At 42.6% G+C, this 144179-nt stretch overlaps 1 protein-coding gene across 1 annotated transcript; it reads right to left on the reverse strand.

Annotated features, from left to right (window-relative positions):
* Positions 1 to 15514: 15514 nt before the first annotated feature.
* On the reverse strand, positions 15515 to 93156 carry MAT1A (methionine adenosyltransferase 1A). The gene is made up of 9 exons (XM_082269405.1): positions 92850 to 93156; positions 57434 to 57511; positions 52649 to 52771; positions 52410 to 52522; positions 48221 to 48364; positions 23113 to 23331; positions 21842 to 22024; positions 18654 to 18787; positions 15515 to 15722 (listed from the first exon to the last, which is right to left on the reverse strand). The coding sequence occupies exons 1-9, from the start codon at positions 92941 to 92943 to the stop codon at positions 15620 to 15622; spliced, it is 1191 nt and encodes a 396-aa protein (XP_082125531.1). The 5' UTR covers positions 92944 to 93156; the 3' UTR covers positions 15515 to 15619.
* Between the last annotated feature and the right edge of the window lie 51023 nt (positions 93157 to 144179).

Consider the following 144179-nt stretch of genomic DNA (forward strand, 5'->3'; position numbering starts at 1 on the left):
CATTGAGGGGTGTGGGAGTCCGAACGGAGTGTGAAGTGCTAGGAGTGGCTACAGGAGGAATTGTCCCATCCCCAGCTGCCTGACAAGTGGCCAACACTGGCATTACCCTCCCACTACCACAACCTGCAGTGGCAGGTGAGTGAGATGTTTGGGAGGGCTCTGCCAATGGGGCATCTTCAGATCCAAACAGGCATTGGCGTGTGGCCAGCACCTGAGTGTCAACACTTTGCCGATCCCGTTGATGCTGGTCTGCTAAACTTACCAAGCTGTTACGCATATCCTGTTGAACCTGTAACATATCCTGGTGAACCTGTACCATTGTTGCTACAGATTCCTGTATGAGCCCGAGCAGACGTACTGCCTCAGTAGATTGCTGAGTACGCCTCCTTAACTCATTTTGGACCTGATACTCATCAAGCAGCCTCTCGGCTACATCCAGCATAGATGGACGAAGTTGGGTAGGTGACAATCCCTCTGCATCTAAGGCTACCTGAAAGCAGAAGAAATAGACCAAATCATTATCAAACATCATGACTAAATATTTCAGATTAGTTTGACAACTTAACACCCCAAGCAGAACGTTGAAAAGTTTGATGTGCTTCTAATGAGTACTTGTTCATTGTAAGATTATCCAAGCTAGCAACACTTCTGATAATGGGTACATATTATATTGGTGTGACTAATATGACAAAGGCAAAAAAGATTCAACATGAAGGTGTTCCCAATTAACCCTGGTGTGGTAGGTTGTTTATGCTTTTGGTAAATCTGTTACTACACTAATGACTTTATACATCTACGTATGTTGTCTAAAATCTTGCCATCAATCGGCTACAGGACAACCCAACCAAACGATACCCATGAATTTGGACCTGGAAAATCAAAGACGGGCCGGACTTTAAAGATCCTGGATGTTTTTGGAACATTAGTGGCACACCAAATTATAACATAATTCCCTGATGTTCAAGATAGAACTCTTGTTGTGCTGGTGCATCGTCAGAATGTCATAGCACTAATTTAACACACACAATGTAAGCCACATCTAGTCCAAAATCAATGCTACCATTGAAATGTTACATGTGCACCTTGTTCCCTTATATCACATACCACAGCACTGGATGCAGAATCGTCGCCAGCTCCTGATCCAACTCCAGCTGCAACGTCAAGAGGGGCCTGATGTTCTTTTAAAAACAAAAAAAAAAAAACATGTTTAGTACATAACCTTAGTCAGTAATGATTATGGCCAGATTGCCCTCCTAGCTTCATGAATGAAGCATTGAGGCCAAACATTCAAAAGTGCTTTCCTGGGCTCATAGGACACTTGCTAAACCCTCCCAAAGGTTAAGAAGGCTTGGTCTGCCTACTAATGACGGCACCCATTAATGCTGTCAACTGTGTTTTGCAGGGTAAACATCTAAAAGGCAACACTCTTTCCTAAGAAAAAACATGTGTGTTAATGGGGTTAATAAGATTCAAAAAAACATTATTTGACTAGACATACCAACACCTTCCTCCAGGCCTAGCTGCACTGGGTGTGTTCCCTGCTGCGGATCTTCTGTAAAGGACATAGCAATATGAGCTATCTTGGAAAAAAAAAAACATCTACATTGTTTGGCACAGTATGATATTGGACCTACCAGGAGGAGGGTCAGCACTGATGTCAACACCTGTGAGTCCGTCTGGTTCGCCAAGCTGCATGGGCTGTGGAGGGGCTGAGATCCGTGCTACAGATGAACAAATTGCAGGTTGGGGAAAACAAAAAAAGGACAATTGGAAGGGCAAGTATCACATTCTCTTAATGTCACACATAGGATAGTAGTTAATCTTTTCCAAACAACTCACACAATTGACATCCAAGATAATATCCTACCTCGGTGCAAAGCATCCGAATCTAAGTCCTCTCTGGGAAAGATGGTATCGGGTCCTATGATGTTCAAGAAAGGTAATTGATAATCCCAGAGAGAACTTCGTGCACGTTCATCCAGCCGACCTTGACGGTCATAAAGACCCTCCGCAGCCCATGCAATTAGCTTCTTCCGAACGGACCCACAGATGTCGTTGACCTTCTTCCGCACACTGTCACGGTGGCGAGGTGCTTCACCCAGTGCATTTACAGCATCCCGGATTTCATCCCACAATCTGTTCTTCTCTGTTACTGAGTAAGACGCGGCCCTGGTCCCATGTATCGCCTGATATCTGGCCATATAGGCGTGGACCAGGGCACAGCACTGATTGTGGGTGAAACGGGGAAGCCGGGGTAATGTGGACAAGCTGACTCTGGTGGACGGACCCGCTCCAGGACTACTGTCAGAAGAGCCAGCTTGTCCACTTGGTGTGTTAACACCTCCCCCGGCTTCCTCCTCCGGGATGGGGATGGTGGACTCCCTCATGGATACAGCTGGAGCCTCCCTCACACCAGAGCCAGACGATCTGCCCACCCTGCCCCCCCTGCCCCCCCTGCCCCCCCTGGCCCCCCTGGCCCCCCTGGCCACCCTGCCCCTTCTCATCCTTCCAGTGGGTGGGGCCATGGGAGCACGAGGTGGGCAGAGAATCTGGCTGTCCAGCAGCAGCAAAGAGCCCCAAACTCCTAAATCTGAAATGACAAAAGAGAAAACAGAAAAAACAGGATTTGCAGATTGCTCTTCATATACAGTATAATTAGTGAACAGTTACAGAACACACTTACCTAATGGCACAAACAGACTTGGTCGTGGTGGTGGTGGTAGTAGTGGGCAAAGAGCAGAAGAGGCTGCAAAGAAAAGGAAAAAAAAAAAACACATAAGAAAACGCATAGGGGTACAAATCACACGAGGCCCTCCAAACACTTACCTAATGGCACAAACACAGTGGTGGTGGTGGTGGTGGTGGTGGCAAAGAGCAGAAGAGGCTGCAAAGAAATGGAAAAAAAAAACACATAAGAAAACTCATAGGGGTACAAATCACACGAGGCCCTCCAAACACTTACCTAATGGCACAAACACAGTGGTGGTGGTGGTGGTGGTGTAATCCTTTATAGGCAAAAGGAGGCTGCAAACATTAAACATACATGAGAAATCGCATGACCTACATACGTGCACATAATAAATTACAGTTATCAGGAAAGCAAAAATGGTGTCTTTGGAAGCTGGGAAGGTAAGGGGGCAGGTTTAGATGCCAAATCTAGACTGCACACCTTTAACAAACATGAGAAAACACATGTCCAAACCACATGCACATGGGGCCAACTGCCAATGATTAAAAGACACTTGAGGGGTTCCCAAGCTATTGTGGGTTGGAGGGGATTCACCATAGACAACTTAAGCACACCCAAGATAAGTACAAATTGTCTCCTTCCTTTTTTTTGGGAGAGAGAGATACAATTGTCTTACCTCCAGATAATGTAGGTTGTGGGTCACAGGGTCTTGCTAGCACATAAGAAACATCGATCTATAACATCCAGCAGCCATATTGGCCATGTGCTCCTTTTATAGCTGGCTCACAGGTGTGATAATTAGCGGCCGTTTCTATATATATCTGCGCATTCGCGAATTTGCGCGTTCAAAATGGAGGACGATATCCCAGACGCATTAGATGGTGCAATGCTGGCATTTATTGGTGCCTTGTTTGAGGAGGCCCTGGCACAGGAGGCAGCAGAAGGTGGGGAAGCTGCAGCAGCAGCAGCAGCAGCACCTCCAGCAGCAGCACCTCCAGTCCGTGTGCCCTTACCTCGCCAGCCACGCATTTTTGCTCCAAGGATCTATTTGGACAAGCTGCGGGATTCTGATGTCAGGAGGAAGTTCCGGCTCGAGCGAGGAACTATTCTACACCTCTACCAGCTCATAGCAGAGAAAATTGACCCGGACACACAGCGCGGCCATGCGGTGCCCGGCATGGCCAGATTGCTGGCCACTTTGTATATTTTAGGGCGTGGCAGCTTCCAAGCCACTTCGGGAAGTATCATGGGCATTAGCCAGCCCACAGTTTCAAGGGTGTTCATGTTGGTCATTAATGCCATAGTGGATATAGTGCCCAATTTTATCCACTGGCCACAGAATGAAAATGAGTGGAATGAAGTCAAGTTGGGTTTCTACCGGCGGGCACACATGCCGCAAATCCTAGGGGCAATCGATGGCACCCACATAGCCATTAGGCCCCCAAGGAGCCACGAAAGTGAATACCGGAACCGCAAGCAGTACCACTCCGTGAACGTCCAATTAGTGTGTGACGCCAAACAGCGCATCATGAGTGTCAACACTGGTCACCCAGGGTCGTGCCATGATTCCAGTATGTTAAGAACAAGTACTCTGTACGAGGTGTTTGAAAGTGGACAAATGCCCGAAGGGTGGCTTATTGGTAAAGTATTTTGTCTTAACAACATAAACTGTAAGATTACATAGACATAGGAATAAGCTACATCGGTGTACACCCTGATTTAAGCAAAGCCTACCTAAAATGGATGTGTTAGGAGTTGTCAGGCTGTTCACACACAACCAGATCAGCAGCTTAGCAGCTCACAAAAGAAAGATTTGCAAAGTTGTCTTTGAGTCCAATGAAGGTGGTTAACCAATGTGTAAATGGTGTCCTCTAGCCACCCAAAGAAAACCGACAAATGATTCCAATGGTATTGCCATATCCCCAAAGTACTTTGCATAAGTGAGTCAATATTGGTTTCCTCACTCTAGTTGCAGATATATTCCAGAAGTAAGACCTAGGCTAATGTAATAGGAACAAAATAGGGGCCAAGTTGTAACTTGCAAGAGAAACCCACCACTTTGTGTGTCCTTTTTCCCATTTGTATTAGTGATTTAGGCAGTTAGACAGAGTTGAGATGTTTCATATGATTTTTTGCAAACAGACGAGCAGGTTGTTTAGTAAAATGCCTAATTGTCTCCCATTTTGAGGAGTCATCTAAAGTCACATGATATGAATAACTAATGTATATTTTTCTTATTTTTCAGGGGATGCTGGTTACCCGCAGCTGACGTGGCTGATGGCTCCAATCAGGTACCCCCAGGGCCCAGCAGAGAGGAATTACAACAGGGCCTTGCGGAGAAGCCGGAGTATCATTGAGTTGACCATAGGTCTTCTCAAGTCCCGGTTTCTCTGCTTGGCCCGGCCTGGGGGTGAACTCCTGTACTCTCCTACAAAGGCTTCCAAGATCATCCTGGCGTGCTGCGTGTTGCACAACATGTGCGTTGCCCGGGATGATTCTTGGGAGCTGACGGAGGAGAGGGAGGCAGAGGTCCGTCAGCCGGCGGCCCCCAGGCGGCGGAGCACCGCTGCCGGTATGGCCACCCGGAATACCCTGGTTGCTAGCCACTTTACATGTAAGTACTGTAACCGGTCAAGATAGGGCATGTGTATTAATTAGCTAGTTAGCAGAGGTGCCACTCACAGGGAGACAGAGGGTGATTATCATCTGCCAATGACACTTGCCATTGTAGATAAAGTGTAGTCAACATTGGTAAAATTGTGTTACTTGAGCAAAAACATGCACCTCTAACCATAAACATGTTGGTATTGTGAATAGTGTAAAGGGCTGAGAAGAGCTGGCAGGTGTTTATTTGTGTCTATGCCACCTGTGTAGTTATTGATAACATGAACGGCTGCTTGGTATCTTATGGTGTTGTAATTTTCCAGAACATCAACATCTTGGAATCATGGCACGTACCATGGGAAGCCTGTGGTGATGGGCTGTCTGGCGTCACAGGTGTGTATTCAAATGTTTACATTAATGATTTCTGGTTTGTGTAAGTTGGCATAAAATGTGTTATTTCACTCGTGATGTCGAAATTAAATGAAGTTCAGAATGAAGCAAACAGGCATTAAGATGTGATTTTCATTATGAAATGTCTTATCCTTTGTTTTATTTTTCCAGGAGTGGTACTGCTTGCGGGTGTAGGTGGTAGAAACCCACCTTGATGGACTCCACTCATTTTCTTTTGTGGTCAGTGGATATTTGGTAAGGCACATGGCCAATGACCAACATGAACACCCTGGAACTTCGAAAGTGGCTTGGAAGCTGCCCAGCAACCTTGCCATGCCTGTCCCCTATGAGCTGGTAGAGGTGCAGAATGGATTCTGAACTCTGCCGGAAGTTGTGGAAGACATCAGAATCCCGTAGCCATGGAGCAAAGATCGTGGTCTGGCGCTGTAAAGGCACACGGACTGGAGAGTGACAATATTCTTTTGCTGCATCCCTCCTTCTGCTGTCATTCTCAAATAAATAAATACATTAGAATTGAACATGTGTTTTTTTGTTTTGTGTGGGTGCCTACAGACAAAAGGGCCATCCACACTGTAAGATTTAGAGAAGACTTTATCCTTCAGATTGACATTTTCTATGTAGTGCAAGGGCCTGCCTGATTGCATCCAAATTGAAAGTGTTGAGGTTTGAGCTTCTATTATATGGTTTGGTTAAGTCTACAGGAAAAAGTCTAGACAAATTGTTAGTGTATGGCCCATTAAGCTGCCAAGGCCGGAGTTTTGCACTTTGCATGCTGCTTGTACTGGTGATGTGAGGGGTTGTAATGTAGAGTAGGGATGTGACAGTGTTGTGTTGAGGTGTGAGGCAAATGTAGTGTTGGACTATGAGGGTCTGTGTTGTTGAAATATGGAGAGAGTCCAATATCAGACACCTATGTTTATTGGTCAAGAAATTGTAAGAACCATGGTAAATATGTAAAGAATTGCATCTCGATAAAACTAGGACCACACTCATAAAATCAAAATTGTGTTGTTTCCATTGATGTGCTTGAAATTTGGGTAGGACACCCCCCTCCCCCCCCAAATTCAAGATAGTTTAAAAAAACTGTTTAAAAAAATGAGAGTGAAAAGAGATCCCAAGTGTAGTGATGTGATTTGAACCCATGACGTTGTGAACTGCAGTGAAGTTGCAAAGCACTTAGCTATTGTGCAGAATAAAGCTGTATGGTGGAAAAAATGGAGTGTGTTAAGGCTAAAAAGCACATATAGCTAAAGAACTAAACATTGTATGGAATGTGGGAAGAAGACCATGGTAAAATTGTGAGGTTTCATCTTGCCCTGAAGTAGGGTAGGGGTTTGGTCACTTGCCTTTGGTACTTTCCTTCATAAGATCGATTCGACACACAGACAAGATCAAAAAAACACTTAAAATGGTGTAAGCTTGCAAGCGCTTCTGAGTGTAACATTATTTAGCAATATATATGATGTAATCCGTTACATTTTAGCAATATAAACAAAAAAAGAAAATAAAAAAAGTAGGTGGAGATGGTAAGCCTCGAACCTACAGCAGAGGGAGATGAATTACAGACATGTGATGTGTGCACTAATCCACTAGCCCACATCGCTATGTGAAACTGCTATAAGCACGAAGACATAAGTTTGCGAATTGGCGAAGCCGCGATCGTAAGTGAATCCCGCTGACGGCGGAATTCATTATTGCTGTTTTACTCGCCAATTCGCCGCAGCGCCAGTTAATTGATTTGAACGCGGCGAAACTGAAACACGTCATAGAGGTTTGAAGCTGCAGTTTCTTTAAATCCGGCCCAGAATCTCCAAATATGGAAAGGTTTCTTCACAGTTAGAGCTGTGAAAATGTGGAATATACCCCTTCAATAGATTGCTTTAAAAATGGCTTGGATTCTTTCCTAAATGTACATAATATAACTGGATACTAACATTTATAGGTAAAGTTGATCAAGGGAATATCCAATTACCTCTTAGGGGATCAGGAAATAGGTTTTTGCCTTCCTCTGGATCAACTGTAGGTATAGGACTGTATCATTTTTTTTCCCTTTTATTGGTTGAACTAGATAGACTTGTGTCTTTTTTCAACCCAACTAACTGTAATTATGTAACGCAGGCTCTTCAACATTAAGATCATTGGGTTATGCAGCTGCCTTCGGGTGATTGGATAGTGGCAAACAAAGCTGTAAGGACAGCCCTATATAACCCCACCCACTGCCAGCAAGCCTCTTTTTGTAGCAAGCAATAATAGGATTTGACAAAAAACAGAGTGGAGGGGGCATGTGTCCTGTAATGTACTTCAAGAAAAATATTTTACTGGTAAACCAAAAAATCCTAAATAAAAGGAGTTGTAAAGTCAGAAGGCTTTTTATCCAAATGCAAACTATGCTTTAAGATAAAAAACCTTCTGGGTGTAGAAGCCTCCCTAGCACCCCCTAATACTTACCTGAACCCCTTCTCTCTCCAGCAATGTCCACATGTCCCTCGGCCGTCCGGCACTCTCTCTCCTGATTGCAGGATAGTGTAAAGAGTAGTAGGCGCCTCGCTTGTATTAGAAAATGTGTGAAGCTTCTCTCAATTTAAGTGTGATGTACTTAAATATGAGATATGATTGGCTGAGACACAGCCGTAGCGCCAAGTCAGTTAGCCAATCAGGAGAGAAAGGGGGCGGGGCCGAATGGCAGCTCTGTATCTGAACGGACACACGGAGCTGCAGCTTGGCTCGGTTACCCCCATAGCAAGCTGCTTGCTGTGGGGGCACTCGATTGAAGGGAGGGGATAGGAGCAGCAATGAGGGACCTGAGAAGAGGAGGGTCCAGGCTGCTCTTTGCAAAACCAGCACAGAGGAGGTAAGTATAACATGTTATCATGTAAATATCATTTAAATATCATGTTAACATGTTATTTAAAAAAAAAAAAAAAACAAGACTTTAAATCACTTTAAAGGATACAGACTTTTCAAGTCTTAGACCATTTAGATGTCCAGATGCAGTTCAACTGAGGGGTGGGCAGCATAGCAAACAAATGTTAACGGGCTCGTGTAACAAGCAGGTCATGAAAGGCCTCAAAGGAACTCAGAATAGCTTAGAGCACCTTCTGGCCAAAAAGAAGATGCCTGAACATCCACCTAGCAAAACGTAACACATTTTTTAACAGAAGACCAGGAGGCCACATTGGAAATCTGGGAAGGCTGTCCACAAGGTTTAGGAGTGTGTCTATTGGAATGTTTGACCATTCTTCCAGAAACACATTTGTAAGGTCAGGCACTGATGTGGACGAAAAGGTCTGATTCGCAGTCTCCACACTAACTCATCACAAAGTTGCTATTTTGGGTTGAAGTCAGGACTCTGTGCAAGCCAGTCAAGTTCCACCCGCCCAAACTCACTCTTCTAATGTCTTTGTGGACCTTGTTTGTGCACTGGCGCACATGTTGGAACAAGAAGGGGCCATCCCCAAACTGTTCCCACAAAGTTTGAAGCATGAAAATGTCCAACATGTCTTGGTATGCTGATGCCTTAAGAGTTCCCTTCACTGGAACTAAGGGGCCAAGCCCAACCCCTAAAAACAACCCCACACCATAATCCCTCCTCCACCAAATGTTTTGGATCAGTGCACAAAGCAAGCTACATAAAGACATGGATGAGCGAGTTTTGGATGGAGGAACTTGACTGAGCTGCACAGAGTCCTGACCTCAGCCCGATAGAACACCTTTGGAATGAATTAGAACGGAGACTGTGAGCCAGGCCCTCTCATCCACATCAGTACCTGACCTCACAAATGCATTTCTGGAAGAATGGTCAAACATTCCTATAGAGACACTTCTAAACCTTGTGGACAGCCTTCCCAGAAGAGTTGAAGCTGGTACAGTATAGCTGCAAAAGGTGGGCCAACTCAATATTGAATCATATGGATTAAGACTGGGATGCCGTTAAAGTTTATGTGCATGTAAAGGCAGGTGTCCCAATACTTTTGGTAATATAGTGTATCTGTTAGTGCTAAAGACTTACTCCTACCTATTTGAACATACTGTTACTGGGTATAATTTATTTCACTAAATATGGAAGCCTGTGATATATTTGAGGTAAATAGTACCAGCATCCCCCTTGGCATATATTGTAAATTGGGGAATACCCAAGACCAACCTGTTGCTATTTGGTTTTAAACTATGTTTTTGAATAAAAATTCAGATTTTACAACTGTTTATTATCTTTGATTATGGTACCTTGAAAGTCCCATTCAATATTCTTCCTTTTCCTTCCCCCCCCCCCTCCCCCCACTGACCATCTGGGAGGTTGGTCTTGGGTATTCCCCAATTTACAATATAATTTATTTCATGCCATGTTATGTAAAGAGATACAAGACCTATAAAATGTGTTATGTAAAGTGAGATAAAATAAAAAGCAAAATGGTTAAAAATACTGTTTTATTGCTATTCAAACATTTATTGCAAGATATCAACACCACAAATGTGGTTCAAAAAATGCTTGTAAATACAAATTAATTGTACAAACTTGAACATCCCGTTTTCTTCTAAATTGAAGACCATTACATACTAAATTGATAAACTAGCAGCATGTTACCTGTCTTGGAGTATAATTATAAAACAATTTGCTGTAGATTTGAATAACATGTATGAAAACAAATTCCAATACACAATGAATGGTTTGTGAGGTTATTACTGAAAAAACTTGGCTAAATATACGAACAACTGAATTTTACCTTGAAAGCACAAAAAGGTAAATACAGAAAAGCTAATGATTCCTTTGCAAGTACATGAATGGTGACATTCCGAATATTTTGTCTATCAAACACATTTTTGCACTTTAGTACTAAAGTAATGTTTGTGAGAGATAAAATAAACACAGTTTTCAAGGTAAACTGAACCTTTGGTAAACCAACTTTTGAAAGTTTTAACTCTTTGGCTAAAGGTGTCCATACACTGAAAGGGCATTTCTGGCTGTTGGGAGTGCCTTTATGGTGGCCTCACAATCATGGAAATTTGTTTAATATAAGACAAATTCTGACCTTTTTTTATTTCTTTCAGTTTAAAACACCTTTCCACCAGTTGAAGTCACAGCAATGGATATGCCTGGTAGACATTTTACGAACAACCTTTATTTTATAGCCTCACTTCCAATTATTTGCTGCATTATAAACAGGCATCAAGGCATATATAGCATATTTCTAATGTCATAGTTCTTTTTCGAAATAGATTTTTTTAATTAATGTAATTAAATTAAGTATTTATTGCCATGACATACATTTCCACTTGTGTTTAGTTAGTTTATAATTCAAGTGTTAGTTTATAATTCAAGGTCTATGAAATATTTCATGTTTAAGGGATTAGGTTCAGGGTTATTGTTAAGTTTATAAGTTAGTATGTGGTGTTTGATTTTCAGGTGTGATAAGTGTAAAATTAATGGGAAAAGGACTATTATGGCAAAATTCTGCATTGCAGTAGCAGCAGAACCTGGACAAGGATACCCCATAGTCTGAATCACTGGTTTCTGCAAAGAGATCTTAGCACTGGTGTGCTGTTTTCAGGACCTATAGTTCAATGCCTGATTAGTTAAAGCATATCTAAACCCCAAAATAAAAATGTAATATAGTGTAGTGTACTAATCCTTAAATTTGGTTGCTGCATTCGTTTTCTTTTTTTTAAGGTTTTCTTCCTTTTTTGTACCTGGTGATCCAGCCAGTAAATGTATTTTTCAACTTTCTTTGACAGACCAAGCTGACCAACAAAAGTGGCAGTTAGAGGGTTGAGAAAAAACAATTAACACTGACAGGGGAGTCTATCATAGTCAGCTTTTATTATTTTTATCTAAAGCCTTTGTCCCTTTAAGTTGCTGTAACTGTTAAAAAAATGTTAGCTAGAGTTAGGCTTTATTTTGTTAGTCAAGTCTATTCAAATTTGCTAGTCCATCTAACACTATCCTCTCCCCAGGCTGACAATGCTTCTGTCCTAGGTAGACTCTGTTACTCCTCCATAGAGTGGAGCCACCCTAAGACCAAAAAATAGCTAAAAAGTAAATGTGGTGTGTAGGCACCACATTTAAGGATTGGTAAGCTACAATATAATACATTTTGGTTTGGATAAACTTTAGGTATTGCTTGCCTTCGGCAAAGGGTTTGGCTGGTTTAGGGTTGGTGATTTTAGGTGAAGGATTAGGATTAAGGTTAGAGTTTTTTTTAATGTTCAGTGATGGGTTAGATAGGATTCAGGTCAAAGGTTTAAGAAAGATCAAGACAAAAAGAAAAACATGAAGTGTGGGACTTTAAGAGCCGGTTCACACTAGCGCGACTTGTCAGGCGACTTGTCAGCCTGACAAGTTGCGGTCCCTCGCGGTCCATTGACCACTACAGGACCCGTTCTAATAAGAGCGACACATGTTGCTCCAACTTAGAAGAAGGGTCCTGTACTACTTCGGGGCGACCTCGGAGCAACTTGCATAGACTTCCATTATGTGAAGTCCCTGCAAGTCGCTCCGAAGTCGTGGTGCATGGTAATGCACAAGTCGCCCCCGAAGTAGTAAGGAGTCGGGTCGCCTTAGTGTGAACCGACTCTTAAAGGGTGCCGAGACAACAAATATTTAGGTATTATATTTAAACTATATAAACATTTTATTCATCAAAAAGATTTTTTATAAAATCATTACAATACAAACATATATTTGGTAGAAAGACACATCTTTCAATGCTTCTTTTTTTATGGTGCTATTTCCGACCGGTTTTGCCAGAACTGTCTTTTTCAGGGAAATGCATACGAAATTGTTTAACTACTGAATTGCATGGAGTATGTTGTGTTTTGGAGGAAAGTCTGTCCCAAGTGGATCCCGCAAACCCGATTTGCGTAGCTTACCTATCGTGTCCCCCGGAGAGGGGACACAAAGGTATCAATGAAGGTAAGTTTAACCAAGTGTTTGAGGGCTAAAACTTTTATATTTTTTATATATAATACCTGAATATTTTTTGTCTCGGCACCCTTTAAAAGTCCCAAACTTCATGTTTTTCTTTTTGTCTTGAACCAATTGGGATGATGGTGTATATAACTTTTGTACATTTTGGCTCCATCCACAACATTCTCTTTAAGAAAGATCAATGGTAAGGTTAAATGTTTGGGTTAAGTGTTTAGGGTTTACTTTAAAGGTCTGTATTTTTTTAACACTTTTTTTAGATTTTTTTTTTTTTTTCACATGGAAGCCAAGATCTGAGCATCAAACATTCATCTATCTACCACAGCCTGCTTATAGAAAATCCTACAATTTTTCAGCAGCTGTTTGGTGGAGTACGTGAGAGGCAGCACTAGATCCTGTTCGTGGTGAGTAGGCCTGTGGCAGCTTAACTCATTGAGGATTCACTCATGGAGTTCCTTCAAGCTTGTAAGGATTGTAGAGGAAGGCAAGGAGCACCATGCATGAACAGAAAGTGTTGAAAACTCCAGCTAGTTGAAAAACACTGATCACTTTATCAGTGTATGACATAAAATATAGCCAATTAATTACGGTAATTTGGGGTTCCCCCTCTTCAGGGTTGGTAGTGTAGTTAGATTTGTTGGCTGTAGGCACTGCAGTCTGTGTCCTGTTGTAATAAGTGTTCCAGAGGATCATCTGTGTTTGCGCTCATTACCCACCTCCACAACCGTACCTTGATGTTTAAAAAGAAAAATCCACAGGAGATTACTATCTTGCATGTTGTGAACGGGCTCCCAGTGCATTGTGGTTATTATCCAATAGGTTTGAAAGACTGCTGTTTTTACATTGAAATATTAGTTGGCCAATCTAAAAGAAGCACTTTGCTTTATACCTACATCGTGATCCTATGGACAATGTCATCCAAGATGATTATAGTGGAAGATGCTTCTTGGTAAAACATTTTCTTAGAATTGGCCCTACTGTGTCTATATGTGTGTGTTACTATTAAGGCAGAGATGTCATTATGTATGTGTGTGTTAAAGAGTAACTCCACTCTTGTTGAGAAAAAACAATTCACTCTGGATGATCTAGGTACATTGCAAGGATTTTAACACATTTTGTTGCAGATTCCTGCCTGTTTGTGCTGTGAAGAATAAGCTGTGTGATGTTGTCAATGTGCAGAATGAATCTGAATGAGAGAGATATTTTCATCATTAATCAGCTGAGGCACTTACAGTGTTCTAAAAGGCACTGTTGCATCCCTTAATTAACCCTTTGGGAGTATCCCACTAAAATAAAATTCATATTGCAGAGGATGCCTAAAATCTGACTTGTATCTTAGTGCAGACTTCTGGGAAAATCAATGAGGCAATCACACAAGCAGGAAATGACATTTCAGGGAAAGTTTTGTACACCTGTATACACACGTTGGGTACAGAAGGCCTCTAGATGCCATATTGCATTGTATTTTGTAGAAAAGTACAGAGCTGCAGATTGAAAAGGGAAGGTCATTTTTATTAATATTCAATTACAATATGGCTTGTGTAGCAATTTCAAATGATATGTTATTATTTTTATTGTATTGTTTACCACAAAAATTGTACTTTTTAAATGTATTGATATATATTTAAGAATAACTATTTACCAGCGTGGCATAGATTTGATTGAGACAAGCCAACCAAATGCCCTTGACTACTGTGATAGCCAGTGTCAGTTGTCATTGCAAATGAATAAAAGAACACAATTTTTCAGGAGCCTCACTCTGTTTAAAGTTTTCTGCATCTGTTCTGTGAGTACAGATTTAATTTTGCTTTCTTATTGTAGAGGTTTATTTTACAATACAGGCACACCTGCCCTTAATCTATCCAACTGCTAAAAATGTACTCCAATTTGGAAGACTCTCAAATTTGAGAGTTAGGATCGCAGGAAACTGGGATGCCTGGACGTGGCCATTGCAGCTTACACGTGTTTGCAAATGTTTGTGACTAAACCCCTTGTCTTTAATGTGAACTGTTAGGGTCAATTTGGTTTGTTGCAGGCTAGCTGGTAAGTGAGCTGGGAATTTTAGTTGATTAATAGTTTACAATGCATTCCAGTCATTTATTCCATTGAGAAATTAGCATTTTGGTTTGATGTGCGTTGCCCTTCCATGTGCTCCTACTGCAAAGGATAGTTATATTTTGAGGTGGCTGCCATTTGTTTGCACAGTTTGTGGATTGGGAGAGGGTGCACACGAGATAACTTTGGCTGCCATTTGTGCTCTTGCTGGGTGTCTGTGTCCCATGCGTTCCAAAACCTTTAAGGAGGGGTCAGCTCCCTCCAGGCATACCTGCTCTTAATCTATCCAACTGCTATATATGTTCTCCGATTTGGGAGACTCTCAAAATGATAGCATTAGGACCACAGTAAACCGGGGTGCCTTGACATGGCCACTGCGGCTTACACATACGTTTGCAAATGTTTGCAACTTAACCCCTTGTTAGACAGGGTCAATTTGGTTTTGTTGAAAACTAGCTGGTATGTGAGCTGGGAATTTTAGTTGATTATTAGATTACAATGCACTCCAGGCATTTATTCCTTTGAGAAATTAGCATTTTGTATAAAACATGAGACCAGGTATCGACTTTGCCATTAGACTATACCCTACATAATGCAATTCCTAAGAATTCTTTAATGTTAAGGGTGCCCACCCATTATGGTTGCAATTACTTCCTGCTTTCATTTCCTGGTGCCAGCTCTGTAAGTTCCTTTGCTAATCTCAATAAATGGAGATTATTTTAGGTTTGCTGTTATCCAAATAGAGAAAAAAAATAAATAATTTTTCAGCACGCTGAAAGGGAATTGTGAAGTAGATAAAGTGTAAGGTTTGGCTTGAAGTTATTCAATTCCAGAGCTACACACTTGTATTCATTTCTATTTTCAGCCAATTCAATCAACTGTATATACAACAATATGGAATTCCTGAATGAGAATGGTCCTATTAGTTCCTATAGCGTTGGTTAAAAGGCCAACTCCCTTGGCACTTCCCATGGGAAATCTTCTCTGCCAAAATGACCATAACATGCAGTATTTTGATATATAGGCTTCTTCAGGTCTAGATCCCTGAAAAAAAACAAAAACAAAAAATAAATATAAGGACTTAATAATATAGTGTGCATGCAATGTAAGCATACAGTTTTTTTTTTTTTTTTTTTATAAAAGGAGACATTGGGAGACATGTGTAAGGTAAAAGTCACAGGATGCTTGGAAAGAGTTAGATTCACTATATTGATTATTCTGCAGCATCCCATTGTGTACCTAGATCCATTCATATCAAGTTCTTCCCAGAAGAGAATTGCTGTGTCATAGCAAGTGTTAAAACATTTTTTTTTACCTAAGTGCAGGGAATGCATTAAGGTAAAAAACATTTTAACTTTAGAACCACTTTAAGTTCCATATAAGCCAATTCCATACTGGTTTCTATTGACATGGTAGAGACATTTTAAAGTCACATTACTTCAAATAGTTTTAAATCACATAAAATGTTATTGTGGGTTATAATTATTCATTATCAAATATTTCACTGCCTTGTGTCTTTTATGAATATGGCTAAATGACGTGAAAAGGTACCGTATCTGGTAAGCTCAAAAGTTGTTTATACTTCTCCGATGACTTCTCCTGCATTTAAAAAAAAGCTAAATACAGGGGGACCAATGTAAATGAGACGTAAAAGTTTTTGGAAGTTGACTGCACTCTTAGCTGATATTACTAACTGTGGAAGGAATTTCCACATTTTCATTGCTCTGAAAGTACCCCTTACAAAATTTACGATTAAAGCGCTACTTGTTTGACTTCATGCTGTGGCCACGTGTCTTCTTCAGAGTCCCTAGAATAAACAGTTGATTCCTAATACTGTAGTCACCATTTAAAAATATATATATTCCAATCATATCCACTCCTAAGTTCTTCTTCTTAAAGGGGAATACGTTTATTTTCTATAACCTTTCCTAAAAAATTAGGTCCTATACCTCTCTTATGGCGCTTTTCCACTGCATGGAACTGAACGGTTCGGCTCGCTTTTGCGCTTTTCCACTGCATGGTACGGCATGGTACGGTGTTGGAACGGTGTTGGAACGGTTCGGTACGGTACGGCGGCGCTTTTCCACTACATGGAACCGAATGGTACGGCTTGCTTAAACAGTACCACCTCGGTTGTGGTTCCAAGAGGGCCGTACCGGTACCATATCCCACAATCCTTGACTGTTTGTCACTACTAGCCACTGATTGGTCAGAGAATTGTTGTTATCCCACCCACTTACTATTAGTGGAAAAGCAAACCGTACCGAACCGTTCCAACACCGTACCATGCGGTACCATGCAGTGGAAAACCAAACCTAGCCAAGCAGGGCCGAGTGGAGCCGAGTCGGTACTTGCAGTGGAAAAGTGCCAATACTAATTTTGTTGCACGTTTCCAAACTCTCTATAATTCAATGACATCTTACCTTAGGATTGATGACCAAAACTGAACTGCATATTCAAAATGAGACCGAACCAGTGTTTAATAAAGTAGTACAGTTATAGATGTATCTCTTGAGAAAATATCCTTTTTAATGCAGGATGGTAGTCTGCTGCCTTTGCTAGCTGCAGTTTAGGATTGCATGCTACTTCTAAAGCTGTGATCTACAGTACAAGGACCCCCAAATCTTTTTCCATCCCTGATTTCTTCAAAGGAGCATCTCATAATGAGTAGCCTTCATGTATACTGTAAATGCATAACTTTATATTTTTCAGTAATAAACCTCATCTGCTATGTAGCTGCCCACCCATCAATGTCTTCTTGTAGAGATTCAATATCCTGTTATCAAAGTAGTGCTTTAAGTACTGTAGTTTGGTATCATCATCAAACACTGAGATTGAGTTACTTATTCCAAACTCGAAATCATTTATAAATAAGATAAACAGAACTGGTCCCAGGACCAAACTCTGGAGCACTCTCCTCACAACCCTAGACCATCTGGAAAATAGGCAATTTATCATTACCCTCTGGATGTGTTCCTGTAACCAGTTTTTTATTCCTCATTGTCAATAGACCTTAAAGTGTTACTAAACCCAGGACCCTGCACTCACTATAGTGCACAGGACATGGAAATGCAATGATTTTAGTAAATATAAACCGCTAAATGCCTTTTCCCATTAGCAGCAGTTAGAGCAGCTTTGTGACTTTTAGCAGTGTCTGGTTACATCTTGTAGGAGTTTTCATTCTCCCCTGATTGTTCTATAAGGCTGGACACCTGACCCTCTGTCTGGACAGTGCTGATTGGCCCTGTGCTGATCACATGCACTCTCCCAAGAAAAAAAAAAAAACTCTCAATACACACCAAACTGAGCATGTGCAGCTTGCCCCCAAAGCTCTGTTCTATCAGAAGATAGTTTGGGGACTGTGGAAGAAGGGTACGAACAGAGAAGACAGGACCAATGTTTTTACACAATGCAGAGGATAAACCCCTTATGTTCCACAGTGAGTATAACAAGCATGCTTTACTGCATATGCAGATTGATTTTAGTGTTGTGGGTTTAATAACACTTTAACTTGTAACTTTTGTTTGTGGGCCTCACTCCACCTAAATTGCTGCTCACTTTCTTATAGAATGTTAATAGTTTGGTCTGACAAGAGCAGTCCTTCATAAATCCATACTGACTGATACTTATTCAACCATTTTAACAGGCAAATTCTTGAATATAGTCCCTCACCATTCATTCCAATATCTTGCATACTATTGATGTAAAGCTGACTGGTCTAATTAATTACCTGGTATGGTTCTTGACCCTTTTTTGAATTTCGGTACCACATTTGCTTTTCGCAAATCAGTTTTTACCATTCCAGTCAGTAAGGTGTCTCTTTAAAATTTGGAACAATGGCCTGGCTATACTTTGGCTAAGCTCTTTGAGGACTGATAAGCCATCTGGTCCAGAAGAGTTGTTCACATTAAGTTTCTCCTGGATTTTGGTCAGTCAAAGAGGTATTTTATCTAGTCATGGTTTATTCATTGTTACCTGACAATGACTCCAGGTCTCAGATCAAAGTTCTTATTGACAATGTCCAGTAGCTCCTTCTCATTTTTTTCAGAGGTCCCATAGGTGAAAAGAGAAACGGATAATGGATGGGCCACGCCAATTGCATAAGACACCTTATAAATCAATACAAATAGTCATAAGATTAATTCTGTCATCGTATATAAGACCACCTTTTATTCATAATATCACTCACTATGGTATACAGTGGGGATTGAATGTTTGGGCACCCCAAGTAAAAATGTGTATTAATGTGCATAAAGAAGCCAAGGAAAGATGGAAAAATCTCCAAAAGGCATCAAATTACAGATTAGACATTCTTATAATATATCAACAAAAGTTAGATTTTATTTCCATCATTGACACTTTCAAAATGACAGAAAACAAAAAATGACATCTGCAAAAGTTTGGGCACCCTGCAGAATTTATAGTATGCACTGCCCCCTTTGCAAGGCTGAGACCTGTCAGTGTCATGGATTGTTCTCAATCATCGTCTGGGAAGACCAGGTGATGTCAATCTCAAAGGTTTTAAATGCCCAGACTCATCTGACCTTGCCCCAACAATCAGCACCATGGGATCTTCTAAGCAGTTGTCTAGAAAACTGAAACTGAAAATAGTTGAGGCTCACAAAGCTGGAGAAGGCTATAAGAAGATAGCAAAGCATTTTCAGATGTCAATATCCTCTGTTCGGAATGTAATTAAGAAATGGCAGTCATCAGGAACAGTGGAAGTTAAAGCAAGATCTGGAAGACCAAGAAAAATATCAGACAGAACAGCTCGCAGGATTGTGAGAAAAACAATTCAAAACCCACGTTTGACTGCACGATCCCTCCAGAAAGAACTGGCAGACACTGGAGCTGTGGTACACGATTCCAATATAAAGAGATACTTGTACAAATATGGTCTTCATGGAAGAGTAATCAGAAGAAAACTTCTTCTACGTCCTCACCACAAAAATCAGCGTTTGAACTTTGCAAATGAACATATAGACAAGTCTGATGCATTTTGGAAACAAGTTCTGTGGACCGATGAGGTTAAAATTGAACTTTTTGGCCGGAATGAGCAAAGGTACGTTTGGAGAAGAAGGGGCACAGAATTTCATGAAAAGAACCTCTGTCCAACTGTTAAGCATGGGGGTGGATCAATCATGCTTTGGGGTTGTATTGCAGCCAGTGGCACAGGGAACATCTCACGAGTAGAAGGAAAAATGGATTCAATAAAATTTCAGCAAATTTTGGATGGTAACTTGATGCCATCTGTGAAAAATCTGAAGTTAAAGAGAGGATGGCTTATACAAATGGATAATGATCCTAAACACACCTCAAAATCTATGGGGGGACTACATCAAGAGGCGTAAACTGAAGGTTTTGCCATGGCCTTCACAATCTCCTGACCTCAACATATTTGAAAATCTATGGATAGACCTTAAAAGAGCAGTGCGTGACAGACAGCCCAGAAATCTCAAAGAGCTGGAAGACTTTTGTAAGGAAGAATGGGCAAAGATACCTCAAACAAGAATTGAAAGACTCTTAGCTGGCTACAAAAAGTGTTTACAAGCTGTGATACTTGCCAAAGGGGGCAGTACAAGATATTAACTCTGCAGGGTGCCCAAACTTTTGTAGACGCCATTTTTTTGTTTTATTTTATTTTGAAAGTGTAAATGATGGAAATAAACTTTTGTTGACATATTATAAGAATGTCTAATCTGTAATTTGATGCCTTTTGGAGATTTTTCCATCTTTCCTTGGCTTCTTTATGCACATTAATACAAATTTTTACCTGGGGTTCCCAAACTTTCCATCCCCACTGTATATATATATATATATATATATATATAATATTGTGACAGGAAGTCAGGTAAATCTGTGGGTGTTGTCACAGACAGGAGATACATTTCTGCCTTGTTTAGACAATTCACCAATTACTTTCAGGTGTCGGCTGTGGAGGTAGCCAGAAAGGTTTAAGGACGTTGGAAAGCTTCAGCTATTCAGAATGAGGCAATTAAGGCCTCTATAAGTTATCCAGAGGATGACTACTGTTTGCTGCATCCTGAGGCTTTGTGCGTTAAGGAGAGCAGTGAGCTGAGAGACTTCTGATGGTGAGGTGGTGTGGACTTTTTCTGTGTGAAAAGAAAAACAAATAGACTATTGGTTTTCTGCTGTATGACCAGCAGTGTCTGCCGAGCAGTAGGTTGTGACAGACTCCAAAGGTAGGTTCCTGTGTTGTGAAGGTAGACGCCCCAAGTGGCCAGGGTTTATTTTATGTTTTGTTTGATTCATGCTGTTTGGATGCTTGCACTTGTTCCAGCAAGTTGGAAGAATAAACCATAGACCGTTGTTTTCAACCACTCCTCGGCTGTCTCTGTGTTGTGAACCCACCCAGGGGGTCACCCACACCCGCTACCGAGCCAACCCCTTACAATATATATTGAGGAGGATCAGAAAGCCATATCAGCATATATTTAATTATTCCAACTATGATACACTTTTGAATAGTTAACTATGGTTGCTTTTTTTTAATGGCACTTTTTACTTCATCACTTCCTTGACCTGACCTTCTAAATAAGCCCAGGGGACAATATTAAGAACACATTAATGAAGCAACCTATGTCTAAAATTCAGTTTTCTGTAACACTATCAGGAAACTTAATATGTATTGAATATATTGTGATATAAGATGTTTACATAATAATTACATAATAATTACCCTTTCTGCATAGTCAACTTAAGCTGTGAAAGAGGACAGAAGGGCTGCCAGGATTTGGCATACAGCCTCCCATGTATCATGTTGCTGACAGTAACAGACTCATGCATGTAATAAAAGGTTACCCACTGCTTCTCTACCTGTTAGTGATGTCCTTCTTAGTTCTAATTGGTTCTGCCCCTTCACATATGCATTTTTATTGCAGGTATGAATTCATAGGTATGTACAGCTCACCTGTTCTGGCTGTACCCCGAGAACAAAACTTCCTAGACTTCTAGTCGCCTGTTTTGGTGTCCTGACACCGGGTAAACAAGCTATTTTTTTAAGCTCCTCTTACCCAAACCTACATATACCCCAAAGGTATGAAACTTTGGCTCGCCAGTTAAAGTGAAAGAGTTGGGTTTGCATTAGACAGTAGGCCAAGAGCAGGAAGTATAAATATGATCATTAAAAGAGACAAATGTACCTGAACAAGGACACGATGACAGAGTTTAGCATGTACCAAGGATTTAGCCACCCAACGAGCAGCATAGGCAGCAGAACGATCCACTTTAGTATAGTCTTTCCCTGAAAAAGCTCCACCGCCATGTGCACCCCATCCTCCATATGTGTCCACTATAATCTTCCGACCAGTGACTCCAGCATCGCCCTGCAATACCATACATTGTACAACTGAGAACAATACCAGTTATAGCTAGATTATTTACATTAATGAGTATTGACATTTCATGTTTTTCTTTTTTTTTTTTATTGCATTGCTAAAAAAGATAGTAAATATGTATAAATTTAGGCATACCAATGAAAATTAAGTGCTTCAACTTGTAGATTAGTAGGAAAGTTGTATTTTGGGCATAAAAATGCAATATAACTGGGTGACGTCCATGTGTCATACCAAAGTGCTGCATCTCAAAATTTCAGAATGCAAATTAAATATATTTCAGCTTGCTTGTTCATAGATGTGGTGGCTGCAAAATAACCCTTTTTCAGGCTTTTTTTCTTATTTTTTTTTTTTAACAGGTGATCCTGCCAACAGCACTCTTCCTATCCTAGGATGACAACACCTACTCACTGTTCTTTATTAATGGAGAAGTAATTTTGTCAGTTCCCTTGAAAAAGGAAGTGTGATAGGATTACAGACCCTCTCCTACTTTTTCTTTTTAATAACATTGAGATGGGTGGAGTGTTCTGTAGTTCACATAGAAAGCTGGAAACAATGCTAACTGATTAAAGTACAGCAGAGACAGAGGGTAGATTTACAAAAGACAAATTGTATGTTTTCATTGCAAGGAAATTTTATGCAGTTATATGCAAGGAAAATAAGAAAACAGTGTTTTTTTTTCTTGTGCATGAAGGGATGATAGAAGTCAGCAGAGCTCCACCTCCTTCACTAAGCTATGGGGATAATTCCCTTGCCAAGTGCACCTTTCCATGCATAGTAAACAGCCTATTTACCCGAAATAAATCAACCCCAGAGTGTACATAAAGTTATCAGCTCATAACATTTCTGGCAGTATCAACAGTTTTTTTTTTTTTACTTCACTTATCAAACAAATATTACAAAAAGCTTTTATTGGTATGTTGCACAGACCAAAAGGAAGTAAATGAGAGAGGTTCATTCCTAGGATTTATGTACACTGAAATGCTGCAAAGGGAAGACGAGGAATTTAGTCACTTGACCTTATGATCTGGAACATAGGAAGATCGCTCTAAAGGATGTATTACAACAAGTTAAATCACCTGAGGGCCACCAATGACAAAACGTCCACTGGGCTGTAGATGGTATATAGTCTTTTCATCAAGGTACTTGGCAGGGACCACCACCTTTATAACTTTCTCCTTTAAGGCCTCCCTCATTTCATTCAGAGAGATGGTTTCATCATGCTGTACCGATACAACAATGGTGTGTACACGGACAGGTATAACAGCTCCATTCTTCTGGATATACTTTACTGTCACCTAGAACACAAACACAATTTTAGAAAATACTATATATATATATATATATATATATATATATATATATATATATATATATATATATACATATATATAGAGAGAGAGAGAGAGAGAGAGAGAGTAAATACACACATATACATATATACATACATTATATATATATATATATATATATATATATATATATATATATATACAGTGAATATGTTGTATCTCTCTTACAATATTATTTAACATTCTTGTTGCCCATTTTTGAAAAACACATTTTTCCACTCTTTATAGAGCCATATTAATTTCACCAATGTTCAGTAATGTAAGTAATAGAACAAATATGATGACACAACTAAACTATACATTACCACTCTGGACCTTTTCCTAGAGAGAGTTAGCCCAGCCTGGGGGCATGCTGCCCTCCCAGGCACTGCTGCTATGTCTGCTGTCATGAGGCCTCAGGTGGGTGACCTGAAGGCCTGGACGCTGAGACCATGAAGTTAAAAAGAGCTGACTGAGGGGGTCTGTCACCAATTGCAGTAATGTAAGTAATAGAACAAATATGATGACACAACTAAACTATACATTACCACTTTGTATCTTTTCCTAGAGAGAGTTAGCCCAGCCTGGGGGCATGCTGCCCTCCCAGGCACTGCTGCTATGTCTGCTGTCATGAGGCCTCAGGTGGGTGACCTGAGGGCCTGGATGCTGAGACCATGAAGCTAAAAAGAGCTGACTGAGAGGGTCTGTCTGCAGAAGATCTTGCCTGCTATCAGCGGAGTAAGCTGTCTTTTGGAAGTTGCAAAGAGGTAACCAGCTGTTCCTTGGGCCTTGTGTGAGTACAAACACTTAAGAGATCTTGGGGACCTTTGTGCTTTTAGCCACCCTTCTGGTGCTAGAGAGTCAGCTGTGGGTCTATTTAAAGGGGACACTGGCTGAGCCTTGTAATTATATTTCTCTACTGGCTCAAAGAGAGGAATTCACAGTCAGCTACTACTACCTTAAAGCTGCTGAGGTCTACTGTTTGTTTAAAGCACAGACTTTAATATACTGTAGCTTGTCCTGAAGGATACCTAAGTCCTCAAATGTACATAGTTCTTGTTTTTGGAGAATCCCAACTAATTTCCTCATGCATATTCACATTGTACAAAAATAAAAAAAGCAACAAAAACAACATCCCTAGACAAGCCTTTGAAGAAATGTGAGTCTGTGTGCCTGGCGGCGGGGCAAATCCCGTGGGGAAAACCTCAACAGGAATCCTGCAGTTCCTACGGGAGTAGTGCTACACTAAATTCACAACAAGCACCTTAGATGTTAAAGCTGAAGTTTAGTTAAAAAAAATGTTTTCTCTTTAGCTGTAGTTACTTACCTGTAAGTAAGTATGCCCCGCATTTTTCAGGCTGTTGGAACTTTTGAGAAAATTTAATTCACTGAATTCACTACCTGTACTGCGACCTGTGAATGGGGGAGAGAATTTGTGACTGATGAGACTCCGCCCCATTCACAGATCGTGTTACAGGTGAAAGAACTTTTCTCAATGGAGGGAAGGACAAGAGGAAGGTGTGTCCCCAATAGAACAGCATTAGTAAAGCTGAGCCCTGGAGTCTCAAAGTTGTAAACTCCCCACAGTGCCGGATGTTAAGCAGCAGGGAGAGAACAGGGCAGCCCTGCAGTAAAGATTTCTACAGAAGCCAGCAGCCTGCAAAATGTGCAGCATACTTCATTACAGGAACCTAATATAACTAAAGCTGTAGAGAAAAAGGTTTTTAGCTATAACGTCAGCTTTAAAACATATTGGAACAGACAATACCAACAATATAGTACTTACTGATATAGCTCTCAATAGGGGCTTGGTCTGATATGATCTAGATCATGATTGTGTTATATTAATCTAACAGTTAAAATAATAAATTACAATCAAAACCAAAGAAAAGTCCAAGCTCAACTTCTCAGCCAGCCTGCAATCAACCAAATTTACCTTTGCAGTAAAAACAGGGGTTTAGTTTGCATGTATTTGCAAATATATGCGACAAGGCACCCAATTATTATCTGCAGTCCTAACTCTATACATTTTTGAGAGTCCCTGTAGTAGAATCAAGTGTATTATAGTAGAACAGTTATATAGTGCCTTGAGGCCGGGTTCACACTGATGCAGCCACGGGTTCGTGCCTGGGGTTCAGTGCGTCTCTGTTCACCGTGCCAGGTGCAAATCAGGTCCAATTGTTTGCCTGTATTCGCTCCTGAAACTGAGCCAAAAATGCACAGGACACTTTTCCAGTGCGCTTTGCGGTGTAACGCTTCTGCGTTTCTTATATGGTGTGGATTTTCAGCTGCAGAAATAGTTCCACGTCAGTAGTCATGTAAGAGATATGCTGAGATACCATTCCCAACCTCAATGACTCATCATGTGTGGAAGGTCTTATTTCAGCCAGTAAATACACACAATTAGCAAGCTGGTTCCTAGAGTGACTTTATGTATGTGGTAACACAATGATGAAGGTTGAGGGATAGGTTGAGTGGAGGTGGTAGGTGATAGACACTTGAAGGTGAGACAGTAGCAGATGGATGCAGGAAGGTTTAGCAATGTTGTATGATAGCAGATGATAGAATAGCAGGTGGACATACAAAAGAGATCAACCCAGTGCAGAAAAGTAGCAGTAGTCTCAAGAGCTAGCAATCTAGTTATGCAGATGTGATAAACAGTCTTTACTATGCAGAGCTAGATAGTGTAAGCTTAGTATAAGTTTATAGAGAATTCCCCTGCGGGGTACTTAGCACTATTAGCGATACAGCCGAAGGGTGGTTTAGGAGAGGCGGATGATCCAGTAGCGGGATACAGGGATCAGCGCAGCGAGGTTCCGTCAGCGAAGTAAGCTTGCAAGCATGGAAGCTTCAAGCAAGGTTAGCATCCAGGTAAGGGTGTTTGAACGAACACATGTGAGTGAGAACCGGCGCTTTAAATAGCCATCTAGTCCGGCGCTGGGTGATGACAGCTCCAGTCTTAAAGGTGTATGCGCACCTTTCCAAAAGTAAATGGTGGGGCGCATACACTTGTGGAAAGTGTAATTTAGGGTACCAAAGGTACCGGAACATTACAATACCCCCCTTAAGGCCTGCTCCTGAAGGCCTCTGGAGCTGGTTTGTCTGGGTATCTCGCATGAAAATTGCGGATTAATCTAGGGGCATGTATGTCAGAGGTGTTTAGCCAGGTGTCGTCTTGGGGCCCATAGTTCTTCCATCTAACCAAGTACTGAAGTCTTCTTCTGTAGATACGAGAATCCAGAATCTCTTTTATCTCGTATTCTTCTCCACCTTCAACTTGTACAGGAGGGGGAGGTGGAATATTAGGCCTTATTCCTTGGTCCTGAACATGGGGTTTTAGTAGCGACACATGGAAAATGGGATGGATTTTTAGGTCCATTGGCAATGTAAGCTGCACTGCAGCTTTTCCAATAAGTTTCTTGATTGGGAAAGGTCCCAAGAACAGAGGTCCAAGCTTTTTGCTAGGGATCTTCAGTCTCAAGTTTTTTGTTGAGAGCCAAACGAGGTCCCCGATAGTATACTGTGGAGAAGGTCTTCTACGAAGATCATAGTACTTCTTTTGTTGACTGTGAGCGTGTGCAATGGTAGTATTTAGTAAACCCAGAGAATCCTTTATTTGGGTAAGATAGTCTGAGGCTACTGGGTTATTTGAAGGAAGGATGCGTGGAGGGAGAATAGAGGGATGGAACCCATAGTTCAAGTAGAACGGACTCTGCTTGGTTGTACTGTGAGTTGCGTTGTTGTAGGCAAATTCTGCCAGGGGGAGAAGATCCAACCAATCATCCTGTTGGTAAGAAGTGTAACAACGTAAATACTGCTCGATGCATTGGTTGACTCTTTCAGTCTGTCCGTTGGTCTGCGGATGGTAAGGAGAAGTGAGCTTCCGCTCAATCCGTAGTATGTGACATAGTTCTTGCCAGAATTTAGAAATAAATTGGGATCCACGGTCAGACAGAAGAGTTTTTGGGATACCATGTAATCTGAAGACATGTTTCATCAGGAGTTCTGCCGTTTGTTTGGACGAAGGTAGTCTGCGAATAGCAATGAAATGTGCCATCTTTGTCAGATGGTCCACTGACACCAAGATGGTATTAAATCCTTTGGAAGGAGGCAATTCTACGATGAAGTCCAATGACAAAACCTCCCATGGAGTTTGGGGTATTGGTAGACTGCATAGTAGACCGGATGGTCTCGTAGTGTCAATTTTGGACCTGGCACAGACATTGCATGAAGAGACAAATTTTTGTATAGATGTTTTCATGTCAGGCCACCAGAATTGTCGAGAAATCAAATTGAAAGTCTTTGTCATACCCATATGTCCTGCCATAGGCACATCATGCGATAATTCCAAGATCTTGGTGCGTAGGGTAGGTGGTATGTAAAGTTTGTCGTTGTAGTAGAGGAAGCCTTCTGCATCAGTATTTAGTTGTGGTGGGGGTGAATCCAAACTTATACCATGCAGAACCTCTTCCTTTAAGGAACGGACAACTCCAATAATGCGTTTGTGAGGTATTATAGGAACGGAAGGGATTTCAAAGTAGTTTTCTTCAGTTAGTCGTGATAGTGCATCCGCCTTTTTGTTCTTATCTGCAGGTGTGTAGGTCACTAGGAAGTTAAACCTTAGAAAGAATAGTGACCATCGTACCTGTCGATGCGAGAGAGTTTTGCTAGTCTGAAGATATTGGAGGTTTTTATGGTCCGTGTATATAATTATTGGTAGTTGGGTGCCTTCGAGTAAATGTCGCCAATTCTCCAGAGCCAATTTTATAGCAAGCAGTTCCTTTTCACCCACGGGGTAATTTATCTCGGGACTGCTCAGGGATTTAGAAAAAAAAGCGACTGGATGAAGTGGTGAAGTGTGGGTTGGTCGTTGGGAGAGTATTGCTCCTACTGCCATGTTTGACGCATCTACCTCCAGAATGTATTGGAGGGATGGGTCTGGATGGCGTAATATGGGAGCGGAAGTAAACCTTGTCTTTAACAAGTGGAAAGCCTTATTTGCTTCTTCTGACCATTTAAATGGTATTTTTATGCTAGTGAGCTGTGTGAGGGGTCTCACAATAGCAGAAAAGTTTTTTATGAACTTCCTGTAGAAATTTGAAAATCCCAGGAATCGCTGTAGCGCCTTGCGTGTAGTTGGTGTAGGCCAATCCTGAATGCAGGATATTTTACTCATGTCCATCTCGATTCCTGTTTTGGATATGATGTAGCCTAGAAAGAGTACCTCATCTTTATGGAACAAGCATTTCTTCAGCTTCACATAAAGATTATGTGCAAGCAATCTCGATAATACAAGTCTTACATGTGTTATGTGTTCAGACAGGGTCCGTGAATATATAAGTATATCGTCCAGATATACCACAACACAGACATCTAGTAAGTCTTTAAAAATCTCGTTTATAAATCGTTGGAAAACTGCAGGGGCATTGCATAGGCCGAATGGCATCACAAGATATTCGAACAATCCGTATCTAGTTCTGAATGCAGTCTTCCACTCGTGTCCATCACGGATTCGAATGAGATTGTATGCTCCTTTCAGATCTAATTTTGAAAAATAGGTAGCTCCACGCACCTGCTCAATGAGCTCAGGGATAAGCGGTAGAGGATAGCGATCTTTTATTGTGATAGCATTCAATTTCCTGTAGTCGATGATAGGTCTGAGACTTGAATCTTTATTGCGAACAAAAAAGAGTCCTGCTGCTGTGGAAGAAGTGGAAGGTCTAATAAAACCTTTTTCCAAGTTCTCATCCAAATAGGTTTTGAGATGGGCAAGTTCATCCTGTGAAAGAGGATAAACATGACCGAACGGCAATTTGCTATTTGGGAGTAGATCAATGCTACAATCATAGTCTCGATGAGGAGGTAATGCTTGAGCATTTTTCTCAAGAAAAACCTCAGAAAGATCCTGATAACATAGTGGTGCAATCTCATCTGTCACCACAGACAGAATCTTCCTCGCAATAACAAGAAGGGAAGAAGGGAAGGTCAAGGACCGTTTCTTCCAATCTATGGTTGGTTGGTGTGTGTGCAACCAGGGAAGTCCCAACACAATGGGAAAGTGGGGTGATGGTATTAAATCGAAGGTAGAAGTCTCCCTATGAGACTCGTTAATAGTGACTAGAAGTGCTTGTGTCTGATCGGTGATCGGACCAGAGGATAACGGAACACCGGTAATAAGACTTACTGAGACAGGTTTGGGTTTAGAAATAATAGGAATTTTATTTAAAGCAGCAAAACATATATCCATATAATTTCCACAAGATCCTGTGTCAATCATGGCCTTAGTAGTAATCCTGTTCTGGTCCCACTGTAATGTCAAAAAAACAGAAATGTAGGGGTTAGTGAATGAAGTTGTCAATCCTCCTAGGGAGACATGTGAACACTCACCCTTCTTTTTGTTGACTAGGGGACAGACGTTTATCTTGTGATCCGGGGATGCACAGTACAAGCAGAGATTTTCATTTCGTCTTTTGGCTTTTTCCATAGTTGATAGCTGTGGGCGTATGGTTCCTATCTCCATAGGAACGGGGTCAACGGCCAGACGCCGAGAGGAAACGGATAATGGCATTCCCATCTTTTCAGCCTTTCTTTCTCGTAGTCTTCTATCTATGGTAATACTGAGTTGTATTAGTGCATCCAGGGTTTTTGGCAGATCCGCTCGGGCGAGCTCGTCCTTAACGGCTTCTGATAGGCCAAGCCTAAATTGGGTTTTCAGAGATGCATCATTCCATTCTGAATCAAGGGTCCATCTCTTGAACTCTGCGACAAAGTCTTCTACAGGCCTCCTTCCTTGTTTCAAGGATCTTAACTGAAGATCAGCAGTACTCTGCCTATTGGGGTCATCATATAGGCTAGTGAGCTCTGCCAGGAACAAGGCATAGGAGTTGAGAAGCTGGTCGTTTTTCTCAAAAAGAGAATCTGCCCAGGCTCGAGGATCGTTTGATAGGTAAGAAATAATAGTACAAACCTTAATGTGATCAGTAAGGTAGGTACGAGGTTTTAGCAAAAAAAGTAACTCACATGCGTTTTTAAATTCGCGAAATTTTTTGCGATCACCTGTAAATACCAAAGGGGGATTTATCTTGGGTTCAGGGGACTGAGCAGAGGTAAGTTGTGTCAGTCTAATTACCTGCTGCGACAGAGCCTGATTATCTTCTTTTAATTCAGCAAGTGCGTGTATTAACGCAGATACTTGCTGTTTTAATTGTGTCACCTGAGTGGTTATTTCTGCTGAATCCATTTTTTGGTTCGTTCAATCTGTAACGCTTCTGCGTTTCTTATATGGTGTGGATTTTCAGCTGCAGAAATAGTTCCACGTCAGTAGTCATGTAAGATATATGCTGAGATACCATTCCCAACCTCAATGACTCATCATGTGTGGAAGGTCTTATTTCAGCCAGTAAATACACACAATTAGCAAGCTGGTTCGTAGAGTGACATTATGTATGTGGTAACACAATGATGAAGGTTGAGGGATAGGTTGAGTGGAGGTGGTAGGTGATAGACACTTGAAGGTGAGACAGTAGCAGATGGATGCAGGAAGGTTTAGCAATGTTGTATGATAGCAGATGATAGAATAGCAGGTGGACATACAAAAGAGATCAACCCAGTGCAGAAAAGTAGCAGTAGTCTCAAGAGCTAGCAATCTAGTTATGCAGATGTGATAAACAGTCTTTACTATGCAGAGCTAGATAGTGTAAGCTTAGTATAAGTTTATAGAGAATTCCCCTGCGGGGTACTTAGCACTATTAGCGATACAGCCGAAGGGTGGTTCAGGAGAGGCGGATGATCCAGTAGCGGGATACAGGGATCAGCGCAGCGAGGTTCCGTCAGCGAAGTAAGCTTGCAAGCATGGAAGCTTCAAGCAAGGTTAGCATCCAGGTAAGGGTGTTTGAACGAACACATGTGAGTGAGAACCGGCGCTTTAAATAGTCATCTAGTCCGGCGCTGGGTGATGACAGCTCCAGTCTTAAAGGTGTATGCGCACCTTTCCAAAAGTAAATGGTGGGGCGCATACACTTGTGGAAAGTGTAATTTAGGGTACCAAAGGTACCGGAACATTACATGCGGCTGCCCTGGAGCTGTGTGCACCTGCTTCATTGCCAGCCGGTCACACTCTCCTGTCATGTGAGGAAACCCGCATCCAATTCGGATCAATGTGAACCCAGATTTAAAAAGTATTCATACCCCTTGACATTTTCCACATTTTGTCATGTTACAACCAAAAACCTAAATGTATTTTACTCAGATTTTATGTGATAGACCAACACAAAGTGGCACATAATTATGAAGTGGAAGGAAAATGATCAATGGTTTTCTACATTTTTTACAAATAAATATCTGAAAAGTGTGGCATGCATTTGTATTTAGCCCCCTTTACTCTGGTACCCCTAACTAAAATCTAGTGGAACCAATTGCCTTCAAAAGTCACCTAAATGATGTAGCACCCTCCTAGTCAGGTGCTAGGTAGAAGGTATAGTTTTGCCCTTCTCTGCTTAACAGGAAAGTAGTAGGCAAAGCATTTGCACTCTCTGCTTATCAGGGAATTAGATCTGCTAGTTAGGCCTGCTCCATGTGTTCAATGTGTGATTCATGTGGGCTGAGGGAGTTTCCCCACTGTATCCAATGGAGAGGTACATTGGACAGTAGAGGAAACCGAGCCAATGACACACAGGCTTTGATATTTATCCCATGGGTTTGGCACAAAGAGTGGTGCATCATGGGATAGGGTATAAAAGCCAAGAGCACATGAGGCAGGGGGTCTTTGGGCAGGAAGAAGCAGGGTGACGGCTGTCTCCTCTTCCGTTGCAGTGGATCGTGGTCACAGGCAGTTGGCCTCGTGAACAGGGACTGTGACTGAACCCAGAGGTCCAGGAGAAGCTGACTGGATGAGTTGGGGCTGAAGTGAATCTGGAAAAACAGTGTCTGTGAGTACAGAGGAACTTGTCCAGGGGTCTGCCCAGGAAGGGGACCACTCCGGAGTATAGAGTCAGTGGTTATTACCTTCACTCCAGTGGCAGAGTGAAGCAGCAGCCTTGCTGCACTCTCAAGTCAGATGTCCTCAATACTGTGAATAGTTGCTAGTTGGAGTATACCACTCATACCTTCTCCTATCCAAGTTCTAAATAAAACTACAAAACAACATGGCTTGGTGATTTGCAGGGAATACATCTCATACTTTGGCCCGTGGTTGGAGGAGACTCATCCCATGGTGGATTATTAACCGAACGGCCTGTCCATACCCAGGGAGAGGGAACCCGAACCTGGAAAGGATTTTCTATTGAAGCAAGTTAGGTTCTAATGTCATAAGACATATAGAACCCACAACATCTGGTGAGTGGGCAATTTATTTATTTATTTATCACGGGAAAGGAAGCACCAGTTATTAAGGAAGAAGCACCAGCACCTTATTACAAATTATTTGGATTTGGACTTTATCATTTTATGGTTTATTATTAATGTTGATTGATTTATCACTACACATTGAATGGACTATTATTTTTAAGTTATTTTTGAAGTGATTTATTTTCATGTTTATTTATTAATTGTATCCACTGTGAATTTTTAGCACATATTTTAAATTTCCACTAGGGATTAGCAAGCGCTAGAGGTATCACTATTGTGAATACTTTTTCTTCCAATTTGCACCCGCACTTTACTAGCAGCTGCACTTAATTATCACAATTAATTCACTTATTTATATAAATCTTAACCAGGCTACGGTCACTGCCTCTCTGGCGCGCTAATATACATAGTATATTTTTTTGCCATACAAAACAACATACCCTGGACTGATTCTTGACTGAGCCAAGTACTTAAAGTGATACATTTCTGCAAGCCGTTGCTACGGGTAACCCAGGGGAATCCAGAATGTGTTATATCCAGCTGTCCACTAAGGGGCAGTGCTACATTAGTAAATAGAGTCCACCTGTGTGTAATTTAATCTCACTATAAATACAGCTGTTGTACGAAGCCCTCAGAGGTTTGTTAGAGAACCTTAGTGAACTAACAGCATCACGAAGGCCAAGGAACGCACCATACAGGTTAGGGATAAAGTTGTGGAGAAGTTTAAAGCAGGGTTAGGTTATAAAAAATATCCCGGGGGTGTGGTCTTGGCACGGCAGTGTGGGGACGCGTGCTCGCTAAGCTCCCGGTATACAGCACTTTAGGCTGCCTTTCTACACAGACTTTCTCCATATTGCTCCTCTCCTCTCCCTTCCCTTTGAGGTGATAACACTTTCCAACCACTGCAGACTCTCTGGATTGCAGGGTGGACAGTTTTTTACTCCCAAAACAGCCCCCAGCCTCCACACTAGACATCACAAAGATGGTGCCGGCTGCTGCTGGGAGGAACACGCCTCAGTGCACACCTGCTGACACAGAGAGGGAAGCGGTTGGCTCTGAGGATGATATGCCGTTGTGCTCACCACCCAGCAATCTATCCCCCTGCCTTCCCTGCTCTTTATCCCTCTCTCCCTTACACAGCCTGATGGACCATGTTTCCCTAACAGGGGTCTCAATGACGCTTCCAGCATTCAGGAGACTCGGATCTGCTCAGTTCCAGGAGGACATGAAAGATACTGGTCATGCTGCAGAATCTTCATGCTCTCACACAATGAGTAATACACTCCCCATGTCCCCGCTGCAGGGCTCTCCCCTGGGAATTCCTAATGACCAGACTATTTGGGCATTTCTGCAAAAACTGACAAACAGGGAAGATTTTGAATCTCTGGCCAATCGAGTGGAGATGGCCCTCAGAGAAGAGCTGACAGGGCTTAAGCAAGAGGTAGCAGACATTACTGCAAGACCATTTAGAATTCAGTGACTCAGAGCTTAAGCAGTCTATTACCAGTGTACAGAAGGCACAAACCAGTATTACTGCCCAAGTTACTCACTTAATGCTACTTCTGGATGACCTTAAAAACTGTATTCACAGAGGTAACATTAGAATCATGGGTCTCCCAGAGGCTACCCCGAAAACAGACCTTAAAACTACGGTCTACGCCATCTTGAACACATATCTGGAGCACACCCCTGATACCAGTATTACCATTGACAGAGTTCAAGATTCTGGGTCTTAGAAATTACACTGAGGGCAGACCTAGCGATGTCCTCTGCTGCCTACACACAGAGGTATAACTAGAACCTTCAGGGCCCCGGTGCAAGAAACCATGAAGGGCCCCCCTCTCCCATCTGAACTCCAGGCTTCCAGTTCTGGAGGGACGTCCATGGACATCCTCCCAGAATCCTGCCTCTCACTTGCCCCCTGGGGCGTGCATCCAGCATGCTCTGTGACTGCTGTGTCCTTCAGGCAATCACAGTGGCCCTTTACCATGTGATCAGCTGATCATACGCAAACAGACTTGTCAGTTATCGGCACTCCTTTCTTCCCACGCTGTGTCTGTTTGAGGAAAGGAGAGCCGTTAACCAGCAAGACTGTCAGTACATTGTTTACACTGATAATCAGGGCTCTGATCATCAGTGTCCTGATTATCAGTGCAGAAACATCAGTGCTGCCTATCAGTGCTCAAGAATGTTACCTATCAGTGCTCACCAATGCTGCCTATCAGTGCCACCAATCAATGCTCATCAATACCGCCTATCAGTGCCTATCAATGCCGCCTATCAGTGCTCATCAATGCCCATCAGTGCTTCCTATCAGTGCTCATCAATGCCGTCTATCAGTGCCCATCAGTGCTGCCTTTCAGTGTCACCTATCAGTGCTAATCAATCTCGCCCATCAGCGCTCATCAATGCTGCCTATCAGTGCCACCTATCAGTGCTCATCAATGCTGTTTATCAGTGCGTATCAATGATGACTATCAGAGCACATCAATTCTGCCTATCAGTGCCACCTATCAGTGCTCATCAGTGCAACTTTTCAGTGCTCATCAATGCTGCCTATTAGTGCCACGTATTAGTACTTATCAATACCGCCTATCAGTGCCCATCAGTGCCACTTATCAGTGCTCATCAATGCTGTCTATCAGTGCTCATCAATGCTGCCTATCAGTGCCGCCTATCAGTTCTCATCAATGCCGCCTATCAGTGCTCATCAACGCTGCCTATTAGTGTCTTATCAGTGCTCATCAATGCCACCTATAAGTGTCCATCAGTGCCACTTATCAGTGCTCATCAATGCCGCCTATCAGTGCTGCCTATTAGTGTCACCTATCAGTGCTCATCAATGCCACCCATCAGTTCCTCATCAATACTGCCTATCAGCAGGACTCTGAGCTGAGAGTGCCCCTCTCATACAGCTCAGAGCCTGTACTGACAGTCTGACAGTTACCCCTCTCTCCTACCTCACACGGATGGGATAGGAGACAGACGATCAGTTCCTTCTCCTCCCGCCCCTCTCCTGTGTGCACCGCGGAAAGTGTGAATGATCAAATTCAACTGCTTAGCTTCACACTTCCTGGGGTGCACACAGGAGAGGGGTGGGAGGAGAAGAAGTTGATTGGCTGTCTCCTATCCGTGCGAGGGAGGAGGGACTGTCACTACAGGCTCTGAGCCAGTGACAGAATGGGTGGGCAGGGGCAGACCTACCAGTGACAGAGTAGGCGGGGGTGGGCCTTCCCAGTTGCAGAATGGAGGGTCGAGCAGGGGCGGACCCCCTCCCAGTGACAGAATGGCGGACGGGCCCCCTCACAGTGGTGGAACGGCAGGCCCCCCCCCCCACACACACATTGGTGGAACTCCAGGGCCTAGTCACAAGTGTGCCTGCTGCGACCCTGGTAGTTCCGCCACTGGCTACACAGTTCCTCCCTTAAAGAGGAAATTCTACAGCGAGCTTGGCACAAAGGTCCCATTGAGTTTGAAGGAGCTCGGATCCTTCTGTTGCCAGATGTGTCATGGAGGACCCTTCAGATGCGCAGATGTCTTAAACCCCTATTGGAGAAGTTCGGACATCTCGGTATCACATACAAATGAGGTCACCCCTTTCACCTTATTGCTTGCAAAAACAACCATTTCTGGAAATCTCTTTTTTGAGACTAACAAAGACACTATCTCCAGCCCTCTTCTCCTTTGGTCTGCACACAAACATAGAAACATAGAAACATAGAATGTGTCGGCAGATAAGAACCATTTGGCCCATCTAGTCTGCCCAATATATCTGAATCCTATGAATAGTCCCTGGCCCCATCTTATATGAAGGATAGCCTTATGCCTATCCCATGCATGCTTAAACTCCTTCACTGTATTTGCAGCTACCACTTCTGCAGGAATGTTATTCCATGCATCCACTACTCTCTCAGTAAAGTAATACTTCCTCATATTACTTTTAAACCTTTGCCCCTCTAATTTAAAACTGTGTCCTCTTGTGGTAGTTTTTCTTCTTTTAAATATGCTCTCCTCCTTTACCGAGTTGATTCCCTTTATGTATTTAAAAGTTTCTATCATATCCCCTCTGTCTCTTCTTTCTTCCAAGCTATACATGTTAAGGTCCTTTAACCTTTCCTGGTAAGTTTTTTCCTGCAATCCATGTACTAGTTTAGTAGCTCTTCTCTGAACTCTCTCTAGAGTATCTATATCCTTCTGGCGATATGGCCTCCAGTACTGCGCACAATACTCCAAGTGAGGTCTCACCAGTGTTCTGTACAGCGGCATAAGCACTTCTCTCTTTCTACTGCTTATACCTCTCCCTGTACATCCAAGCATTCTGCTGGCATTTCGTGCTGCTCTATTACATTGTCTTCCCACCTTTAAGTCTTCTGAAATAATTACTCCTAAATCCCTTTCCTCAGATACTGAGGTCAGGACTGTGTCAAATATTCTATATTCTGCCCTTGGGTTTTTACGCCCCAGGTGCATTATCTTGCACTTATCCACATTAAATTTCAGTTCTGACCATTCTTCTAGTTTTCCTAAATCCTTTTCCATTTGGCGTTTCCCTCCAGGAACATCAACCCTGTTACATATCTTTGTGTCATCAGCAAAAAGACAAACCTTACCATCGAGGCCTTTTGCAATATCACTTATGAAGATATTAAACAAAATTGGTCCCAGTACAGATCCCTGAGGTACCCCACTGGTAACATGACCTTGTTCTGAATGTTCTCCATTGACTACAACCCTCTGTTGTCTGTCACTCAGCCACTGCCTAATCCACTCAACAATATGGGAGTCCAAGCTCAATGACTGCAGTTTATTGATAAGTCTTCTATGTGGAACAGTGTCAAAAGCCTTCACAAAATCTAGATATGCAATGTCTACTGCACCTCCACCGTCTATTATTTTAGTCACCCAGTCAAAAAAATCTATAAGATTTGTTTGATATGATCTCCCTGAAGTAAACCCATGTTGTTTTTCATCTTGCAATCCATGGGATTTAAGATGTTCCACAATCCTATCCTTTAATAGGGTTTCCATTAATTTGCCTACTATTCATGTCAGACTCACTGGTCTATAGTTGCTCGATTCCTCCCTACTACCTTTCTTGTGAATGGGCACAACATTTGCCAATTTCCAATCTTCCGGGATGACTCCTGTTACTAATGATTGGTTAAATAGATCTGTTAATGGTTTTGCCAGCTCACCACTAAGCTCTTTTAATAATCGTGGGTGTATCTCATCAGGACCCTGTGACTTATTTGTCTTCACTTTAGACAGCAATCTTAGAACGTCTTCCTCTGTAAAGACACATGCATCAAATGATTCATTAGTCATCCTTTCAAGTGCAGGTCCTTCTCCTTCTTTTTCTTCTGTAAAAACTGAACAGAAGTATTCATTAAGGCAGTCGGCTAGCCCTTTATTCTCTTCTACATACCTTCCGTCCTTTGTTTTTAATTTAGTTATTCCTTGTTTTAATTTCCTTTTTTCATTTATATATCTGAAGAATGTCTTATCCCCCTTTTTCATAGACTGAGCTAGTTTTTCTTCTGCCTGCGCTTTAGAAGTTCTTATAACTTGCTTGGCCTCTTTCTGCCTAATCTTGTAGATTTCCTTATCTTCATTGCTCTGGGTTTTTTTATAATTACAAAATGCTAGCTTTTTATTTTTAATGATTTGGGCCACTTCTGCTGAGTACCACAGTGGTCTCTTCCTTTTTTTGCTTTTACTGACAAGTCTAATGCAATTTTCTGTTGCCTTCAATAATGCACCTTTTAAGTAGTCCCATTTCTCCTGGACTCCATGTAATCCGTTCCAGTCTGATAAGGACTCCTTTATGACTAATTTCATTTTTGAAAAGTCTGTTTTTCTAAAATCTAAAACTTTTGTTTTTGTGTGGTGTGACTCTTTCACAGTTCTTATATTAAACCACACTGACTGGTGATCACTAGATCCCAAGGTTTCGCCTACAATGACATCATATACCGAATCCCCATTTGTGAATACCAAATCCAAAATGGCCTCCCTCCGGGTTGGCTCCTCAACCACTTGTTGCAGAGACAACCCCAGTAGGAAATTTAGAATATCTGTACTCCTGGTAGAACTTGCTATTTTGGTTTTCCAGTTTATATCTGGAAGATTGAAATCTCCCATAATGATAACTTCTCCTTTCATTGTCATTTTAGCTATTTCTTCAACTAGTAGATCATCTAGTTCTTTAACTTGACCAGGTGGTCTATATATCACACCTACACGAGTTACTGCATGATCAGCAAACTGCAACGTAACCCAAACTGACTCTATGTTGGCCTCACCAACTTGTATTAGGTTAGATTTAATGCTATCTTTCACATACAGGGCCACTCCTCCTCCTTTCTTGCCTTCTCTGTCTCTTCTGTATAAAGAGTACCCTGGTATGGTTATGTCCCAGTCATTTCTTTCATTAAACCATGTCTCTGTAACAGCCTGTTATATATGTGGGGTTCTCATTAAACATGGGCATAGGGTTAAAAAGGAAAAAAGGAAAAAATGTTAGCAAATCTTCAAACCAAATTACATGACCTTGAGTCATGTCATAAGTCCTTCCCTGACCAACTTACGGTAGCTGAGCTTAATCGGCTTCAAGAGCAGATTAAATACCACTCTTTGTTTAAGGCCAAAAGTAAGCTTTTGAGGATACGTAGATCATTTTAACGATTTGGGGATAAGTGTGGTAGATCATTGGCGAACACAATTCGAATCCAATGCAATTCATCGTATATTTCGGCTTTCCACTCCCGCGTGCTTCAACATCCATTCGTCTCTGGAGATGGCCGAGACCTTTAGGGACTTTAACGCTTCGCTCTACAATCTACATGCTCCTTCCATGTTGGATACTACCTTAGACAGGGCTAGGAAGATCGACAACTACCTTGAAGCTGCTCAGTTGCCTTCACTTACAGAGGAGGAGATTGAGATGCTCTCGGATCCAATCTCTGTCGAGGAGTCAGCGAGTGCTATAGCTGGTTCCCCAGCACGTAAGGCACCTGGATCTGACAGCTTCACAACCCCTTATTATAAGACCTTTCAAAACCAATAAGCGTATCATTTTACCACTGCTTTTAACACCGTTCTAGAGGGCCATACCATGCCTCTAGACCTTCTGGATGCAAATATCACAGCCATCCCAAAACCAGGTAAGGATCCCCTTCTCTGTTCCAACTATAGACCTATATCCCTTCTTAATTGCGATCTAAAATTGTTCACAAAGCTCCTGGCTGAGAGACTTAGCCCTATTTTACAACGCATTGTTCCTTTGGATCAAGTGGGCTTTATTCGTAATAGAGAAGCACAGGATAACATGATTAGAAATATCAATGTCATTGCTAGAGCCAAGCATATTAACCTACCACCTACGTATTCTATTGTCAACTGACGCTGAAAAAGCATTCAATACGTAGAGTGAATTGGTCTTTCCAGCATGCTACATGAAAACACATAGGAATGCCTGGCCCTGTCCTATCTTGGATTTCGGCCATATACTCAACCCCCTCAGCAACGGTTAGAATAAATGGAGTTTCGTCCAAATCCTTTTAGGATAGGAAATGGCACAAGACAAGGATGCCCCCTCTCCCTGCTCCTTTTTGTTTTATCATTAGAACCTTTACTGCAACAAACCCGGAATAACCCAGATATCACAGGATTGGAAACTAGCACATATCATCATAAAGTGGCAGCTTATGCAGATGATCTGTTGTTCTACCTATGTAATTCTCTTATCTTCCTACCAGTCCTTATGTGTGAAATCCGGACTAATGGGAGCTTAGCAGGCTTTAAAGTCAACGTACAAAAATCAGAGACACTAACCCATGTTAATCTTCCCCTCGAATGACTGCCCGACTTAGTGCAAATTTCCCGTTTCGATGGGCACCTCAGGCTATTCAGTATTTAGGGACTAGAATACCATCTAATCTTAACCTTATTTTTCAATATAATTTTCAACCATTATTGGCTGCCCTTTTTAGCTGAAACTCTGAAACTCTGGCAGTTTCTTGGTTTGGAAGATGTAGCATTTTAAAAATTAATGTGATTCCCTGTTTTCTTTACTTGCTACAAGCATTACCAGTTAAACTCCCTTGTGAGTTTTTTTGCAAACTTCGGACAGCTTTTGTCAGGTATGTCTGGCAAGGGAAACCTTCTCATCTTAAGCAATCACTCTTGCAACGACCCAAACTTGGAGGTGGCGTCGGTCTTCCTGACCCTGCATTATACTGCACAGGTGCTACATATGACCAGAGTGATTGACTGGTGCAGAGTGCAGACATGCCCCTCATAAGCTATGGGTTTCATTGGAATAGGAATTGGTAGTAGCCCCCTTGGCCGGCCTTCGCTGGGAGGGAATATCATACTCTTGGTTGGTCCCCCCCCCCCCACTCCCTAATTGAAGCCACCCCGACTGAATTATCTAGATACTTTAGGGTAGCAGATACTGCCAGCTTCCCCTCCCCACTGACACCTATCATCGGCCACCCAGACTTTGCTCCGGAACTCTCTGACAAAGCCTTTCAGGTTCATGGGAATGTTTTCAGGGCTTCTTGTTTTCTTAGCCAAACTGACTGGGTCAGGCTTTCAGAGCTTTATAGCTCATTCAACTCTTCTGCTCTGGGGCAGTGGAAATTGTTACAATTATCATACTTCCTCAGATCTCTTCTGGATCATTCCAAATTTCGAAGACAACCAACGTCATTTGAGGACCTCTGTGTGGGGGGAAAGACTGATTTGTAAATCCCTCTCAGTTTCCTATACCATTTTACTCACTGCTACAGCTCTATGAACTGACATATCTGCTAAAATAGTAAAGAGACCTAAATACCACATTCTCAAAAGAATCGGAAACTCTTCTTTGCTCACAAAATTCTCCCTTTGCAGTAAATATCAAGAGACCACTTATAAAATCTTGACGAGATAGTATTGTACTCCGACAATCCTAGCGTCCATTGTTCCAGGCCATAACCCTCTTTGTTGGCATTGTGGCACCCAAAATGGCACACTTATCAGCATCTTCTGGGAATGTCTCAGGATTCTCCCTTTTTGGCAGCATATCTTTCAAACTGTGCATAAACTTACAGATTACTCTCTATTTGACAACCCAGCTGCTATACTTCTTAACTTGACACCTATATCAAGCAAGAGGTACCATAAATCCTTATTGAAGCACCTTCTGAATGGCGCTGGGGCATGCATTCCCAGTATGTGTAAACAAGAAGCAGCTCCCCTTATCTCTCATTGGTTTGCCAAAGTGAATGCTATACAGCAAATGGAACACCTCACGGCGATCCTAAGAGACAAGACAGAAAAGTGCAATGTGTGTTGGGTTCACTGGGACTTGTTTCACTTCTCGGATGACTACTTATCATACTCATAAATAGCTGAGTGGATACATAAAGAGAAACTAGACAACTCCCACTGTAAAGCCCCTTTCCCACTCCCCCCCCCTTTTTTTCTCTCCCCCTCTTCTTTCTCTCTCCTCTCTCTCTCCTTTTTTCTTTGACGTGGACAGTGTCCTCCTTTCTTTATAAAAAAATGTTAAAATATCTTCTCAGTATCCACGAACCATCAGGTAAGAATGTCTAGTGTGCAGTTATCATTACATTATGGTTGAGAGGTCAGTGGGTCCCCATGCCAGCTAAGAGATAGATGCTGGTGGGGGTCTTCCTCCTCTCACTTAGCCCATACAGAACAGGCTCCCTCTAGCACTGTCTATTATATGGCAATACTTTGTATGGCTAGTTATGCCTTGCTAACGGAAAATCAGTTGGTATATATTGCGATTAATAGGTCTCACCATTTTATCTTTTTTTTTTAATGTTTATTATGTACAACAGTTAACCTACCGGAGGACGATGATGCTATGTATTGTTAATGCTTCCATTTCATGCATACCTTTAAATAAAGAATTAAAAAAAAAAATATCCCAAACTTTGAACACCTCATTGAGCACTGTTCAATCCATCAACCGAAAATGGAAAGAGTATGACACAACTGCAAATCTACCAAGGCATGGCTGTCGACCTAAACTGACAGGCCGGGGAAGGAGAGCATTAATCAGAGAAGCAGGTGCTCTGGTCAGATGAGACAAAAATTTAACTTTTTGGCCTAAAAGCAAAACCCTTTGTGTGGTGGAAAACTAACATTGCACATTACCCTGTGGGGATGCTTTTCTTCAGCAGGGACAGGGGAGCTGGTCAGAGTTGATCGGAGGATGGATGAAGCAAAATATAGGGCAATCCTAGAGGAAAAACTGTTAAAGTCTGCAAAAGACTTGAGACTAGGGCAGGGGATCCCCTTCCAGTAGGACAACTACCCTAAACATACAGCCAGAGCTACAATGGAATGGTTTATATCAGAGCATCATCATATGTTAGAATGGCCCAGTCAAAGTCCAGACCTACAAATCCAATTGAGAACTTGAAAATTGCTGTTCACTGACGCTCTCCGTCCAATCTGACAGAGTTTGAGCTATTTTGCAAAGAAGAATGGGCAAAAAATGTCCCTCTTTACATAAGCAAAGCTTGTAGAAACATACCCAAAAAGACTTGCATTTGTAATTGCAGCGAAAGGTGGTTCTACAAAGTATTGACTCAGGGGGGTGAATACAAATGCACGCCACACTTTTCAGATATTAATTTGTAAAAAAAAATTGAAAACCATTTATCATTTTCTTTCCACTTCACAATTATGTGCAACTTTTGTTGGTCCTACACATAAAATGCCAATAAAACACATTTAGGTTTTTGTTTGTAACATGACAAAATGTGAACAATTTCAAGGGGTATTAATATTTTTTGAAGGCACCGTAGGTGGGGGCAGTGGCCATTTGTTTGTACTGTTTTAATACTGGTAAGGGGACGCACTGGACACCTTTGCTGCCATTGTGTTATATGCTGGGTGCCCAGTGCACCTCTGAAGGAGAGGTGGACTCCTTCCAGGCTCAGCTGCCCTCTGCCTATCCATTATAATATGTGTGCTTCTACTATGGATGCTCTCAAAAATGTATAGAGGTAGAACTGCGGATAATAATGGGGTGCCTTGTCGCGGCCTCCGCAGCTTAGGCATGTATTTGCAAATGTGCAAACTAAACCCCTGTTTTTAACGCAAACTGTTAGACAGGATAATTCAGTTGGTTGCAGGCTGGCTGAGAAGATGAGCTAGGAGTTTTCTTTGGTTTTGTCTGACATACGTTGCCCTTCCATGTGCTTCTTGCCACGAAAGTCAGTTATAAAATACATTATGCAAGAAATAAATAACCCAAATGTCTATACAGCCAGTATTGACACAGTTTGTTCAAAAATGCGGTACAGACTGGAAAGCAACCAATAGAAAGAACTTAAAGCGGAAATTCCCCACCCCCCAAAAAAAAAAATTAAAGTCAGCAGCTACACATACTGTAGCTGCTGACTTTTAATGTTAGGACACTTACCTGTCCTGGAGACCAGCGATGTCGGCACCGCAGCCGATGTTTCCATCAGCTGTTGGGTGCTTCCGCCGCCATTGCCGGTCAGGGAACCCGGCAGTACAGCCTTGCGGCTTCACGGGTCGATCCCTTCTGCGAATGCGCGAAGTGCACTGCGCATTCAGATTGGCTCGGCTGCGGGGGAAGGAGGAGGGGGCCAAACTTCCAAGGGATGTCGACGCTGCGCCGTCTCCCAGAAGTGGGGAAGGGTACCTGTCAAAAACAGGTAAATGTTCCCCCCTCCACCATGAAAGGTGCCAAATGTGGCAACGGAGGGGGGGGGAGGAAGCAAATGAGCGGAAGTTTCACTTTTGGGTGGAACTCCACTTTAATTAATGCCTATTAAAATTCCACACGTACTGTATGGTGGCTTTGCCACTTCCCCAGGAGTTGCCGTATTTTATCACTGCTTGTAAAATACTGTAGATAAGTAATGATAAAATACACGCGGAGCTTACCCAAAACCCCTGCAAACTTGAGTGACTCAAAAAGAATCCATAATAACCAGGCAGCTAGCATTTTCAGACAGAATAGTTAGAAAAAATAGCCTCCATGTTTATCTCAATGCAGGTTTCCTTTGACCAATAACTGAATTTAAGCATTCTCTTTGCTTTGCATGCTTTAGAGATGAGAATGCAAAAAACACTGTTTAAGTACCAAAGCATTAGCAATCTTTAGGATGTGCAAAAATGCGCAAACCCTGGCAAACAAATATCATTGTACTGAAATCAGTTTACAAATCCATAAAGATAGTCATTGTTCTACACGTTGCGCATTGTTCTGTGCCTCACTGAACAAGTCCTTTCATTTGGGAAGTATGTTTTGAAAGTATTGCAGACATTGAAGAACACGTTTCACTTTCTTGAACACGTCATGCAAAGTTGGATGAGTTCCACAGAGTCATACTGCATTTAGTCATGCCTGAAGTTATGTGGAACAGCTGAATGGTGTATGCTTACTGTTCAAGAAAACAAACATATTTACTGCAGTAACAGATATATGTATTATACAGGCAGAACACACACTGCTCATGGCAGTTATAGCTGTCACATCTCCTAGGGAATTTACACACAACCATTACTGCAGATAAACTGACACTCACAGATGGTGGTAGTAATGTGTGTGTTTTGGATAACCAAATAATATGCACCAATAAATCTATGAAAAGTTGAGCAAGGATGCAGAGAAAAAAATATGCAGAATATACATTTTTGAAATCTGCATCTAAAAGATTAAAGAACATCATCAAATCATCACATGACAAGTAGCAATATTAGGTAAAAAAAAAAAAAACAGTATTTTTTGCTAGAAAGTTATTTAGAACCCCAAAGCATTATGTATTTTTTTTTTAGCAGGGACCCTAGAGAATAATATGGCGGTCGTTGCAATATTTTATGTCACACTGTATTTGCACAGCAGACTTTCAAACGCAATTTTTGGGAGAAAATACACTTTAATGAATTAAAAAAAAAAAAAAAAAAAACAGTAAAGTTAGCCTAATTTGTTTGTATAATGTGAAAGATGATTTTACACCGAGTAAATAGATACCTAGCATGCCATGCTTTAAAATTGAGGATGCTCCTGGAATGGCGATAAATGACAGTATTTAAAAGTCTTCATAGGCAATATTTTAAAAATATTTACAGGTTACATGTTAGGAGTTACAGAGGAGGTCCTGCACTCGAATTATTGCTCTGGCTCTAACGATCGTGGCGATACCTCACATGTGTGGTTTGAACACAGTTTACATAGGAGGGTGCGACTTACATATGCATTTGCTTTTGCACGCAAGCACAGAGAGATGGGGCGCTTTAATTTTTTTTTTTTTTCTTTTTTTCACCATCCCTTATTTCTTTTTATCACTTTTATTCCTATTAAAAGGAATGTGAACATCACTCGTAATAGAAATGATGTTTTAGATTAAACAAATATTTCTTAGATCTATACTGGGGTTCCACCCTTGTCAAACATGGCAACCTAAGTCAGTGGCGTAGCGTGGGTTGTCAGCGCCCGGGGCAAGGTAAGTAATTTGCGCCCCCTACACAAATCTACACAGACCACTACACTGACCTAGCTGACCACTACAGAGACCTACCTTATTCCTGCACTAACCAACCTGATCACTACACAAACCTACCTGACAATTACACTGACCCCTACACTGACCTACCTGTTTCCTGCACTAACCTACCTGATCACTATACTGACACCTACAGAGACCTATCTGACCACTACAGAGACTTACCTGATTCCTACACTAACCTACCTGATTACTATACTGACACCTACACAGACCTACCTGACCACTACACAGACCTACCTGACCTATACACAGACCTACCTGATTCCTGCACTATCCAACTCTGATCACTACACTGACCTACCTTATTACTACACTGACCCCCTACACTGACATTCCTGATTCCTACACTGACCTACCTGACACCTTCACTGACCCCTACACTTACACCCCTACACTGACCCCCCCCCCCCCACACTGACCCCTTCACTGACACCTACACTGACCCCCCCTTCACTGACTTCCCCTCAATATCTGCCCCTCCTTCACTGACCCCCCTAGACTGATCCCCCTAGACTAAACCCCCCTACACTGACACATACCCCCCCTTCACTGACCCTTCTTCTCTGCCCCCTAGACTGACCCCTAGACTGACCTCTAGACTGACCCCCCCTCCTACACTGACCCCCCCTACACTACCCCCCCTACACTGACCCCCCATTCACTGAACCCTTACACTGACCCCCCTACATTGACCCCTTCACTGACCCCCCTTCACTGACACCTACACTGACCCCCCTCCCACATTGACACCTACACTGACACCTACACTGACCCCCCCTACATTGACCCCCCTTCACTGAACCCTTACACTGACCCCCCTACATTGACCCCTTCACTGACCCCCCTTCACTGACACCTACACTGACCCCCCCCCCACAATGACACCTACACTGACACCTAAACTGACCCCCCCTACATTTAATTTCAGTTTATATATGGCTAATATCAAAAAGCATGAAATGACCTACAGTATAGTTGCAAATTATATTTCTCATGATAATTTGTAAAATATATTTTAATTCAGTCATTTTTATCCTCACATTTTTTTACTCAGAGGTATATCTAACACAGCTATTATTGGGAATAATTCAACCCACTCAGCAATGCAGGAAGGCAAAAACATATGCCTATGTGCAATATATCCCACTCCCATTGGCCCAGCACAATAATGGTGAGCAGGGTTTTAGGGTTTTGAGGTTCTTCCTTCCAGGCTATATCTACAGTAGGATGAGGCAATAATGAAGCCTGGACACATTATGTCATTTTAAATATTGGTTTAACTCTTCTAGTATTAAAAGGTCAATCTAGCAAACATGAATAGTTTTGTACTTGATTAATGTTGTAGAGTTAAACCGCCTAGCAGCTTTCTATATATCTCAAGGACTCAGGCAATGAGTACATTGTGCTTGTGTTATCAGGTATGCACACTTGACACATGGCACAGTAACATAGTCAGGTTGAAAAAGAAAAACACAAGTACACTGAGTTCAACCGATAGATAAAACAATCCCGCTCTTCCTATTGAGTCCTGGAATTTATTTTTATAGAGAATTGTAACTACTGTACAACAAGAGGATCTTGTCACTCTAAATTGGAATACAGCAGGTGATTTGGTGCATCAAATTTGTTACATTTCAGTTTTGGAAGGACTAACCCTTTCTTTTTAAGTTATGGCATACTTCTTATGTAAAATTGGATTAAAAAAGAATTGTCATATCAAATGTTTTCAACAGGTATTAATCTTTTGATTCACCTAAAGATTTGGAAAAATGAAAGGTGGGATTTTAATTGATTGGTACATTTAATGCCTCTGTTCTTGCCTGTTTTTTTGTTTCTTTTTTTTAATTAATATAAAATGGAGGGGCAGAGTTACTGAAAACAGATGCATCTTGGGTTTCACCATAAAAGATGTAACAAATGTATTTATGTTACATAATAACTTCAGTTACCTGCGTTTTCGAATCTGGTCTAAGCCATGGCAGCTCTCCATTGCGCCTTGATTCTGCCAGTTTTGCATTTAGCTTGTGGGCGAGGACAATAGTCAGTGGCATACACTCTTCTGTTTCATCTGTTGCATAGCCGAACATCAAACCCTACAGAACAAAGTGAAAGACAAAATAGAGAATTCAAAGATTATTGTTAATGAAGGTGGTGTGGCGAATGCTCACTTGCATCTCCAAACAGCAGTGTTCTGAAATCTTTGCGTAGGCATGCTACAACAGAAATGAAAGTCTGCTTGCTAGCAGTTTTTTTTTTGTTCATCTCTCACAAGCCTGTTCTCAAGGTTTGGATCCTCCTATTCATCATTATTTTCTTTTTCACTAAAGGTCCAACGTAGCATCCATGGAAGTGGCGTTGGCTTGAAATATGTGTGGAAAGTTCTTATGGGATATCTTGGGAGGGTGATTGAGACTTTGGTGAGTCTCCTGGAGACCTGAAGGTGTTTGGCTTCAGCCCAAAGCATGCTGTGTTTGGTAGGGCTGTTCAGTCCCTTAAAATTAAAGGAAATAACTTTCAACAGTATGTTAGCCTTGTAAGGCAATGAGCAATATGACATGGGTCTCTCTTCGTATGGTCTCAGCACAAACAAGGTTAGGTAAATAAATAGCTAATGGCCACTTTATCAAAAACAGACAAAAGAAAAACAAAAAAGATCAAAAGAAAAAATTTGAACTGCACTGTTTCGTGGTAAAGGTCGAGGTGCAGAAATAGTGGGTAAAAAAGAACGATCCGCAAGAAATCTGTGCAGAAAAGTATCTGCTAATTCGGGGGTAGTAAAAAGGTATAGTAAGTATAAGAAAACAAATAGTGTGAGCACTAAACGGTCACTGGAGCCTTCAGTTGTAGGCTGATGAACTGAGGGTGTATTTGGCTGTCATCCCAATTCCTCTTCTGGCCAGTTAGTAGATTGAGAAGGAGGTGGTGACGTATCAGGTCCCTATTGGGGATCAATGTTTAGGATCCACCATTTTTTCAGGAGTGCAAGGCCTTCTTCCACTGTATTGACTAGAATTGTTTTGCCATCATAGTTGGTGAGTAGCTTGGCTGGGTAATTCCATCGGTAGGGCACTTGATGATTGTGAAGCGGTTTTGTGATGCATTCGATTTTTCCTTCTCCGTATGGTGTAGTGAGATAGATCAGTAAAGAGCGTTAAATCTATGAGACAATCAGGGATGAGGTAATGCTTCCTGATTAAGAACATTAATTTCTCTTATATACAGTGGGTACGGAAAGTATTCAGACCCCCTTAAATTTTTCACTCTTTGTTATATTGCAGCCATTTGCTAAAATCATTTAGATTCATTCTTATGGTCCTAAGTATTCAGACCCTTTGCTCAGTATTTAGTAGAAGCCCCCTTTTGATCTAATACAGCCAGGAGTCTTTTTGGGAAAGATGCAACAAGTCTTTCACACCTGGATTTGGGGATTCTCTGCCATTCCTCCTTGCAGATCCTCTCCAGTTCTGTCAGGTTGGATGGTAAACGTTGGTGGACAGCCATTTTTAGGTCTCTCCAGAGATGCTCAATTGGGTTTAAGTCAGGGCTCTGGCTGGGCCATTCAAGAACAGTCACGGAGTTGTTGTGAAGCCACTCCTTCGTTATTTTAGCTGTGTGCTTAGGGTCATTGTCTTGTTGGAAGGTAAACCTTTGGCCCAGTCTGAGGTCCAGAGCACTCTGGAGAAGGTTTTTGTCCAGGATATCCCTGTACTTGGCCGCATTCATCTTCCCCTCGATTGCAACCAGTCGTCCTGTCCCTGCAGCTGAAAAACACCCCCACAGCATGATGCTGCCACCACCATGCTTTACTGTTGGGACTGTATTGGACAGGTGATGAGCAGTGCCTGGTTTTCTCCACACATACCGCTTAGAATTAAGGCCAAAAAGTTCTATTTTGGTCTCATCAGACCAGAGAATCTTATTTCTCACCATCTTGGAGTCCTTCAGGTGTTTTTTTTAGCAAACTCGATGCGGGCTTTTATGTGTCTTACACTGAGGAGAGGCTTCCGTCTGGCCACTCTGCCATAAAGCCCCGACTGGTGGAGGGCTGCAGTGATGGTTGACTTTCTACAACTTTCTCCCATCTCCTGACTGCATCTCTGAAGCTCAGCCACAGTGATCTTTGGGTTCTTCTTTACCTCTCTCACCAAGGCTCTTCTCCCCCGATAGCTCAGTTTGGCTGGACGGCCAGCTCTAGGAAGGGTTCTGGTCGTCCCAAACGTCTTCCATTTGAGGATTATGGAGGCCAATGTGCTCTTAGGAACCTTAAGTGCAGCAGAAATCTTTTTGTAACCTTGGCCAGATCTGTGCCTTGCCACAATTCTGTCTCTGAGCTCTTCAGGCAGTTCCTTTGACCTCATGATTCTCATTTGTTCTGACATGCATTGTGATCTGGAAGGTCTTATATAGACAGGTGTGTGGCTTTCCTAATCAAGTCCAATCAGTATAATCAAACACAGCTGGACTCAAATGAAGGTGTAGAACCATCTCAAGGATGATCAGAAGAAATGGAAAGCACCTGAGTTGAATATATAAGTGTCACAGCAAAGGGTCTGAATACTTAGGACCATGTGATATTTCAGTTTTTCTTTTTTAATAAATCTGCAACAATGTCAACAATTCTGTGTTTTTCTGTCAGTATGGGGTGCTATGTGTACATTCATGAGGAAGAAGAATGAGCCTAAATGATTTTAGCAAATGGCTGCAATATAACAAAGAGTGAAAAATTTAAGGGGGTCTGAATACTTTCCATACCCACTGTATAGTACAAATGTATTCGAACTATAGTGTCCCTGGGAAGATGCTCAGAAATATGTTTAGGCTTAGGCAGATTCTGAATGTGGTCAAAGATTAACTCTTCTGGAGGGGAATCTGGTAGGGCCTCCCTAAGAATATTGGCAAAATATGCTTGGAGTTCCTATGATTTAACCGATTCTGGTAATCCGCGCACTTTAACGTTGTTTCTACACGAGCCGTCTTATAAATCTGCTAATTTAGACTGGATCCAGGAGATGCTGTCTTCATGCTCATTGTGCGCATCTACCAGGTCATTAAAGGTGGATGCAAACTTTCCTATCTTGTTTTCAATGTGTGACACCCTCTCTTTCATTTTCTGTACATCTGACTTTAATTACTGTGCTAAGGAGAGTATATCAGCATGTATTGTACTTCTTAAGGAGACTAACATGTCTTTAAGCGTGGTGACTGTCCATAACTGGCTGATTAGTGGTAGGGAAAGTCAGAATAGATGTATCTGTAGCTCCCTTGTGTCATCCAGTGAAAAATCAGGAACACATCTTTTGCCTGGATTTTGCAGGGCTGACAAAGCTGGAGGAAGACTAAAGGAAGGAGCTGCTATGCTGGGGAGGCTTAGTATTAGAGCCTCTACCCTGGTGCTGTGCTTTACTTGATTCCTTGGACTGCCCATGCTGTATGTCAGTGGAGCAGCCCCGCCATCTTGCCTGTCAGCACTGAGCGACGGGGAGAAAAAGTCCATCATGCAGTCTTTGTACTATTGTAATCTTCATTCGGAATACTATTTTCTCAATGAATGCAATGTGTTCTCTGATTGGATGAGGTGGAGATTGTGAGTATAACATTGCCAAAAAAAAAAAAAATCAAAATTTTTCATCCTTTTTGGCCAATTTGTATTCTGCTACATATTTTTGGTGAAAAAAATCGCAATAAGCGTATTTTGCTTGGTTTGCGCAAAATTTATTGCGTCTGCAAACTAGGGGAATATGTCATTTTTTTTATTTATTTATTTTTTACTAGTAATGGCAGCGACTGTCTTTCTCTCTCAGCGGGGAGCAATCGTCGGTGCCCGGCAGCAATCGTGGCCGAAAGTCCCGTGGATCGGCATCCCTACTGCCTAGTGGGGACGGGAGCTCACCCCCCAGCACCACTCGCGCGACCGACGTAGGGCTACGTTGTTTCCAGCCTGCCACAGTAAATCTGCGGCGGGCGGGCGGCAAGTAGTTAAAGAAGATTCATTTTTTGACTTCGAGGAAAGCAGGGCAAAGTACAAATAATGTAATGTAGTGTCAAAAAAAAGTACAAAGTATGCAAAGAATGACATAGTTAACCATATCTTATATAATTAGCTTAGGACTGATTGCAGAAATGAGTACACTATAGTACCTGATCACCAGCTCCAATATCTTCTTCTCTACGATCTAAATGTACACCTTGAGCAATATCCGGAGACTGTTGTTCCAGAGCTACAAGCACATTGCATGTCTTATAGTCAAAACCTACATGAATGAAACAAAATATCATTGCATGCTTTCATCATATATACAGTAAAAGAAAAACATAAAGAGTGTCTGTATTAATGAAGATTAAATATGTTTGCCTCAGGGAATATATTGCTTTCTAACCTTTTTCAGAGTCATCGTATCCAATGTATTTGATGGTGTCTCGAACTATTTTCTGGTAATCTACAACAGCCCGGGATGTGATTTCACCACAGAGCAATACCATTCCAGTTTTGCATACTGTCTCTGAAAGATAACGAGTCACATTTACTGAATTTAAGTTGCCTTATTATTCATGGTATATACAATATATTGCCAAAAGTATTGGGACCCCTGCCTTTACACGCACATGAACTTTCCTGGCATCCCAGTCTTAGTCCGTAGGGTTAAATATTGAGTTGGACCACCCTTTGCAACTATAAAAACTTCAACTCTTCTGGGAAGGCTGTCCACAAGGTTTAGGAGTGTGTCTATGGAAATGTTTGACCATTTTTCCATTTGGGAGGTCAGGCACTGATGTGGACTAGAAGGCCCGGCTCGCAGTCTCCGCTTTCATTGATCCTAAAGATGTTCTATGATGTTGAGCTCAGGACTCTGTGCAGGCTGGTCAAGTTCCTCCACCCCAAACTCAGTCATCCATGTCTTAATGAACCTTGCTTTGTGCACAGGTCTAAATCATTTGGTGGAGGGAGGATTATGGTGTGGGGTTGTTTTTAAGGGGTTGGGTTTGGCCCCTTAGTTCCAGTGAAGGGAACACATAAGGTGTCAGCATACCAAGATATTTTGGACAATTTGCTCCCAACATTGAGGGAACAGTTTGGGAATGACCCTTCCTGTCCCAACATGACTGCGCACCAGTGCACAAAGCAAGGTCCATAAAGACATGGCGGAGCAAGTTTGGGGAGGAGGAACTTGACTGGCCTGCACAGAGTCCTGACCTTAAACCCGATAAAACACCTTTGGGATACATTTGAGCGAAAACTGCAAGCCAGGCCTTCTCTCCAACAACATTGCCTGACCTCACAAATGTGCTTCTGGAAGAATGGTCAAACGTTCCCATAGACACACTACTAAACCTTGTGGTTCCCAGATAAGTTAAAACTGTTATAGCTGCAAAGGGTGGGCCAACTCAATATTGAACCCTACGGACTAAGACTGGGATTCCATTAAAGTTCATGTGTGTGTAAAGGCAGGCGTCCCAATGCTTTTAACAATACAGTGTACAGTATTTTACACAATACAATAACCGGCAGCCACAACAACAACATGCTGACAAATACAATCTTTAAAAATTCTTTAAAGCAACCCTGACCTTGGTAAAACATATTTAGGATAACAACTGCTGAAGTGGCACCCTGTGGTGGAGCTATGCTTGACTTTTACAGGAAAGGTTGAGATTGGCATTCCATGTCAGTTATTTTGGGATCTACAAATCATTTTGACATGTGCTAAAGGAAACCTCCTACTATGTATTTTTTAACTACTTCAATAATGGATGTTTTCACCCCCTTCCCACTTACCAGCTTTCAGCGCTATCACACTTTGAATGAGAAACTTAACATAAATAAATCACCGTGATCGGATGGCTTGCACCCGAGGGTTCTGAAAGAGCTCAGCCAGGTGATTGCCAGACCATTATTCTTGATCTTTAAGGATAGTTTACAGACGGGTATGGTGCCAGCTGATTGTAAAAAAGCCAACGTGGTACCAATATTTAAAAAGGGGCCGAGATGTATCCCGGGTAACTATAGGCCGGTCAGCCTAACATCTGTAGTCTGCAAGATTTTGGAGGGGATGTTAAGGGACCACATGCAAGACTTTAGTAATGAAAACTGTATTATTAGTAGTAATCAGCATGGATTCATGAAAAATTGTTCTTGCCAAACCAATCTATTAACCTTCTACGATGAAGTGAGCTGCCACCTAGATAAAGGTAAGCCGGTGGATGTGGTGTATCTGGACTTTGCAAAGGCCTTTGACACCGTTCCCCACAAACGCTTACTGTACAAACTAAGGAAGGTAGGTATGGACCATAAGGTGAGTACCTGGATAGAGAACTGGCTCCAGGGGAGAGTCCAGAGGGTGGTGATTAATGGGGAGTACTCGGATTGGGCGGGTGTGGAAAGTGGGGTCCCCCAGGGTTCTGTCCTGGGACCAATCCTGTTTAATTTATTCATAAATGATCTAGAGGAGGGGATATCTAGTACAATCTCAGTATTTGCGGATGATACTAAACTAAGCATGCCAATATCTTCTATGCAGGATGTGGAAACCTTACAAGCGGACCTGAACAAAATAACGGGGTGGGCAACTACATGGCAGATGAGGTTTAATATTGAAAAATGTAAAGTAATGCACTTGGGGGCCAGAAACCAGAAAGCAAGCTACTCACTAGGGGGGGAACCTCTGGGTAAGTCTAGGATGGAAAGGGACCTGGGGGTACTGGTAGACAACAGGCTTGGCAGTGGTATGCAATGCCAAGCCGCTGCAAGCAAAGCCAACAGAATACTGGGATGTATAAAAAAGGGGATTCACTCCAGAAATAAAGAGATTATTCTCCCGCTCTACAAGACTCTGGTCCGGCCACATCTGGAGTATGCTGTCCAGTTCTGGGAACGGGTCCTCAGGAAGGATGTGCTGGAATTGGAAAGAGTCCAGAGAAGGGCAACAAAAATAATTAGGGGAATGGAGGACATCAGCTATGAGGAAAGACTACAAGCACTGAACTTATTCTCTCTGGAGAAGAGACGATTGAGGGGGGATATAATATCAATGTACAAATACTGTACTGGCGACCCTAGCATAAGGAACAAACTATTCAGAGAGAGGAGATACAATAAGACACGTGGCCATTCACTAAAACTAGAGGAAAGGCGGTTTAACCTTAAAATGCGTAAGGGGTTCTTCACTGTAAGAGCGGTAAGGATGTGGAATTCTCTTCCACAAGCAGTCGTATCAGCTGGGAGCATTGATAGTTTCAAAAAACTATTAGATGGACACCTTGGAGACCACAACATACAGGGGTATACAATGTACGGTTAAAAGCAAACACACACACATCATAGGTTGAACTGGATGGACTGATGTCTTTTTTCAACCTCACTAACTATGTAACTATGTAATGACAAAGTCATGCAACACTGTACCCAAACAAAAAAAAAATTGTTTTTCTTACTTTCTGTTATAAAATTTTGCCAATAAGTAATTTTTCTGCATAAATTTAGACAAAATATATACTACTACATTTGTTTGGTAAAAATAACCTAAATCAGTGCCTATTATTTAGTCTGTGTGACAGCTATAGAGTCTAGAAGCTACCTATTAGAGTAAAAACACGCAAAAGCAAGGCTCTCCAACCCTCTTGTATTGAATTGTATTGTTGCTATATTGTCTCCCTTTATATTGTAAAGCACTGTGCAAACTGTTGGTGCTATATCATTTCTGTATAATAATATGAATATTAATAATGGTACTTATACGGTATATGAAAAATGATCAATCTCATTTCTTGAGGCCCTAAAATGCCAGGACAGTACAAATACCCCCAAATGACCCCCTTTTTTAATGTAGACACTCCAGGGTATTTAGTAAGAGGCATGGTGAATTTTTCAAAGTTGTCCTTTTTTAAAATGCTTTGGAAAACTAAGAAATTAAATAAAATGTCGAGTTTTTTTTTACAATTTTTTTTATAACATGCTGTTACTAGAGCAGTTCAGCATCATCATGTGACTGGTGTGGCGGTGATAAAGGAAAATGATTGGTGACAGTATGTTAAAAAAAAATTTAAAATTAAACATTTTTTTTCTTTTTTTTTTAATACATTTTTTTCCTTTTTGAATATGAATGACAGTGATTCATTGTGTACAACTGTCATGTGATGGCTGTAATTGGTCACAATGATCCCATGACATTGGGGGCCCTGTACACCAATCTGTCATCTGCTGTGTCCGGCGGACACAACAGATGACAGATCGACCCCAGCATGGCTGCCAGAGCACACAGGAGTTACGTGACCTAGAGAACGTCTGGCTGGTGAGTGTGTTGGGAAATTTTTTTCCCTTCCATGTGCACCTTGCTACAAAGGCTAAGTATAGGTTGGGGTGGGTGACACTTTTTTTGTACTGAACATTGCACAAGGTTGTATTCAGATCCTTTCAGTGGCTTAGAAAACAAATTACATTTCTTTTCTCTGTTGCTGATTGTAGCTCCTTCCCAGTCTGAAGCCCAATTTATAAATGTTCCTATGGAGGAATTAAAGCCACCTCCCCCTCCGAAGCTCTGCCATCTTGCAGGTCTTGTGTCGTAAATGACTGCACCGCAGAGGAGAGCTGTCATTCACATAAAACACAAGCCAACAACAATGCATACCAGCAAATACTCCAGTCTCTCTAAGACAGCTGAGGCCAGACCCACCTACCTGGGAAAAGAGACTGGAGTAAGTAGCAGATGTATGTTGTTCAGACCTGTGCAGTAGTTGTTGAGTAGCTGACCACACTGCTCAACAGGCACTGCATAGATTTGAACGGGAACAAGTGCTGTGTACACTGGGTACCCTGGGGGATTTCAAACTTCTGGCAACACTTCATTTTAGGTTATTAATTGACTTCTTACAATAATTTATCATTTATTTAAAAAAAATATATAACAGTGGGGGAGATTAACAGTACTAAAACAAAGGTACTTAGAGTCTGGTGCAGTTGTGCATGGTAGCCAATCAGTTTCTAACTTCAGCAATAACGCTTTGACAAAAAAAAAAAAACTGAAAGCTGATTGGTTCAAATGCTGAGCTGCACCAGATTTTGCACTCTCCAGTTTTAGTAAATCAACCCAGGTATATCAATTTTGCATCATTACCAATCAGCAAAAAACTTCCTATAGGAAACCACCAATGCTATGAACACTACTTACCACATGCAACCTTAGCATCGGGATCTTGCCGTAGATGAGCATCTAGAACAGCATCACTTATCTGATCACAGATCTTGTCTGTGGAAAGAAAATGTGATATGGAGTATACAAAAAGAGCAATTTGTCATTCAAAATGACCAGTTAACAATTAAGAAGCAATATTTTGTTTTTATGTGTTCCAATATTTGTGCAAGTTACCTTGTCAAGATTTATACTGAAGAACATCTAAATAAACAATTAAAGGGAAACTTCAGTCAAAAATGAAATTTTTCCTATTAATAGTATGTTTAATATCTTTATCTTTGATATTATTCATTTTCTGGCTAGCTGATTGTGTACCTTAAAAAGTCTTATCTAAACTAGACAATCAGCCTCTTCCTGTTCTTCACCGACAACGCTATCTCCCTTTATCTGAATGTTGCTAAGCTGTCTTTCACTTCCTGAAAAGGTTGTCATAGACAGGTATTTCTTAGACAGCCTAGATCTGCCCACCCCCACCCTCATCCCTCCTATCCTTCACAGAACATGATATCTTCCTGTCTTCATAGATTGAGGGAGAGAGAGAGAGGGGGGAGAGAGATGGAGAGGGGGAGAGAGAGATGGAGAGGGGGAGAGAGATGGAGAGGGGGAGAGAGAGATGGAGAGGGAAAGAGAGAGAGGGAGAGAGAGAGAGAGGGAAGGAAGGAAAGAGAGAGAGAAGGGGAGGGAGAGGAGGAGAGAGAGGGGGGGGAAGAGGGGGGATAGAGAGGGGGAGAGAGGGGAGAGAGAGAGGGGGAGAGAGAGAGATGGAGGGAGAGAGAGGGGGAGAGAGAGAGAGAGATGGAGGGAAAGAGAAGGGGGGAGAGAGAGATGGAGAGGGGGAGAGAGAGAGATGGAGAGGTAAAAAGAGAGAGGGAGAGAGGGAGAGAGAGAGAGAGAGAGAGAGGGGGGGGGAAGGAAGGAAGCAAAGAGAGAGAGAGAGAATTAGATAAGGGGAGGGAGAGGAGGAGAGAGAGAGAGGGGGAGAGAGGGGGGAGAGAGAGGGGGTGAGAGAGAGAGAGGGAGGGGGAGAGGGGGGTCACATAACCAATGCAACATATGAAAGAAATAAGGTACAAAGAAACATTTTTAAAAGTTTAGAATGATACAGATCTATTTCTATTGCTCATTACATGGGAGTAACGAGTTTTAGGCTCAGTTTCTACTAGTGCAACTTGTCATGCGACTTTGGACACATAAAATCGCATGACACCCATTCCCATCTATGCCCTTTTGAAAATCAGCAACTTTGAAAAGGTACCTGCACTACTTTGATGCAACTTTGATCCAGAAAGTGTAAAGTTGGATCAAAGCTGCACTTAAAGACACACTCTAAATCACACAGCTAAAGACTCTCACTAATGGAAACGTAGTCACTAGGCTTGACTGTGACTTTGGAGAGCTTTAGTCTACATTTCCACTATTGCAATTTAGAGTGCGACATTGATGCAACTTTGAACCAACTCTCTGGATCTGAAGTCATATCAAAAGTTGCATCAAAGTAGTGAAGGGACCTTTTCAAAGTCTCTGATTTTCAAAGTCGCATAGATGGGCAATGGGCTGTGACTTGTCATGCGACTTGTGTGTCCAAAGTCACTTGACAAGTCACATTAGTCGCATCAGTGGAAATGTAGCTTTAGTCTACGTTTCCACTATTGTGATTTAAAGTATGACTTGGATGCGACTTTGATCCACCTTTACACTCTCTGGATCAAAGTTGCATCAAAAATTTCATCAAAGTAGTGCAGGTACCTTTTCAAAATTGCTGATTTTCAAAGTCGCATTGATGGGAACGGGTGTCATTGATTGGTTGCACTAGTGGAAACAGAGACTTAGTGTGGTTGCCTGTACTATGATCATTGCAGATTGTGAGCTGAGACCCCAGAGCAATTCCACCTACACTAATAGCACCGCCCCCCATCCCCCTCCCCCTGTGTCCAGCTTCCTTCCCCTGTGGTAGTCTTCATTCAAAGCCCAGCACAGCTATACTCTATATGTGCCCCCCCCCCCCCCGTGTCCTGTGTGGATGGCTCTTTTTTTTAAATCTTCATTTTCTCATGAATTATGATGTACAATGCATCATTACTGATGAGAGAACACTGGGCGTGAACCTATGATCAGCTCCTCCCATTCTGTATATGCCCACTGGCTACACAGGAACAGTGCCCCTCCCTGGGAGGGATGCCACTAGCTTTCAGTAACCACACCCACTGGGCGTGAACCTATGATCAGCTCCTCCCATTCTGTATATGCCCACTGGCTACACAGGAACAGTGCCCCTCCCTGGGAGGGATGCCACTAGCTTTCAGTAACCACACCCACTTGCTGTTCTTGGACTCAGCAGGAAGAGGAATTGAAGTCATGTGACAGCACTGAAAACTGCAAAATAAAGATAGAAAACTGGGATTTTTTTCATTTTGACACATGAGGCTGAACTCTGCTTACATTAATGACTGCAGGGGAGAATTTAAGGTATTAGGTTGTACTTCTGCTTTAATTACCAGGGGAGTATATCTACAGTACACAGTGTGCAAGATTCATATGGAAATTAACCATTTGTGTTGCTATTTGCTTTGATCAAATGTTTGATCTGAAAATAGTAAAAGAAAAATAATAATATAACATGCTTGTGTAACGGTGCTGTTAAAAACACAGATGGCTTTCAAGTGGCACAAAAAAAAAGCTGTTGCTGGGGGAGAGCGGCCAACAGATTTTGTGTCCTGCCAATTATCTAGAATAGGCAAATGCAAGCAATGTGGGAGCTTTTCAGCCAGGCTTTGGGGGTGATCTGAATGGCCTACAGGTATGCCAGCTTGTTTAGGCAGCAAGTTACAAAACTGCACAGTGTACATTAACCCCTTCCCAATGAGAATAGGCATATATTCGACCTCCTGGAATTGGGTTTGCTCCTGTGGGGCCACATAGGTGTGCCACTGTGTTTATGCTGAGAGTGCACTCCCAGCACAGGGACTGAGCTTTCACCGAAAGCCAAAGATCTCATACTAAAGATCAGGAACCAGGAGTCCCAGTCACTGATCACATGATCGCTGTGATAGTCTCTAAGTTACTATCACAGTGATCAGTTACTGTGTTGTTTTCACCTCTTAAATTGAGAAAATGGGGAAAATACACATTGTATCTTTTTCTCCTTGCTAGAGAAGAAAACAGTAAATAGAAAAGTGTGTGTAAAAAGAAAAAATTTAAAAAAAAAATAGCTAGATCAGGGTTTGATCTAGGTCACTGTCAGGGTTATAATTATCGTCAAAGTTAGGGTCAAAGGTCAGATTCGCAGGTAAGGGTTAAAGGTTGGGGCTGTCTGATCACTTTTACAGCGCAGCAGTGCCCCCCTACTAGCGCTGTCCACTGCCATTCCCCGGCTGTCCCTTCCCACCAGTAGACAACTGAAAGCACTCGGATCAGCTGCCCACAGAGGAGATGGAGGAACATCCATTAATCGATCTCCTCCATGATAAATGAAGCTGCAAGCAACAAGGATTTCATCATTTCTGGTTTTAGAGCTGTCTTTCCCTGGTCTCTCTGTTCGATCAGCTGCCTAGGAGGGCAAGGAAGGAATCCGGGGTCTAAAAGAACCCTGACGTCTCAATAAAGAGTACCTGTCATTGCTCAAATCTATCACAAGGTGTCTTGTTCACCCCTTGCAATAGCAATAAAGGTACATTTAAAAATGTAAATAGTGTAAAAATAAATAAATTAAAATAAAAAAAAAAATGTAAATCACCACCATCCCCCTGTGCTCATGAGCAAATGCAAACACGCATGTTGTAAGGTATTGATGCAAAAGTTGGAGTAGGAGCAATAATTCTAGCAAAATAGCTCATGTTTAACTCTAAAATGATAACCTGTAAGGACTTTTAAAGCATCGCTTATGGACAATTTTGGGTGCTGTAGCTTTATGCCATTTCTCAGGCATGAAAAATTTAGAATCTTGGCTTGTTTGGTATCCCTTTACTTGATGCAATATCATCTTTTATATTTTACCCCAAAAAAATTATATTATAATATTATATTGTGTTTGTAATAAAATTTATTTAACCCTCCTCTTATGTTAGGGTCAGAACCGACCCGTTTTCAGGTTTTGAATGTCTATAAGTATCACATAAATTTGTTTATTGCATCAATATTTTTTTACTTTGTCAGGAACCTCTATTTAAACAATGTAATAGAAAAAGAATCCTTTTCACTAAATTATAAAATACTGTGGTGAAAATTAAGACGTTTATGGTGTTAGGGTCAATTCTGACCCAGTTATAATATAGGATTTTAGGACACTAATAAGTGCCAAAACTAAAATCATAAACACTCTCTCTGTTTAGTAACACTGACAGCCAATCCCCTCTCAACCCTGTGAGCTGTAGTTAGGGAGGGGGCTATCTCTTTTCCTGCTTGTCTGCTTCTCTAATCAAAAGAAAGGTCTAAGGGGTCACACCAAAAATATTAAAACCAATCTTTTCAAGGATAAAGAAGCCTAACAAGGTAACCAAGTGGTAAGAAACAAATTGGATGATAAATAATTGTTCAGAGGGTATTTTATGGCTGATTTAAGACACGGGTCAAAACCGACCCGTTAACATCATGGATAGTAACAGAAAGTTAACATAAGAGGAGGGTTAACTGCTGCCACAAAAAGCCTGGGCCCTTTGGTCTTCAGACTCCCTTAAGCTTAAAGGTATTGCACTCTTTTACAACTTCTTGCAAGTCCTAGGTACATTCATGAAAATATCTGACCTTGAGAGATGGGAATGTGACTTAAACCTCTCTTTCTCAGACTCTCAATGGCAACAAGCTATCCATCACAACTATAGCATCTCTAAATGCATACATTTTTGGGAGCTGTCCCAGACAATACACCACAGATATTACTTAACCCCTGGGTAAATGTATAGATTTGTCAATTTGGATGATGACAAATGCTGGTGAGGTTGTTTTCAATCTGGATCTCTTCCTCGCATTTTGTGGGACTGCCCACACTTGCGCATCTTCTGGAACTGAGTACTGTATTTACCTTTATCTCTGAAGTCTGACAACCTTCACCCCAGCCCTGGCCTTGCTTAGCATAGGAATTTAAAAGTTTCCACTAAACCTTAAAGCAGGGGTCTTCAAACTATGGCCCTCCAGTTGTTCAGGAACTACAATTTCCATCATGCCTAGTCATGTCTGTGAATGTCATATTTTCCGAAAGCCTCATGGGATGTGTAGTTCCACAACATCTGGAGGGCCGTAGTTTGAGGATCCCTGCCTTAGAGCTTTGGTCATGCATATTCTTCTTGCATCCAGATTGTTAATTATGCGGAAATGGAGGCATACGATAGTCCCAAATCTTTCTGGTGTTAAAGTGGAAGTAAACCCATCCATTTAACAGTTTCAAAAAACAGTTACATTTTCGGCACATGCCAGAAATGTAACACTCCTATTGGTTGTGCTCTCAACCAAACTGTCAAACCATCCAATGGCTGGTGTCATGACTGATCACATGTGCAGCATCATGGCAGTTGAAAATTACACAGAGGCCATGATGGCAGCTTCCAGGGTTTACTTCCATTTTAAGCCCCAACTGAAAGATTACGAAAGACACTTCAGGCGGCTCCCTTGCAAAATGTTATAACGTCTGGGGCATCTGGCCCACACCAGGTGCCTCTCCTTAAAAATCCTCCTTGGCGGTGATATAAAATCCATAATACCAATGTATTATTTCATGTTTCTTTTTTTTTTTCTAATACTCTAAATGTTTTGAAATGCACTTGGATGCCAGTTAGTCCCGGTTCACATTGATGCGGCTGCGCCGATCGCATGTAATATCGGAGCGCACTTCTCCTTCATTACATGCGATCGGCTGTGCGGTGCGAGTTTAGCCATACACTTTTTATGGCTAAATTCACAGCGCACCCGCAGCAAACACGCACAGGACCCTTTTTTGCAGCCGCATCAGGATCGGATCGCACAGCGGTTCACACTTGCGCGATCCGATCCTGTGCGAACTGCAAGATCGCACTGCGATATGCGATCAAACTGGGGGTGTCGTTAAGATTACATTGACACCCCCAGTGTATCGCATATGGCAGTGTGAACTGCCGGGGGTGCGTTTGCGATGCGGCAACAGGCTGCAAATTCGCAGCCTTCCCGCATCGCATAAGTGTGAACCGAGCCTAAAGGTTCATCTTGCTCTTGATAAGCAAGACAGTTTTATATTCATGTCCATGTTTACTTTGTGTTTTTGCACTCTGCAATTTTATGCAATAATGTTCACAAACTCACAATAAATATCACATTATGAAAAGTCATTTAAGTGTATTGTTTCCTGAAAATGTAGAGGTTCGGCAACTTATAGTGGGACTGCGATAGTATGGCGGGCAATCTGACACCAACTAGTAATAAAAACACGTTGCACTGACCTTAAATTTATGTGAATAAATAATAAATACCCAATTAAAATTAACAAAATTAACAACATGTGATTAAAAAAAAAACTATTACAAACTGAATAAAAAGTCCCACAAATAAGTAAAGACAAATCAAAGGCTGTGAAATGACGGTTATCCGCTTTAATAGAAGATAGGTGATAATAGTGGCTTGAAGAGAAAGTGTGGATTCCACCACCCGATAGTATCCAGAAAGGCTTACCAAAGAGTCATGACCTTCTTATGATAGGAAGGTCAGACAACGCCTCTGCCCCAAAAGGGCATTGGAAATCCTTCCAGCTTGGATCCTCCTAATATTGGGATAATTCCACTCATCTCCTGAGGTGCCTCTATCAGCTTTTGGTCACGAGATTCTTAAATTAAAGTCTAGCAAAGCAGTTGCTTCTCTTCAGGCGCTGTAACAGCAGTAACTGTAGTGGTTGGGTTCTGTGTGAATTCCTTCAGCCCAGAGTATAATGCTCAGAGAACAGTAAACTCTGGGCTGAAGGAATGCACACAGAATCCACACACTAAAGTGTGTGGCTACACTAGCTTTGCTGGCGACTGGGATCCACCCCATACACCCCATCTCGCCAATTTTCTACATCAGGGGTGTCAAACGCAACTTCATCAAGGGCCGCATCAGCATTATGATTGCCCTCAAAGGGCCGGTTGTATCTGAACTACTAGATGTCCAGAGTATCTCAACCTCTTTACATCAGATGTCAAGAGTACCCCCCCCACCCTCCCTTACATCACAGTGCACCCCCTTACCTTGTGTTGCTTCTGGAAAGAAGCTGGGGGCAGAGCTGGGAAGCAGAAAGTGCAGGGTCTGGAGGAGGCCCAAAATAGGGCAGGGGCTCTACTGCAGCTCTAGGAGAAATGTGAAGGCCACATAAAATAGCCTGGAGGGGCGGATTCGGCCTGCTGGCCTTGTGTTTGAAACATGTGTTCTACATCATACAGGTGCTCAAGATAGATGTGAAGGGCGGATTAGCGGGAAATCAGAGCACCAGAATGGTCAGGTAAGGTGCTGCGAGGGCCACTCTTTAGGGAAGGGCAAAACAGTAATCAAGCAGCCAGGCACAGGGAACATGTCATGGTCTACACCGCATCATACGTGTTAGCAGTCACTGTCTGAACTGTGCTATGTACTTCTGACCTGTGAACTCTGGGTTAGTTACTCCTGACCTGTAACTATAGAATGTCCATCTTTACAAAAAACTTAATTGAACAGGCTTTACCTATTCCCCCTTGTGTAAACCAGCAGAGCATTTTCTTCAAGCAGCAAGATTTAATTTGAGAAAGAAAAAGTCTATGTAAATATGTGATATTTAGTAAAAAGCCATGCATAGATGTGATTTCCCTTTAAGAGCGTTAGTCAGAAAGTAAAGTATATTTTTATAACATTTAATGATAAGCCTAATTTTGATCAAAGGAAATCAGGTATGATTTCACTATGTAAAGGTTATCATAACAGGGTGTGATAACCTTTCATAACAAGTTCCTATTGTAACTCAGTAACAGTGATGAAGTCTGATGCAATGTATAGCTTGTGTAATTATGTTCCTTTCCCTGTGGATGATGTTTATACTGGACCGGAAGGTTTTCCCACTTAATGACCAGACCATTTATTGGGATACGGCACTGCGTTACTTGAACGGACAATTGCGTGGTCATGCAACACTGTACCCAAATAAAATTGATGGCCTTTCTTTTCCCACAAACAGAGCTTTCTTTTGGTGGTATTTGATCACCTCTGCGTTTTTTTTTTGTTTTTTTTTTTGCGCTATAAACAAAAAAAGAGTGACAATTCTGAAAAAATATTTTTTACTTTCTCCTAAAAAACATTACCAATAAAAAAAAATGTAAAAATCATTTTTTTTATATAAATTTAGGCCAATATGTATTTTGCTACATATTTATGGTTAAAAAAAATCCCCTCAACCCAATAGAACATATTTGGGATGAATTACAGGGGAGACTGTGAGCCAGTAAAAAATAATAAAAACAGCTGGCGCACAACGGGTAATAAAAAGTTTCACCAGGGACTTCACAAGTGGCACTTAGCACAAACAACCAATATGAAGGGTTGTCAATAAATAAATGGATAATTCATAAGTCCATATGTAAAAGGTCCATAAAAAGGGAGTCCATAAAAAGGGAGTCCATAAATTATCCCAAGGTGCACTCCTGAGGCTGCTCAAGTGACAAGTAGAAGAATGCTTGGAGCCAGCTAGGGAGAAAACACAGGCGCCACTCTGAGTGCAGAAACTTGAGATTTATTGCATGAATTCAAGGGAACAAAGGGTACTCACAAATAGAATAAAATGAAAGCTCATGACAACACTCAGGTCAGATCAGGATGGCTCGAGCGGTGATGGTCGACAGGCTCCGAGCGGTAGCTAGCCGCTCTTCCTGGTCCCGGGGACACACAGAAGCCGATCCGTCGTCACTTCTGGTAAACTTCCGCTCGCAGCCTGTCGACCATCACCGCTCGAGCCATCCTGATCCGACCGGAGTGTTGTCATGAGCTTTCATTTTATTCTATTTGTGAGTACCCTTTGTTCACTTGAATTCATGCAATAAATCTCAAGTTACTGCACTCAGAGTGGCGCCTGTGTTTTCTCCCTAGGAGACTGTGAGCACATCAGTGCCTGACCTCACAAATGCGCTTCTGGAAGAATGGTCAAACATTCCCATAGACACACTCCAAAACCTTGTGGACAGCCTTTCCAGAAGAGTTGAAGCTGTTATAGCTGCAAAGGGTGGGTCAACTCAATATTGAACCCTACGGACTAAGACTGGGATGCCATTAAAGTTCATGTGCCTGTAAAGGCAGCCATCCCAATACGTTTCGTAGTATAGTGTATCTGTATGAACCCCGGGTGTCAGAGGTGTCAAGAGGCTTGCAAGGTCAGGGCAACCTTTGGGGTCAGTCATCTTCCAGCAGCCCTCATGGGGGTGGCGCTACATAAGTAAGGTCATCTTTTGGAAGAATGCCTCTGTTGGGATGTTTTAGCTTAGTAACAGGGTTGCTTTAAACAAAGCCACTGGTGGCAGTCAATAGTAATAGAAAGGTTTATAACAGATCCCAGAAGGCAAAATATTATGGTCAATAATTGTATCAGGAAGGTGTGGAACCCTCCTCTGTTGTCTTAGCATCCTTCTCAATATGATGTGGTATGTCCAACCTGAAAGCCAATTCATCTAGAGATTTATCACCACCCTTACCAACCTCAGACCTTAGAGATGTCTCATAAGATGCAGAAGTTACTGCATCACTTGACATTCCATGCCCATGGTTATTTTGACTGTGTAAATAATATTTTTCAGGTTTGTTAACTCCCTGCTGAGACTGAAAGGTTTCAGGTAATTTGCAATAACAATAACCTCTGGGAAGACGACTGAAATAAAGCAGGCCACAATCTGAATAAATAATTTAAAAAAATGTTTAAATTTGACCTATCAGTAGTATCCAATGTGTTATTTTTATTTAATTTTATTTTATTTTTATTTATTTTTTGATTGGATGTTTCCACATAACAACAGGGTTACTTAAAGCTAATGTAACAACAAACACTGGTGGCCGTCAACAAAGATAGATAGACCTATAATGGATCAAAGAAGGCAAAATCTTTATGGTCAATAGTTGTGACACAGAGGTGTGGAACCCTCCTCTGTTGTCTTAGCATCCTTCTCAATATGATGTGGTATGTCCAACCTGAAAGCCAATTTATCTAGAGATTTATCATCACCCTTGCCAACCCCAGACCTCAGGGATGTCTCATAAGATGCAGAAGTTACTGTAGCACTTGGCATTCCATAAAAACTAAAGGGGAAGGGAAGTGGCGCTGCCTGGAAATAGGTGGAAATTATATAGATATGTGTTGACTGATAGTGCAACTCTATACATGGTATAAATCAATAGACATGTAATACAAATCAATAAAATTATAAAAAATAAACTCTAAGTGATTCATACATATAAAATTGACCAATATAAATCAACAAATATATATTCTAAGAATTCCATACAAATATATATAAAGTGATTGAATGGTGTGATCTAGGCCCAGTGATTGGCCTAGTAGGGTGACTGAGTGATAAATAATGCAATCAAATAATTATTCATCACATAACATATATATAAATAAATATAGAATGTGCTGATAAAGGATAAATCCAAAAAATCAGTGTGATATATAATATAATAGTGACTGGTGCTCTGTGCAGTTTAAGTTAAAAACCTAGATAATTATAAAGTGACCTAGGTGGGGGTTAAAGAGTGTAAAAACTAGTATAACTATAAAAAATATAGTATAACTATAAAAAATTTAATTAAAAGTGACCAGTGCAAATGACCATTAGTGATGTCATATGACAAAAGATATTGATAAATATATTGCACAATATAGTCCCAGGTATTATGTGTATCAGAAATAATAGTCCGGACAAGGATCTTCTGAGTGTCGTAATTGCCGCTGAAGACGTTGTGACCTAATTTTTTTTACCCATTTCCTCATTGCCCACCAGTGCCACGTATCAGTATCCACCAGTGCCATGTATGTGTCCACCAGTGCCACTGCCCACCAGTGCCACGTATCAGTGTCCACCAGTGCCACTTCCCACCAGTGCCACGTATGTGTCCACCAGTGCCACTGCCCACCAGTGCCACGTATCAGTGTCCACCAGTGCCACGAATGTGTCCACCAGTGCCACTGCCCACCAGTGCCACATATCAGTGTCCACCAGTGCCACTGCCCACCAGTGCCACGTATCAGTGCCACGAATCAGTGTCTACCAGTGCCACGTATCAGTGCCACAAATCAGTGCCACAGATCAGTGTCCACCAGTACCACATATCAGTGCCACGTATCAGTGCCATGAATCAGTGTCCATCAGTGCCACAAATCAGTGTCCACCAGTGCCACATATCAGTGCCACATATCAGTGCCACTAATCAGTGTCCACCAGTGCCACGAATCAGTGTCCACCAGTGCCAGGTATCAGTGTCCACCAGTGCCATGTATCAGTGCCACGTATCAGTGTCCACCAGTGCCACGTATCAGTGTCCACCAGTGCCACTGCCCACCAGTGCCACGTATCAGTGCCACGAATCAGTGTCTACCAGTGCCACGTATCAGTGCCACAAATCAGTGCCACAGATCAGTGTCCACCAGTACCACATATCAGTGCCACATATCAGTGCCATAAATCAGTGTCCATCAGTGCCACAAATCAGTGTCCACCAGTGCCACATATCAGTGCCACATATCAGTGCCACTAATCAGTGTCCACCAGTGCCACGAATCAGTGTCCACCAGTGCCAGGTATCAGTGTCCACCAGTGCCACGTATCAGTGTCCACCAGTGCCACATATCAGTTCCTTGTATCAGTGCCACGTATCAGTGCCCACCAGTGCCACTCACACAGACCAGGCAGAGATAATGGTATATAGGAACTGTAGGCATGGCTGCAATGTGGGGGATGCCTGGCTAATCGCTTTCTTCTTCCTGGAAAGTCTGATAACAAGTCACTTGACAAAAGATAAGGATCCGACTTGGAGGCGACTCCCATTGAAGTCTATTGGCACAAGTCGGATACAAGTCACCTTCAAGTAGTACAGGACCCTGTTCTGAAGTCGGAGCGACTTCAGTAGTGCATATTAAGACGGCTCTCATTCATTTACATTGCATTTGTTATGACAAGCGACTTGGGGCGACTTGAGGGCACACAAGTCGCTTGACAAGTCGTACTAGTGTGAATGGAGCCTAATTGTTTTAGCTGTGTAATAGCAGTCTCTTTTTTCATCCAACCTTTTCTATCCCTACATCAAATAGTAGCCTTCAACTATGTGCAGATGTATTTACAGGTATATGGGGGGGCTGTCTACAGTATTTACTTTCCCCACTAATGGGCTACCTCAGAAAGAAGTTTTCTCAATCAGAGAATGCTAGGAATGATGGCAAGGCCTGGCAATATTTAGGCAAATCCATATAGGACATGAAAAGGGTGCAGATCACTGTAGTGTGTATCACTCTTCGTGAGTTTCCACCTCAGGCAAAGTGGCCAATTCATCATTAGCTCTGATTCATGTGAATCTCTTTGACCCTCCATACTTGATTGTCTCATTTGGAACGCACTCAGAGAAGGTAAAATATTTTATGTTTAATGTTATCTTTGTTTAGAAAAGTTTCTTAATTAAGTGTGTTCTTACTTGTAACACAGGTGCCTTAATCTCACGATAACATGAATGATTTATCAAGGAAAAGTGGACTCAGGTGACTTTTTTCCCTAGATCTCCATGGACTATCGCCAGCTTTTATTGCATGGAAAGTTTCTGTGAAAGTGATGGAGAACCTGCTCTATTTATAAACCCATCTCTTTTTACAAAGCCTCCACTATCAACCCCTGCCTTACATTCAGTGGTCACTACATACTAAAGCAGTAACCTCTCTTTTCCAATTCTACTATACCTAAGGCTCATTACATTTCTATAAAATAGGATTTTTTTTTGGTAGGTTTTCCGTCTACAGATATATTGTTAGTTAGACCCTTGCACTAAGATAGTTATCTGAAAATGTTTCTGATCTTACACATTAAATCTCGACAAAATCTCCCAGTATGTTGTCAGCTATAATACACTCACAGCATTTCACCTGCAATTTTTTTTTTTTTTAGTTCTGGATGGCATGGCGCAGGAACTTTGTACCTTTTCAGGACCATAGCCTGAAGATCTTAGCTCACTTCCTGCATAGATGTGATAGGTTAAACCAGAGGCATAACTAGAACCTTCAGGGCCCCGGTGCAAGAAACCATGAAGGGCTCCCTTCCTTCACTGAGCAGCCTGTTTTTCCAGGGACCCTGGGCAGGGGGGGAATAGGCATTCACGGGGGGCTGGTGACGGGATACTAAGAGTTGGTCCTCCACACTTTAATATTCAGGGGACACTGTGATATAATGGGGACTGCACTGTAAAGGGGCACTGTAATCATTACAGTGCCCTTAGCAATAATAGCCCCCATTTTAATCTCTGATTACTGTGCAGATCTCCAGCTCTTCCCACCCACTGCTTCCTTACATCAGAGTCCTTACAGTTCTCCATAAATCAAAGTCTGCAGAGCCCTCCTTACATCAGAGTCCACAAGGCCCCCCTTACATCAGAGTCCACAAGGCCCCCCTTACATCAGAGTCTACACAGTCCCCCTTACATCAGAGTCAGCATAGTCCCCCGTACTTCAGAGTCCGCACAGTCCTCACTACATCAGAGTCTGCACAGTCCTCCTTACATCAGAGTCCAAAGAGCCCCCCCTTACATCAGAGTCCACACAGAGCCCCCCTTACATCAGAGTCTGCACAGCCCCCCTACATCAAAGTTTGCACAGAGCCTCCCTTACATCAGAGTCCACACAGAGCCCCCCTTACATCAGAGTCCACACAGAGCCCCCCTTACATCAGAGTCCACAAGGCCCCCCTTACATCAGAGTCTACACAGTCCCCCTTACATCAGATTCAGAATAGTCCCCCGTACTTCAGAGTCCGCACAGTCCTCACTACATCAGAGTCCGCACAGTCCCCCTTACATCAGAGTCCAAAGAGCCCCCCTTACATCAGAGTCCACACAGAGCCCCCCTTACATCAGAGTCTGCACAGCCCCCCCTACATCAAAGTTCGCACAGAGCCCCTACTACATCAGAGTCCACAGAGCTCCCCTTACATCAAAATTCATAGAGCCCCCTTACATCACAGTTCACAGAGCCCCCCTTACATCAAAGTCCCCCTTTACATCAGTGTCCACAAAGAGCCCCCCCTTACATCAGAGTCTGCACAGAACCCCTCCTACATAGAGTCTTCAGAGCCCCCTTTACATCAGAATCCGCACAGCCCCCCTTACAGCAGAGTCCACAGAGACTCCCTTAGATCAGAGTCCACACAGAGCCCCCCTTACATTAGAATTCGTAGAACCCCCTTACAACAGAATCCCCAGAGCCTCTCTTACATCAGAGTGTGCAAAGAGCCCCCTTACATCAGAGTCCGAACAGAGCCCACCTTACATCAGAGTCTGCACAGAGCCCCGCCTACATCAGAGTCCACACAGCCCCCTTACATCAGACTTCACACAGAGCCCCCCTTACATCAGAGTCTGCACAGCCCCCCCACATCAGAGTCCACACAGAGCCCTCCTTACATCAGAGTCTGTACAGCCACCCTTACATCAGAGTCTGCATAGAGCCCCCTTACATCAGAGTCCTCACAGAGCCCCTCCTTACATCAAAGTCCTCACAGAGCCCCCCCTTACATTAAAGTCCACACAGATCCCCCATTACATCACAGTCCACAGAGGCCCCCTTACATCAGAGTCTGTACAGCCCCCCTTACATCAGAGTCCACACAGAGCCCCCCTTACATCAGAGTCCACACAGAGCCCCCCTTGCATCAGAGTTTGCACAGAGCCCCCCTTACAGCAGATTTTGCACAGAGCCCCCCTACATCAGAGTCCACACAGCCCCCCTTACATCAGACTCCACACAGAGCCCACCTTACATCAGAGTCTGCACAGAGCCCCCCTTACATCAGAATCTGCACAGCGCCCCCCTTACACCAGAGTCTGCACAGAGCCCCCTTACATCAGAGTCCACACAGAGCCCCCTTACATCAGAGTCCGCATAGCCCCCCATACTTTAGATTCAGCATGGCCCACTTAGAGTCTGCAGAATTTCCATTTACACTGTAAGGGGGAGCTCTGTGGACTTTATTGTAAAGGGGAACTCTGATTTAAGGGGAACTCTCATGTAAGGGGTGTTCTGGGGTTCGCCGCTTACCTTCTGTTGTGCAGCCAAAACAGTTTCTCAGGCCGCTCAACAGGCCACGGCGCGGGTGGCTAGTCCAGACTTGGCGTCAATGGACATCTTCCCAGAACCCTGCCTCCTGCGTGCTCCCAGGGGAGCACATCCAGTGCACTCTGTGACTGCTGTGTCTTTCGGACACAGCTGATCACAGATCATAGTAAATGGCCAATCACAGCAGTCCTTTACCATCTGATCAGCTGATCACATGTAAGCAGACTTGCCGTGTCTGTGTCTGTGTGAGGAGAGGAAAGCCATTAACTGGCAAGACATTATTTTGACTGATAATCAGTGCCCTGATTATTGTGCAGCCCCATCAATATCGCCTATCAGTTCTCATCAAAGCGCTTATCAGTGCCCATCAATGCCGCCTATCAGCAGAGATGTATAGTAACAAAGTAGAACTACTTAAGTACTATACTTAAGTACCGAAATGCGGTATCTGTACTTTCCTAGAGTAGAATTTTTTTCTCCTACTTCTACTTTTACTTCACTACATTTTTTCGATGATTTCGATACTTCTACTCCAATATTTTTTTTTTGTGCTGCATAGTTACTCGTTACTTTTCTCTGCCTTTCCCTTTTTCTTTTTTGTTTGGTTTCCCTCCTTACTGCTCTCTCCTACTCTTTCAATTATCCTCCCTATTCTGCCTTCCCCCCTCCCCTCCCCTTTTCTATAGGAAGGTAAAGGTAAAGATACCCCCCTTTTTCATGGGTACCTGGTCTCTGGCCATTTGGGTAGCGTTGTTCCGCTCCAGGCTTCTGCTGGGCTGGCATGGAGTGCTCCCACATGCGCCTCTCGGCGCTCTGACATGTGTGGCGGCCTTCGGCCACTCCGCTCCTCCCCTCCTTGTCTCAATTCGCTGACATCTCAGCGCTGGGAGGCGGGGATTCCGGCGGCCGCGCAGTAGAGGCACGTGCGCATGCGCAGTGCAATCGAGGCACTGGCGGCCATCTTGGTTAAGGGAAACATGGGGGGGGTCTCTGATGTAAGGGGGGGCTTTGTGTGGGCGGTCTCTGATTTAAGGGGGCTCTGTGTGGGGGTTCTCTGATGTAAGGGGGGTCTCTGATGTAAGGGGGGCTCTGTGTGGGAGGGCTCTGATGTAAGGGGAGCTCTGTGTGGAGGGGCTCTGATGTAGGGGGAGCTCTGTGGGGGGCTCTATGGGGGGGCTCTGATGTAAGGGGGGCTCTGTGGGGATGGTCTCTGATGTAAGGGGGCTCTGTGTTGGGGTCTCTGGATGTAAGGGGGGCTTTGTGTGAGGGGTCTCTAAAGTAAGGGGGCTTTGTGTGGGGGGTCTCTGATGTAAGGGGGGCTCTGATGTAAGGGGGCGCTGTGTGGGGGGTCTTTCCCATTAAAAGCAGATATGAAATTATATTCATCTTGTTTTGTCACATATATATATATTGGAAGATTCACAATATTTTGAACTTTTTATTGACTTAGATTTCATACACTCTTCCTTTATTTCATTATTGGAATATATTGTTGTATATCACATTGGTTTATATATGATTTTGCGCACCAATAAGCTGTGGAGAAAAAAAAAACAGGCAGGGAATAGAAGGAGGGATGCTTTAAAAGGGGAAGGGAGGGACATACTTTATCTGTTTTTAAAAGTTGCAGCCTAAGGAATTGTGATTGTCCTTTAGGTTAATCATTTGAATAAATCATTTGAAATAATAAAAAACAATATGATGTTCAAACTTTTGACTTCTTTCTTTAATAACTACATAACACAGTACTTGTACTTTTACTTTCAGTACTTGAGTAGAATTTTTTTTTCAAAACTACTGGTACTTTTTACTTTTAGTACTTAAGTAGCAATTTTTTTGAAAAAAACTACTTGCAATACTTAAGTAAAAAAAATGTTGAATACTTTAGTGCTTCCACTTAAGTAACTTTTTCTGCGAGCACTTCCACTTCTACTTAAGTCACTTTTTGATCGAGCACTTGTACTTTTACTCAAGTAGAAATTTAGAGTACTTTATACAAGTCTGCCTATCAGTGCTCATCAATGCCACCTATCAGTGAAATCTATCAGTGCTCATACATGCCACCTATTAGTGTCCATCAGTGCCGCCTATCAGTGCTGCCTATCAGTGCTCATCAATGCCCATCAGTGGCGCCTATCAGTGCCACCTATCAGTGCTCAGCAATGTCACCTATCAGTGCCCATCAGTGCTGCCTATCAGTGCCTCCTCTGCAGGATTCTGAGCTGAGAGCCTATTTCATACAGCCCAGAGCCTGCACTGACAGTTCCCCATTCCTCCTCCCTCGCACGAATGGATGAGGAGAGAGACGATCTGCTCCTTCTCCTCCTCTCCTCTCAGCTCAGAGCACTGCAGCTAGCAACCATGCTGGGGCTCCCTGACAGTGGCGGAACGCCAGCCCGGCCACAAGTGAAAACTTTGCGACCCTGGTAGTTTCACCACTGGATTGGACTATTTCATCTAAAACCCTTTATTTACTTGCTGTACTGCATTCTCTGTATATTCCTATAGAAAATTTGAAAGATTGCAGGTAACACATCATCTCTTAGCCGAGTCAGGGATGAAGAAATATCTCCAGATCGGGAGATTTAGGATTTAGTTATATGAGTTATGTTTATTAAAAATGTAAATGGAGAATATTGATCTAAACATCACCTAAGTAAAACAACTAATTCTGACATGCCTCCTTTCTTTAGCATGCTGAATTATATTTTTTCACTTTGCTAAAGTTGATGTGGCAGAACCTTTTAAATGTATTCAGAAACGTATTTAACCACTTCAACACTACAGCATTTAGAGTATGTTTTCATTTTTTTTGCACACATATAAAAATGTGCATTTTTGTCTATACAATTACTTAACCACTTGACTTCTTGAAGATATATCCCCCTTCATGACAAGGCCATTGTTTGCTTTTTGGCACTGCATTACTTTAACTAACAATTTTGCGGTCATGCAACACTGTTCCCAAATGACATTTATATACTATTTTTTTCACACAAATAGAGCTTTCTTTTGTTTTTTTTTGTTTTTTTTTTTGGATCACCACTGGGTTTTTTATTATTTGCGCTATAAATGAAAAAAAAATGAAATTAAAAAAAAAAAAATTAAAAATCTAATTTCTTCCTATATATTTGGTATTCTGTATCCCCAACTCTCTCTCCACTAGGGATGATCGAACGGTGCGGGTCCACCATCGGTTCGGCCCGAACATTGGGTGTTCGAGGTTCGGCCGAATTTAGAACTTTTTGCCCAAAAAGTTCGGAATTCGGCAACCAGAACCGACCAAAATGCAATGCTTCAGGAAATGGGCTTTAAAAGCCAGTGATTGGACCAGAACCATTAGCAAAAGCCAATTGAGGGGGCAGGAGAATGCTAGGAATGTGATTGGAGTGACTAGGGGGTCCCTAGACCAATCATTAGTGAATACGCCCCCCAGTATATAAGATAGCCCCCGCCATATTCCTAGCATTGTTATACTGGAAATGGAAGAGAATGGAAGCAGTTCTGTTAATTTTACTTTAAAAGTGTCATTTAGCATTTATTAGTGTGAGGAAAGGGATATCTAGTGTAGTTAGAGTGCTCCTTTACACTTAAGTTAGCTTCAAAAATTTAGTTTCTGTAGGGAAAGTGTTAAGTGTAAGGGGACCGTAGTGTAGTGTAGAGTTAACTGACAGTGACTGCTATGGAAGGGTGACAAAACCCTTCCATAGCAGGGTGACCGCTATAGAGAAATGATCATTTCTCTGAGTTGCTTCGGGACAGGAATATGGCTTCTCACCAGCAAGCATTTTTCATGCTGCAGGGGTTGCCACCGCCAGTGCTTTTTTGAGGACATGTTTGATGTCAGACATGACATCTGAACATGTGTATAAGGGGTATATATACACATATATGTCTGTATATATATACCCCTAGACATATATAGGTGTGATAGTAGCAGAAATATATGCTTGCGCTAATGAAATCATTTACAGTAATATATTTCTGCTACTATCACACCTATATATGGCTAGGTGTCTATATACATATAAGTATGTGTGTATATATACCACAATACACAAGTTCAGATGTTTTGCCTGCCTCAAAAGAACCCCAAAAAATGCCAAAAAAACGCTAGCGTCAAAAAAAAATGCCCAGGTGTGTTTTTGCTGGCATTTTTTGGGGGTTTTTGGAGGCAGGCAAAACATCAGAACTTGTGTACAGTACCACTATACACAAGTTCAGATGTTTTTCCTGACTGCAAAGAACCCAAAAAAATGCCTGCTATTAAACCGGCAAGGTGTGAAAACTCCTGTGCTGAAAGTGTTCTAATACAAACGATCTTTTTTTTTTATGGTTCTGGACATGCTACAGAGCTGAAACTTCACATGTACACTTTTTAGACCCCCCAGATACGAAATCCAAAGTAAAAATAAAAAAATCTCTTTTTTTTTTTTTTAATTTTTCAATAATTGGCTTTTTTATCAAAAAGTACAATTTTTAAGAACTTTTTTTGTGTGATTTTGTGTCTGGGGGGTCTAAAAGGTGTACCTGTGAAGTTTCAGCTCTGTAGCATGTCCAGAACCAGAAAAAAAAGATCATATAGGTGTAAAAGGAGGGTCCCACATCCCTGTTCTACTGAAAAATTATCTTTTTTTTTTTCATGGTTCTGGACATGCTACAGAGCTGAAACTTCACATGTACACTTTTTAGACCCCCCAGATACTAAATCCAAAGTCAAAATCAATAATTGGCTTTTTTTTATCAAAAATGACAATTTTTAAGAACTTTTTTTTGTGTGATTAATAGTTAATGGGGCATGACCCAGAACCCTAGGGACTTTTTAGGGGCATTTATTGAGTTTTAGGGCTTAAAAATGATTTTTTTTTTATTACAGAAATTCGGGTCCCATTGATTTCAATGGGGTTCTGAAATCCGGGCCGAACTTTCAGGAAGTTCGGATGTTCTGGCCGAACCGAACTTTTCAAAAGTTTGATCATCCCTACTCTCCACAAGTTATTCAAGCGAAGTGATTGAAACCTGATTGTTGCCACTAATCTGTCAGTGTGTTGTTGGGTTCAGCTACAGAGGAGATAACGTAAGAAAGGCAGGAGAGCCTTTTAAGATTCCAGGAGGGGGCAAATGTTACTTTTGCTAAATAAATACCTGTGGGCAGAGCTTAAAGCTTCTTGACTGGGACACTCTGACACTGCAGTCACTAATGCCTAAACACTAAGCAGAAGTGTGTGGTCATGTGGAATCAACCTTAAGGCACCACTCCAACTTAGAAGCTAGTGGCACTTGCATAGTTAAAGTATACAGTAGCTAAAGGCAAAACTTTTTTTTTTGGATAGAGTGGAGAAGGATTAGAACACCTTTTAGTTTTTTTTTTTTTGCTGTCTGTGCCCCCGTTAGGGAGATTCAACCTCTCTATTTGTCCTGTTTACCATTATCATTGAAAGTGAAAGTAAAATAAATTTCCAAAATTTTGAGTTGTCCCAGGAAAATAATAGAGAGGAATTTCCTCTCACTTTCTGTTTGGCTATGGGACAGGAAGTGAAGGGAAATCTCCCCAATGGGACACAGATGGTGAAAAAAAAATCTGACAGGGGTTATAACCTCCCCTTGCTCTATCCAAAATAAAAATAAAAAAAAAGTTTTGTCTATAGTTCTACTTTAACTCTCTTACTCTGTGGCTGAGCTTCATGTACTGTTAACATTTGAACACAATACTCCCTCTTTTAGAGGTCACCACTTCCCAGGTGTGCAGCATTTAGGGACCGGTACCGCAGAACCTGTACCAGTCTCCACCAATGCAACAATACATGCCACCTCTTTCCCAAAGACTGCCATGGCTGCTTTTGGGATACAGGAGAAACTCTCCCTCTCTCCACTTTCTGTGCTTGCTCTCTTCTCCTTCTACATCCCTCTCTCCTGCATGACTTCAGGCTATGTCCCTAGGCACTCTATGCTATGCATCAGGTCCCAAAGAGTGGGGAGCTGGCCGCTAGTGGAGGTGCCAAGCACTCAATCCCTTCCACAACCAGAGTAGTCATCACCTTTGCCATGTCACCCATCTCCTGGCTTATTGGCTACGATGCATGTGACACAACACTGTAGTCCTTCGCAACTACAGATTAGCTCCTCTTGGATGGCACTCTGTGCGTTTGACCCATTTACTGCATTTCTTTAATCCTGGTCCCCTTGTTGTTTTGTAAGCCCTGTACTTTGTGCATGCACCCTTTTAAGAGACTTCAGACCAAGCAAAGAAGGTGGGCAAAATAAGATCCTTCTCTAAGTGCCCCACAAAGTCTACAAAAGCAATCCAGCAATAAATTCACAATCACTAGTAATTGTAAGTCCATAAGGGTCTCTGAGCTCCAGACCCCATTGGGAACCCCAGCTGTGCTCCCATCACCCCCCCCCTCACCCCCTTCTTTCCCAAGGAGGTGATCTCTCTAGTAGAAAAACAGTCTACATTTTGACAATATATCTAGGAGCTCCCCAGGCCAATTTCAGTGAGCCCTTTTTAAATGGTTTGACCTGTAGGTCGAAAAAATGTCAAGGAAGATGTTAATCCTCCCAACCCTCCAACTGACAGGTCAACCTATGCACACAGTGCAACATTAAGACATTATAACAATTTGCACCTGACTGACTCAATTATCACGAGGGCTCAAGTATAGGTAGTAAAACAGGAACACATATTGAAAAACACAATAAACCAGTTGATCTTGCCAGAAAACCAGAGCTGTTCTGTTTCCTGTATTCAGTGCATTCTGCAATTGTATCTCAGCCTTATTAGCCCTGCACAGTTTGACCCTATATAGATTACAGAACACTGGCTCTTATGTTTTTTAGTCTTAACATACTTTTTGTCCTAGAGTGACAATGCCGCTTCTACATAGACACATCAGTGAGGCAAGATAACCAAGTTAAAGCAACTAAATAAGTCTGACGAAAAGAAACAATTGCAGCTGCCACACTGGTGAGCAGCAATATATTACTATTTGACCTACTTGTTTTCTGGTATATCCAAATGCTGGCCATAAATTAATTTAACTACTTGCTGACCAACGCAAGTAAATATACTGCAGCGGTCAGCCCCTGCCAGGCAAAGTGACGTATATATACGTCACTAGCCTGTCACCGGCTTGTGAGCCAATAGCGGGCGGGCGCGCGCCCGCTGCCACTCGTTCACTAAGCAGTCAGTGCGTGTGACCAGCGGACCCGATGTCCGCCGGTCACTCGGCGATCGTCGGTAGAGAGGGAGAAAGGCAGGCGGCTAATGTAAACAAGCCACCTGTCATTCTCCCCTGTGTAAAAATGGAGATCAGACTATGTAGAACCGTTGATCTCTGTTTTTACAATAGTAGACATGTCCCATCACAGTTAGAAACACGCCCCTAGGACACACTTAACCCCTCCCTCTCCAATACAGTTAACCCCTTCCCTGCCAGTGTCATTTTTACAGTAACAGTGCTTATGTATAGCACTGATTACTGCAGTAATGTCACTGGTAACCCCAAAAGTGTCAAAAATGTCAGTCAAGGGTCCGATCTGTCCGCCGCAATGTCGCAGTACCGCAAAAAAAACGCAGATCGCCGCAATTACTCGTTAAAAAAACCCACCAAAAATGACAAAAATCTTTCCCTTTGTTAGTAAACGCGATAACTTTTGCGCAAACCAATCAAAATAAGCTTTTTGCAATTTTTTTTACCAAACATATGTAGCATAAAACAAATTGGCCGAGAATGTTAAAAAATTTTGATTTTTACATTTTTTTGGGGAATTTCATATAACAAAATGTGAAAAATATTGTTATTTTTGCAAAATTTAAGCTCTTTTTTTGTTTATAGCGCATGATCAAAAAATCGCACAGGTGATCAAATACCACCAAAAGAAAGCTCTGTTTGTGGGAAAAAAGCACATCAAATTCGTTTAGGTACAGCATCGCACGCCCGCGCAATTGTCCGTTAAAGTCACGCAGTAAAAAATCGCAAAATAAAACCCTGGTCAGGAAGGGGGTAAAATCTTCCGGGGCTTAAGTGGTTAAAATTGGACAGTTCATCAAGGACTGGCTAAATTTCGATCCATCTATGGTTGTTCAAACTCAAGTGAAGTTGATCCAATTATTGGTTGCCTTCTCTCAACTAGGAATGTTGGAAATGTTTAATTCTATCAGCCCATGCAGCCAATTGGCTGCAGCACTGATAAGTGACTTCTGACAGCAGAGGAATCCCCGCTGTCAAAATACAATAGCACAGAGGGTGGATTCCTCCATCCACCTTGCTTATGTGGATGGGTTAATCCATGTATCTATCTATGACCAGCCATAAATACATGTTAAACAGTATCCTGCATTTTCATTAGTCTGGAATTGTTCTTTAACAAAGATATTTTATATTACTGTTTCAATTTCTTTTCATAAGAATAAAATAATAAAGATATGGATCTACCAACATTTATGTATATCTTTGTTTTAAGAACACATTTACAACTCATGTTAGATATTTTTCCATAGGGCAGGAAAAACTGCCTATTTATGTATATTTTAACTAAGTGTGGCCTTCACTTCAAAGGTGGATTTCTACATTTTGTTTGCTTTTTGATTCAAAATCAGGATTGTTTACTTTCTTTGATAAGTCACGTACTCCCAAGACCTTTGTGTTCCGTAGTGCACATTCTTCACACTAGTAGTACATTAAACTGCTGAAGCACACAATATACCAGCAGAAGAGTTCAGAAAGTTTAAGAACATTTATGCAAAGAGAGACAAGCACATAGAAGTAACATATACTGTATGTATTAAGCTTACCATAAGAGATTTAAGCCAATCCTATTTAGTCCCCTGGTTCTGCTAAGAGTCAAGGGATATGATCAGATCTCAACTTAACCATGCTGGTGAAGGGACTTAGCATTATTAAAAAGTGGACTTTTATAATTTATTACTAGCAGTAGTATATAGGAATGAGCAGAATGATGCTGGCAAAATTGATTCTCCACAAAATTATCAATTTCAATAACCGATCATTGAGTGGTTTAGGCTTTATTTTTATTTTTTTCTCTCTTTTTTTACATTTATTTACTGAATCTGTGTGTGTAGGCAAGTTGCCTACAGTATTTATAATAGATACTGTAGGTAGTTGGCTGCCCAGGCTGATGAAGGGGTTAACTGTTAGCACTTCTGTTCCCCATTTTTTTTACTTGGGCCACCCAATGACATACATAAATAGGGGGAAAGGCAGAGTTCTGGGCCCGCTCCTGCACATGCGTAACCAACATGGAACACTAAGAGGGACTGCTGCACCCAGTGGGAAGACCGGAGAACTACCAAGCTTTGGAAAATGCCAGTAATGGACTATCACCTGGTTAAGGTACACCTGGGCTGTTTAGTTTAGTTAGATGCACTGGAATATACTTGTTGGACTCTGCTACAAACTTTCAGTAAATTTCTATTAACTGTCTTGAGCCTGGTTTGAAGTCATTCAAAGGGGTGCATGATGGTCTCTGGCGTTATAAGGTCTACTTGGCAAGACAAGCAGGAGGAGGAGTGCAGTTGCTATGGGTAACCAGTAACTACTGCAAGGTACATTGCAGCCAGGCATGAAGCATGGCACCTGGTGTAGGCGACAGGTACTCTGGTAGCGAGAGGATCAGTGTTCTGGTTCCCTCCCTAGTGGTTAGTTTTTCAAAAGTAGCTGGGACCAAACCCGCAGTACAGAAACCTCAAATACATGACCGTATGGTACAGGAGAAGTAAAGAAGTTAAGTAAGTGCATGCATAAAGGCCACACTAGGTGCATTCTGTCACTGGGAGAAAGGTGACTTAAAGTTAGGCTTTCACATGAACACCGTCCCTGTCTGGTCCCAGCCATTGGTAAGGGCTTGCATGACGAAAGGTTCCCCCCACGTGCAGGGCGAGTGGCTTCCCCAACATATGTGTTTAGCTAGTGTATCTTGTTTAGTTTAATTTATTTCATTCAGTGTTCACTATATTTTTTCATTTTGTACTTGATCATGTTTACATACCTACCTACCTACCTACCTAAAAAGAAATGAGGGTCTGGGTAGTTTTGAAAAAGCTTTCATAACCTTCAGGAATCATTTAAACCACATAGCATCCTTAAAAACCACCTCAGTGTCTACTTCCTCGTTAACACCAATACATTTTGGTAAAATGACAGCCCCAATCCTCCTTAGTGGTATAATAAAAATATTGGAATTAATATGTTTACTACATTCATTATAACCACTAACTTCCCTGTTTTCTGAGCAGTAGTCAGATGCATGTCTTAGCTTGGCTTTGCGGTTCAAACTATGTGCTCAGTGATGATCATTGTAACAGCAAACGCTTGAACTGTCATGAATGGCTTTCATTCATGACTCATTGTTTACTATCATGATGCTGTGAGTAGCCACAGCTGTTATATGGTACAGGGTGCTCTAATTGGCCCTGGTACCATGTGACCACTGTAACCAATCACATATCACATATCACACACAGTTGTAAAAAATTATGTCATGAATATATTTCATTAATGACTGTTGTTTACTAGGTGATATGTGATCACTTGGTATCTGGGCTGATCACAGTGGTCCAATACCGCGAACTGCGATTCACTATGCCCAGTGGACACAGCAGTCACAGATCGTGGCGCTGCATGACCCAGGGGGCATGCGTGAGGCGCTGGAATGGGACAATATAATGTTACCTTTTCCGAAATTAACAGAGCTGCTTGCCAAGTGTTGACACCCGTTTTTTGGGTGGAACATGTAACGTGTTCCCACTGCTGCAGCCTCTCCCTGACCCACTACCTCTAGTGACAGTGAGCTTGGGATCTTCTCCCTGTACTCGCTGTCACTATGTAAAAAAAAAAACGCTGCCTTGCGGGGCTCTGCCCACCCCGCTATGTCATTTGTTCGCAGAGGGGAGAACTACAAGTACGGACAGCCTTTGCAGCTTTCGGTTTGTAGTTCTCAAATAACTACTATGGCGCTGTTAAGCTCTCTAGGTAGTTCATTGTTTCTTCTTGTCATTGTGTAACTGCTTGCTCCTACGAGGTATGAGCAGATAGCTTACAGTGACAATCTTCAGGAGTCATCCATTGCACCAATGGCTTGCTGATCGCGGGTGCAATGCTATGCAGGCCCCTAGTAAAAAAAATAATTATTGCACATTTTTTACCTGCAAAAAGATGTGCGTTAATTTTTTTTTTTTACAAAGGTAAACTTGTCCTTTAACACAATAGTCCTTGTTTTTCTGAGTCGGCCCCCATGACATTGTTTTATTACTTGCTAATGTGGCTGGTAAGTCTGCTATTTTTCATTTTGCTTTAGAGTGGAACTCCAGGTAATTTCAATTTTCACCTAAATACACTACATTCTTTTTATTACCAATTAATAAATATATATATATATTTTTTATTTATTTTCTTATAGTCATAGTAGTTACCTGTTTAGCCAACTATGTAACCTTTAATTCCTGTGGAGAGCCAGCAATGCTGTTAAATCCTCTGTTCTGCATCCCCTAATCTCATATAGCAGTGACGTCATCATGTCAGCGTCTATAGCTTTATAGGCCAGCAGATTTTTTACACTGAGCAGAGTTGTCAGCCCTCCAATCCACATCTCCACATCTTCTAATCTAACATAGCAATGACATCATTACGCTGGTGTCCATAGCTCTATAGCTGAAAGATTGTACTCTTACACCAGCTGTAGAAAAAGTGATCCGGGGCTCCCCTTTAGCAGTAGCATTTCTAATAGCTATTTAAAGCCTCCTGAGAGATTATTTCACTTACTGTAAGATACTGTGTATATTGGTGTATTTACTTGTTACTATAACTGGTTATTAACAGTTTTTTTGTGTTATTTCAACTGAGCCCTGGCTATTTATCCAGGGCTTAGTTGATTAATACTCCTTTTAAGCCTTCTTTTTCAGTAAAGCGAATCTAAAGTGTTAAAACGGATCTGCGTTGTGTCAGTGTGTCGTTTAAAGGTATACACAACATGTCTGAACCTAGAGTGTCAGTAGAGCTGGACGGTTTACAGGGTTAAAGCTGCACAGAAGAACATACAACTACAAGCAATCCCCAAGGGGGCAGTGCTACATTTGGGGGCTCGTCTGGGATGTTCTTTGTTGCTGCAGACTCTAGTCAGCCCAGTCACGAGCGATTGAGAGAGAAAGAGATGGACCCAGATCTCAGGAAGTGAATGTACAGAAAAGGAGATCCGACAGTGGGTGAGGGCCTTAGCGCCAGAGCAGAGGGCCTAAATCTTGGATGTGAAGACAGAGTTTTACTCTGGACTTTGTGTGGGTGTTGATGGAGTGGCAGGAGGATATACCTGCCTTTTTCAGGGAAGAAGAGATATCCTTGACAGAAGGGGTAATTGCTCGGGTGGTCCCACTAAAAGAGAGGGAAGAGACCACAGAGGGCCCATCATCACCGCAAGCCAAAGCGGGCATAACGGGGCCATTTGGTGCAGACTCCTGGGATGCAGACCAAGCTCAACTGGATCGGGTCCTGCAAGTGGCCTGCCAAAATCCCCTTATTGTGTTGAATTAATGGCTAAAAGTTGAACAGACGGTCCCTACCTACCTAGATCTGATGAGAGAAGTAAGGGAGGAGGAAGCTTTGTTGGAAGAAAAGAATCAAGGGGCGAGAGAGCTAGTTGCAGGAGAGAGGAAGAAGGAGAGAGCTTCTGTCAATGTTGTTCATGCAGAACCTAGTTTCTCGGATGAGGACAGTGAGACCAAAACAGACCAAGAGGGGCATGAAAGTCCAGAAAGCAAGAAGTTGGCTGACGCCCCAAAATCGTTAGAATTGATGACTCAAGTCGCTCAAGTTTAAGCTCAGATATATCAGGCTCTAATGCAAGTAATGGAGACTCATGGGAAAATGCAGGAACAAGGATTCAACCCTGGAGGGTCAAGGCTATTTCCAACCAGGGAAAGGAGATGTTTTGAATGTGGAGAAGTTGGGCATTTCAAGGCTAAATGTCCGAAAAGGGGACTCAGTCCTAAGTTGCTGGCAGAAGTGTTGAAAGCTTTACAGAAGATACTCATTCCAAAGAAGGAGGGAAACTTCCGGGGACCTCAGTAAAGGAGCCAATTGGGCGTCCCGAGACCAAACAGGGCTCCAGAGTTAAAAAAGTATCTTTGAAAAAGTAAAGGAAAAAATCTTCTGTTTGTCCCACTACCTCTTTGCCTGTATCTAAATATGAGTCATCCAGGTTGGGGGAAAAGACACAAGATGTCAATGCGCCCTCTCCTATACGGAAATAGAAAAGGGCCCTGTCACCACAGAGGAAGTTAGTTAGGGCTCAGACTCCGGAGTTACAAGCCACAAATGTGTTGAAACAAGAGGTAGAACTAACTCTATCGCCACAAAGGAAAAAAAAGTTAGAACCTGGCCTACGGGTGCACAAGCCAGAAATGCACTGAAGAACTTGGTAGGACCCTCTCCAATAGTTTTGATGCAAGTGGAAGGGATGTACACTAAAGCTTTGCTTGATACTGGAGCCCAAGTGACACTCTGATACAGGGATTTCTATAACAAGAACTTGAAGCACATCCCTCTGTGCAAGCTGGAAGAGCTCAAGATCTGGGGCATTGACACCCAGAACTTTCCATACGATTGATACATACCTATTAGGATAAGCTTTGACCCTTCATTGGCTGGGAAGCCAGAGACCTTTGATACAGTAGCAGTTGTTTGTCCTCAGCCTCTGGGAGCAGGACAGAATTCCTTGTTGATAGGAACCAACACTGGCCTAGTGTGAAAACTCCTCATACCGTTAGCCGCAAAGGGCTTGGTTGCGGAGGAGATACACCCACAGTTGAGACATGCTTTTCAGTGTGTGGTCCAGGAGCAAAGGGCAGTGGAAAGGTTGTGGCAATTGGACACTCTATTGAAGCCCTGAGAGAGAGTATGTATGAAAGCCACTGTCAAGTTGTCTTGGGCCACCCAGGTCCATTCGTGGTTCTGGAAGCTGACCCATTGAGAGAAGAGACAGGGATAGAATTGTGCCCAGGAAGATATTGTTGAAAACTGCGGGGAGAGTCCTGGTCAGTGTCTGCAATGTTACCGGTCAACCTGCCGGCCTAAAACCTCAGCTGGAGCTAGGGTGGGTGAGTGCAGCCACTCCTGTGACATTGGAGGATTTAGTTCAGGAGGCCACTGTATATACATATATACGTATATACAGTACGTGATTCCACGCAGCATGGCCACTCTATAGCAGTAAAAGTAAATATGCTATGGAGCGGTCGGCAAGTGGTTATACCACTTCTAATGTTTAAAGCCATTATAAGATGAACTCCACTAAATTACAGTACATTTCTGACAGCATATGGAACATCCAAAATGTATAGAACACATCTAGATTGCAAAACATCATTGAATTTTTTTAAACTTTTTAGAAAATTACAGAACTGCAGAATGAAATTGAAAGTGATTCTAAAGGCAGAAGTTTTTTTTCTTAACGCATTCTATGCATTAAGATAAAAAATATTCTGTGTGCAGCTCCCCCCTCAGCATGTCTAATAATTACCTGAGCCCCATTTGGATCCAGCGATGTTGCACCAGAGCCCCAGCTGTCCGGGACTCTTCCTCCTAATTGGCTGAGACACATCAGCGGGCGCTATTGGCTGCCATTGCTACCAATCAAAGTCAGTGAGCCAATGAGGAGAGAGAGAGGGGTGGGGCTGAGCCATGGCTTGGTGTCTGAATGCCCCCATAGCAAACTGCTGGCTGTGGGGGCACTTGGCAGGAGGAAGGTGCCAGGAGCGCTGGCTAGGGACCGGAGAAAATGAGGATCTGGGCTGCTTTGTGCAAAGCCACTGCACAGAATAGGTAACTATACTATGTTTATTATTTTTAAAGAAAAAAAAGCCTTTAATATCACTTTAACAAATATTAAATTAAAAAATTATGAACGTGGAGTAATATAAACACTAGGGATGACCGAACTTTTGAAAAGATTGGTTCGACCAGAACACCCGAATTTCCCCAAAAGTTCCTTTCGGATTCCGGAACCCCATTGAAATCAATGGGACCCAAACTTCGGGAATAAAAAAACACAATTTTGAAGCCCTAAAACCCAATAAATGCCCCTAAAAAGTGCCTAGGGTTCTGGGTCATGCCCCAGGGACTATGAATCAGGCAAAAAAAAGTTCTTAAAAACTGTCGTTTTTGATAGAGAGCCAATTATTGAAAAAAACTATTGAAAAAAAAAAAAATAGATTTCTTTGGATTTAGTGTCTGGGGGGTCTAAAACGTGTACCTGTGAAGTTTCAGCTCTGTAGCATGTCCAGAACCAGAAAAGACATTATTTTTCTTAGAATTTCAGTAGCGCAGGGATGGTGTTACCCTCCTTTCACACCTGGGCGTTTTTGTTTCAGGCGTTTTTCAGGTGTTTTTTGAAGGGGTGTGGAGGCAGGCATGACATCTGAACTTCTGTATATATATATATATATATATATACACACACATATATATATATATACACACACATATATATATATATATACCCCTATACAGAAGTTCAGATGTCATGCCAGAATCTGCATAGTGGGGTCACCCTGACATGGCAGAGTGGGGTCACCCTGGCATGGCAGAATCAGGTCACCCTAAACTACACTATGGTCACCCTGACATGGCAGAGTTCGGTCACCCTGGCATGACAGAGTCAGGTCACCTTAAACTACACTACGGTCACCCTGACATGGCAGAGTTCGGTCACCCTGGCATGGCAGAGTCAGGTCACCCTAAACTACACTATGGTCACCCTGACATGGCAGAGTTAGATCATCCTAAACTACACTACGGTCACCCTGACATGGCAGAGTCAGGTCACCCTAAACTACACTACCGTCACCCTGACATGGCAGAGTCAGGTCACCCTAAACTACACTATGGTCACCCTGACATGGCAGAGTCAGGTCACCCTAAACTACACTACGGTCACCCTGACACTTAAAAGTATCCCTACAAAAACTAGATTATTGAATCTAGTTATAGTGGTATATAGTACCCTAACTACACTGCATATCCCTTTCCTCACACTAAAAGAACAGCTCCATACAGCAGAAGATAATTGCAAAATGACACAGGAGCAGCAGAAGAAACACAAATGCTTCCACTCTCTTCCACAGCCTCTGTATTACAGTGCTAGAGGTTTGGCGGGGCTATGTTATATAATGTTATATAATTCACTCCTGATTGGCCTCTGGACCCCGTAGTCACTCCAATCACATTCCTAGAAGAATCCTGTCCCCTCAATTGGCTTTTACTGACGTTTCTGGGCCAATCACGGGCTTTTAAAGCCCAGTTCCTATCCCATTGCATTCTGGGCGGTTCTGGTGACCGAATTCTGAACTTTTACTGCAAAAAGTTCGGAATTCGGCCGAATTCCGAACACCCAATGTTCGGGTCGAACCGATAGTCGACCCGAACCATTCGATCATCCCTAATAAACACCAGAAGTGACCATGGAACTAGAAAAAAGGTGAGTAAATGATTGTGATACAGTGTATTTTACAAGGGTTGGAGTGTCAGTTTAGGTCGTTTTAACAAAGGTACAGCTGTTCTATACTGCATGTTTTTAAACTACATTTACATATTTTACAATATTGGTTTTACAAATTGAAACATGATACATCCTGTAATACATGACAAACCATTCCCAGAGCCCTATGGGTTAGCTAAAAAGGCAACAGTAGCTTGCTATGCAATTGTTTGTCTCAGCCAGCTGATAAGTGATGGCTCACAGCACTGATGACTCAATGGGGGACGTTTATCAATACTGGCATATTGATTATGGTCGGTAATCTGTCACCTCTTTTATTTTATATAGTAGGTTGGAGACAGATTATCTGTACACACATTGAATCATTTAATCAGATTATCTGCAACTGTTTTAAAAGTACTCTTTAGCTTTTCTTAGTCCTGCAACAAATGTGTGGGTAAATTAACTCCCAAAATGAGGTGCTTACAGTTGTGGTAGAAGAGAGGACAAAGACAACTGCTATTTGGCTACACATTTACACAGAACTAAATGTATTGCATTGAGCCCATGATGGACCAAAAGATTACTTATATTTTTTACATGCAAATTGCATATTACTGTATTTGATACATTCTGTAACTGCTTTAATAAATGTTCCCTATGGAGTTCTGTAGGAAAAAAAAAAATATTTCAGTGCAGCTGTGATTGACACAATGTATTAATTGATTAATCGATAAAAAATCGCAATTCTGATTCAACCCCCCTCACGATCTTAATCCGGCATTTCCACGATTAATGTCACAGAGCAGTTCTCTGCTCAGAGCTGTCAAAGAAAAAAAAAAAACAGCCGACAAAGTTTATCACAACATTGCTCAACTCTGAGAGATAAAGATAAGCATTGTATCATTTGGTTCTTTTAGATCAAAGGGATGAACTTTAGTCTGTAAATTAGGTCAGTTTACCCACTTAACTACCTCAATACTGGGCACTTAAACCCCCTTCCTTCCCAGGCCAATTTTCAGCTTTTAGCGCTGGTGCATTTTGAATGACAATTGCGTGGTCATGCAACACTGTACCTAAACCAAATGTGTGTCATTTTTTCTCCACAAATAGAGCTTTCTTTTGGTAGTATTTGATCACCGCCAGGTTTTTTATTTTTTGGTGCACAAATAAAAAAAGACCGAAAAGTTTGAAAAAAAAAAAACGTTTTTTTGTTTAGGTTATACAATTTTGTAAATAGATACGTTTTTTCCTGCACTGATGAGCACTGATGACGCCGCACTGACAGGCACTGATGAGGAGACACTGATGGAGTGGCACTGATGGGGTGGCACTAATATGCAGCACTGATGGGCACTGATATGTGGCACTGATAGATAGCACTGATATGCAGCATTGGTGGGCACTGATAGGCAGCGCTGATGGGCACTGATAGGCAGCACTGATGGGCACTGATAGGTGGCACTGATGGGCAGCACTGATCGGCACTGATGGGCGCCACTTATCGGCACTGATGGGCGGCACTGGTGGGCAATAATGGGCACTGGTGGGCAGCACTGATAGATGGCAATAATGGGCACTGGTGGGTAGCACTGATAGATGGCATTGGTGGGGAGCAGTGATAGGGAGGGCACCACTGGCAGGCTCTCTGAGCTCTGTTTGCCATCCCTGTTGGCCATGGTGGGCATCCCTGGTGGTCATGGGTGGGCATTCCTGGTGGCTCTAGTGGCACCCCCCCCCCAATGTTATGATTACCAGCACAGACCCCCCCTGTGATCAGTGAGTAATTAGAAATACTCACTGATCCCCCCGGCTGCAGTACAGACCCTCTCTTCTTCTCCTCACTGACAGAGATTGAAGCCGTTACAACGGCTGTGTTTACATTACAGGACGGCTGTGATTGGACACAGCTGTCATGTGATCAGGAGGGCCAATCACAGGGCCTGCCGCATGTTGTTGCTCTGTGTCTGAGGGACAGGCACATCGAGATCGCGCCGCTGCGCATGCCCGCGGTGGCGTGATCTCGCTCCTTCTGAAGGACGTTTCCCGGAACGTCCGATCAGAAGGACGAGACTCCCACCCGGCCGTATATGTACAATGGCCGGGTGGGAGGTGGTTAAAGACTAAGACTTTTTCTGACACTTGTTGCTTACAAGTTAAAATCAATGTTTTTTGCTACAAAATTACTTAGAACCCCCAAACATTTTATATATATATATATATATATATATATATATATATATATTAGCAGAGACCCTAGAGAAAAAATGGCGGTCGTTGCAATATTTTATGTCACACTTTATTTGGGCAGCCTTCTTTCAAACAAAATTTTTTGGAAAAAAAATACACAGTGAATAAAGAAAAGAAACTAAATGGTAAAGTTGACCCAATTTTTTGTATAATATGAAAGATGAGGCGACGCAGAGAAACACGAAAAAAGCAAAAAAAAAATTGTGATTATCATTTTATACAGAATCGTGCAGCTCTAATACAATGCTACCAATGTGACATGGATACTAGAGCTGACCAGATGAAAGACTACTTATTAATATGCAATACCTAATACCAATGCCCTAATTTTTTTAGTCCACTATTCTTTTCCTGTAAGTGGAAGTAGCCTATTTGCTTCCTTTAAGAACAACAGTACTTGCATAATACATAGCATGTTGGTAGCTTTTATTTTGCTACTGTCACCTGTCAATTAGCTGGTGCTGCTCTACCTAAGTCTAATAGTTTTAGAGTGGCATGTGGCCTTTTGAGGGTTTTAAGGTTTAGGAAATGGAGTGGGTGATGGTACAGATAACTATGCTGAAAATTGGGGGATGTCTGTGTGCATACTGGAAATGCTAAAATCTATTTTAATGTTTAATTTAGAATATTTAACAAAGACAGAGACAAACCCAGTTGTGTGTACCCCAGACCACACATAGGTAAGGCCAAATATGTAATTTTAATCGGTTTGTGATGATTTAAAAAACTATTCTTCAGTAAATCGCCATTGTTATGTAACTGGTTAATGATCTCAACCAAACATTTATTGTCATACATCTGGATAACTGAACATCTAATACTGCAGTGTCTTTGTGGCATTAGAGTACACTGGTGACATGGTTGAATCACTCCTAGGAATTCCACATGCCATTCACAGTAGTTTGAAGAAGACATTACTGGGCAGCCAGCCAAGGGTTGAAGTGTCATAGTTAATTACAGCTCTAAAACTGCATAGGTTATGGATATAACAGATGTACACACATGTGCTTCATTTGCACCGCTCTCTAAAACATGAATTAAATGTCTGTAATATAATTTGACAATCAGCTCAATGCTAAACCAGTAAAGCAGAAGAGGTTACATTATTACACTATGTTAAAGCTATTAAACAGCACTTTGTTCAGTGATTATGGTACCACATTATGATAAATCTATTAAAATAGTATACTTTTTATATGTGGTCATTGTTTAGATATAAAAAATGACTGAATTTCTGACTGCTTTTACATTTAATGTTTCTTTTGCGCCTCTCATATGAAAAGTAAATTTAAATTTAGAACTTAAGTTCAGTGCATAATATTTTGCTATTAGTCATTTTATCATTGTATGTATCCTGTATTCTTATCTATTAACTCGTATTTGAAACCATCAACTTACCAGGATGTCCTTCACCCACAGATTCTGACGTGAACATAAAAGCTCCACCATCTTCCACTGAGTGGTCATTGCAACCATCTACTGGTCCATTCATGTTGTAGTCCTAAATAAAACAGTTTAAAGCTGGAATAGGAAATCTGTTCCTTTGTGTAATATGCAGAGCTGAAATCTAAGAGCTGTCTTTTTTTTTCACCCAGCAAGTCTGCAAGACCTTGTTGCTGCCGGAGGCTCACTTAGTTAACTGTGTGTATTTAAGATTGTACACGCCTCTGTGTGTGTGTCACAGCTGACCCTGAGCTGTCAGTCAGACCATCTCTCCTATATATGGGAAGTGAAAGTTTTTCATTGACCATGTGGGAAGAATAGAATAAACATTTGCTTGGCGGGCAATCAAAGTGTGTTTTTGCATGTTTGCGTATCCACACAATAACATGCGTAGCAAAGATCACAGTAATGTTCTAGCATTTCAATTCAATAGAAGCCTGTACTGAAAGATATATGAATACTGCTATTGCTGATGTATCCTGGAAATCAATAATTGACTGTCTGTCAGACTTACTTAATGGCGTCAACACTTTTTGATGCGGTGACCAATAGCAAGCATGCAAATCAGGTGCTCTGACTTTTTTTCAAAGGGAAGTCAGAAGTATTAGGCTTCATGTACACTACAGCTCCTAAACTTGAGTTTAGAAGCTTTTGGCGTTTATTTGCTAAAGCTCCTAAACTCATCTCCATAAAAGCCCATGAGTCAATGTACAGTTAGGCTTTTACTAGAGTTTATGAGCTGCTGCAAATAGCGGAGCTTCAACCGCCCTCTCCTGAATGCCGAAGAATTGCATTCAGCATAGGAACGTTTTGACTGAAAACGTCAACCGCAGCAAAACAGCAGCAAAATTGCAGAGCAGTTTTACGTTTTCCCATGGCCAGCGGTCAAATGTGTACATGAAGACTAAGTTCACATATTTCTTCAATACTGACGTTCTTTAACCACTTCAAGACTGGACTGTTTCCAGTGGCGTAGCGTGGGTTGTCAGGGCCCGGGGCAAGGCAAGTAATTTGCGCCCCCTAACCTGCGGACTTTTAGCACTCCCTGGGTCTCTTCCTACAATATTACTGATCAGCCTGATTCCTACACTGACCTACCTGATTCCTATACTGGCCACTACACTGACCTCTATACTGACCTACCTGTCCACGACACTGACCCTTACACTGACCTACCTGATTCCTACCTGACCACTACACTATCCACTACACTACACTGCCCACTACACTAAACTGCCCACTGCACTACACTACACTGTCCACTACACTGCCCACTACACTACACTGCGATACACTGCCCACTGCACTACACTGCCCACTATACTACACTACACTGTCCACTACACTACACTGTCCGCTACACTGCCCTCTACACTACAATACACTGCCCACTGCACTACACTTCACTGTCCAATACACTACACTGCCCACTACACTGCCCACCACACTACACTGCTCACTACACTGCACTATACTGCCCACTACACTACACTGCCCACTACACTGCATTGCCCACTACACTGCCCACTACACTACACATTACACTGCCCACTACACTACACTGCCCACTGCACTGCCCACTACACTACAATACATTGCCCACTGTACTACACTACACTGCCCACTACACTACACTGCCCACTACACTACACTGTCCACTACACTGCACTGCCCACTACGGTGCACTGCCCACTACACTACACTGCCCACAACACTGCCCACTACACTACATTGCCCACTGCACTACTTTATACATAGTGAGGGCTCTCCACTCCAGTCCAGGCTGCTCCCCTCCCCCCTTCCTCTTCTCTCGATGCCTGCCAGTCTGCAGTCAGTGTTCTCCAGTCCAGGCTGCTCCCCCCCCCCCCCCACGGTCTCACCTTACCTCTCACAACGGCTGGCTGAGTGTCACGACAACAGGGAAAGATAGATAGATGAATGATTACTGACTCTGTGACAGTGCCAGGCTGCTGATTCACTCGCTGAGCTGACTGAGCTCTTCTGAACATGCAGCCAATTGTGAGGAGAGGCGGCACAGGCGGGGCTTGGCTTGCAACATTTCCACATGCGCCGCAGCGCCACTCCACCCTACGCCAATGGACAGGTGAGGCACAGTCCATCTCCGCCCTGCCCCGCCATTTTCATCCATAGGGCGCCCGCTGGACATCTCCCAGCCTAAACATGGCGCCAACCGCAGACAGCGTGTAATACTGTGTCAGACAGAGTGACACTGCGGGAATGTGCCCCCCCCAGATGTTGCGCCCGGTGCGGGCAGCCCCCTCTGCACCCCCCATACTACGCCACTGACTGTTTCACCCCCTTCCTGCCCAGGTCATTTTTCAGATTTCAACTTTGTCACACTCTGAATGACAATTACTCAGTCATGCAACACTGTACCAAAATTAATTTGATATAATTTTTTGAGACAGATAGAGCTTTCTTTTGGTAATATTTATTCACCTCTGGTTTTTTTTTTATTTTTTGTTATTAAAAAAAGAAACACCATGAGCTGGACTGGAAAGACTTGTGTCGTTTTACAACCAGATTAACTATATAACTGTGTAACTATGGAAACTTTGAAAAGAAAATTATAGTTTCTGTTATAAAACTTTGCAAAAAAAACATCTTTCTTCATAAATGTGGGCCAAAATGTATTCTTCTACATTTCTTTTAATCTGTATGAAAGTTATAGAGTCTAAAAACCATGGTATTTATTGTTTATTTGAACACTGATTAATCCTTATATACTGACACTTATATACTGACTATCTAATCTATCGAGGCTCTAAAATGCCAGGACCATACAAATACGCCTTAAATTTCCCCTTTTTGGAAATTAAAAGTCCAAAGTTGTCAATTAATAAGATATATCTAACACACAACTTAGGCATATTTAGAATTACACTCTAAAACCCATTCTACTACTCCTCCAGTATGGCAATACCACATGCATGAGATTCTTTTACAGCCAAACCACATAGAGAGGCCCAAAATCCAACGAGCACCTTCAGGCTTTTTAGGGGCATAAATTATGCATCTAGGTTCCTGACTACCTTTCACATTTTTGGAGGCCCTGAAGCACAACAACAGTAGAAACACCCACAAAATGACCAAATTGTGGAGAGTCAACATCTCAGGAAACCCCAAAATTCTCAAAAAGTTTAGAGTCATGCACCAACCTGAGGGCTTCTACCCAAACCAATTCAGGTACATAGAGACAATGTACTTGAGTCCAAAATCCATTCTTGTATTTAAGGTTAATGTCCTTAGCAGGATGTTTAAGAAGTGGGTCATTCTCATACCCCTCTTTGAAAAGACTCAAGAATATCTTGGAACTTGTGGCCCCCTATCAAGTTCTTTTGAAGAGGAAGTAAACCCTCCTCAGGAAGTTGTACCTATAGGTAAGCCTATGATAAGGCTTACCTATAGGTACTGTAAATATCTCCTAAACATGTACGGTTTAGGAGACATTTACCTTTAATGCAGCCAGTGACGTCACTGGCGCATGCGCTCTGAAGGAACGGCTGATCGTGCCGTTCCTTCAGAGCCCCGTGCCGTGACCGTCGGCTCCCGCGCGCGTGCGCGGGAGTGACGTCACCGCGGCTCCGGCCAATCAGATGGCCGGATGCCGCGATCCCGGAAGACGGGCGACTGAACATGTCGCTCGTCATACAGGTAAGAGAGCGGCACGGCGGGGGCTCGTTCTAAGGTAAGTATTTCATAATGAGCTAGTATGCGATGCATACTAGCTCATTATGTCTTTCTCTTGCAGGTTGTAAGAAAAAAAAAATTTTTTTGAACGAGTGTACAACCTCTTTAAGGCAGGATTGTACCTTCAGGTTGCCTTCCTGGAGAGCCTGAGACAACATTGATAAGGCATCAGCTTTACCATTCCTTGACCCAGGTTGATACAAGATAATAAAATAAACCAGGAAAAGAACTTGCTTGTGTAGAAGACAATCTCCATGCGGAACTAATAAATTCCAAATTTTTATAATCAGTGAGAACAGTTACAGGATGATAAATCCCTTCCAGCAGATGCCTCCATTCAGAAAAGGCTTCCTTTTCAGGGAGCTAAATCGACCACAAAGTCTATAGAGATTGAATCCCATGGTCCTGATGGAACAGGGAGTGGTTAGAGGCTCTATGCTTCCGCTGCCAACACAGCGTACACAGATCCTACCGATCCTGGTGTCACATACACCCCCATATGGGATCCTTCTCGATTTACCCTCAGCAAACAGCAGCATTCCTGATAAAGGGGGAGTCCTTTTACCCCAAACGTGTTGGCTTGATCACATGTTGCTACATTCAATAAACAACTACCATATCATCTCTCGACACGCATTCCATTGGATATCAGCCGTTCCCTCTCTTTCTACCTCTGCTAGTACACACGGAAAAGTCCTCACAGCCATACCTGGAGGCAGCAGCTCAAGCCCCCAAAAAAGGGCTCACCACCTCCCCCTGGTGTAGTTGGGCAAAATACATTGGAAGGGAACCCTTCCAATCTGCCCCCACCACCACAGAAACACTTACTCACCACTGATTGAGTCAATCCTGCGTGACTATCAACCTTACAAAATGTAGAACAACACCAGAGGTTTCCTCAAGAACCAGGTCCTAGGGCCTCCAGGAAACATCCTGGAAGGATGGAAGTACTGTCAGGACCGGGATCTAAACCCCACGACCTCTGCTGCATATGGCCTACTGCTCAAGAGAGCCTGGAAAGCTTCCTGCATGATTCCTTGGATAATGTTGCCTTGTGCCTTTTTTATGGTGAACCTTAAACTTCTAGCTCCTCTCATGAATTTCCTATTTATGTCATTTCATTGCATTTCATCTTTGTCAGATTATTGTGCTCTCTCCGGCTGATATCTTGCTCCTTTGCATACCTGCAGCTATCCTTATCTCAACTAGCACTTGTTGTCAAACTTTGGCTTGTTCCTGGACTACACTTCCACTTTGTTCCAACCTGCAAGCACTTGTTACCAACCTTTGACTTGTTCTAAATCTGGTACTGGATCCCAACTTGATCACCTCCTGATGGGGCAAGGCTGAGGGCCGTGACCTGGTACTAACAGGCAGGAAAACCCATCTCCACTTTCAGGAACTCTGGTGAATACCAGTTAGTGCTTGGACTCTGCACCTCCGGTGAGTCTGTGTCATCCATCATGGTGACCTGCTTGTGTACTTATCCAGCTGGTCTCTGAGCCTGACCCTTCATTGTGGCAGTACTGCAATGGTCACCTCTGTGTCAGTGGTAAGGGAATATAGCTTAGTGTAGCATCACCTACAGCAGTCTCTGTTCCTGTAAGCCAAGCAAGCCTAGCCTACTGGTATGTGGCTGGCTCCAGGAATGCCATGTACACTGGCCAGGAAGTACAGGAGGCTAAAGAAAGGAATAAAAAAAAGAGTTTATGTGGTTCCAGGAGTGCAGTTGGCAACAGAGGATGGTTGGGACTGAAGTCTCACAGGAACATAGTCAGTCAGATGTGCAGATTGATCAGATCGGGCTGCAGGCAGAGACATGGTCAGCAAACAGACAAAACATTGGTCCAGGCAGCAGCCAGAAACATGGTCAATAAACAGGACTGGATCAGTTCAGACAGCAGGCTGAGGCAACACTGGTGAGCAGAAACATTGTTGCTGGCTTGCACTGGTCAGATGACACCGGGACTGGCGTGGCGATAATAAGGGACATTGTTACTGGCTTGCACTGGTCTGGGGCCACTGCAATTGGTGTGGAAGTGATAGGGAACACTGTTGCTGGCTGCACTGGTCTGGTATGGTGGCAGACAGGAACACTGTTTATAGCTACACTGGTCTGGAAACACTGTGGCTGGTGTGGTGGTGATCGAAGACACTGTGACTGGCTGCACCATTAGAGCTTGTTCACACGTGAGATTGTGTTGTTGTTGAATCACAATTTTACCGCTCCCCAACTGCTACCCCTCTTAGCTTCACAGCCAGCAGCTGGGGGTGTACACATACCATGCTTGCAATGCTTTGCTTCACAGCTGTCAATTTTGACCCTGTCATTAATGGGGTGCTTGTCTTGGGTCCAAGGGGTAAAAGCAGGTTGTGAGGAGGTAATAAGATGCCTCCTCATGCCTGTCAAATGCTTTTTGAAGAGCAATCTGAACACAGATTGCTCTTCTGAGAATATCACACATGTCAATAAATTCTTATAGTGACACTGCGACTGGTGTGGCAGTGGTTATGGACACTGGGGCTAATGAATCTTTGATTAGACACACTGTGAATAGTGCAGTGGGGAATGGGCATACTGTGACTGTGACTGTGACTGTGACTGGTGCAGCAGCGATCAGGGACACTGTGACCGGTGCGGTGGTGATTGGGGACACTGTGACTGGCTGCACTGGTCTGGTGACACTGTATTGCTGTGGTGGTCATCAGAGACAATAGCTGATGGCACTAACATACAGGGATATCAGAGCAGCCAGCTATTGTACACGATCTCTGCCACAGCAGTACAGCATTTGCCCATATGTTTATATGGTTACAGTTATATATATGGTTACAGTAGCACTGCCGTATATACTGTATGTCTACAGCAGCAGACAGCCATTCATGTTTATGACAGGCTGTTCATGGCACCTGGGCTTCCTGGGCAGAAAAAATACATTGTGAATAAGACTGAATCAGTTTTGCCAACCTGGGTGCAACAGCCCTTGATCATACAGAACAGTAAATTAAAAAAGGAGAGTCATTCATATAACTCAGCAGCTTTGGTTAGGAAGTTCACACGCAAACAAGGCTACCCTCCACTGGGTGCGCAGGAACGTCACTCAGAGTATAAACCAACAGAAAGAGTTCTAGGCTAAATCTATAAAGAAGTCCAAAACAGCTTTAATTATTCACAAAACAGCCAATGTCTTTCAGGGGGTCCCCTTTCATCAGGGCTACAAGATAAAGAAAAATTAGGGGATGAGTTTCCACCTATGCATTGGAACCAAATTTATTCATAAACAGAAAAATCAATAATTTGTTATGATGTAATAATTTAATTATATAATGCAATAATATTTTAGAATACTACTACTACTTATAATGATGATATCACCATTGAGCTACAGCTCCACTTCTCAACTTAACCTCATCATTTGACCACACAATGGACACACACTTCCACTCACTCAAATGGTAATACTCTCTTGACCTTGCATTCTCCAGTCTCTGCACTCCTGGAAAGCTCACCAATACCTCTTTCCGCTATTGGATCACAACCTCATCAGTTAACAGTATCCTTCTCTTAAACCACCTATCCCTCCAAGCAGCAAACAATTACTTGTAGAAACCTTTGCCCCTTTCTTCTCTTCTCTATTGCTACTGACCACCTCTATATAATAAAATCTCTCCCCTTTCCTGTCCCAACCTGGCTACCTCTGTCTACAACAGTTCACTCTGACCCTCACTGGATGCACTTGCTTCTCTAACTCAGACATCCCAACCTGCAAAAACTCATTTCAGGGAGGTGGCAAAGTCATTTCAGGGAGGTGAGCCCCCCCCCCACACGCCGACGCCCCCCCCCCCATGCCTGCGCCGCACCCCCCCCCCTTTTCCAATTTAACACTACCAGAGAATAATGAAATGAAATGTAATCAGTATACCTGGTCACTGGTGCTGGTCACTGATGCTGGTACTGTACTGGTCTGGTAACTGGTGCGGGTACTGGTCACTGGTACTGGACATTGATGCTGGTACTGGACACTGATGCTGGTACTGGACACTGATGCTGGTACTGGTCACTGGTGCTGGTACTGGTCACTGGTGCTGGTCACTGGTGATGGTACCGGTCACTAGTGCTGGTGCCGGTCTCTGGAGCTCGTACTGGCCTTGTCACTGGTGCTGGTACTGGTCTCTGGTGCTGGTATTGGCCTGGTCACTGGTGCTGGTCACTGGTGCTGGCCTGGTCACTGGTGCTTGTCACTGGTGCTGGTACTGGCCTGGTCACTGGTGCTGGTACTGGCCTGGTCACTGGTGCTGGCCTGGTCACCGGTGCTGGCCTGGTCACCGGTGCTGGCCTGGTCACCGGTGCTGGTACTGGTCACCGGTGCTGGCCTGGTCACCGGTGCTGGTACTGGCCTGGTCACTGGTGCTGGCCTGGTCACTGGTGCTGGTACTGGACTGGTCACTGGTGCTGGTGCTGGCCTGGTCACTGGTGCTGGTGCTGGCCTGGTCACTGGTGCTGGCCTGGTCACTGGCGCTGGTACTGGCCTGGTCACTGGTGCTGGTACTGGCCTGGTCACTGGTGCTGGCCTGGTCACTGGTGCTGGCCTGGTCACTGGTGCTGGTACTGGCCTGGTCACTGGTGCTGGCCTGGTCACTGGTGCTGGCCTGGTCACTGATGCTGGTGCTGGCCTGGTCACTGGTGCTGGCCTGGTCACTGGTGCTGGTACTGGCCTGGTCACTGGTGCTTGTCACTGGTGCTGGTACTGGCCTGGTCACTGGTGCTGGTACTGGCCTGGTCACTGGTGCTGGTACCGGTGCTGGTACTGGCCTGGTCACTGGTGCTGTTACTGGCCTGGTCACTGGTGCTTGTCACTGGTGCTGGTACTGGCCTGGTCACTGGTGCTGGTACTGGCCTAGTCACTGGTGCTGGTACTGGCCTAGTCACTGGTGCTGGTACTGGCCTGGTCACTGGTGCTTGTCACTGGTGCTGGTACTGGCCTGGTTACTGGTGCCGGTACTGGCCTGGTCACTGGTGCTGGTGCTGGCCTGGTCACTGGTGCTGGCCTGGTCACTGGTGCTGGTACTGGCCTGGTCACTGGTGCTGGTACTGGCCTGGTCACTGGTGCTGGCCTGGTCACTGGTGCTGGCCTGGTCACTGGTGCTGGTACTGGCCTGGTCACTGGTGCTGGCCTGGTCACTGGTGCTGGCCTGGTCACTGATGCTGGTGCTGGCCTGGTCACTGGTGCTGGCCTGGTCACTGGTGCTGGTACTGGCCTGGTCACTGGTGCTTGTCACTGGTGCTGGTACTGGCCTGGTCACTGGTGCTGGTACTGGCCTGGTCACTGGTGCTGGTACCGGTGCTGGTACTGGCCTGGTCACTGGTGCTGTTACTGGCCTGGTCACTGGTGCTTGTCACTGGTGCTGGTACTGGCCTGGTCACTGGTGCTGGTACTGGCCTAGTCACTGGTGCTGGTACTGGCCTAGTCACTGGTGCTGGTACTGGCCTGGTCACTGGTGCTTGTCACTGGTGCTGGTACTGGCCTGGTTACTGGTGCCGGTACTGGCCTGGTCACTGGTGCTGGTACTGGCCTGGTCACTGGTGCTTGTCACTGGTGCTGGTACTGGCCTGGTCACTGGTGCTGGTACTGGCCTGGTCACTGGTGCTGGTACTGGCCTGGTCACTGGTGCTGGTACTGGCCTGGTCACTGGTGCTGGTCACTGGTGCTGGTACTGGCCTGGTCACTGGTGCTGGTACTGGCCTGGTCACTGGTACTGGCCTGGTCACTGGTGCTGGTACTGGCCTGGTCACTGGTGCTGGCCTGGTCACTGGTGCTGGTACTGGCCTGGTCACTGGTGCTTGTCACTGGTGCTGGTACTGGCCTGGTCACTGGTGCTGGTACTGGCCTGGTCACTGGTGCTGGTACCGGTGCTGGTACTGGCCTGGTCACTGGTGCTGTTACTGGCCTGGTCACTGGTGCTTGTCACTGGTGCTGGTACTGGCCTGGTCACTGGTGCTGGTACTGGCCTGGTCACTGGTGCTGGTACTGGCCTGGTCACTGGTGCTGGTACTGGCCTGGTCACTGGTGCTGGTCACTGGTGCTGGTACTGGCCTGGTCACTGATGCTGGTACTGGCCTGGTCACTGGTGCTTGTCACTGGTGCTGGTACTGGCCTGGTCACTGGTGCTGGTACTGGCCTGGTCACTGGTGCTGGTACTGGCCTGGTCACTGGTGCTGGTACTGGCCTGGTCACTTGCTGGTGCTGGTACTGGCCTGGTCACTTGCTGGTACTGGCCTGGTCACTTGCTGGTACTGGCCTGGTCACTTGCTGGTGCTGGTACTGGCCTGGTCACTGGTGCTGGTACTGGCCTGGTCACTTGCTGGTACTGGCCTGGTCACTGGTGCTGGTACTGGCCTGGTCACTGGTGCTGGTACTGGCCTGGTCACTTGCTGGTACTGGCCTGGTCACTTGCTGGTACTACTACTGGCACAGAGTGGGGTGTCACAGTGTCACGGTCCCGCGCGCGCCAAAATGCCTCCTGGAGTAGAATGTGGCTGTAGTAGAGAGCAAATCCGCTGCTTGCTCTCTGCAGCTCCTCCCACAGGCGGAGTGCATGACTCATATCACTCCGCCTGTGAGCCGGATCTACTTCGGCTCCGACGTGATTTCTCTGAGTGTGCAGGCTCAGCTTGCTGACAGCTGACACACTCCTGCCTGCATCGATGAGTCATCTCATCTGAGTGACTCACTCTGTGACTGACTCACAGCCGGGATATTGCCCTGAGCTCGCGGGAGACTTGAGATGTCTGCTAACTACATGCAGAATCAGGCCCTGACTATTACAACACTGGCAAATTGACGACACCAGAAATCCCAAAGACATTGCCGTGCTCTTGGTGGCGGAAAACCAAATCCTTGAAGGACTTCACCCTATAAAAAATCTGCCCTCCTAAAATACAATTCCTGCCTTCATGCTGTCAAAGAAACCAACTTTGTCACTGTTTTTAATACCTTGTCATCCAGTCTTAGTCGGCTCTTCTCTACCTTTAACTCTCTGCTTTGTCTCACACCCCCTCTACTCACTAACTCACTCACTGTCAATCACTTCAAAAACAAGATTGATGCAATATGTGAAAGGACACCGCCACTGTACAGTCACCTTCCCCACTTAAAGAGGAAGTAAATTCTGTAATTATTTTTTTCCTTACCTGAAAAGTATTGCATACAAACACATTATTTACCTCCAAATGAAGCCCTCGTCGTCCCCGCTGGAGGCCGCATACATCTTCGCCTGTCTTGCTTCCGGGTCTGCAGACTCCAGCTGTGCAAATGGCTAGAGCCCTGTGATGTCACTCACGCTCATGCTCACGGAGGCCACCGGTCACGGCACAGGGTTGTGAAGAAACAGCACAGGCGGCCATTCCTTCAAAACGCATGCGCCGTATACAGTAAACGCATGCGCAGTATACAGTAAATATCTCCTAAACAGTTTAAGTTTAGGAGATATTAACAGTACCTATAGGTAAGTCTGTAATGTTTGCACCTATAGGTAAGCCTTATTATAGGCTTACCTATAGGTGCAAACATTACAGGGGCGTTTACAACCTCTTTTACACAACATGTCCAACAGCACAGTAAACACTTTCCACTTTTGAGTTGGCTACTACTGAAGAAGTTACCAAACCATTCCCAGATGCCCACCCAACAAATTGTCCACTGGAACCTTTTTTCTCACAACTTGTTTGGTCACCATCTTATTCTATTCTTTGCTCTCTCCCTCACATCTTAAATCCCTCTCTATCTACTGGCACCTTCCCTTCCCCTCTAAAGCATGCACAGATCACTCCCAACACCTTCTTGCCTGACCTATAGCAGATTGACAGCTGGGCAGGGCATTCCTCCTTCTAAATGGACATCATTTGACATCCTTTCAGATGGCGCCACGCAGTGAGCAATCTGTCCGACACAGGTGATGACTAATCAGTGTAATGGCTCACAGCCGGTATCATGCGACTGGTGTGGCCAATCACAGCAGGTCACATAACAGTCATAAACAATGGATGGCTTCCTTTCATGCCATCCATTGTGTACATTTGTGTTGCTAGCTGTGATTGGTCAATGTGATCACATGGTACAGACAGGGTCAATCACAGCCCATCTGTACCATGTGATCAACATTGATCAATCCCAGCTAATCACAACAAAACAAACTGAATAAATCAGATTAATTCAGTAAAATGATTGCTTATAGCAATGTAATAAACTACTCCATGAAATCATAATATGTAAAAAAAAAAAATCCTGATCACTTCTGCAGAGTAGTACAAAAAATTGTAAAAAGAAAAAAAATTGTAAAAAGAAAAAAAATGAAATATTTTTTTTTTCCTACTTGCACCAGTCAGTGTCCCACACCAGTTATATAATGATGTTGTACTGCACTGGTGACAGTATGTAAAAAAAAAAATGTGAATTTTCTTTTTTTAATTCCTTAACTTTACGGAAAATTTTGACAAAAAAAATTACAACATTTAAAAAAACTCGCCAAACCTCTTACTAAATATATTGGACTGTCTACTTTCCAAAAAGGGATCGTTTGGGGGATGTTTGTATTTTTTTTGTTTTTTGTTTTTACCAAGAGATATTTGTACTGTCTTGTCATTTTTGAGCCTCAAGAAAAGATAAGTCAGTACATCAGGATTGATCAATTTTCAGATATATACCATTATTTGTGGACTCTACAACCCTACAGACTAAATAATATACACTTATTTTGGTTAGTTTCACCAAAGAAATGTAGCAGAATACATTTTGGCTTAAATTTCTGAAGAACGATTATTTATTTTCAAAACATTATAACAGGAACTAAGAAAAACGTGGGGGTGTTCAACATTTTCAGTGGGGGTTTTTTTGTGTTTATTTAGCAAAAAATAGTGGTAATTAAATACCACTAAAAGAAAGCTATAGTTGTGTGAACAAAATTATAAAAATTTAGTATGGGTACAGCGTCATTTCAAAGTGCTGAAAGCTGAAAATTTGCCTAGGCAGGAAGGGGGTAAAAGTGCCCTTACTGGACCCCACCAACCTGAACAACTTAAAACCCCTCTCCTTGCTCTCATTCACCTCTAAACTTTTAGAACACTTGGTTTAAAACTGTCTTAGCTCCTACATAGTTACATAGTAGGTGAGGTTGAATAAAGACAAAAGTCCATCCAGTTCAACCTGTGTAGGTGTGTGTGGACCTATTCATTTCTCATACCCCTGAATGTTTTGATCCTTGAGACGTATGTCCAAGAGTCTTTTAAAAGTAGCCATACTCTCAGCAGTTACTACCATTTGTGGCAGGGAATTCCACAATCTTGTAGCCCTTACAGTAAAGAACTCCCTACGTAGCCTGAGGTTAAATCTCCTCTCCTCTAAACGCATTGTATGACCTTGTGTCCTCATGCATTCCTTGTGACTGAATAGTTTTTTTTCTATGCCCCTTTCACGTGTCTCTTCTCCAAGGAGAATACATCTAGTGCTTCTAAACGCTCTTCATAATTAAGGTCTTCTTATCCCCTAATAAGTTTTGTTGCCCTTCTCTGTACTCTCTCAAGATCCAATACATCCCTTCTGAGTACTGGTGACCAGAACTGGACAGAATACTCCAGATGCGGTCGGACCAGAGTTTTATAAAGTGGTAGGATTATAGTTTTATCTCTGGAATACATCCCCTTCCTTATGCATGCCAAAATTCGGCCGGCTTTGGCAGCTGCAGCTTGACATTGCATGCTATTGCCTAATCTATCTTCCAATAAGACCCCCAGATCTTTCTCCAATTTTGATACCCCCAGAGGTCCCCCCCCTAGCTTGTATATTGCTTTTATGTTATTTGTCCCTAAGTGCAATACCTTGCACTTATCCACATTAAACCTCATTTGCCATGTAGTTGCTCACTCTGTTATTTTGTTCAGGTCATTCTGTAATATTTCTGCCTCACGATGTGAAGTTATTGCCCTGCTCAATTTTGTGTCATCTTCAAAAACTGAGATCGAGCTAATGATCCTGTCCTCAATGCTTTTTATGAATAAATTGAACAAAATTGATCCCAAAACTGAGCCTTGGGGGACCCTACTTACCACCCCAGACCAGTCCGAGTATGCGTTGTTTATTACCACCCTTTGAACACGCCCCTTTAACCAGTTCTGTATCCAAGAGCAAACCTTGTGGTCGATGCCTGTTGCCCTTAATTTATAAATCAAGCATTTGTGGGGAACTGTATCAAACGCCTTAGCAAAATCCAGGTACACCACGTCCACAGGTCTCCCACTGTGTAGCTCACAACTAACCTCCTTGTAGAATGTTAACAGATTGGTTTGACAAGAACGCCCCTTTGTAAACCCGTGCTGATTACTGCTGATGATGTTGTTTTCTTTAGCAAACTCTTGGATATATGGATATTGTCCCTTATCATCCCCTCCAGAGGTTCACTATTGACGTCAGGCTGACCGGCCTATAATTTCCCAGGACATGCCTCTGCCCTTTTTTGAATATGGGTATCACGTTAGCTTTCCTCCAGACCCTTGGTACATTTCCTGTCAAAATACTGTCAGCAAAGATCAGGAACAGTGGTCTAGATGTAACCTTACTGAGTTCTTTGAGTACTCTCGGATGTACGCCATCCGGGCCTAGTGATTTATTTGTGTTAATGTTATCCAGCCTTTTCCTAATTTCATCCTCTGTTAGCCATAGCGGCAAGTCCTGTGAAGTACTGCTAACCAAATCGTCATGGTCAGTGTACCCCTCCTTTTCTTGTGTAAAGACTGAGGAGAAGAAAGCATTAAGCACAGCTGCCTTATCCGTGTCCTCTGTAACCATCCTCCCCTAATCGTTAATTATGTGTGCAATATGCTCTGACCTTGTTTTATTGCTGTTGATATATTTAGAGAATTTCTTAGGGTTCTTTTTACTATCCTCCGCTTTTTGTCTCTCAAAGTAGATTTTAGCCATTTTGATTTCGGATTTACATTTCTTATTTAATTCCTTGTATAGCTGGAAAGCCGATAATGTCCCCTCCGATTTACATTTCTTGAAGGCCATTTTTTTTCCCTAATATGTTTTTTTACATTACAGCTAAGCCAGCCAGGTTTGGCTTTGGCTCTTTTACATTTATTTCCCTTTGGAATGCACTCTGAGATGCTTTTGTTGAATATGTCCCTAAAGCATTCCCATTTTTCCTCTGTGGTCAGTTTTCCTAGGGTTTGGTCCCAGTTTATTTCCTCTATCATTGAGCACAGTTTGGGAAAGTTTGCCCTTCTGAAGTTTAGGGTTCTTATGTTCCCCTCATGCCTTGCTATGTTGTGATTTACGCTAAATGTGATCGTCCTGTGATCACTAGTGATGTCGCGAACATAAAATTCGCTGTTCGCGAACGGCGAACGCGAACATCGGCGAATGTTCGCGAACCGGCGAACATTGCGAACCGCCATAGACTTTAATAGGCAGGCGAATTTTAAAACCCACAGGGACTCTTTCTGGCCACAATAGTAATGGAAAAGTTGTTTCAAGGGGACAAACACCTGGACTGTGGCATGCCGGAGAGGGATCACACAAAAAAAAGTTCTTAAAAATTGTAATTTTTTGATAGAGAGCCAATTATTGGAAAAATTAAAAAAAATAACAATAAAAAATTTCTTTGGATTTAGCATCTGGGGGGGTCTAAAAAGTGTACCTGTGAAGTTTCAGCTCTGTAGCATGTCCAGAACCAGAAAAAAATACGAATTAGGGTTAGGGCTAGGGTTAGGGCTAGGGTTAGGGCTAGGGTTAGGGTTAGGGTTAGGTTTAGGGTTAGGGTTATTTTTATGGCTAGGCTTAGAGGGTTAGGGTTAAGGTTAGAGGGTTAGGGTTATGGTTAGAGGGTTAGGGTTAGGTTTAGTGTTAGGGGCTAGGGTTAGGGTTAAGGTGAGATACTTAGGGTTAGAGTTAGTAGCCCTACCCCTACCCCTCTAACTCTAACCCTAAGCACTAAAAATAACCCTAACCTTAGCCCTGACCCTAACCCTAACCCTAGCCCTAACCCTGATTCTATTTTTTTTTTCTGGTTCTGGACATGCTACAGAGCTGAAACTTCACAGGTACACTTTTTAGACCCCCCAGACAATAAATCCAAAGAAATGTTTTTTTTTTTTTAAGTTTTTTTTTTTCCAATAATTGGCTCTCTATCAAAAATGACAATTTTTAAGAACTTTTTTTGTGTGATGGGGTGTCTAGGGTGTCTAAAAAGTGTACCTGTGAAGTTTCAGCTCTGTAGCATGTCCAGAACCAGAAAAAAAAGATAATTTTTCAGTAGAGTAGGGGTGGTGGGAACCCCTTTTACACCTATATGATCTTTTTTTCCTGGTTCTGGACATGCTGCAGAGCTGAAACTTCACAGGTACACTTTTTAGACCCCCCAGACAATAAATCCAAAGAAAGAAATTTTTTTTTTGTTAAGTTTTTTTTTTTTTTTTCCAATAATTGGCTCTCTATCAAAAATGACATTTTTTTTTTCAGTAGAGCAGGGATGGTGGGAACCCCTTTTACACCTATATGATCTTTTTTTTTCTGGTTCTGGACATGCTACATATATATATATATATATATATATATATATATATATATATATATATTAAAAAAATACTCAAATACCAGCCCTCAAAGGGGCTTTTGGGGACAATATATATATATATATATATATATATATATATATATATATATATATATCACAGAACAAAAAAAATTACACAAATACCAGCCCTCAAAAGGGCTTTTGGGGACAATAGATATATATATATATACAGTGGGTACGGAAAGTATTCAGACCCCCTTAAATTTTTCACTCTTTGTTATATTGCAGCCATTTGCTAAAATCATTTAAGTTCATTCTTCTTCCTCATCAATGTACACACAGCTCCCCATATTGACGGAAAAACACAGAATTGTTGACATTGTTGCAGATTTATTAAAAAAGAAAAACTGAAATATCACATGGTCCTAAGTATTCAGACCCTTTGCTGTGACACTCATATATTTAACTCAGGTGCTTTCCATTTCTTCTGATCATCCTTGAGATGGTTCTACACCTTCATTTGAGTCCAGCTGTATTTGATTATACTGATTGGACTTGATTAGGAAAGCCACACACCTGTCTATATAAGACCTTCCAGATCACAATGCATGTCAGAGCAAATGAGAATCATGAGGTCAAAGGAACTGCCTGAAGAGCTCAGAGACAGAATTGTGGCAAGGCACAGATCTGGCCAAGGTTACAAAAAGATTTCTGCTGCACTTAAGGTTCCTAAGAGCACAGTGGCCTCCATAATCCTCAAATGGAAGACGTTTGGGACGACCAGAACCCTTCCTAGAGCTGGCCGTCCGGCCAAACTGAGCTATCGGGGGAGAAGAGCCTTGGTGAGAGAGGTAAAGAAGAACCCAAAGATCACTGTGGCTGAGCTCCAGAGATGCAGTCAGGAGATGGGAGAAAGTTGTAGAAAGTCAACCATCACTGCAGCCCTCCACCAGTCGGGGCTCTATGGCAGAGTGGCCCGACGGAAGCATCTCCTCAGTGTAAGACACATGAAAGCCCACATGGAGTTTGCTAAAAAACACCTGAAGGACTCCAAGATGGTGAGAAATAAGATTCTCTGGTCTGATGAGACCAAAATAGAACTTTTTGGCCTTAATTCTAAGCGGTATGTGTGGAGAAAACCAGGCACTGCTCATCACCTGTCCAATACAATCCCAACAGTGAAGCATGGTGGTGGCAGCATCATGCTGTGGGGGTGTTTTTCAGCTGCAGGGACAGGACGACTGGTTGCAATCGAGGGAAAGATGAATGCGGCCAAGTACAGGGATATCCTGGACAAAAACCTTCTCCAGAGTGCTCTGGACCTCAGACTGGGCCGAAGGTTTACCTTCCTACAAGACAATGACCCTAAACACACAGCTAAAATAACGAAGGAGTGGCTTCACAACAACTCCGTGACTGTTCTTGAATGGCCCAGCCAGAGCCCTGACTTAAACCCAATTGAGCATCTCTGGAGAGACCTAAAAATGGCTGTCCACCAACGTTTACCATCCAACCTGACAGAACTGGAGAGGATCTGCAAGGAGGAATGGCAGAGGATCCCCAAATCCAGGTGTGAAAGACTTGTTGCATCTTTCCCAAAAAGACTCCTGGCTGTATTAGATCAAAAGGGGGCTTCTACTAAATACTGAGCAAAGGGTCTGAATACTTAGGACCATGTGATATTTCAGTTTTTCTTTTTTAATAAATCTGCAACAATGTCAACAATTCTGTGTTTTTCTGTCAGTATGGGGTGCTATGTGTACATTCATGAGGAAGAAGAATGAACTTAAATGATTTTAGCAAATGGCTGCAATATAACAAAGAGTGAAAAATTTAAGGGGGTCTGAATACTTTCCGTACCCACTGTATATATATCCAAAAAAAACCTCAAATACCAGCCCTAGGAAGGGCTTTTTGGGGTGCTGTCCTTACAGCAGGAGTGTACCAAGAACACTGGCTAACAAGACCGGGAACTGTCCCCAGCTATAACAGTAGCAGCAGCACCAGCACTTTCCCTGCTCTCAGTAACACAGAAATGATCTAAAATGGATGCTGCCCTTGCTTATTTATAGGAGGTGGGAGGGTGTGGGAGGGAGGTATGCTGATTGGCCTGGAATGTGTCTGCTGACTGTGATGTTCAGGGTCAAAGTTTGCCTCAATGATGATGTATAGGAGGCGGACCGAACATCGCATATGTTCGCCCGCAGCGGCGAACGCGAACGTTCGAAGTTCGCCGGGAACCGTTCGCCGGCGAACCGTTCGGTACATCTCTAGTGATCACTAGAACCCAGGCTGTCGCGGACTCCTACATCTGAAAACAACCTTTTTGACCCCTTACAGTCTGGCTTTCACTTGAAGCATTCCACAGAAACTGCCCTACTTAAACTCACTAACGATTTACTAACTGCTATAACCAATGGCAACTACTCCATACTCTTACTACTAGACCTCTCTGCGGCCTTTGATACCGCTGACCTCACACTCCTTCTCAAGAAACTCAGAACAAAAACAAGAAAAAGGTGTAAACACTACAGTTCTCTGGGGCTAATAGGTAAAATCCATAAAGTCCATATGATATACAAAGTACACTAAAAAGTTCAATCACTGAAGGCTGCCACCAACATTGGAATAGAAGCCAAATTCCAGCAGGGCTGCAGGTAAACAAGAAGGAGAGGCGCCTCTAAGTGTAGGAATAAAAGCAATTTTAATAGAAATCATAAGATTGGCAACTCACATGTTGTCAGATAAAAACAGGCACAACAGGCAGGCGGCCATGTGGTGGATAGATACTCAAGCCTCAGTCTGAGTATTCATCCTCCGCACGGCCTGTTTCCTATTCACGATGACTAGCGAGGTATTCTTTTCATGGCGCTACCAGCGAACAGACTCATCATCTACTGATGATCCTTGGGATACCCATATCATGAGATGTGCCTGTTTTTATCTGACAACATGTGAGTTGCCAATTTTATGATTTCTATTAAAATTGCTTTTTTTTCTACACTTAGAGGTTCCTCTCCTTTCCCTTGCCGCCAAGATTCTGCTCTATCCTGGTTCCCTTCCTATCTGTTACAGGGCTCATTCAGTGTTACCTGTAATTCTATCTACTCCTCTACACTTCCTCTTTCTGTAGGGGTCCCTAAGGCTCTGTTCTTGAACCCCTTCTCTTCTCTATCTATACCCCCTCTCCTGGTCACTTGATAACCTCCCACGGCTTCCAATATCATCTCTACACAGATGACACCCAAATTTATCTTACTCCTCAGCTCACTCCTTCAGTCTCCTATCACATTTCTAATTTACTAACTGACATATCAGCACGGATGTTTACATGTTTACAAGTTAAAATTAGTATTTCTTTGCTAGAAAATTACTTAAAATCACCAAACATTATATATATATATATATATATATATATATATATATATATATACTGTATATACAGTATATATATATATATTTTTTTTTTTTTTTTTTTTTTAGCAGAGACCTTAGAGAATAAAATGGAGATCATTGCAATACTTTATGTCACCTTGTATTTGTGCAGCGGTCTTACAAACGCAATTGTTTTGGAAAAAATACACTTTTTAAATTAAAAAGTTAGAAAACAGTAAAGTTAGCCTAATTTTTTTCTTAAATGTGAAAGAAAATGTTACACCGAGTAAATAGATACCCAACATGTAATGCTTCAAAATTGCGCCATAGGCAACGTTTTAAACATTTTGACAGGTTACCAGTTTAGAGTTACAGAGGAGGTCTAGGGCTAGAATTATTGCTCTCACTCTAACGATTGGGGGGATAACTCAAATGTGTGGTTTGAACACCATTTACATATGTGGGCGCTACTTGCGTATGCGTTCACTTCTGCAAGTCAGCTCTGAGGGACGGGGCACTCAAATTTTTTTTTCCTTTTTTATTTTATCTTTTATTTTTTATTTTTACACTGTTCCTTTAAAAAAATGTTATTGATCACTTTTATTCCTAATACAAAGAATGTAAACATCCCATGTAAAAGAAATAAGCAGGACAGGTCCTCTTTAATGTGAGATCTGGGATCAAAAGACCTCAAATCTCACATCTACCCTTAAAAGCAAAAAAAAAAAAGTAATTTTTCAGCAAGAAAAAACATGGGCCTTTTAAGGCAATTGGGTGGAAGTGACCTATGACATCGCTCCAGTCCTCCAAGGCCATAGAGTTGAGTGGGAGCTATCTTGCCCTCACTAGACTTACTACCTGGGAGTGCAATCGACCAGATCATTTTACCGCTACTGACGGCTCCGGTAAATGGGAAAAACGGCTGGGAAACGAGTGATCCAGCGGTGAATCCGCTGCTGGGACCACTTTTATGTGAAAGAGTACCTCCAGTCCCGTAAGAAGCTATCTGCTGCCATAATACCGCTATTTAACGCCAAAGTACAGATGTAAAACTGTGGCAGGCGGTCCAGAGGTGGTTACACTAAATCTTTCTAAAAGTGAGCTGAAAATATACCCCCCCTCCCCATCGCTTGTGCCCTCCTCCATGACTTTTCCATCAATATCAATAATTCAACTATCAGTCCTTTCACTCATGCCAGGGTACTAGGTGTAATCCTAGACTCTGACCGGCCCGCTGTGAAAAGCTTGTAGACTTCACCACCATAACATCTCTAAAATTCACCCCTTTTTAACTAATGGAACCAACAAGCTACTCGTTCATTCCCTTGTTATCTCTAGCCTTGACTATTACAAATCCCTTCTCATAAGCCTCCCTCTCCATAGGCTGTACCCTCTTCAGTGTATCATGAATGCTGCTGCCAGACTCATGTACCTTACCAACAACTCAGTGTGTGCCACCCCTTTCTGCCACTCCCTTCACTGACTTCCAATTGCTCAGTGAATTCAAGTAAAAAAATTACTCCTGTAGGGCCTTTGTAAGTAGATGTGAAAAAGATCGCTGGGCTACTCCAACCACCTCTCCAGCTACCATTTGATATGAGGCCTTGCCAAGAAAGTGCAGGACAGCTGACAACTTGGTCATTGGTGGAATTGCAGGACTGCGCCGTATGTGGGCTCCAGAAAAGGTCATAATTACCAAAACAGCAGTGTAATCAGCTCCTTAGGTGAAATTTAGTCAGCACTTCTGCTTTAGTGAAAATATCAAGCAAGGTATGCTTTTTAAATGAGCGTGGATACATTATACCCAACCCTTCTTCTTCTCCTTGCCCTCCTTTGAATAGCTTGAAATTCCAACAAGTTAACCTCAAAAAGCTCCATTAGGGATGTAGGTGAGAGCAATTCTCAGTCCAGCTGCCAAATGCGAGTGAGAACTAGCAAAATATTCATTAGATTGGGAACTGGCGCCCTTTTTTACACACTTCTATGCCCTTCCAATTAAGGTGTGGTGGCCAAAGTCATAATTTCCCTCAATACCACATGCTTAGACCACTACTTAATTACCGTATGCATTTATTATTTATTTCCTTTTGCGAATGTACTTTAATGGATTTTATGCTGTATTTACCAATCACTTGGGGATTTTTAAATAAATAACACAAAACAGAATAGTGAATTACCATTTTCAGCACCAACGTTTAAGAAAAATGAATCTGATTACCTAAATACTGCATGCAATGTGCTTTAGTTAATGTAGACCAAATTAATCTAGAGGGTTAAACTGATTTTGACCTACACTTGTTTCTTTAATAATTGATGTATTTTCTTTGTTTTGGAAATTTCTTTGAATTGTGATACATTTCGCAGATCCTGCTTTGTGTGCATTTTATTTCTGTTGTTATTTCATATTGTTATTTTGTTTAAATGGGCTAGACAATGAATACTTTGTATCAATGTATGTCACTTACTGTGTGTCTCCTTTTATAAAGTATACTCTATGTCAAATTTTTAGGCCAAAGTGGAACTATGCTATCCAGGTTTAGTCCTCCTGGAACTAAACTGTAAAATCAATGGATTTAGTTTTGCTTTATTAAATGGCATGGATGCCTGAAATGTTGCTTTAAATGGGAAGTTTGGAGTATATATAAAAAAAAAAAAACATAGCTGGCTCTCAGCTGACTTTGGGTCACAGGAGTGCCAACAAAGTGCTCTTCTGTGACCCAGAAAAGTAGTATGACCAAAAAAACTAATTTATTCACATGTATGAGCAAGAAAAAAATTCTCTAACCTTCCTGCTTTTTTTTATTAGGTGGTCTTTGAGGACACACCTGGTTGTGTTCACTGTCCTGCAAGGTTGCTTGGACTAGTGGTATTGTTTACCCAAATACACTAAATGCAGTTCTACCTTCTAAGAAATATTCACTACTCTCTTCCCTGTGGATACTGACAGTGGTGGAGCAAGAGAAGTGTTTTCTTTCTCTCAATAAATTGGAAATATTTTAGCTGAAATGTCTTGTTCTCTGGAGTTTGTAGCCAGTTCTACTCCAGCAACTGATCCAAGATCTTTGAAAAAAGTTTGAAACAACAGTTTTGTTTAAAACTGTGTAGGGCTACCCCCATAACAGCTGCTGATTAGGTTGGATCCTCTGTTCTGTGCCTTTACCTTTTCCAAAAAACCTCAGCCCCTCTAGCACACCAAGTTGAGTGTACAAACATACAATGTTGCAGGTAATCACTGAAAGTAATACTTAGTATCCAGTAGTAGTGCTATATCAAAGAAAACAGACACCAAACCAGGTAGTAAAGGCAAACATAACATATTTTTACCCAATATGGTTGGCAACTTGGTAAGCATAAAATGGATTAACAATGGTAATAACAGAATTTAGCATACAAAGTGATTACCAGTAGGGACCAGGCATAAGATGACATGTAGGGGGTTATCTACTAAAAATCTGTTGCAGCTCTGCATTGAAAGCAATCAACTTCCAGGTTTGATTGTCAACCCTTAACCACTTGCCAGTACGTCACTTGTCCACGAGCCCCAGCTCGTTTACAGGGATCCCCGTGCGAGTGACTGGCTGCTCCGATGTCCGCCGGCTACTCGCGATCTCCCGCTGGAGAGGGAGAAAGGCAGGCGGCTGATGTAAACAAAGCCGCCTGTCATTCTCCCTGGTGTAACTGCAGAGATCATACAATCCTGCTATGTAGGATCATATGTCTCTGTGGTTACATCAAAAGCCACGCCCCTTGATAGTTAGAAGCACGCCCCTAGGGACACACTTAACCCCTGGATCTCTAATAAAGTTAACCCCTTCCCGGCCAGTGTAATTTTTACAGTAACAGTGCATATTTATAGCACTGATTACTGTAGTAATGTAGCTGATACCCCCAAAATTGTCAAAAATGTTAGTCAGGGGTCTGATCTGATCGCCGCAATGTTGCAGTCCCGCGAAAAAAAATCGCAGATCGCCGCCATTACTCGTTAAAAAATAACATAAATCTTTACCTTAGTTAGTAAATGCAATAACTTTTGTGCAAACCAATCAAAATACGCTTATTGCGATTTTTTTTACCAAAAATATGTAGCAGAAAACAAAATTGGCCTAAAATGTTAAAAAAATTTGATTTTTAAATTTTTTGGGGGGTGGGGGATTTCATATAAAAAAATGTGAAAAATATTGTTATTTTTTCAAAATTGACGCTATTTTTTTGTTTATAGCGCAAAAAATAAAAATCGCACAGGTGATCAAATACCACCAAAAGAAAGCCCTGTTTGTGGGAAAAAATGGACATCAATTGAATTTGGGTACAGCGTTGCACGACCGCGCAATTGTCCGTGAAAGTCACGCAGTGCCGAATCGCAAAATAGGCCATGGTCTTTGAAAAAAAGAGGTTTGAAGGATTGTAAGAGGTGCATGAAAGTCAGCCAGCCCCCAGTCTGATGTACTCACCCTCCAGTCTGTCACCAACCAAATAAAACCTGTCTCTTGGTACAAAGAACAGGGCTTTAGTTGACACACATTTGCAAACGCATGTGAAAGCTGCAGAGCCACTTCACGGCACCCTGTTTAAATCTGCAGTCCTACACTCTTAATTTAGTGTCCTCACACTGGAGGCACATGGCCGCTAATGGGTGGATGGGGGAACAGGTGAGAGGGAGACAGCCCAACCTCCCCCAACCCATCCTCATCCACAACTGGCTGTTGTCTCGAAGACTCAAATAATTAGGTTATAACCATGGTGCAAACTGGATGAGACCAGCTGAAAAGCATTACACCTCCATCCTCTTGGTGGATGCAGTATATAGATAAGAAGGGATTTTATGTATGGGGCATGGCCTGTAAAGCTCACTGCCTTTGAAATCCCTAATTTCCTTTGGGACTTTATGTGAGACAAGCAGGTCATGCTATTGGTCTCCATCCCTGTATACGGAAAACACTAAGGTCAAATCAAAACTGCATCCACCAAAAACGCACGAAAATCGCACGGTGGGACTTTATATGAGGCACCAAGCCTCCAGGGATGGAGACGCCTTGCTTACAGCTTGGTGCCTCATATAAAGTCCCACCGTGCGATTTTCGTGCGTTTTTGGTGCCGTGAAGTGGCTCTGCAGCTTTCACATGCGTTTGCAAATGTGTCTCAACTAAACCCCTGTTCTTTGTACCAAGAGACAGGTTTTATTTGGTTGGTGACAGACTGGAGGGTGAGTACATCAGACTGGGGGCTGGCTGACTTTCATGCACCTCTTACAATCCTTCAAACCTCTTTTTTTCTTTGTTATAGGGATGAAGACGCCGGGCAACACCAGCTTGGGTCTCATCTAAAGTCCCACCTAGTCCAATATGTTGAGGCCATGGTCTTTGAGCAACCAAATCCTCCGAGGCTTAAGTGGTTAACTGAGCAAGTGAAAGTTAGAAGCTGAATGGCTACATGCAGACCTGATTACGGCTGGTTTAAGTTGAAACATGTTGACTCTCTGTGCTGTTTACACCGTTTTACAATTAAACTTCAAGCAATACTGTGATTTTCCTTGGTGCTGGCTCTTCTCCTGTGCTGTGTTGGCAGCTCTTAGCAATCTATGCCTGGGCACCAGTAATTTCAGTCATGGAGAATACTAGAAGAGGTAGTAGCACTGTACTCTTGCTGTTTGACAGTTTCATTAATTCGGAAGGATCAGGCGTTTCACATATCTCACATTTGAAATGTGTGGAAGTTGATTTTCATTAAGCACTGACAGTTGAGTAGATGCAGGAGGTAAAAGACAAAACTACTAAGACATTAGCTCATCTAAGAGCTCAGATCCAGGAACATAGGTGGACTATTACCTGGACAACTATTATCGGAATCAGGTCTATTCATGGACAGAAATGTATTCAATAACCCTGGGAGGCACAAACAGTTCTCCAGTGAGTGCCTCATCTTCCAGACCTGAATCCTGAATTAAATCCTCTAGAGGTATCACTTTTTTAGGCACCACACAACACAAAGCCGCCATTCTTAACCACTTGCCGCCCCCCCCCCGTCGTCATATGGCGGCGGGACGGCGCGACCATTATCCTGGGCGGACGTCATATGACGTGATCCCAGTAATGCAGGGCAGGCGCGCCATCGCGTGCGCCCCGCCGTGCACTGCTGGTGTCTGCGTGTCCCCGGGACACAGCCGGTCACCGGCAGGGGGGAAACAGCCAATGGGCATGGCTGTTTCCCATGTGATCGGCTGTGTTGCAATGACACAGCCGATCACAATACAGGAGCCCACAAGATGACTGCGCATGCGCGATTGGGAGCGCGCAGCGCGGTCATGTCGGTGGCACTGTGTTCCGTAGGAACACAGCTGTCACCGGCAGTAGTAAACAGTCACTGACAGTGACTGTTTACTAAGTGATCGGCTGTGAATCCATTCACAGCCGATCACAAAATGTAAACAAAGAGCAGTAACTCAGTGTTACTAGCTCTTCTCCCCTCATACAGTTTCCAGTGTGAGGAGAGCAGAGCCAGAAACAGTGAGTTACTGCTCTGTACACCTGTAAAAGTAAAAGCACACTAATAAAGGTCCCCACACAGTCCTCAGCCCCCCCCCCCCAATTGCACCTGTCACCCAACAGTCACCTCATCAGTGCCCAGAAATTGACACCCATAAGGCTACGTTCACATGTGAGCGTAGCGATCGCGGGCAGAATCACCGCGATTCTGCCCGCGATCCGGAAATCATTGCAAATTGCGGGACGCCTGTGCATTGCCCGTGATTTGCAATAGCACCCCAAACGCTGTGCGATGTTGCCGCGATTTCCACCTGCCGAATCGCGGTAACATCGCGCAAACAACGCATGACGCCCAAAAAAGGTGCAAGAGCTTCTTTGGGGCGTCATGCGTTGTTTGCATGATGTTACCGCGATTCTGCAGGCGGAAATCGCAGCAACATCGCACAGCATTGGGGGTGCTTTTGCAAATCACGGGCAACGCACAGGCGTCCCACGATTTGCAATGATTTCTGGATCGCGGGCAGAGTCGCAGTGATTCTGCCCGCGATCGCTACGCTCACATGTGGACATAGCCTAAAGTTCACCGGTCACCAGAGACTGCCATCAGTACTGCCGTGCACCATCGCCCGTCACCTGTCACCCATCAGTGACCATCGCCCGTCACCTGTCACCCCATCAATCACCGTCACCTGTCACCCCATCAGTCATCGTCATCTGTCACCCTATCAATCATCGTCACTTGTCACCCTATCAGTGATCGTCACTTATCACCCCATCAATCATCGTCACTTGTCACCCAGTCAGTGATTGTCATCTGTCACCCCATCAATCATCGTCATCTGTCACCTCATCAATCATCGTCACCTGTCACCCCATCAGTCATCGTCACCTGTCACCCCATCAGTCATTGTCACCTGTCACCCCATCAGTCATCGTCACCTGTCACCCCATCAGTCATCGTCACCTGTTTGCCATATGCATGCAATCACTTACCGACCGCCTAACGACTATATGCGTCGGTCATTAAAAGCTAAATACTGGGGTTATGGCAGCAGATAGCTGTCATAACCCCGGTATTTTTTGAAACGGCGGGCGGTCGGCTTTCAGATAAGGGTGGTCCCAGTGGCGGATTCACTGTGGAATTACCCTTAAGGTGCAGGGGAAGAGGTGCCACCCCCCTCCTGTCGCGTCCCAGACGTTTTCCCAGCTTACCGGACCCGCCGGCAGCGGGGAAAACTATCCGGTCCCGGATCCTCAGAGACAGGAAGTCAAGTGAGGGCAAGATGGCCCTCACTCGACTCTATGGTCTTGGAGGCCTGGAGCTACGTCAAAAGACGTTGCCTAGCAACCGGTTTAAAGGGCCGCTTTTTTTTTTTTTTTCCTTTTTTCAACAATTTTTTTTTTTCTTTTTTAGTGTAGTTGTGAGGTGTGAGGTCTTTTTGACCCCAGATCTCACAATAAAGAGGACCTGTCATGCCTATTTCTATTACAAGGGATGTTTACATTCCTTGTAATAGGAATAAAAATGATCAAAACATTTTTTTTTAAACTTTAAACTGTGTAAAAATAAAAAAATAATAAATAAAATAAATAGGAAAAAAAAAAATTAAAGCGCCCTGTCCCCGTTAGCTCGCGCGCAGAAGCAAACGCATATGCACGTCCCGCCCACATATGTAAACGGTGTTCAAACCATACATGTGAGGTATCTCCGCGATCGTTAGAGCGAGAGCAATAATTTAAGCCCTAGAACTCCTCTGTAACTCTAAGCTGGTAACCTGCAGATATTTTTAAAATGTTGCCTATGGGGATTTTTAAGTACCAATGTTTGGCGCCATTCTGTGAGCATGCGCAATTTTGAAGCATGACATGTTGGGTATCTAATTACTCGGCGTAACATTATCTTTCACATTATGGAAAACAATTGGGCTAAATTTACTGTTTTCTTATTTTTTAGTTCAAAAAAGTGAATTTTTTTCAAAAAAATTGCATTTGGAAGACTGCTGCGCAAATATGGTGTGATAAAAAAATATTGCAATGATCTCCATTTTATTCTCTAGGGTCTCTGCTAAAAAAAATATATAATGTTTGGGGGTTCTAAGTAGTTTTCCAGCAAAAAAAAAATGATTTTAGCTTGTAAACACCAAGTGTCAAAAATAGGCCCAGTCTTAAAGTGGATAAATGGACAACTTTGTGAAAAGTGCTACTTGGATGTTAGGCCTATGTATGTGGCCAGGCTGTGAAAAAGTGTTACACATGTGGTATCGCCATACTCAGGAGGAATAGCAGAATGTATTTTGGGGTGCAATCTTTGCTATGTACATGCTACGTGTTAGAAATATTGCATAAATGGACAGCTTTGTGTAAAAAAAATGTGTTTTCATTTTCTTTCCACATTTTCCAAAAACTTGTGGAAAAAAATGAAATATTCAAAAGACTCATTATGCCTCAAAAATTATACGTTGGGCTGTTTGCTTTCCAAAATGGGGTCATTTTATGGGGGTTTCCATTGTCCTGGTGCTCCAGGGCCTTCAAAAGTGCGATAGGTTGTCAGGAAATTATATGTGTAATTTGTGCTCCTAGAATGCCGGACGGTGCTACTTGGATGTTAGGCCTCTGTATGTGGCCAGGCTGTGAAAAAGTCTCACACATAGAATGTGTTTTGGGGTGTAGTTGCAAGTATACATATGCTGTGTGAGAGAAATAATCTGTTAATACGTCAATTTGTAAAAAAAAAAAAAAAAAAAAAATCCTCATTTTGCAAAGAGTTGTGGGAAAAAATTACAACTTCAAAAAACTCACCATGCCCCTTATTAAATACCTTGGAATGTCTACTTTCCAAAAAGGGGTCATTTGGGGGGTATTTGTACTTTCCTGACTTTTTAGTGTCTCAAGAAATGAGATAGGCCTTCAGTACATCAGGTGTGGTCAAGTGTGATCAATTTTCAATGAATAGCACCATAGCTTGTGGACTTTCACAAAGACCAAATAATATACACTTATTTGGGTTATTTTTACCAAAGATAAGTAGCAGTATAAATTTTGGCCAAAATTTGTGAAGAAAAATTACTCATTTGCTAAATGTTATGACAGAAACAAAGAAAAATGCGTTTTTTCACATTATTTTCAGTCTTTTTTTATTTATAGCACAAAAAATAAAAAACCCAGTAGTGATTAAATACCATCAAAAGAAAGCTCTATTTGTGTGAAAAAAAGGACACAAATTTTTTATGGGTACAGTGTTGCATGACTGAGTAATTATCATTCAAAGTGTGAGAGCGCTGAAAGCTGAAAATCAGTCTGGGCAGGAAGGGGGTGAAAGTGCACTGTAGGCAAGTGGTTAAGCAACTTGAAGACACACCAGTGGCGGGGAAGCAAGGGGGTACCACTGAGCCAAAGATATAACGTGCATTCTCCCGACAATACAGAAGGACTCAATTATTAACCTGTCATCCTACAATTCAACACTTGGTGGGACTTCCCTCTTGACAAGGGTTTGGGCTTTAGCCCTAAGGTCAACATGAACAGGTTGTATAGCAGGATTTGTATAAACGATATACTGTAGGAATGTGAGACTTAAAGTAAAATATTCCGTGAAACCTCACCTTGATTAAGCCATCGCTTGTTAAACTTCTCAGCAACACTGTATTGGGTTTAAAGATCAAGGGGTGATTTTCCCCACCCACTATGTATGCAAATGCTGAAATATTTATTAATACTTTTATGTGAGCAGAAGCTGCAGAATCACTTCCCCAATAATTTGAAAAAGAATGAGAAATGGGCATTGAAAACATTAGGTTTGATATTACATTGTAGCCTGCTGACAAGAAAGGCTTGGTGCAGATGGTGGTTATAGACACAGCTTATTATGAGGGAGAGATTCTCATCAGATGAGAAAGTACCGGCATATGAAAAACTGACTTATTGATCTTGTGCTTATATTGAAAAAGAAGTTGTGCTTCATTATAGATATGGCTTTGGCTGATGATCTCTAAAGAGATCTCTGTCATTGGGTACTGAACCCATTTCATCAGTTCTTTACACTTTACCAAAAGTTCTCAAGCACCTGACCCATCTGAAAGGATGTCCCATAGTGGTGGGTGTGGGATCCTTGTTTGTTTCATCTGCTACTTTATTAGACAGAGTCCAATTTCCTATAGTCCAGAAAACAGAAGCATACAGGTATATTAGAGATACTGCTGAATGTTTGTCCAAATTGGATATAGTGTCCCCTGTGGATTCTGAGATCTTCTTGATAAACTGGGATGTTACAATCCTGTATACGTCAATTACACACTCAGATAGGGTTCATGCATGCAAATCACCCCTACAAGATTGTGGTTTATACTCAGACAAGGAAGTCGATTTTCTCTTAAAGCAGATCTCCAGCCCCCCTCCCCCCCTCTCAAAAAATCAAAAGTCAGCAACTACAAATACTTTAGCTGCTAACTTTTAACATTAGGACACTTACCTGTCCAGGGGTCCCACGATGACCCCAGCCGTTTTTTCAACCAGTTCTTGGGTGCTGCTGCCATTCCTTGTAAGGGAAAGTGGCTTCACAGCCAATTTCCTACTGCGCATGCTCCAAGCTCGCTGCGCTTTCTGAATGACCCGGCGGCAGGAAAAGGAGGAGGGGCCGAGGTCCGAGGCGAAGTCGCTCAGGAGTGCGGATTGGTACCTGTCAAAAAAAGGTACCCTCTGCCCCCTCCCCCATGAAAGGTGCCAAATATGGCAACAGGGGGAAGCAAACAACCAGAGCTTCCCCTTTTGGATGGAGCTCCACTTTAAACTTTGTTTTGGAGAACAATTATTATTATTACATAGCACCCTCCTAGCGAAGGGTGCTAGGTAAATTTAGTTTTTGACTCCTTCTGTAATCTGGGCTGCTGGAAAGTACAATGCTTGACTGATATGGACCAGCTGCTTCAGAGACAAACCTTCAGCACTTATACATTTTTTAAAAATGACTGCCAGGCCACGTGGCAGCGTGCATGATGATGTCACGCCTGGATGCATTCAAGCGATGTCATCATGCACACAGCGTGGTGACGTCACACGCTTAGCGTTACCTGCGGCTTATTCCGCCATTTGTAAGGATGGAAGAATGCCCTTGACTAAAGGTCAAAGATTTGTTTCAAGATGTGTGTTAATTAACACAAGGGCTTCCTCCAAACTGTGGCTAGGAATGACCAAGGCAGCAAAGAATAACAAAAAATACAAAAAAATGCACATGATGACTATCTGACCTAGATCATAAAGGGGTTAACATAATCATATACTTGTAAGTATCCCATCCTTATGTCAATGCAGTAGTCCAGTGAGTTGAAACTTCAAATATTTTTACATTTCAAATAATTATAACTAAAAAAAATCACAAAAAATGTTGAAGAAAATGTGTAAAAAATAATTGAAAACAAATTCACAAAAAAAAATGTAATTAAATTATGTTTCAAAAAAGGAACAAAACTCAAACTATTATTGAGGCAAGGTGGTTTGATAGCCTCCAACTCCCATATCCACCTGGCCTTATGCTGTAAAACCACCTGGTTAAAGTTGCCACCCCTACTGTTTGCGATACAACTTCAAGAACCCAGCATCTAAGACATTGGGGATCCATGTCTTGTTCTGAGCACTCATGCCTAGCCAGGGGTGCTTTTAAATGGTATATGGATATCTCATAGATATGCTCCTAGAGGCGTCTACGCATGGGTCTGATTGTTTTCCTCATGTAGCATGACTGATAGGAATACACAATGACATACCCACTCCTGCCATATTATTATCTGTTTTTATTTGCATTTAGGAATCCTACTTGTCTGTATTTCTAGGGTATCACCCTCAAACATATACTGGCACCACATCTCACCATATCCACATTGGTAAAGTGGCAGAACCATTTCCATGCTATGTCACTATGCAGTAGGAGTTCGGCTAATGGGCGAGCTGTCCTGTGTACCACTCGTGTTCCCCCGTCAGGAGATACCAATGTGTTGAGCAAAGTTCTCTTACTTCACTAGGAATTTGTGTATATTGTAAACTCAGTCTTGTCACATTTTGTCCATCTTCTATTCTTTTATTTTCAAATCAAAGATTATTAATCACTATCTCTAGCCTTTTGATATGCTTCACTAAGCCATTTCTTACTGTAGCTCCATTTCTGAAATCTCCTTTTCAAATTTAAAGCTTCATTCTCAAAGCCATCCTAGTTTGTGCAGTTATGGCAGGCTCTCAAATACTAATTGACTGGTATATTTTTAACCAAAGTTTTTTGATGAATACTCCCACCATGGAGCAGACTATTTGTTGCAGTTGACTTTCTATATAGTTTTGTTTTTATAAAGCCGTCCTCATTCAATTCAATTATCAAGTCCACAAATGTAATCTGTCTATGATGGCCCTCACTGGTGAATTTTAGGTTGTAAGGGTTGGCGTCTAACATCCCTATAAACTCTCTTAGCTCCTTCTCAGTGCCAGACAAAAGCATTAGGACGTTGTTGATGTTCCTGTACCAGAAAAGAATCCTGAACTGGTACACCAACATCATTCCCCCACCCTCAAACAACCAAGTCTCCCAGGAACATGTTTGCATTGGCCGGGTCACCATTCATGCCCATGGCTATACCCTGGGCTTGGCGATAAAATCTCCTATTGAATTGCTATCATGCTTCAGTCAATCCCTGGAGAAAGGTGTCCAGAAGGGGGCTGGAAGGTTGATACATAGTCTGAGGCAACAGAGAGATAGGTTCTCTCTTCCCGGGAGTGTTCCAGAGCCTGAAAGGCTGCTGCCCTCAGGAAGCCAATGGACTGTGTTGCAGTTTTTAAGTCCTCAGTGTTGTCAAAGTGGAGGGACTGGATGGATCTACTTAGAAAATGATTGCAGGACCTCACCACAAGGAATCTGGTCTGGGGAAGGACTGTCCCACTCACAGGACATTGTCCAGAGAGCGGGAGCTGTCCTGGGGACTTGTGAGTAAAGACCCTTGTGACTGTGCAGTATTCTGGAAAACACATTTGATGCCAGTAGTTGATCATAGGAGCAAGGTAACCAGATGCCAAATAAACTTGGCTCACGGTCTTCAGCTGTGAGACCCTAGATGTCTCCAATACTCTTGCTACGTGCTAATCATTTTGGAGTATACCATGCCCTAACCTCTCTCCTTAAGTAAATAAATAAAGCATAAATCTTAAAAAAAACATCCCCTAGACTGTGTTATTGGAGCTGATGTGAGTGGACTGTGTTTGAGGGGATTGGCAGCCCCTGTACTGTTAGGGAAGAACCAGCTATTACCAACAGCCCCTTTGGGGGCAGCACTACATACTGTATATATAGTCATGGTACAGCTAGTAGTAGTTAGTAACATTCAGCTGAGTAGGCAGATGGGTGTTAAAATGTCTTCAATATTACAGAAGAAGTCTAGTCAAATAAATACTTCTGGTTATATTATAGGGAATATTTACTTTCAGTAGACCCTAAGAACATTAATTTCATATAAATTCACACTACATGATAGCATTCTTTAATGTTTAAGAAAATTGTCAAAGGTTAAAGTGATACTAAAGTCAATTAGTAGATGTTATACTTATTGTGCAATGGTTTTGCACAGAGCAACCATAATCCTCCTCTTCTCAGGTTCTCCACCAGCACTCCTTGCCCCTCTCCCCACTGAGTTACCCCATAGCAAGCAGCTTGCTATGGGGGCACCCATGCCTGCTTGCTCCCGAGTCCCACTCTATGTATCCATAAGACACACAGAGCAAGGGTCAGCACCGCCACCGACTCCTTTCTCAATGGCTGTAATCGTCTAGATGTAGGAGAGCCAATTGGGTTCCATTGTAACTGGGGCCTATAGATGTGAACATGTGACATAATTTCCTGATCCGTGTGATCTCCACCATCATCCATCTTGTGGTGTACCAGTGCTCTCCAGGGCTCTCATCCACGTCCATAGGCTCCAGTGACATCTGGACGATTATTGGACAATCAAGACCCATGTGAAGCGGAAGACCCACATGTTATAAGGCTCTTAACCCTTTATTCTGTGAATTGCTATTTACATACACAGCTTGCTTTTCTTTCACTTATTGCTACAGTTCCCTCCCAAGGAAGTTCATACTGTTCTGTTACGTTCCATCCCCAGAAGCTGACCCTGAATGACGTTTCTACATGTATATGCTTGATATCACTACATTGTCTTGTAAATTGCCAATTGTCATGCTACACTCAGATGCACCCTCTGCTGTCCTTATCTTAAACAGAATTTGGCAGCAGCAAAACACTGGATCAAGAATCACTTAGTAGGGGAGGATCTAAATACTCTCCTAGCAGCCAGCATCAGGTGGAAACTGATTACTGGGGTCTGCTGGCTACTAGGAGACACCTGCTGGTGGACACAGAAATGACAACTGTCTGCCCAGGGAACTACAGTGCCACCAGCAGGTGATCCAGGCCCTGACAGTGTCTGCACCCATACTGCAAGGGTTAAGTGCTTGTTTTGGTATAGGGGTGAATAAAAGCATCTTATCTTACCCAGTCCTCCTCTCCCCCGACAGACACTGCTCCCCCATGCTCTAGTGGTGGGCTGTCCTTGCCTTTCTCACATCCAATTCAGGGCTATTGATCCTGCATTGGTCTTGCTGATGTCAGAAACTTACACCTCTGGAGCATGGGGTGACACTGCAGGGACCACTCTAGCTGCAAGAAGAAGCAGAGGATCAGGTAAGTAAATCTTCTTTTCTATGCCCCTAGACCTAAACACCTAGTTAACACTTGCAATGTGGGTGCGCATCACTGCAAAGAGGAATTTTCTAATTTTATGGAGTTTATGGAGGCTTTAAGGTCCAGAAATGAAGTCACAAAAACAGAAGAATCAAAAATATACAATACCAGCAAGACTTTTAGGGGTTTATTTACTAAAGCTAGAGAAGGCAAAAGTAGAAATTCTGCAGAGAAATCAATCAGCGTCCAGCTTTTATTGCTAAAGCTTAATTAAACAAGCTGAGGTTAGAAGCTGATTGGTTTCTCTGCAGAATTGTGACTAATTTTACCCTCTCTAGCTTTAGTAAATAAACCCCTTAGGTTCACACTGGGGCGTCTTTAAAGTCACCCGACTCTGAAGCCGCCCCATGCAGCGTGACTTCAGCGTGGCTTGCAAACGACTTCTCCAATAGAAGTCAATGCAAGTCGCCCCCAAAGTAGTGCAGGAACCTTTTTTTAAGTCGGAGCGACTTGTGTTGCTCCGAATACAATGGTTCCATTGCACTGAATGGAGCGTGACTTGTCAGGCGGCTAAGTCGCCTGACAAGTTGCCCCAGTGTGAACCGGGACTAAGTGACTGTGACTTCTTTAACTTCAAATACAATACAACCCGATTAAAACTCCGCTAAATATCCAGAAATTAATTGAAATATCCAGCTACTGCAGTACATCACCCAATAGTGTCAATAAATAAACTTATAAATATGCAGTGTTCTATACAAAACACAATAGGAATAAAAACATAAAAGTGCACAGTGCAAAAAACAAGTGTTTCCAATAAATACAGTGGCTAGTGCTTCACAAATTAATAATAACAATACAAGTGTTCTATCCCAGGGATATTTGCATTGCTCTATGCCACAGTCCACAGAGAAAACAGTTCATTGCCAGTGTCACACTTCTAATCTGTGTTTCACAACCTTCAGCGATCCTCTTCAAATTGTGCAATCTATTTTGTGAATCTACTTACAACCTCACATAAAACTCACCAGCTATTTTGATTTTATATAATGTGGGTCAAAATGCGCTTTATTCACCCCAAGGGGTTTCCACCACAATGCCACTGTTCCTCTGTACACCACATATCTTGACCTTATACAATATGGCTCAAGTGTTGTTTTATTTGGTTTTCCACCACAGCCTCGCTGTTCCTCTGTACACCTCTCATAATATGCAGACCAAAGAGAAAAAACAAAGGGGCGCATAGCATAAGATTATTTATTTATTTTAAAAATGCTGAAAAACCGTTGAACACTAACATATAAATGTGCTGCCCCCCAGCACCCATGTATGTTCGCTTTATCCTATCTGGTTGCCGGCTCCACCAGCTGATTCTGTGGGAGGAGGGTTCATGTGCGGGATGACGTCACTGTCCATAGCTCCACCCCCAAGTCAGCAGGTGAAGCTGCGGCAGCACATTTTTTGTAAGCATTTTAAAAATAAAAATAGGATTTTATGCTATGGCACTCTTTTGTTGATTCCCTTTGGTCTGCATATTATGAAAGGTGTACAGAGGACAGGGGACGTGTGGTGGAGCCCCTGGGGCGAATCTATTGCAAATTGACCCATATCATATATATGTATCTGTTGTACAGAGGAACAGCAGAGGTGTGATGGAAACCCCTTGGGGTGAATAAAGCACAATTTGACCCAAGTTATATAGCGCCAAATATCTGGTAGATTTTATGTAAGGTTGGAGGTGGAGTCACAGACTGGTGATTGGATGGTACAATTTGAAGAGGATCATGGAAGGTTGTGAAACAGATTTTAAGAGCAACACTGGCAATGGGCTGTCTTCTCTGTGGAGCGTAGCACTGATCACTGCAAATAGAAATGTGATAGAACAATTGTAAATTACTTGTGAAGTACTAGTCACTGGTATTTTTCGCTGTGCACTCTTATGTTTATATCACCATTGTGTTATGTATAGAGCGCTGTGAACAAAATTACCCTTGGGGTTGGACTTTGAAGGCGCTAAGTACTAAATAATGTGAATAAAAAGCAGTTTTTTTTTTTAAATTAGTAAAAAAAAAAAAAAAAAAAAAGCACCAATGCTATATGGACATGGTTGTACATGGAATACATATACATATTACACCAATATTAATAGGTGAAAAATGATTGACGTCCTCCACTTGACACGTTTCGGGCTTTTACAGTTCCTCCTTCAGGGGTGTGGTTGGCATCAACTTTCTACAAAATAGAAGTAAATTAATCACATGTTTGTACAATATTTTGGAATTATTCTTTGGTCATTACAGTCTTGGGTTAAACTTACATAGATTCCATTGGTGTATACAGCATTGCCATGTCAGCATTTTAAAACAAGATCTCAGGAAAGCTGCCACTTCACCTAAGGATATCACTAGTAACCTATGTATATACAAGGCTGTGAGGTAGGTATGGTTAGTAAGCAATACTTAGCCTGACCAGTGTGATTCTTGGCTACTGCGGCCTGACAGACAAACTATGTATAGAGTGCAGTATATTTTTGAGTTTAGAAGCCTAGAAGAGTTTCATCTTACTTCTCCAACATTCCAGACAGCATGGTCTGGTTATGGGAAATGTCATTTGTTATGTAATGTTTATTTTGATCCTTATAAAGGAAAAAAAAAAAAAAAACATTTGAATACGTCATGATTGAAAGACTGTTATTTGACCAAACGTTCACTCATTAATCAATTCTGTCCCGAGTTATTGTGTAATGATACATGTTGTCCTAATTTTTGCAAAGCATAGAACGACAGGCTAGTTTTGGATTTTGTGTAAGTTCCACGTTCTTTGCACATATATATTTTGCAGGGGTGTCCAGCCTGTGGCTATGAATGCAGCCCAATATAAATCATAAATTTACTTAACCCCTTAGTAAAACAAATGTTAACGCCTAAACACAATTTTGCAACTTTTACATGTGTTAGTAAATCTGTACATATCATCACAAATACTTTGTGTATCCAGGTGAATTATACCTTGTTTTTTCAGGACAAATTGGGCATTCTTTTGGTGTTAAATGGTAACAGATATCTCCTGATTTTTTTTTTATTATCAAAGAAAACTTGGACCATAATAGCAAAAGAAGAGCATTTTTTTTAAATGTAGCTGTATATTTCTTGCGATTACCATAGTTTACCACCAAAAAAAAAAAAACCCAAAATAAATTCACCTGCTCCTGACGATTGCACATACCACATGTGTATGTTATTTGTTCTTTGCACCTTTTGTAGGAAGGCCCAGAAGCACATTTTCCTTTTTTTTTTTCATTATACCTAAAACACACTGTCACTAACTGAAACTGATACAAATTTAAAAAATTTTTTGTTTTTAAATCCTACCAAAATATACTGGTTCTGACCTTTGGCCTCTGATGCTGACCTCTGACTCCTTTCCTAGATACTATTCCTGGCACTGACCTAGATCTAACCTTAATCTATTTTTTCTTTATTTTTTAAGATTTTTATTATTTTTTTACACATACACATTTTTTTTTTTAACGTCATCTCCTGCAAAAACAGGAAGAGTATATTATTCTCCTTTCAGAAGAGGAAATAAACAGGGACGGGCTCACAGTGACTGATCACTGTGGGTAGCCAATCAGGGCCTATCACAGCGATCAGGTGACCCAGAATCGGGAGTACCGGGTCCCGATTGTTAGTATGAGACTCGGGGCTCTCGGTGGGCACAAACAGAGGTGTGCATATATGCAGCCCCATGGAAAAAGCCCAGTCCAGTGAGGCCAAATATATACGTACCGTCGGCTGGAAGGAGTTTAAAATGTTGATTTTTCTGGGGGGACAGATTTTTTTTTTTTTTAAAAATGCATTTTAAATTAATGAACACACCGCCTGCTACCACAAACAGCATTTCAAACCTTATTATAGTGGCTGATTCACGGATTCGGGCACAGCTTGATCCCTATGGGGGTGTCCAAACCCCGGATGGGCCATCAAGCTATAGCAAACACCCTTGGTGTCATGTCACCCTTCTCTAGGCTGGGATCATGTGAACCATGTAAATCTGCTGTATTTTGTTGGATCGTCACCCTCTCATGTCTGTTATGTAGTTTTATGGCTATGCATACTTACTTCTACCATGGTTGTGTTAAAAACACTGTTGTCATGTGTGTTTTTTTTTTTTGTTTCTGTTCACCTCTGTATACCTTGTTTATTCCTTCAAAAATTCAAATAAAATGTATTAAAAAAAATAAATAAATTTAATGAACACATGTGACCGAAGAAAAATGTGACAGTGTCTCTTTAATGGACTTTTATAAGTTTTATCTCCCCAAAGAAAAATATCCCACTCTTCACAATCATACCTTATCCATGTCATTAGTTGTTGGCAGCATCTATATTTGTGAGCAGACAATGACTGTAGCAGTGAAATTAAGAGACACTTGCTTCTTGGGAGGAAAGCAATGGCAAACCTAGACAACATTAAAAAAAGCAGAGACATCACCCTACCGACAAAGTGCCGTATAGTCAAAGTTATTCAAAGACTCTTGAAAGTCTCTTGGACGGCAAGAAGATCGAACCAGTCAATCCTGAAAGAAATCAACCCTGAATATTCATGGAAGGACAGATCCTATGAGCTGAAACTCGAATACTTTGGCCAACTAATGCAAAGAGCGGACTCGTTGGAAAAGACCCTGATGCTGGAAAACATGGAAGGAAAAAGGAGAAGAGGACGACAGAAAACAAGATGGATAGATATCTCTGGGAGGCAGTGGAGGACAGAAAAGCCTGGTGCACTATGGTCCATGAGGTCACAAAGAGTCTGACATGACTAAGCGACTGAACAATAACAATATTTGTGAGCAACTATTTCCAGGGATGAAGCACATGAAGGGCAAAATTAGAACCAAAATATCTGATGAGCACCTTAAGAATTCATTGAGAATTGCTACTACATCCATCAAACCAGATACAGGATGTTAGATGTGTTAGTTTTATCAAAAACGGTGTTAAATATCGCACTGGTTTTTGTTGCCCTCTTTAACCTTTAAAATTAAGAAAAATATTACAAAAAAATTAAGTTTTATTACTCAGATAGGAACATTATCTTTATCAGTGATCATTAGTTCGTGATCTGCCCAATTTTGTTTTGCTCCTCAGGTATCTTCATTGTTAGTGTATTTTATGAGCGGCCCACAACAATTCCTCTTCTTTCAATGTGGCCCAGGAAGGTCAAAAGGTTGGACACCCCTGCTCTAAAGAATGTAGACAGAACACAAAAACAGTACAAAAATAAAAATAGCATCATTCATTTTTTTGCACACAGGCTACAGGTGAAACATTTAAAACATACGCTTGCGTTGTGAGCATAGAAAGTGCTCAAAGTAAAGTAATCATTTTAAATAAAAATAAAACTCAAACTAAAATAAACAAATTCGCTGATTTGCTTACTTGGCGAATTATGCACCCATTTTATGAATTGCTATTAATCAATGATAACAATAAATTACATAGGTCCTCTTGTCGCTGAATAAATCCAGCAATGCACCCGCTGGTGTGCTCTGTGTAGAAAGGGGAGGGGTGGTGCAAAGTAGACATGTGCAATTAATTTCGGTCCAAATGCAAATTCAGACAAATTTCTGGTTATTTGGATGTATCTGAATCTCCGAATGAAATAATGCCAAATTTTGTTGAAATTTATTGAAATGTGTTTGCTTTATTCATTTTCTACCAAATTCTAAATTTTCAGAACGATTCAAATTTAGATTGGTTCAAAAATGATCAATCGATTTTTCCCACTTACAAAGAAATGAAGGGTCTATAATTTTTTATCATAGGTGTATTTTAAATGATAGAGACAGAACATCAACCAAAAATCCAGAAAAAAAACACATAAAACAAATGCTATAAATTGAGTTGCAGTTCAGTGCGTAAAATAAGTATTTGATCCACAAGCAAAACACGACTTAGTACTTAGTGGAGAAACCCTTGTTGGCAAGCAGAGAGGTAAGACGGTTCTTGTAGTTGGTGACAAGGTTTGCACAAATCTCAGGAGGGATTTTGGTCTACTTTTCTTAACAGATATTTTCTAAATCCTTAAGGTTTCTTGGCTGTCTCTTGGCAACACAAAGTTTCAGCTCCCTCCATAAATGTTCTATAGGATTAAGGTCTGGAGACTAGGCCCCTCAATGACCTTAATGTGCTTCTTCTTGAGCCACTCCTTTGTTGCCTTGGTGGCATGTTTTGGGTCATTGTCATGCCGGAAGACCCATCCATGACCCATCTTTAGTGTTCTGGCTAAGGGAAGAAGATTCTCATCCAAGATTTTACAATACATGGCCCCCCCTCAATGTGGCAAAGTCAGCCTGTACCTTTAGCAGAGAAAAAGACCCAAAGCATCATGTCTCCACCTCTGTTTTGATTGTAGGGATGGTGTTCTTAGGGTCATAGTCAGCATTGTTCTTCCTCCAAACACAGGGGGACCCCCTCCTCAACAGTTGAGTTAATCTTAACTTAAGTTTTTATTTTGTTTTGTTTTTTCTAATACATTAGATAGAGTGGAGAAGCGTAGAGCTGATGTCAGGTTTTTACTGCTGTTAGTGTCCCCTTTCAGGAAACTTCTCCTTACTAGGGATGAGAATCCAGCCGGTTTGCAGTTAATGGACCCGCTGAACGAATTGCAGCAGTTACCCCACACAACTGCCTGACTGCAGTAAACAGTCAGCTGTGGATCTCAGATGGCGTCACTGACCAATTTTGGCCACAGGTTATATTATGTCTATTTCGTCATGGTAACAATTACATGATAGGTCATCATGATTAACATAGATTAACAAAGGGGAACATTGTTGCATGTTTTGTGTGTATTTGAGTTTATTTCAATTAACCACCCTGGCTCCAGAAGGTTTTACCTCCTTTTTACTCTTTAGCACTGCGTTACTTTAACTGGTAATTGCGCAGTCATTCAAACACTGTACCCAAACACAATTCATAGCATTTTAGATATAGATAGAGCTTTATTTTGGTGGTATTTGATCACCACTGGGTTTTTTATTTTTTATTATATAAACAAAAAAATGATGTAAATTTTGAAAAAAAAAAAAAGAACACTTTTTTACTTTCTGTTATAAAACATAATCCAATTTTTTTCACAAATTTAGGCCAAAATGTATTCTGCTACATGTCTTTGGTGTAAAAAAATATGTATATTAATTGTTTTGCATGAAAGTTATAGCGTCCAGAAACAATGGTATATATACTGGAATTTTTATTTATTCCGTATTGGCGGTGGGACCGTGATAGTGTGGCGGAAAATCTGACACTAAATGAAGCTGGGGGGGAACTGACTGACACTGACATCACAGTGAAACTAATACAGTGATCAGTAGGGATGGCCTTGCGGTACGCCCGGCGGTCGGTTTGCAGTGAACTTTGCTTGTTCGCAGTCCGCTGATATTGCTAACATATGGCGATGTTCGCGGTGGCCATATTAGTTTACATTGGGGAGAACTTTGACACATCCATCAGGTGGAACAGGACAGCCAATTGAGACATTTCAGCACATGGACATACCCCCTACCTTATAAATAGACCTAACCTGGCGGCCATTTTACATTCTGCTTTTTGTCAGTGTATGGAGAGGTTTGCTGTGTGCAGCAGGGACAGATTGTCAGTGACACAGATGGCTCTGTTATGTCCACAAAAGTCCTTTTAAGGACTGGTATTTGGTATAGGTGTACTATCTATATTGTCTCTTTTGTCAGTGTAGGGAGAGGTTTGCTGTGGGGAGCAGGGACAGATTGTCAGTGACACAGATCGCTCTGTTATAGGACCATAAGGACTGGTATTTGGTATAGGTGTACTATTCTTTGGTGTGCACTATATAGGGGTGTAATACACTTATAATATACTTTCTAATATAGAAAGAATATTATAGTGGATTTGTATTGTGCACTGTGCAGCATTGTGACTGGTGTGGTGAGCGTTTCTGCAGCGATACTACAACTACAAAGAGTGACAAAAGCACTTTTAAAAAAGTATTATAACTGGTGTGATAGACCAGTGGCCCCCCAATACCACAGATTGAAGTGGGGTTTTATCCAACAATATACTTTTATAAGAGTGTATTTTTGTCCTGCAAAAATGTTGCCTCTTTTGCTGCGTTTACTGTGCTACACACAGTGACAACAGTTACTGGCCAATTTTTTGTAGAACTGGTGTGATAGACCAGTGGCTCCCCCAATACCACAGATTGAAGCGGGGTGTTATCTAAGAGTATACTTTTATAAGTGTATTTGTGTCCTGCAAAAATGTTGCCTCTTTTGCTGTGTTAACTGTGCTACAGACAGTGCCAAACTTACTGGCCAATTTTTTGTATAACTGGTGTAATAAACCAGTGGCCCCCCAATGCCACAGATTGAAGTGGGTGTTATCTAAGAGTATACTTTTATAAGTGTATTTGTGTCCTGCAAAAATATTGCCTCTTTTGCTGCGTTAACTCTGCTACACACCGTGCCAAACTTACTGGCCAAATTTTTGTATAACTGGTGTGATAAACCAGTGGCCCCCCAATACCACAGATTGAAGTGGGGTGTTATCTAAGAGTACACTTTTATAAGTGTATTTGTGTCCTGCAAAAATATTGCCTCGTTTGCTACATTAACTCTGCTACATTAACTCTGCTACCTCTCTAGCTGAACCCTCTTCACTCTCTGCTGTGTGCACCCCTAAAGACACCACCACCAACACCACCACCACCATATACCCTCCGCTAAAGTCACTGGAATTATTTTCCGATCCATCACAAGACATTTGCGATGTGCAGCCATTCTTGGCATCGGATCAGGAAGAGGAGGTTGCAACAGCCGCCACTCAGCAGTCTGACGACAGTACCCGACAGCCCAAGGAGGTTGGTCCCTGCTGTTGCTGCCTACTCCGAGATCTAAAATGTTAGTGGTGGGGAAGGTGACGTGTCTATGGACGTCACGTGGGTGCCCACAAGAGAGGAAGAGGAGGGGAGTTCAGAGGGAGAGATGAACCAGCAGATAGGGAGGAGAAGCAGGCGGAACTTACATTGCATAGGAGGGACAAAGCAGACTGCTAATGTATCAGGAGCGAGCCATCAACCATGTACAGTCACATCTGGTGCTCCCAGGACGCCGGCACATGGCTCTGCAGTGTGGGCTTTTTTTTAATGTGTCCGCTGCTGACAATAGTGTTGCCATCTGCAGCCTTTGCAGTCAACGCATAAGTCGCAGTAAGCCCAACACTCACATAGGGATGACTGCCTTAAGAAGGCACCTAGACTCCCATCACCAAGCCCAGTGGGAGCAATGCCATCAGAACCCACAAAGCCACACTCCAGGCTCTCACCGTCCAGCCTCTTTTCCTTCTCCTCTCTCCTCACAATTGTCCTCCACTCCACATTCCATCATGCCATCCTCACATTGTTTTGGAAAAAGGCAGGCTTCTGTGGCCCAAATGTTGGGAGTGTAAAAAAATGATGACGCCGGATAACCCTCTTGCCCAACGTTTGACTGCTGGCTTGTCGGAACTGATAGCCCTCCAACTACTGCCATATCAACTGGTGGACTCAGAGGCCTTTCAGAAATTTGTGGCCATTGGAACACCACAATGGAAGGTCCCAGGGAGGAAATATTTCTCACAGAAGGGCATTCCAGAGCTGTATGGCCATGTTCAGCGGCAAGTGAATGTATCTCTGGCACACAGTGTCGGTGCCAAGATACATCTGACCACAGACACATGGTCTAGCAAACACGGGCAGGGAAGGTATATAAAACTTTTACTGCCCACTGGGTGAACCTTCTGACAGCCGTCAAGCATGTAACCTGTGGCACCCGTTTAGATTTAGTTTTACCGCCACGGATTGCATGCAGGCCTGCCTCTTCTTCTCCTTCTCCTACGCCATCCTCCCTCTCCTCCTCGGCTGATTCCTACTTTTCCGCTGCTACCGTCTCTTCCGCTGCGCCGCCCAAGATCCCCAGAACATATTCCACATGCCATGCTGTGCTACGTCTGTTGTGCCTGGAAGCTAAGAGCCACACTGGTCCTGCACTCCTTTCAGCTTTGCGTTCACAGGCAGATCAGTGGCTAACACCGCTCAATTTGACAGTTGGTAAAGTGGTGTGCGACAACGGTGCCAATCTGCTAAGCGCGCTGAAACAGGGCAGAATTACACATGTGCCATGCATGGCACACATCCTGAACTTGGTCATGCATTGATTCGTTGCCAAATACCCTGGGGTCCAGGACGTCTTGTGGCAGGCCAGGAAAATCTCGGGCCATTTCAGAAGATCTTACACAGCCATGGCTCGCCTTGCTGACATTCAGCGGCGACACAACCTGCCCATCAGATGTCTTATTTGTGACTGCCCGACGCGATGGAACTCAACCTTGTATATGCTTCATAGGCTGCTCCAGCAGGATTGTGCAGTTAACGACTGCCTGTATGAACTCTGCAGCAGGACAGGTTCTGGGGAGCTTGGGTTTTTTTCACCGCGCCAGTGACTGCTCATGAGCGACGCATGCAGACTTCTGTGGCCATTTGATGAGATCACCAAACTGGTCAGTCACGGCCAGGGCGCCATCAGTGAAATCGTACCTTAAGCCTTCTTTCTGGAGCTTGCATTGCGTCGTGTCATTGATCAAGCCGTCGAGGAGCAGGAGCAGGAAGATGAGGAAGTCACAATGTTGGATGAATTCCCAGGGGTTCTACTCCATCTGAGACAAGTCAACAACAGCAGTCTGAAGAGGAGTCAGAGGAGGGTGGTGCCGGGGCGGATGAGGAGGAGCAAGAAGAGCATGCTTTAAACCTTTCTGGGATACCTGGTGTTGTCCGTGGATGGGGGGAGGAGAACGAGGATGACATTATCCTGGATGATGAGCTGGAGCCAGGCCACTACACCGCTTCCAGTTTAGTGAGAATGGGGGCCTTCATGCTCCAGTGTTTTAAGGGGGACCCCCGTATAAAAAGCATAAAGGGCAAGGACCAGTAATGGGTGGAAACATACTCAGACCCCCAGTACAAACAAAAAATGGCGGAAATGTTACCACCATCACAGAGGGCTGTCAGAATGCAGCACTTCCAGGCCTTGCTTTGAGAAATGCTGCATTCTGCTTTTGCGTGCGCTGTTAGAGGAATTTCCACTCACAGAGAAACAGTTGCGGGCAGCAATCCAACAGTGCCTGCAAGAAGAGGGCGTTTTGAAGGTGTGTTGGTCACTTCAGATATGAGATCATTCTTTCAGCCAACCCATTGACAGCTGTACTCCGGATACAGCATCAGGGAATGTCTAGACTGTCAGGTGTCCGACTAAATTGGGTCAACGGCCGATGTGGACACTCTAAGGAGTAATGAACCCCTGGACTACTGGGTGGACAGGCTTGACCTCTGGCCAGAGCTTGCACAATTTGCAATGGAACTGTTGGCTTGCCCCCCCCATCCAGTGTCCTGTCCGAAAGGACGTTCAGCGCAGCAGGGTGGATCGTGACCGATAAGCGCACTCGCCTAGCTCATGACAGTGTTGACTACCTCACATTTATAAAAATGAATGAGGCATGGATCTCAGAGGAATTCAACACATGTGACCAGTAGATCATGTTTGATTAAATTTCTTCATGACAGGCCACAAATATCCGCCAGACCGCCATCCACCCACAACAATTCCTGGTCCTTGTGTTCGGTAAATACAGCGGCATAAAAGGCATTTCATGTCCATTGAATGCCTAATTTTTGGGGCCTTTCATGACCGACAATTATTTTTGCCAAATGTATCTCCAGCCACAGAATACAACATTCCTAGCTGTCAGGTAAACGCATGTGGGCTAATTTTTGGGGCCTGGAATGGCTGACACTTACTTATTTATCCTGTGAATGCCTAATGTACCTTCAGCCACATCATACAACGTACTTAGCTGTCAGGAAAACGCATGTGGGCTAATTATTGGGGCCTGGAATTTCCAACACTTACTTCTTTATCCTGTGAATGCCTAATGTACCTTAAGCCACAGAATACAACATTCTTAGGTGTCAGGTGAACGCATGTGGGGTAGTTTTTGGGGCCTGTAATGGCCGGGCGACACTTACTTCTGTATCCTGTGAATGCCTAATGTACCTTCAGCCACAGAATACAACGTTCTTAGCTGTCAGGTAAACGCATGTGGGCTCATTTTTGGGGCCTGGAATGGCCGGGCGACACTTACTTCTGTATCCTGTGAATGCCTAATGTACCCTCAGCCACAGAATAAAACGTTCTTAGCTGTCAGGTAAACGCATGTGGGCTAAATTTTGGGGCCTGGAATGGCCGACACTTACTTATTTATCCTGTGAATGCCTAATGTACCTTCAGCCACAGAATACAACGTTCTTAGTTGTCAGGTAAATGCATGTGGGATAATTTTTGGGGCCTGGAGTGGCCGGGTGAAACTTACTTCTGTATCCTGTGAATGCCTAATGTACCTTCAGCCACAGAATACAACGTTCTTAGCTGTCAGGTAAACGCATGTGGGCTAATTTTTGGGGCCTGGAATGTCCTGACGCTTACTTATTTATCCTGTGAATGCCTAATGTACCTTCAGCCACAGAATACAACGTTCTTAGCTGTCAGGTAAATGCATGTGGGCTAATTTTTGGGGCCTGGAATGGGCGACACTTACTTCTGTATCCTGTGAATGCCTAAGGTACCTTCAGCCACAGAATACAATGTTCTTAGGTGTCAGGTAAACGCATTTGGGCTAATTTTTGGGGCCTGGAATGGCCGACACTTACTTCTTTATCCTGTGAATGCCTAATTTTTCATACAGGAATTGAAAATCAATGGGTCTGTAAACATTCCGCCAAACTGTGGAACGGATGCGGACCCATTTTACAGACGTGTGAATGGACCCTATATGTAGGGCAACTTTTCTAATAGCAATACTTCTGTTATGACACTGTCCATGTTGTGGGACTATTTCTACACAGTTAGTAAGTATTTTGTGGCTGCAAATATGCACCTAAAGGTTTTTAAAGTTCGCCTGCCATTAAAGTCAATGGGGCCCGCCACGAATTTGCGGTTCGCGAACGTTTGAGAAAGTTTGCGAATAACGTTCGCGAACCAACCCGTCTGATGTTCGTCCATCACTAGTGATCAGTGCTAATAATATACACTGTCACTGTACTAATAACACTAGCTAGGAAGGGGTTTAACATTTAGGGGCGATCAAGGGGTTAACTGTGTGCCTAACAATGTTTACTGTGTTGTGTGTGCTGTTTTTACTGAGCAATTTGTAGGGAGAAAAAAAAGGGCACATTGCTACTGTCTGTAGAGAGCCCTGTGTTGTTTACCAGCACAGAGCTCTCTTTTTTTATTCGCTCAGCTGATCAGTGGGTCCCACTAATCAGCTTGTGCTGCAGCGAATGACAGCTTGGGTTTCAGGGTGCACGCATGCATACGCAAGCAGACCCCGAAGAAAGCCCAGAGGTACAGGTATGTCATGGAAACTGTACAAGCAGCCCCGGCGCAGTATATGTACTGTGGCATGTAGGCAAGTGGTTAAAGGACTTTTTCCAAGGTGTATGTGTGTCTTTATTGCCAAGTATAACCCAAAAAGTTTAGCAAATACCCATACAACCACTGATCTGACTTTTTTTAATGTTCATGTCAGCTTGGCTATCAACAATTATCAGTCATCAAATTAAAAAAATTATGTTCCTTTTTTTGCTTCTTGAAGTTTTTTGCTTTTTTTATACCAGCTGTCTTCTACTTTGAGTTAAAAAAAGTTATAATATCAAACTGGCAATTTAAGTAAATAAATTTTTTGGTGGTTACATTAGCAGAAGATTTTGTAATGTCCGTAAGATTAAGAGGTACTGGTAAATATTTAGTTAGGTTGTTTGCTGTGTGAACTCTCAAGGTACCTAAACATCTTGGCATGTGTATTTATCGTACACAAACAAAGTCTTTAGAGGAGTGTTCCCGAGCACCAATGAGATATTACAAGATAGCTGACACATGGGTGGAGAGGTAAAAGCTGTCACCCATTGGCCAGGTAGGCACATGCCCTTCAGCATTCTTGGTTAACCCATTTCCTGCAGTGCCAGCTTACTGTTTTGATGTGCTGTAACACTGAACAAGATATAAAAACAGACCATTTCTACAATTGCTGAAAAGTTTTAGAACAAAACCATATTGCATATCACTGAAAAAAATCTTGTGTTAAGGAATTAATCATGTTTAATGAGCAGAAGTGGAATAGTACTACAACTACTACTACTACTACTACTACTACTACTAATAATAATATTAATATTAAAAATAATAACTGAGCTCCAAATGAAAATAAAAATCTAAAACTGAAAAGATTAGATGATTTTTTGATCAGTTTCTGGGGAATACAATTCTCTGGGGAAAAAAACATTCAAAATACAGATGCAAAAAAGAAATAATGTACTTGAAACTGTATCAGTCTTTATCACCTACTTGATAGGAACAGAATCCTCAATTAATAAGTGAAGAAGAGTCCGTGAAGGAGTAATTAGAAATCATCCAAAAAAAAAATTGAGCATATAGAATTCTAGTGATAAAGTGCAACACCCAAGGTACACCACAAGTCCCAGCGGGTATAAGATGTCCAAGAGAGCTCTTCCCGATGTGAGGTAGGAGGTGACAGCACCCGTGATCAAGGAGGCATATAGAGGCTGCTTACCAGAATTTGATGGCCATTCAACCCAATGAACTGGCCCCAAGCACAAGTAACAGAGCAGATATACAGGATCCTAGGCAAACACTCATCGGGTAGTGTCAGGCAAAACCGTAAGAGATGAACCATGGATGACATATGTATGAATAAAAAGGGGAAGGAGACACATACCATAATCAAGATAAAAAACTAGCACTGCTTTATTAAAAGTTCCACTTACATATTATCCCATAGACAAGCGCAGAACACAGTGTCCTGGTGGCTGTAGGAGAACCGCGGTGTCCAACGTTCTTGTATACAAACTGGAGCCAGCACATAAGGGGGTGTGTTGATGACACGTCTGGCACTGCCTGACGCGTTTCGTCCTAGGTTAATGTAGTCTGGGGCGTGAACCTATGACAAAGTCAACCTATGATGAAACGCGTAAGTATTAGAGGGGCTGAGGGGGGGCTGCTGCACACAGAAGGTTTCTTTTCTTAAAGCACAGAATTCATTAAAAAAAAAGAAAACCTTCTGCCTTTACAATCACTGTAAATAGGACAATATTACTTACTAAGCAAGAATGTTTTGCCAAAAAGTCACTACTATGTAGCTCATGAAACCCTATAGCAAAGAATTGATGTGGCTTGTGACAAATGTCAGTGTCAGATCCCAGCCACTGCCAAGAATCTGTGAATACAGTGGTGTCACCAACCTGCTGCTGTCACCAGTATGTAATGATGACACCCTCAGCCTCACCTTCCACAGTAATTTTTCAGTTTGCAGGAAATTATCCAAAGTGCCAGCAGACTAATGGTGATGGTCACTGGGGTTTGGTAGCTCTGGGTTAACCCTTCACACACCACAGCAGCTGTCACCACATTTTCTACACTAGGAACATGCCCTGTTCACAATATCTACTGTGCTTTAACAGTTCCCACCATAAGAAATGTCTGTACTAAATGCTATCATGCCAGAAAGGAATATTTTGGAGACTAATAATATAATAACGCATCTTCAAAAGTTTAAAAAATATACACCACACTCCAGAACTCACCTCTTCTTATTGTGTTTAATTTGTCAAAAAAAGACTGTATACATTGATGTCCCCACCTAAAGCCAACTTTCCCTGATGCATTTCCCCACCAGCGAGCAAGCCAGCAGTGGTGAAACGCTTTTAGGAAGGTTGGTTTTGACAGGTGAAACAGAGCTGCTACCTCCTTAATCATTCACAGCTTGCAAGCGTAGGCTCCCAGCTAAAAAGGTCTCTGGTAACCTCCAATCTTAAAACAGTATATAGAGAAAGCTGGTGCTTCAGTGCAATGGCTGTAATTCAAAGTTCTTTATTAAAATTCGTGTAGTACAGTCTTTAAAATCCAGTGCGTTTCGGCCGTTAGGCCTTAATCATGGCCTGGTGGATGAAACGTGTTGGCTTTTTATCACTGTACTACACAAACTTTAACAAAGAGCCTTGAATTATAGCCGTTGCACTCGAGCGGCGGCTTTCAATATATACTGTTTGAAGGTTGGTTTTGGGTGGACACATTACCAGATGCAATATTTTTTTACAAATTAAAACACAGAAAAAAAGCTAGGTTCTGGAGTGCAGATTATGTTTGTTATACTTTTGACTGAGAATGGAGGCGGGCTGTGGTTGCCAGCACCCGGGTTGTCTGTGTGGTATGAAAGGAGCAAGTCTGGAGCAGAGCCTTGGGTTTAGGTATGTTCTCATGTATAGCATATCTTCAAAAACATAGACATACTT

Source organism: Pelophylax lessonae, assembly GCF_965119305.1.
Source record: "Pelophylax lessonae genome assembly, chromosome: 9".
In the NCBI taxonomy this organism is placed as follows: Eukaryota; Metazoa; Chordata; class Amphibia; order Anura; family Ranidae; genus Pelophylax; species Pelophylax lessonae.

Coding starts and splice junctions, on each gene's coding strand:
- MAT1A (XM_082269405.1), bottom strand. CDS start 92,943: ATGAATGGACCAGTAGATGGTTGCAATGACCACTCAGTGGAAGATGGT. Junction 52,772..57,433: donor CGATGCTAAGGTTGCATGTG/GTAAGTAGTGTT, acceptor GTTATCTTTCAG/AGACAGTATGCAAAACTGGA. Junction 22,025..23,112: donor TTGTCATTGGTGGCCCTCAG/GTGATTTAACTT, acceptor ATGGTATTGCAG/GGCGATGCTGGAGTCACTGG.